The sequence below is a fragment of the Aquila chrysaetos genome, chromosome 11, assembly GCF_900496995.4.
Source record: "Aquila chrysaetos chrysaetos chromosome 11, bAquChr1.4, whole genome shotgun sequence".
Taxonomy (NCBI): Eukaryota; Metazoa; Chordata; class Aves; order Accipitriformes; family Accipitridae; genus Aquila; species Aquila chrysaetos.
Genome location: NC_044014.1, coordinates 20,638,740 through 20,743,968, shown reverse-complemented (window position 1 = coordinate 20,743,968; position 105,229 = coordinate 20,638,740). Strand labels below are relative to the sequence as shown.

The following is a 105,229-nucleotide window of genomic DNA, read 5'->3' as shown; positions in this document are numbered from 1 at the left end:
AAAAAGCAAGTATAATGGCGCATAATTGGTTCTGTAATAGCATTACACAAGGATAATAGCCTGTTATGGCCCCCTGCACATTAAGTGCTTCCCTGGCGTAAAGCCTTTATGATATTAAAGGGGGAATATAATGATATTTTGGTTATTAAATGCGTGTAATTAATTTATGCACCACTGAAAATAAAGTTGGTATTATGACCCACTCAAGATGCATCAGAAGATGTAAGTCAGACAACTGTTGATAAGTTCTGGTGTCTATGTTTCGTCTAGACTGCTGATTTTATTTTGGAACAATTGCTTCTCCGGCAGACTACACAAATTTAATATTTTATAAACATTGTAATGTTCTGTGCAGGAAGGGTGAGCAAATCTACACAGGCTCTCTCAGATCTGATGGGAGTTTGAGGACATAGCACGTTCATACCAGAGCAAAGGAGATGGATACAGACAATACAGGTGCACAAATAGATAAGAGAATTTGAAGAGATAATGTCTTTGGAAAGTTATTCTGCATGTACGATCTCATTAAATAAACACTAATAAGCCTTAGAAATATCACCTGCTCTATCTGCCTTTCACACGAGGCATAGACGTGGAAATTCCCCTAATGTATATTCAAGCTGAAGTTATGTTTAGGTCCCGTAAAGCATTATTTTAGCAAAGCGAGGCAAAAAATAATTGTAGGCGAGATCCAAATTGATTTGATCTGATCTTACCTTATCCATTCACCTGTAATTTTAGCATACTAGTGAGAGATTTAGAAAGCTGCATTCAAACATGGTTTTTTATATATATATATGCATATATATATTTACATGTATACACATACACAAACGCTGTTAGGGATATCGCTGTTTGACAACAGAGATTGACTTACCATCCAGGCAAGCCTCTGAACAGCAAAGTATACTATGAATTGAGACGGCTTTTACAGCACGGTGCAAGACGCAAGACCAACGTTCTGAATCCGACTGCGCTCCTTAAAATAGCAGCACAAGCTTTAGGTCAATTAACCTTAAAAAGAAGAACATAACCCAGAGGTACTGTCTGGATCTCCCCTGCCAGCCTTTCCATCCCGAGCTTTAAAATCCACGCAGGGCCAGTACTGCAGGATCCTTTTGCACATAGGCAGATGTGCCTTTTCCTTTTCCTCTGACGTCGGGAAGGGATTGAGAGTGAGAGAGAGTGTTTTATCATAAGAACCCCTAATAAAATAATAATAACTTCATTATGGCGCTCTCAGGCCTTGCTCTAGTCAGGGGGCTGCATTGCCGTTTTGGCTCCAAGACTCACTTTCCCCAGCAGTTTGAAGCCTGCAAGTTCAGCGTATTGCAGGAGGCAGAGAGGGTGAAATGGAGCGCGGGGAAGAGCTCCAAGTCGCTGCTTTTTAAATAGAAGCAGAAGGACCCCGAGCCGGGTGAGGCTCAACTTTCTCCCAAGGAGCAGCAGCTGCAAAAACAAGGAGATAACTAAGCAATATATAATCCCCCACCCCTCGCCACTTCGGTGCCTGTTTAATTTTAATGCACGAAACGTGGGGCTGACATAATTAAAAGTTAGCGCTTCGGAGTCTTGGGTGCCGTTCTCGGGCGGCCGGAGCCCAGGGGCGGCGGCAGCGGCGCCGCGCGATTCAGCACCACGGACAGCGCCGGCCGCTCCGCGCCCCGCCGGCACCACACGGCACCGCACCGCACCGCCCGCCACCGCCCGGCCCCGCACGGCCCGGCCCGGCCCGCTGCGGGGTAGCGCGGGGTTAGTCCCTTCTCCAGGGGAAAGCTGTTGTCAGGGCTGTTTCTGGGTCTCTCCGTGTCAACATTCTGTAGGAGCTTTTCTGCGAAGCTGGGACCACAGGAAAAAAAAAAAAAAAACCAACAAACCCCAGTAAACTGCTTTGGATCATGGCTAGTATTTCTCGGGTAGTTCCTCTCATCTAGCTACCGAAGGCAAGCACTAAAAACAAGCTGTAGCATGAAATAACATACAGAGGTGAGCTACAATATTTCAGAAAAAAAATCCCTTTTTATGCAAAGTCCTTGAAGTCTCTATTACATACATTATTATTATTGTTATTATTATTATTATTACTGTCATTAATACTGTTATGATTATTACATCAATATTAGTTACTAGGTCTGCAAGGAAAAGTCCAAGTAAATACAGTTCTGGGTAGACGTTTTGCTGATTGTGTCTGTCTTAAAGCAGAACTGTTCCTGTGCTGCGCACACAAACATACCTCTTCTCATTTTATTCCCATGATAATAAAACCTAGGACTGAACTGATGAGCAAAATCACTGAATGGACGTTTTCCTTGAGAGCATTCAGCTTTGAGGGGATCATCTGTAAAACTCAAGAAAGTCTGAATGGCTCAGGCTTGATGAAATAGCTCTCTTGCCTTTCCATGTCCAAACACTTCCTTTCCCATGATTCTCAATACCTGACCACAAAAAAAGGCTAGCAGCTAAAAGGTTATTTTACCCTAATTCATGTGCAGTAAAATGTATTTTCCAATTAACCAAATTTGCCGATTTGTCCCGCTTGGACACTCTTATAATTTATAATGTAAAAGTGTTCTTTCTTTATCTAAAGACCAAGGTGACTGCTTTTAATTTTCTGTAACCTCTTTACACTTGATGTTCACCAGACTCATAATGTTAATTGGCTTCATATACGGATCATCAGTTTAATGAAGGAATAAATCCTATGTTGCTTTATGTCCCTCTGTTTTAACAATGATTGCTTTAATGAAGAATGTGACGTGTTTGAAATCAAAGCTGCAGGAGACATTAGAGGGGTTTTTTTATGATGACTGAAATGCTTATTTGAAGCTAAAACCATGAGGTTTCCATATTTCAAAAGCTTTTCTTTAAATCATTTTCCACAGAAAATACTGACACATTCTTCAGCAAAGAACTTTTTCTTTGTAATCCCAAGCAGAGACTAACACAGTTTTGTAATACAAACATCCCAATTAGGTTATGAAAATACCTCTGAGCTGATTTTATACCACTGCAGTTTTCATTCAGAGTTTAAGTAAAACTCCTAGTGAGTTAAAAGGAGTTATGCCTGCCTAAATAAGGAGTATTTTGGGGTAACTAATACATCTCCTTGTCAACCTACTGCACTTTCATTGTTCACATGTAGATGGAGAAAATTATAGGGGAGAAAGAATTGTCAGTTCACACACAAAAGCTCTGGATTGCTGTAATCTATTTCTCCCCATGGGGATTTTAGGATTTCGGGAGCAAGGGTAAAATGTAATGAAACATGGGCTCATAGAGGTAGGTGACTGCAAATCAGAGCATCAATTAGGTCAAGCTGGAAAGCAGCAATTAGACCCAACTGCATGTGCCGGTTATACTAGCTACAGCAGGTTTAAAGTGTACAAAGCAAATGCATTCTGGTAATTGAACTTTTACATTCCTGGTCCCACTTATAATGAAAGTAAGCTTTCTTTTTTTTTCTTCTTCTTTTTTTTCTCTAATGGGGACTGCATATACTGGATATATTTATTTCTCAGTAGAGAGCTGCTGTCTGGACTGAAATTACATGATCCTTAGATAAGGGATCATGCAACATAGAAGAGGAAAGTCTCTAATAAAAGCCTGGGCCAGGGCTGAGCAACCAATGGATTTGGAGAGAAATTTCATGACATGGCAGAGGAAGCACATGAGAAGAGAAGGATATTAGCTTAAATTACATACCACTGAGAAGTCATTCAGTGTGCCAGGCCTGATCCCATGACCTCTTGGGTCCCCACAAGGATTATGCTCATTCAACCCAGGTCACACCAAGCTTCAAGTAGATACACACACATCTTCTTCACTGTCCACCACACAGTGTCTAAAAGAATTATGTGTTTCCTTTCAGAGCTGGCCAGGACTACAGTCCTATGGTCAGAACTGTACAAGCATGCAGAATGCAGCCCATAAACCATACTTTGTCTTCCCTCTCCAAGAAGAACAAGAAGGTACCTTGTGGCATCTCTAGTGTCACAGAGGATTAGTCTGCCAGGAGCCTTATTCAATAGCAACAGTTCTCTACCTGGAGCTATGCCTTTACCAGACCTATGCCTGGTCCCCATACTGCTTACCATCTGAAGTGACTGGGAGTGCAGGCTGGGACTATGCCAGGATTTGCTGAGGAAAAACAACACTAGTTTTCTGGGGGATTTTCTGGGGTTTTTAGTGAATATGTCATATAAAGGTGTTTTTTCCCAGATGTGCTCTTTCCCACTAAAATGAGTCTTCTGACCAAGATTTGTGAGAAAAGACTTCCAAGGGAGCAGCTGTAAGAGTGAGAAAAAGTAGTAGCATTACTTGAAGGTAGGAAAATGAGATACAGAAAGACTAATCGATTTACTCAAGTTGTCCGTAATGGACAACTACTGCAGAAGAGAGCAGTAAACTCAGACTATGTGTCCTGGTTTTGGCTGGGATAGAGTTAATTGTCTTCCTAGTAACTGGTATAGTGCTATCTTTTGGGTTCGGTATGAGAAGAATATTGATAACACACTGATGTTTTCAGTTGTTGCTAAGTAGTGTTTAGACTAAGTCAAGGATTTTTCAGTTTCTGATGCCCAGCTAACAAGAAGGCTGGAGGGGCACAAGAAGTTGGGAGGGGACACAGCCAGGGCACCTGACCCAAAGTGGCCAACAAGGCTGTGTCCCCTCCCAACTTCTTGTGCCCCTCCAGCCTTCTTGCTAGCTGGGCATCAGAAACTGAAAAATCCTTGACTTTAGACTAAACATTACTTAGCAACAACTGAAAACATCAGTGTTATCAACATTGTTCTCATACCAAACTCAAAAACATAGCACTATACCAGCTACTAGGAAGACAATTCTCTACCCCAGCTGAAACCAGGACACTAGGACTAGGCCTTTCTCCATCCAAATCCCTCTGGAGTTATTTCCAAGGACCTGGATGCTCTGTGCTAATGAAAGGCATTGCTGAAATACTGATAATGGTGTTCACTGACATTCAGAAATTTGTTGATTCAGAAAGTGAGATGGAACCATTTAAACAAACTGAATATTACATGAATGAAGGAAAGGAGGCAATAGCAATTCATTCTTTGGGCTTAAGAACAAGGCAGTGCAAGGTCACACAAAATTTAGAGGCAAGGTCCTAAAGCATTCTTAAAAAATTTCAACTTGAGAGAACATCCATATAGCCTTTCAACTCTGGCTTCATGAACATTATCTTTCCCAACATATTTTCTTAAACCAGGACCACAAAGCCCTTCCTCCATGCTTTCCTATGTCGTCTGTCCCATTTTCTTACCTTAAAATACAGGTCCTATCACTGTCTCAGGCACCTTGGAGCATTTGGTGAAATAAGTCTGGAAGGCTTGAGACAAGACTTGGAACAGGAACAGTTTATCACACATTGTGGTACTTGCAAGGTCACTTACCTATCGAGTAAGAGCATAATCTACCTTGTGGGCTTCTGTGTGGAGAAGTAGTCAGCACACAGGGGTTACCACAAAGTGCTGATCTCATGACACTGTGTGGTGGTCTTGAGGAGCACAGAGCTCTGAACAGCTGATGGACTTCTTATACCTAAGATTGGCCTTGCTTGAGAAGCAAGTGATACATTCATGAGCCGTCATCCAAGAAACAACAGGAGAATGGCTATGGTCATGCTGTTAATCAGTTTGTTTATGCTGCTTGGCTGGATGGGAGCAGAGAACCCTGCTGGCATTTTCTGGAGTTCATTTAGGGCTTGCAATATTCAAAGCTTCAATTTAATGCTTTTTTTTTTTTTTAATAGGTTTATTTTCTTAGCCTGTTCTTGGGCAAATTATACTTACACTTTCAAAGTTTACATTCACATTTTATATGTGCATTTGAGTTTTAGTCACAAGTCTCAGAACACATATCTCTTGCTGCCTAGAATGTGAATGAACCTGTTCAGAAAATATTAATTATTTTCTTTTTAAAGATTAAATGTTGAGCTTTGAACACTGAAGCTGTTCACAGAAAAAAAAAATGCCCTTTTGACATTTTGTTTGAAAAATAATAAAAGTTTGCAAAATGTCCAAAAGGTACTTGTAATGAAGAAAACCCTAAAATCATTTCAAATTACGAATGTAAAATTATGTTGTTGAAATTAGAATAAAGGATTATGGAGCCCTGAACAAAATTTTTAGTAAAATCTTTCTTTTAGCTTTTTGGCATGCAAAAATTTGAAAGCTGATTTGACTGCTTGACCTTGAAAATTCTCATGCAACAGGGAAAAATACTTCTGCCCATTCCTGCACAGTACCTGCTGCAGGAAAGCAGTGAGGCTGAAAGGTGTTGAGCTGCAGAGGCAGTTGGTGTCCTGGTGTGTGACCATGGTCTATCCTGTCCATTTACCAAAGACTGCTGCCTTTGAAACAGCTTCTGAGCTGTCGCACTTATAAACCAGAATGAGGAGCCAGATGGTGACTTTAGCGGCCGTGGACCCACCTCAAGCGCAGCACATCAGCAGTGGCAGCAGTGTCCAGTGGAGGGAGGTGATGGGCAGCTGGAAATGGCAAGTGTGCTGTAGCCTCTGACTCTCATCCACCTGTACAGCAATTTTTGGCTCCCGAAGCTCTCAGGCCAGTTTGAAAATGTCACTTGGTGGCTGCCTACCATCACTGTTCTGCCAGCGGGAAGTTAGTCTTGTGGTCCAGCTCTAAGACTACCAGGCTTTTGTGGGACTCCAGGAAAGCCACTCAGGGTGGGATTAATTTGATCACATGTTGGTGTCCATGTTGTCAGTATCTGAAGTTGGGCAAAGTGAATCCCAGCCCCATTTTCTCTAAGTCTCAGCCACCAGCCAGCCCAAGCACATGAGAAACAGTCCAATGTCCAGGTCAAAACCTCATCTTGGTAGAAGTCACTAGCTACAGTTAGGAATAGGACTTGAGCCTGTAAAACAAGGGCTGAAAATGCAGCACCTGTGACAATGTACCCTTGTGAATCAGAAAGACTGTTACTGCAATAATAATTATAAATCATATTTGGAAACAGGAGCTTATTACAATCTAGGAGAAATAATCATAGGAAGTCTCAAGACATCTCAGAAATTATATGTTAGCTACCTGCTGACCAATTTTTCCACCAGAAAACTAGAAAGCAAGGTTTTGCATAGTTTTACAATACCATATGAAAACAAATTAACTACTTTCATTTTGTAATCTATGCTATTATTGAGCCAACCTGTGTAAACTTTCCAGGGTAATACACAAATGTAAAGAGGATTGCTCAGGAACTATGAATTTCCAGAGAAACATTGGAGAATTTAGAAGTGCTTTTGCATTGTCATAATCTTAAAATAAATGTGAGGTTTTGAATATTTTTTTTTATCAAGACAAAATCTTCATGACAAAAGAAGCAGAAAAAACTACGTCAAAACCCAGTGCTAAAACTAAATACCACATTTAGGAAAGTTATTCGGGATGGGAAACAGCAAGAACCACATGGAGTTCACCAAATGCAAAGTCTTGCTCCTGGGAGGGAACAACCCCATATATTGGCACAGGCCAGGGGCTGACTCCTTAGTTTATCTGGGGATCCTTGTGGATAAGGACTTGATCATATGCCCTTGGTACATCTATGCAGTGCTGAAGGCTAGCCCCTAACCCCCTTCTGGGTTGCACTAGCAAGAGCATAGTCATGAGGTCAAGGGAAATACTCAAGCTGAGAGTGGGTGTGCACTGGGACAGGGGCCAAGAGATGTTGTCAGATCTCCATCTTTTGAGATACACATAATTCACCTGGACAGGGTCCTGAGCACCCTGCTTTGACCAGAAAGTTGGGCAAAGATGATATCCAGAGGCCCTTTCCAGACTAATTTTTTCTGTGATTCTATTCTTTGATAAGTCAAGCATGGGAGTGTTTCGAGAATGGCAAACTAAATCACATCTTCCATTCCCCCAACATGGTGCACATTCCTCTTCTTCTTGTGGTACAGAAAGCATAAATCTTACTAAATAAACTGAAACAATTCTCAGAAGGTATTTGTTGATCTAGTTAAGTTAGATATCGAGTGGATTATCTAATATGCGTACGTTTGGTTGGGTTTTTTTAAAGATTTGATGTCTTAGCTCTAACAGCAAACGTCAAGAAATCAGAGTTTTAACTCCTATTGCCTAAGCCTTTTTCTTGCAACATCATCTGTTCTAATTCTGATTTTGAATCACTAAAACCTTGACACCTTCCACTTACAGCCTGGACTCCAGCAGTAAAATAGGAATCCCGGGAGTAGCAGTGGAAATCCAGAAGTCACTGCTTATTCTGAAAATTGTGATCATTTATTCCCAGCAGCACTTTGCCCCGTAGGGCTTTCACTGTCAGGAAAGCTGGCCCAATTCTTAGCTTGATTTAACCCTAGGGAATTTTAGACATGTTTTGGGGAAATTATACTTGATGTTTTTGTCTATGCCTTTTGAGGACAGAGTTCCCTGGCTACCAACACTGGCTCAGCATATTCAGCAGAAAATTTGACATGGACAAAAAGTTGATTCCTACATGGATCACAGTACAGAGTCTACACTGATTTTTAAGTACGTGTACCGCCTTTAGGCTGCCTGACAACTCCCTTTAACTTGATAGTTAACCAAGCAAGATTTTTGTGAGCAGATCCGATCCAGTATACTGGGATTTATGCCATAAAGCCACTTCGTGTCATGAGGCCTGGATTTACAGCATCACCAAATCGTGGTTCCAGTTAAAAGCCAATCGCTTCCCAGTAACAGGTCATTTTCCCACTTGCAGGCAAAACTTACACCTTTTGTTCTCCAGACCTGGAGAGGCTGTGATCTTGCTCTGAATTAGGGCAGTTAGTATCTGCATGAATCTGTAGCTGCACACATCCTTGTGACAACAGAAAGTTAGCAGTCCCTCTTATTCTGTGAATGGCTTCTAAGCAATAAACCCAGTAGGAAGAAAGAAAACATTTAATTAGCTGCTTTAAGGCACGATTGTCTCATTCACCAAAGGTCAATTCACACCTGCTAACTACTCTCCTTGGAGGTGAGCTGAGCTACACTCCACGCCAGAAAGGGAGAACCAGCCTAGGTGTGACATACTTTTGCACAAAGCCATTGAAGCTCACCCTCTGGACGTGGCAATGTTCTCCAGCTAGCCCCGAGCGCTCCACCTCGGTTCGGTATAAGTAGCGCCATCCTTCGGGAAGCAGTTTGGGATGAACCAGGAGGGAGGCTGCCTCTGAACAGGAATGCACGGGCCCACGGGTGTACATAAGAAAAAACCCGCACGTATACAACGCATTTGCATGTATATATTTGCATGTGTGATCTTAAAGGGACTGGAGACAATCTGGAGGGTTCGGTATCCGTGGGAAAGCCCTGGAACCTACGATAGGCACCCAGCTTCTCTCCTCTCTTCAGGAGACAAGCTCCACGGGCTATGAATCAAATACTATCCTCCATGGGTCTTTCAAGTAAAGCATCTAAGCGCCCCATTTCCTACACAGAGAACAGGAACCGTAGTAACTAGCCCAGGCAGTCTGGAAACAACTCAGAGCATTCCTAACTGGATGCCTCATACTGAACATGATTTTCAAGCCTGCAGAGTGGACAGAGCAGAGGCTTTTCAGCTGCTTACAGCACTGCTGTGTTCCAGCTTCCTCAGGGCAGGCACGTTTAAGTTATCTCCACCCTCACAAAGGAAACCATCCCAGAGCAATTTCCCCAAGCCCATCCCTTCTCCCTTACCCGCCCCAGGACATCCCCAGCGTACCCCTCCCCCTGCTTCAGTGCCAAGAAGCACCTTCTCGTCATCTATACCTCGTGACAGGGGCACCACAGAAATCCCTTAAAACAAACATTTCAACAAACAGGAGACCATGGAAGTCTCATCTCTTGTGGATTTGTGCTCTTTACCATTAGCTCTCCTCCACAACATACTCAAATCTCACTTCCATCCCACTGCAGTGTTGTCGGCGCCAGGTTTAGTGCTCTCCCTACCTTACACGATAATGCATGTGACTGCACATACCTCACGTACCTGGACCTCTTTAGTTCCAAACCCGGGCCAAACTCTTTATCATGGGGTTGAGCGTAACCCTACAGCTTTACCATGGGGTTGGATTCTCTTTCTAGGCATTACCTGAGTCTTTCTGCCCCTGAAATCCTGCTTGCCTCGTGCCCGTGGGTATAAAAGGCAAGGTGTGTTATTTACCAGAGGAGAATCACACTGATCCCATGCTATGGAGAGGATCCATAGACCCATTAGCTGTCAGAGATCCAAGCCAGCAGACCTTGAGCTGCAGAGCTGAGCGCTGTGAATGGCTAATGGGGCACTCTGCTGCTTCCAGCCACCAGCTGAGCCTGCTCAGGCAGCCAGCCCCACGCCAGCTGTAGCCATGCCCTCAGTGAGGCTTGGAGGCAGAGGCAGGGGAGAGATGCTGCAAGGCTCTCAGTCCTTTAACATGGGGCTCTTCCTCTGTACACCTCCGAATTTCAGTCTCTGGGGTGTCGATGCTCTTGGTGGCATCCTGCGTGTGAAATCTGAAGTCGTTCCTTTTTGTTTCTGCTCTTTACAAGAAGAGCTCTTCAGGGCCAGGTGTGCTCCTCGTTGGTCTTGGTAGAGTGTTTATCACAACGGGGTTTGCTGCTGGCCTTGCTTCCTCTTGCTGCAGTTGTGATGCAACATGGTATTAACAACACACAACCTGAGTCACCAATCCTTTTCCAGACTGTCCATGCTGAAGACTACCCCTATTCCCTCCAAAATCCTAGCTGTTGCTTTTTGGTATGCCACCTAAACATATGATGTTCTGATTAAACCAAGACTCCGAAGTGTAGCATTTCTTATTTTGGAATTCTTACTTATTTCTGTTAATGAATAACAAGAAAATGTACCTTTATTCTAAAAAAAAAAAAAAAAAGAAAAAAAGAAAAAAACAGCATACTTGTGCTTAATCGTTATTCTAATTACAAGTTCTGGTGTAGTGTAAATTTTTTCCCTTGGCATTATTATGAACCTCATTTCCTTACAAAGTCCAGGATAAACAATTCCAATATATTTTGTTTTAATTATCAGGGTTTAATGGGGCATAATGAGACTATGTTGAGTGGTGCAGAAAAAAAATAATTTAATGTGTGCAAAACTACTGAGTGCTCCTAGCTTGACTGTGCATATTTCACCTATTGTAGGGCAGCACTATGTTAGCTAGTATTCAGTGTGCCCATCATTTATTTATTAATCATACTTGCTTTTCAATAGAAAATTTTCCTTTTTTTTCCCTGGCATCTGAAACAAGAAGAAACCCATTAAGATATCCTGGAAAAATGGACAATTCTCTGAGTTGAGCAGTGAAGGATGCAGCTGATACACAGCTGATGGTGCTAGAAGCATTTGTCATGTCACAGACAGAAGACTAGAGTGTGTTAGACACAGAACCTGCCTCAGCCAGCCCGTTCCAAATGCAGTCCTTCTCCCAGCATTATTTGGCAGTGAAAACTCCTGGCTTCAGTTCTCACAGCTCCTACCAAAAGAAGCATAGACAACATCAGCTGAAGTCACCATTCAGAAATCACCTTCTCTGGACTCTCATTGTAGATACATTTTCCCACTCCCAAGGTGTGGTTCCTACAGACTTAAAATGCCACAGATAACTTCTGCAGTGAAAAGGGAAAAGTGCAAAACAGCAGCCTGGGAAATAAACCAGTAAAGTGAGATTGCGACTCTTTAGGCTTTCCAAGGTCCCTTTCCCAATGGCACTGAATCCAATGGCTGGGCGTGGCTGATACAGCAGTTTGCACCACCCTGCTACCAAATCTATATTCTACTTTACCAGGGTGACCAAATACCAAGATTAAAACACCCCTTTTTTTCCCCTCCCCCCTACACAGAAGTTTTACATAGGCAGAGGAAGATTTTGGGCATTTGTCTGGGAATTCTGAACATGAGGCAGTGTGGTCAGCATGGCAATGATGGGCTGTTCTGCTGAAAGGATGAACGCTTTTGTTCTGCCATGCTGGGCACATACAGCAGGTTTGAAACGCTGTGGTACTGGAGTCCCTGTGCCTGCACCGCATAGCTCACACACCACCAGTTCAAGACGTGGTCTGCCAGATGGAAATACAGCAGCCCTATTACAGCCTGTTTCCGTGGCATGGGGGAATCAAGCCTTTTGTCCCTAACAGAAATGAGCTTCTGAATTCTCCACCACCTGTTCCAGCCTGGACCGAGCACCAAGTCCTTTGCCTTAACTGCTGCTCCCAGCAGCAAGACCTGCTCTTGTGACACAGCTCTGCTGATACTTACAACAGTCTCTGCAGCCTTCGAGAGAAACAACTAGGCGGAAGAAAACCCATCTCTCCACACTGACCCATGCATGCCATCCTTTCTTTTTGAATCCTTGTCTTGCTCAGGCTCCTCTGTTCCACCCATTCCAGGCTGTAGTTCCCATAAGCACATGCCTGGCCTACACATATGGGGCAGTCTTCTCACCCATATATTTTATCTGTGAATAACAGTATTTCTTCTGTCCTGGCTTTCTAACTTACTGAAATTTTAATGAAGGCATCCCAAGATATTACAACATACATGAAAATAAGGCCTTGGACATACCAAGAAAATTGAAACCATCTCAGGTATGTTAAGTTCAGGACCTCCACAAGGTAGGCTTTGTTACAAGCACCACATGTGACTAACCTGAAGGGTTTTTATCTCTACACCTAACTCAAGTAAGAGTTATAAGAAGCTTCAATGCAAGTTCCACTTCAGGAAAAATTACTGGATCCTCCCTGAAGGGAAACACATCTGTTCTGCTTACCTTATTATACACCTTGACATGGAGTCAGAGGACTTGATACAGTGCCCACTGAAGCCATTGGGAATGTCTTCTCTTCTAGAAAAGTATTTGATTCATGACTCTAGGAAGGAGGTTCAAATACAACACAAATAACCAGACCAATGTTACATTACATTTATTTGAAAATTAACATTTTATATTACAGATTAAGTTAATAAGTGTTTGGGATTTAAATAAAATAAATCTATTACAGACATCAGTATGTACAGAAAGAAAAACATTTACATAAATAATTTGGGTTTTTTTAAAATCTCATTGGAATAAAAAAATTCTCCATGAAGCTTCTACCCATGGGAGATGTCACATTCTGTGAGAAGTCAGCCTCCTTCAAGGATTAATGGAGACAAGAAACTTAACCAGGCTTAAGTTACAACTCAATGAGTTGACTGAGAAACTGCAATGGGCTGGTTACCTGCATTAAATTGTAGCAAGCCTGAAAGACCTCAGGGGGCCCCTTCCAAGTCTACGTCCTATTCTTCAAGAAGAATGGAATGGAATCAGTGAGTACCTTCCATCAACCTTGCCTCAGATACAGGACTAGGCCAGCATCCAGCATATTCTCATGGACCTCCAAAGCTTAGTGGTCATCTTTCTTCCTGCTAAACTATGGGGATTCTGACCCAAGCTTAGGATCCCATTGTACAGCCACTGTATAAATACACAAAGGCGATCTCTGCTGCCACACAGCCTAACAGCCACAGCAGATCATGGTGGAAGAGAATGATTTCACAAAGAGGGGGATTGGCTGACCCTTCATCGTACAGAGGTGCCCCGAGTTGAAAGCTATGTTTGCCGATTCACAGACAAACACTGACCTATGTGTTCCCTCAGATTGGCTAGCGAGTCCCAAGGGGACTTACAAGGTCTCCGCATTTGGTAGAGTTGCATAAAGAACTGGGGGAAGAAGGGCATTTCCGGGTAATGCACGAGCTGCAGATGGTAGAGGCCTCTGACATTAGCTCTGGGCAAACAACTATCCTGAAAGCTCTATGTGGAAATGTACATCCCCACCAGATCATGCAGTCAAAACTGGATAAGTCTGTGTTACTAAGAGACCTGCACCCCATCCTGGATTGAGGCAGGATACCGTGCCTGTTAAAGCATCAGAGATTGTGAGCCTCAATGTACAGAACAAGACCTTAACCTGAATGCTCAACTTAATGCGTTTCAACTCCATCACACAGCAAGTTCCCATTTTAATGGTTTCCTCTGGTGTACAGGCACTCAAAGACCTCTCCATGCAGGTCAGCATACCTTCCAGAATCCCACAGCTCTTCAAAAGCCAGCCTTAAACACCTCTCCACACAGCCATGGTGAGGGGAGAAGGATTTGAAGCATAGCTGAGTTTCTGGCTCTCCTGCCCTGTAAACCAAAATGCCATCTGCCTTGGTATCTTCAGTGGCAAATGGGGAACTGAATCCAGGCACACACCAAATACAGACAAAAAAAGGTCCTGTTAATGACAACCACACCTGGTTGCCACCATGTCTTTGTAATTTTTAAGGACCACATTCTCTTTGTCATCAAAGTAGAGAAGATTGAGGGACTTCAATTCATCTGGCACACAGCAGGGCGTGCTGACATCTTGAGACAGTTTAAGTGTATGGACTATGGACTGAACTGTAGCATGGTTTGTTGCATTTAAACTTTCCCCCAAGGGGAAAAGACAGGATCCTCTGCAATAAAATGCATTGTATCCAGTTGGGTAGATAATCCACCCTGACCAGCCAATAGCTCGGAAGTCAACGTAGAGTTCCCTTCGATGACATGCTGCTACCTGGCTTTTGGCAGAAGGGATTGCAGCAGCTCGAGGTCTCCTGCTGATGCTTCCACTGCTGCTTTTGATGATCTGAGTTTCATGAGGCATGCGTGAAGCATCGTTTTTGGCAGGGTTCATATCTGGTTGGGAAAGGAAGTTGCGTGTTAATCTTTCTCAAAAGAAATTAATTTCCTAAGTACAGTATTCTGCATGAAAGTCTATTCCATAAATCTACCTCAAAGTCTTCAGAGTAGATTTTAAAATGACACTTAAAACTGTGAAAGTACCAGAAAGGATGTGTGAAATTGCCATTTCAGCCATATTTCAAAGCCTGACAAATCCTGTGTTTCATTTTGTGGCCTGAAAGGCCCCAACTCAGCAGAAATACAAAGGAAAAGAGCTCAATGATATACTAAAGACATTCAGTGAACTCCACAGGCCCTTTTCAGGGCTGAATCTGGTCAGAATGGTATTAAAGGTCTTTGTATGGCCACTCCTGCAACACACATCATACTGAACAGTGCTAACGGAGGGTGGGGATCACAGTCTTTTTCTCTCTCTAGTATTCTCTTTCCAGGAACTCTACCCATACACTTGCAAAACAGTGTGTGCTCCTGTAAAGCAGTATTTTAAAAAATATTTTTCAGTTTTTGGATCTAAAAAAAATTGCCACCAGGTTTACGGAACTCTGCTAGAGAATGAAGCTTACTGACAATAGGTTTGCTTTCTTAAAGTATCTTCTGAGAAGCCTTTATAAATGTCCATGGAGACCTCAAGATCCACGTACAGAGGCTAAAAACCACTGATACACAGGCTGGTAGAAGAACAATCTGCACAGATTCACTGATCACAAACAACAGGCAGGTCTAGGGAGTATCTTCATTGAGAAATGGGTATCAATTTCTCAATCCTGGCACAGTATCCCATACAGAGCTTGATGCTCATTAAATTTGGATCTAAGACTTCACTATACAAATTTTCTTTGGAAAACAAAAATAAACAGGCCAGCCTCATTTTTGTTTTTAATCAATTTCACCACCTACTTCTTAATATTGATGCAATTCCTACACAGTTTCTTTCCAATATGCAAATTCAATCGTCTACAGAAAACCCTGCAAACCAAGATGCTGGGTGACCTACTAGCAAGAACTATCAAATCAAACTCTGATCAGTGACAAAGCTGAACTTCAAACCTGTTCAGCACTGCAAATAAATACTGAGATTAGGTATACATGAGGCAGCAGAAGGTAAAAGAAAATGAACAGGGAGTTCATATTCTAAAACAGAGCTGCTGCTTTCGTGTGAACTTACTTGTGGAAGAGGGTACAAAGCTGGAAGACCTCCGTTTGTTACTGTTGGTGAAGAGGACAAGGAGAGCATTTCTACTCTCCTGCAAAGTGCCCTGGCTCTTGGCAAACTTAACCAGGTTGTGCTCAATTCTATTGTTGAATACATGTTTTGTAGTTATCAAAAAGCCATGGTTGGACCTGCTGTTTCCAACCCACTTGGAAACCTGTTAATGACAGGGAAATGAAAAATACTGTTTCAATATTTTTATTACAGCATTACGATTGAGCAATGTTTATATTAGGAAAAGGGAACAGGCAACAAGCCATCAGAGCATAAGAACATATATTATGAAAGAAGTGAGGTAACTGTATAGCTGAGACTCCATTGAGTTTAATATTTAAACCAGTAATTCAACATTTAAAAATACAAAATACCATATGCATTCCCCAAAGCTACATTTAGAGGAAGATAATTAATTTCAGAGAATTTACTAGTGAATAGATGAGTCTAGGAGTTAAAATTAACATTAAAATAAATCCTCTCTGACTTCAGCCAGGAATTTATTTTTCATAGCAATCTTAATAACAGAGTAATATGAACTCTCCAGACTTTCCATACCATTAAAACTCATTTAAATCTAACAAACATGGCATTTGAAGAGATTAACTTGCAATCAAGCAAATTTACTTTATCTAATTGTTATAATTACAAACTAATAGATAAGGCCAGGCCATTCTCAAGCAGGGCTATCATGGCTTAAGATGCAACTCCACCAATCATCCAAGTACACTGTTCAGTCTGATCATAAAGCTTAGGCAACAGAAAACACTGTCCGAGAGTACAGATTTAAACCCAAGAAACTGTATGTTTTAAACCACATCTGTTTTTTTGCTATGCAAAGGCATTCACATACTGTTACAGTTTAAGGATATCAACAAAACACATCTTGAAACTAACAAATAAAGAAGTCTACAGAGGAAGTTAAATGAAAAACAATCCAACCCTGATCAATTCCAGAAACACAACGTTAAAGCACACCGCACATCTGCTCTGTAGTAATGTCACCAGAACAAAAAGGAGAAATGAAAACCTGCTCTTAGCACACGATCAATGCCATCTCCTTTGGCAGCCTAAAGACTAACGTGTTAATCACAATGACATACTTGGCCTGACGTCCCTCCTATCGACTAGGTTTGGGTTACTCAATTCTCATCATGCCTGTGCTGCTAGCAGCATATAAACACTTCTTTAATTCAGGTAGCACCAGGTGTACTTGTAAGTGTAGAAAGCAAGCTTCTCTTGCTACTGCTGTCCTTCAGTTTGAACTGACCACAAAACCCAGCATAAGGGCAATGCTGGAGTTACAAGCTGACTATCATCTTAAGAGATTCAGAATTAAGTCAGAATTCTCTGCTTACTGTCTGTGTGACGTTGAATACTTCCCAGCCTTCTGTGTACAGGGACAATAATCTTGATGCAATGAGATTTTTTTTTTGTGGCTTACTTCCACTCTCCAAGAGCTCATGCACTTCCACCTTGATGAGAAAAATATAACAAAACAGCAAGAAATGAAACCAATTGTTCTTCCAGCAAAACAAGGAAGATGAAGATTATGCATATTTCTGCCACATCATAGCTGTAAAACTGTACTGTCATTCTAAACTAGGCAAAAAGTAGTTTTTGGACAGTTTAACAGAAAAACAAGTATTACTACATACATCTACTTCTAGATGTGTGCAGAGGCACGATACTGGACTGTTTGATACTATAGAAAAATATCCTGACCATCCCTTTTCTTTCTGTTTTGAACATCTGATACCATGAAAGTCTTCTGTTCCTCCACATCTTTGTCTTCAGGTTTGCAAAAAGTCCAATCCTGCCTTTTGCCAAGGGGACAGATACACTCAACGTCAGAGTCCCCACCTGCCCCATCTTCCTATGAATCCCTGATTGCTATTATTATTTTTTTAGAGCAGCTCAAGCAGCTTAATTTCGATTCAGATTTCAAAACATCTCAAACCCCAGAAAAGTACAGTATGGTTCGAGACAGGCCTGACACGGGTATCTTTAGGGAGAGCTCACTGCCATAGCGCGCAAAGTACAGCATACTGCCAAAGCCAAAACCTCACGTCTACTTTTTTGCACGCTGGAGGCAAAGAAAAAGAGTGGACGACAATCAAATAAAAATAAAGCAGGTTTATGCGGTCAGTGGTCGCACTCCTCATTTTCAGTATTACTAACAATGAAAGCACAAGTTAAGCGTTCAACTGACACATTATTTCCCCACTTACTTTGCAAAAGTGTTTCACGTCAGACCTTCCAGACACATGGGTCCTCTTCAGCTTGAAGACCCTGAACTCAGCTTTCAGCATCTGCTCGCCCTTCTCCATGGCGCTGACGTCAAAGTAGAAGTGGTACTGGTCCACGTGAACTGGAAGAGAGCCTTCTTTAGCAACAACCCAAGACCCCGCAAAATAAGCTGTAGCCCCGCGTCTTCCATAGCAGCTGGCAGGTCTGCTCAAATCTGCGGGACACGCACACGACGCGACGCAGGAGGTGGAGGAAGGGGCTCCGCAGCAGGTGGAGGAAGGGGCTCCGGCGCGGGCACGGAGGCCGCTCCCCCGCTCGGGAAACGCCGGCGCTGCTCTGCTGCGGGGAATTCACCTCTCGGCTCGGCCCCCGCCGCCGCCCCCCGGCCCCGGCAGGGCCCCCGGCCCACCTCGGTCCTCGAAGCTGCGCACCACGTCGCCCTCCAGCAGCCCCGGGGCGCGGGTGATGCCGTTGGCGTCGGCCACCTTGTTGAAGAGATCCACCATGAACTGGGGCGGCTTCCTGCGGGGCAGGACGTCGGGCGGCAGCTCCTCGATGTCGAAGACCTCCCGCAGCCGCTGCAAGGCCGCCGCCAGGACCTCGTCCCGCGGGCCGGGGGCCAGGGGCGGGCCGGGGGCCAGCGGCAGGCCGCTCGCCGCCGGCAGGCTCAGCAGCCAGGCCAGCCCCAGCCGCAGCCCCAGCCCCAGCCGGCGGGCCGCCATGGCCGGCGGCGCTGGCTCGGGAAGGCCGCCTCGGCTGCCCCGCGCCGCTTCGCGGCTGTGACCGCGCTGGGCTGAGGCGGCAGCGGCCCTTCGCGGGCCCCGGCCCGCCACAGCTGAGGGCGGCGAGGCGAGTGCGCGGGGCGAGCGCGCTCAGCCCCGACGGCCGCTTCCCCCGGGGGTGGGCGGCCGCGCCTCGCCCGGGCCATTAAGGCCCCTTTAAAGGCTCAATGGGGCATCGCTCTGGCTCGTTAACATCAGAGGGCCGCCGGCCGGGGCTCGGGGGAACGGCTGCTGGTGTCGGGGGAAGCCGAGTAGCTGCAAAGAAAACCGCACTTGTGAAAGTCTTATCCTTTAAACTTACCTTCTTAAAAAAGGCTTTGATTTGGGCATTGCTGATCCCGGGTGCCGTTTCCCGTCATTGCCACTGCAATAAAAAGTACACTTGAAAATGAGCGTGAGCCTCTGCATCTTCCAGCTTCGGAGCCTACAGGATTCCCCCTGGTGTGGGCCCAGGCCGCAGGGTGGGCTCGGCCGTGCTGCAGGACAGAGCCTGCGGTGACACAAGTCTCTAACTCCGGCCCTACAGCTGCCCAGGGCGAGCCTTTAGGGACAGAGTCCGGCCGTCTGCGATTGCCGTGCAGCAAGAGCAGCCAGGCTTCCAAGTAATTAGCGATGGAGGGAGGCATGCGTATTCTGAGAAGCTATTTTAAGGCTTAAATCATTCCCAGACTGAACCAGCTTTCAATTAATTTGCCTTTTTTCCCCCGCTTTCGTTGATGAAGGGAGTTCCACTCCCCCCCAAACCAACCAACCAACAAAACCCAACCCAAACCCTAAACGTCCTGCATACTGGTCCTTTTTAAGGCAGTCTGGCAACTTACTGAGGAGCAGTTACGCATTCCCGATGGTTCACGCAGCAGTGCCTGTTCTGCTTGTGCCGCACGGCCCCTTGTTCCCTCTCCAGGCAGGAAAGCAAAGGGAGGTAGGTTATGGGGCAAGGGCAGGGGCAGGTAGAAACGTCCTCTGGCTCCTTTGCTTAGGTATGTGGGCCCATAGGTGCATGAGGTGGTGACAAAGAGGCTACAGCTCCGCACGCTCCCAAATTAGCCATTTGAAGGAAAAAAACGGTTTAATCTGGATTGTTCAAACAGCTTTGATACAGAAAGCACTCACGTTTTGCTGCTGTAAAGCTGAAGTTCCTAGGGCACTTGGCCATGTGGTCTTGAGCTCCAGACTCTCTCCTACTGTCACTTGTTCCAGCCTTCAGCTATTGTAGCCACATACTTGAAAAAGAAATTGGATAGTTATTATTGCTATGTTTTTTTCACCAGGAGACAAGCTTGCTGATCAGTTTGCCACATGAGGTGCAGAGGACTGATGGAGGAAAATGAGAAGCAGTGATGAGTTAATCAGACCAGTGTAAAGAGCACTGTTGCTGCACATAAAGCTACAGCCAACTTCGATCCTCAGAACTCTCCAGCTGTCTTCCAAGGGCTGTAGGTATCTCAGCTCATGGCTAACAGCAGTGCTGGATAAAGTAATATCTGTTCAACTATCTGCCTGACAGCATGGAAAGAGACTAGTAAGATATGAGAAATCATCACTAGACTGTTTTTCAGTCATCCTAAAAGCTTTGCTTCCACTCCACTGCTTCTTCACATGCTTATCCTCACAAACCCTACCCCGCCCTTGGGCCTCTTCATTTACTCCTAGTATCCTCCCTAGGCACATACCTCCATTTTTACTCTCATGGTGCTGCTTCCAGACATTAATGTCTGGAAACACATAGCTAGGGTTCCCAAACAACCTTAACTCTGCCCTAGAGGCAAAGATTTATGAAAAAATCCTCTCTGTTTAATATAAGCTGGGACCACAAACAACGAAATGCCTCAATCATAGTAGTGCAACTGCAGAAATTCCAGCCTACAGTTAGCCAAACGTAACCCACTGAGTGCTGTGTTCTTTTATTTTCATATTTCTGATTAGGCAAACAACATAATGAAAGCCTCGCTCCCTATTCTTTTCTAAGACTGTATGACTCACCACTTATGTAAGCCTTATGCAGGAGTTGGTCATAGCTCCACTGATGATACTACGTACTGGTTTGCAATTAGTGCAAGGCTTCAACCTCCCTTTTCTGTACAATAAAAATAGGTTCTCTCAACTTACATGTTGTGAGCAGTGTGGCTTTGGGAGCCCAGGAAAAGCAAGGAATCTGTAGGGAACTATGACAGACAGTTAACAACTTAAAATTTTAGGTGGATTCTCTAAAGAGTTCAGCATTGGCATTGCTTTTTCTTCTCCCTCTTTCAAATGACTGGATAAACAGCTTGGAGGGTCTGAAGAGTTCAAAATCATCTGGCTTTCAGATGGGTAAGAACAGGGGGATTTTCTTTATGGCTAAGAATGGGGAGATTTATTATGTGGCCTGCCACATCATCTTTGATGCCCTTATAATTAATATGGACAGCAGTACTGAAAAAGTATCGTTAGTGGGCAAAGCAAAATTTAGTTGGGAGCCTTCATTGTGCATTTCAGAACCTTAGCAAGTTTGGACTTAAATGCAAGTCCAACCCTGCCATTCAGAAATGAAGAGTTCAGCTCAAAATATACTCTCCCATCTCCCATTAATTTCAGGTTAGCACAAACAATGAGAAACTACTGGATAGAGCAGGGTGAAAGTTGCTTCCTTCTCAACACAGATGCCTGACGCTTCTCTGTACCTGGTCAGGTTTTGTAGTTCCTAGTTTAGTGACTCACGCAGATCTTTTCTTTCTGGAAAAAGGAGAGTAGTTTTCTGCTCCCTGAACACAGCAATGATGCACTGCAGTCTTCACTGTGGCTTTTGCAGGCAGGGAGCAAGAACACAAGGTATTTCACTCACTTCATAGCAGCTGTCTTAGACCCATTTAAAGAAGAAAAGAGGAATGACTCTTGCATGAAAGATGTCAGACTTCTCTTTACTTTTAACAATAATAGAGGCAGCAAAACCAGGGTCACCAGCAAAAGTTAAGAATTACTAAGGAAAGCTTCATCTTCTAAGTCTCAGCTGAAGGAACAGGACTATACCACATCAGCGATATCATGTGAAGTAGGACTGTTGACGTCACCCCAGAGCCTAGAATAGTAATCCCTTGAGGGCTGGGTAGATGGAGAGAGCCACTGAGTTAGTAAGCATATATTCAGCATTTAGCTTGAATGTTGGAACAGGGAAATTATAAATGGCCCTAAGTAGCAGAAAGTGGTTTTACCATGTATCCAATATATAAATACCTCTCCCAGAGGAGATAAACTCCCAAGTGCAGACTTGCCAGCACATCCTGACTCCAAGACATGTGCCCTACTCAAGACCTTCAAAAACTGGACCCTCAGCAATTTTGTATGATAGTTTTGTGTAAACTACAGTTGCTGAATTAATAATCTAGACAGAAAGATGCTGTATTACCTCTGTTTTTCCAACCAGGAATTCTTTGTACTGTGCTACCATTTCCTGAAGCATTTCCAAAGGATTTGAAAGATTTCTTGCCATCCCCGAAAGACTGCATCCATCAGATGGGGAAACCAATGCAGCAGGCAGTATAGTACGGCATCCAAAGTCACCCAGAGGTTTATCGCAAGAGAATCCAGATCTCCCTGCTCCTAAAAGACCAAACAGGTAGATTACTCCACATTTTAAACCATCTCAGTGACTATGCTACCCAGCTTAATTCCTTCTTAATTTTTTCTCATGGTTTAAGTAACTTTTTGGCCCCATACATTGGGAGTAGACCAAGTTTAAAGCTGCTACAGGGTCTCTTCTCATCTAATCTTTTCATCATCTTCACATATCATTTGAGAAAGCATAGTCTCCACCAGCACAAAAGACTTTGCATCGTCCTTCCTTGCTGAACCACTGAGATATGGCTGTTCCTCAACACCTTCCTGCCTCCGAAAGAGAAAACTGCTTAAACTTATTACTAGATTTGACACAGGAATCACAGCCGTATGCAAAAAGAATGCAAGTCACGTATTATCTCACCAATTTTATTATTCACCTACCCAGTTCCTTCTATTAAAAATAAAATTATTTTATGTTGAAGAAAAGTGTTACCCTCTTGAAAGAACATTAGTCAAGTTACTGTTTTCTCTAAGACTGTTTTGTCAAATTAATTGCTTAAATTACTGCTTCCTGTGACAGCTTTCCCTGAAGAATACATCCTGTAACAATAATTTTCACACTGCTTTTTCTAGTTATGTGATGCCTGCCTGGATATCTTTGTCACTGAGAAAGTATTGTATATCATTATATGTGGTGGGTTTTTTTTTTGGGGGGGGGGTAGATCTCAATGTGTAACAATTTAAAATCTATTGGAAAATTCCCTCCCTCCCCACCAATATTGTTATGAGGATTCCCCTCTCATTTTTACACTGTTACACAGTAGCATCATTGTTTACTGAACAGATTTTGTGTATTTTCTCAGTCTTAGCAAATGCAAAGCATTCTCCCTCTGAAGAGCTTTTTCGTTACATACTAGTGATGGGGCATTACGGGTCCTGGCAGTATTCATTCACTACCAAACTCAAGTTAATTGGTAGATGAGGAAAAAAAGCCCCGATTCAATTGCAGACTAACATCAGTATAACAAAGTGCGCTTCATACATAACTGGGGAATCAAGACTCAAAGGTCTCTTCAGACGGCTACTAAAGTCATTGCCATCACCTATCTCCATGATTTTTGAAAAGCACATCTCAAACCGTACCTGGAGGTCAGCCAAAAACGAGGCCCACAAGATCATTCTTTGTGAAAAATCAACCAAAAACCTGTGCGACAGGCTATCCCTTTTCAGGAATGCAACTCGCCTTTAATTGTCCTTTCCATACAGCACTTCAGTAAGCACACAGAAACTGGAGAAAGGCTGATGTTCTGTGGCCGTTTTAATCACGTATGTGCAGCATCCCAGGTAACACACTTGCTAGGTCCTCGAGGAACAGCATCAGCCCATCCATGTCAGTGGAGCTGCATTCACAACAGCTGAAGAACTGGCAACTTCTTAGTCCTAATGAGTCAGTAGCTCAAAGAAGGGGAGTGCTGCAGGATTTTATGAACAACAACAAAAATCCCATCAAGTCCTTTTGAAAGTCTTATCCCGTCTGCCGTAGCTTCTTGAAAGGCAGAGAATTGCACCACTAGAAAACAGTAAAAATCAGCCAAGTTTAGCAATTTTGGAATCGAAAGCAAAGTTGACCTTGTGACTTGAGTACAACTGTCTGGAGGTGATATCATCTGAAGCCAAAACTTGCAGATAAAAAGCCCAATTCCCTACAGCTTTACTTGGGAGGGTAACATTTATTAGCTGTAGTAGACTCAATTCTCCACATGGTGTAGCCCTTTGAGAAGAGGCCAAGCCACAGTATGAAATTATGGATTTAAAAATACTCCTCTCCATTTTTAATCACCATTTCTATCAATCTATCTATTCAGCATCTTGCTAACGTTCCTTTTGTGGCAGGTCATTATTTTTCAGAAGAGTCAAACGCCTACAACCTTTAGCAGAATCTCTTTTCTCTAGGTCAGAATTTAGTTCTTACACCAGAGATGACTAGGTTGGCTATACAAGACTGAAGTCTCCAGCAAAAGGATGAACACGGGAGAATAAACACCTGGAAAAATGTAAAAGGAGGATGAGATGGGGGGAGGGGAGAAAACACCTTAATAAACAAAGAAAGAGGTTTTTTTACCTCCCCTTTACAAATACGGTTTGGAACCAGAAGAAACAATTAATGTAAGTTTTAACTTCTGCTGTTAAAATACCAGCGCAGCACATTTTACCCAAACAGTGTACACAGCCCCTATAATTGCTTACAGAACAATCCAAGTTTTTGCTACTTAGCTTTCTAGATTTTTGTTCAACTGCATTTGTCTGCTGAGCTGTGTGGGTAGTAGGTCACATCATCTACAGTGGCATGACTTTTTTGAGTAGCATGGTGCTCAGCTTTTAGCATCTTTACAGGAAACAAGTTTTCAGTAGTTTATTGTGGCATACTTTTTTTTTTTAATTTAAAGATTATACTCACTACTCCATGCTGAAATGTCTTTCCTTAATAAGATTTAATGATTTTTTCCAACTTGATTCCTAAATTAACATCTATATTTTAATCGTTCTTTATCCCCTTTTTACTGAGGTAAGAAAACAAATTATAAAAACACAAGCATTCCACATGAGTGATTTTTGGAATCATGCACAAATAAAGTAGCAACTACCAACTGCAGCACTGAATACTAGGAAACTGAGAAGGCTAAAATACAAGCTTTAAAAAATATTATGTATCTGTAAAGCTATTTAATGGTAAACATGTTTGACTATGCAATATCATTAGTCAGGAATTGTTTCAGATTATTCTTTGAAGATGTGAAAGGAATTCATTTTACAGAGGGAAAGCTAAACAAACAAAAAAATCAGGTAATACTTTATGGAATAAAAGTAGGATTATTCTGAAATAACTCTTCTACTATAGAATGTATAGCAGCTATATTATATTCCAGAACAACTTTTACCTATAAATCAGCCTGTAGACCTTTAATGACATACACTTTTGAGATGAAATACTTAAAAATATTTTTTTGAGTATTATACTAATATTCATTCAGTCTTTTAAACATTTTAAAAGCTAGTACTGGAAAAAACATCTAGTTGCTAGGCTGCATAATTTGAAGTTGTATGAAAAATGGAAATGCACTTAAAGATAATATGAATCATTTAGTCAGAGCCACACTATACAGGAAGAGATGCCTCCCTGCCATTCTTCCCCCTGCCCCCAAAGAAGACTTCTAGAACAGACTTTTGGTTTTGCTTTTTTATTAAGTCCATAAAAGCCTAGGATTTATAAAAAGCACATGCAAGTCCATTTACATTAACAGGTCAGCGAGAAGCTGCAAACTTTCCTTAATACAGGAACTATTTCTTTAAGATTGGAAGTAGTTAATAAAACAGGATACCAGAACTGACAGCTAAGGTGACAACAGCAGCTTTGCTAACAGCTGAATTCCTGGTTTGTTCCTGGGGCATAGGGATATGTGGGGGCATGACACCCAAAACCAATTAAAATTCCCTACAGCTTTTGAGAAAACAGCAAAGTTGGTTTGTTTTTACTCTTTTCCTGATCCATTTTAAGTCAGATCAACAGATCTACAATTTTTGAAGTGTTTTGTAATTGCAGCCTAGATTCTTAGTTTTACCTTTCTCCTGAAAGAGGGAATGTAAGTGAATATAAATGGGATCAGGAAAAGAGATGTCAGGAAAAGGTGCCAGAGTCCCACCTTGAAATGCCATGAGGAAAAGAAACAGATTCTTGGACTGTCTGCCCTCTCCAGCTCCAGTCTGTGAAAAGCCAACTGACCAGTTATTGAAACAGTGAGTCACCACTTTTTGCAAATCTCTACAGAACCTTTAGCACTGAGCAAAACCAAGAAGAAGAGCCATTGGGGTATCTTAAAGACTTTCTTTATGAGAAAAAAGTAACAGTTTGTATCGTTGCTTCACCATTCATCTTTCAGTATTTGTATTTTCACTTGAAGTAAACAAGATACTTTCACACTGAACAAAAAAATTAAAAGTAGCTCAGCTTTCCCTTTTCTCAGTAGCTTAGGGATAGGAAGGACATTACGCATATTTAACTCTTCCTAGTTTAAGCCATACAGTAATTTAATATTGCTGCAAGAATGTAGTTTTCTTCTCAAAAATCTATCCATTCTTTCCCCCTTAAGATTTCCTTACATAGCACACTAGTACCTTGAAGACAGACCCAAAGTAGTACTCAGGTTTGCTACAAATAATCCAATCCTTCCTTCCTTGGAAGAAAATGGGTATTAGAACTTGTCTGACTGTCAGGAAGACTGAGATTTTCCCTATCTACAGAATAGGTATGACCTGTAACTTCTGTATATGCTCTAATTATGTCTCTGGCCAAAAGTGATTATGTTTAGTAAAATACAGTGAAACCATTCCCCCTCTGGCCAACTAACACCTCAAAATTTTACACCTTGACAAAGACTAAGTGCTAACAGGGAACTGGAAAGTTTTTGACATAAATTACAGTGAGACCCATGATAATTTCATGGGATTTCAACTATCAGTCCACAACCTGTGACAAACATCACAGTTACTGTCACCTCAGTGGTAAGAAATACTGTACCAAGCAATTGCCAGTGGCGTACAGGACTGTAACTGAATTGATGATTATAGTGTAAATGGGTTTTCCGTAATATCCTAAGTTTTCCCTAATTATCAACTGTCAGTCATCTCAATAGCCTGCCAGGCTTTCAATTTTTGTGATTAAACCTCTGTGGCAGTAGAATTATTTCCCAAAATATTTAGTGATCTAAGTTACACTGCATATGCTAGATGCTGGCAACAATGAAAGCACCTACATTAAAACAAAATTCTCACTACTGATGATGTACAATGACTGTGACGCACTTGTTGGTCCAAGTGAATCTCTCGTGCTGACCACTATCATCTCCTCCTTTTTTTTTTTTTTTTTTTTTTTTGATGGTACACTGTGTGCCCCATGACCATTCAAGTAACATACAGAAAATCGAGGAAGTTCTTGGAATTTCGCAGAAATCAAAGTCTTACAACCCATGGCAACATCCATGGTTCTTATTGCAATAAAAAGTCAGTATGTATTCTTCATCCCAGTTATATTAAGATTTCTTTTAAAGAAAAGGTGCTGATATTTTGTATTGTTTCATCTATGAGGTAGACGGCACTTTCATATAAATAGTGTAAATCAGAAATTAAGTTAGCTCTAAGCCTGCAACAAGCGCTGCACCACTGACTGCTCAAGTCAATTATTAAATCATGAATACGAAATAATTCCTCACTTTAAAAGACAAACAGTAAGTCTTTGAAAGGAGAGTAGTGGCCAAGCGTACAGACAGATGACTTCCCTTGACAAAGGTCATTGGAATTCTGGCTTTAGCCTCCAGACACCTTCACCGTTCGGGCTCCTATGGAAGGTGCAGAGATTGCGGAGAAGTTCTCTAAAGACGCAGGACTGCGCTGCAGGCAGTTTGGACTCAAATTCATGCAATATTTCCTGAGTGCTAGCCTCGCCGTCCACATGGGCCTGGAACGCTATGAAGTTACGCATATCCACGAGCAGTTCATCATATTCTGTTGAACCCAGGGCTGGGGCGGGTGCTTGCTGATGATTCTCATCTCCCTCATTCCCTGTCTGTTGTGGTAAAAGAAGGTGGTTTCTTGCCCTCATCTTAGCTAATAAAGATGAAGAGTCTAGTGCACTGGACGGTGATTCACCAGATCTTCCATCAAAGTGCCCATTGGAACTACACTTCTTTACATTTTCTTTCTTTATTGTATCTGCACCCTGCAAACAAACATAAAGACTATGGAGAAAGTTGGATTTTGAGATCCACAGAATCTGTTATACAAAATCTGCTTGCTGTTTAGACTTAAACAACAAACATGAACACTCAGAAGCTAGTAATCTGAAATACACAATAAAGAGGTAATATGTTCTGGTCTCAACTTCAGAACTTAGGAAGTGAAAGAAAAGCATTGCTGGTCTTGAGACAGATAACCAGACCATGTTGCAATTTGTGACTGCTGTATCTAATTAGACTTCATCAAGATGCTATATCAAAACATGAAAAATCAAATTCATGGGTGACTAAAAATTCTAGAATTCTACATAATCATACGACAAACGGGTATGAGACACATCTACAGTATAAATCAGATTTGTTGCATAAATCAGAACATTTCACATATATCAGCTATTAAAAGAGAAATGTTAGCTTGTGTCTCTTACCTTGCACTTCTTCGCAGGTGACGCACAAGTGGAATGTGAAGAAAGCAGCATGGGGTTTCGTTTTTGACCAAACCGACTCCTGAAAACCCACAAAAGAATTAGCTCCATAAAACATCCTCCTCAAAATGATTAGGATAGTCTTGCCAAAGACATTAACTGGGTTTGCGTTTTAGGGTTCTCAGGAGCCCTCTGCCAAACTCTCCCTCCTCTACCATGCAACAATAATGCTTTCTTTGTACTTCAGAATGGACTTCCTAGGCTTGTAATATGCCTTCATGTCTTTATTAAATATAAAACACGAACTCCACATTGATACATGTTACTGCAAATACCAAGTGCAAAAAAAATGATAAATCCGTAGCATTCTAAGGAACTTTTCTGTTTTTGGAAAAGCAGTGTGAGAACTGAACTTACTTTATTCCTGATGGTGCACCTGAAAGACCACTCATGCCTGTCCAGGTTGGCACACCAGAAGCAGCTCCTAAACATTGCTGTCGAGAGACTTTTAAGGCTCTTAAGGCATCCTGGGCCACTCTGTTTGCTTCTGCTTCCACCAGCACATGATCTGCACTGGAAGCTTCCATAATGGCATCATGCTTCATAACACTGTGCACCCCTAGAAACCACAAGAAACAAGAAAAGGTGAAGGAGGACATCTGTTAATTTACATGGTAAAATGTAAAATTTTACATCTGTAAAATTAAATATTCACCATTTAAGTGAACGCCACAATCACATTTTTCCTTTTGCAGGTTGATTATATTCAGCACTTCAGTATAGTAATTTCTAATAAGAGAACCCCCTTCTATCAGTTAAGCAATCAATTTGACAGCAAACCACTTCTGGTGTGCTGATGAGGTCATTATTCACAACACACTTGGCAATTATGTGGGTAAATTGATCATTTCTATTGTTATGGACAGGGCAGACAGAAGTGAAACCCCTGTGTAAATGAAGGTTGGTTATATCCTTATTTCCAGAAGAAACACTGCATTACTTCTACATCCAGAAGTGTTTCTGGAAGGCTGCAGATCTCTGAACTGTTTGTGCCGAGGTAATGAGCACATTCATAACCGAAGCATTTCAGTGATGAACATTTTAATGTTTCACTACAGTAACAGAATAGATAAAACACGTTTTGTATTGTAGCTCTGACCATCAGAGTAACAGAACTGCTCCTTCCCTCACTTGCATAAGTTTTATATACCTCTGTTTAAATAGTCTGACACTGTTGAGCAGCAAAATAACAACTGTTACCTGATTTTTTGAAAAGTTTCTCCAAGACATAATCATCATTTTTCTTTGAGTCTTCCTCCTTCTCTTCACTGTTCTCCCTTCTGTATCGCTTTTGTTTCACTAGATGAGGAACGCGCTCTCCTTCAAATTTGGCATCTTTGTGATGCTTCTTCTTAGACTTATCTTTGTGGCTCTCGTGTGACAGCATATCCACCCTGTGCTTTGTTTTTGAGGTACATTTATAATGATTATTATCTAATTGCCCATCTTCAGTTTTAGCAACCTGCTTTTCCCAAGAGCCAGCTGCACCACATGTAACGCTAAAATCTCCCTTCACATTTGCATTAGCTGCTCCACGTACTTCATCAGCCACCATGGCGTTCAGACATTTGGCATTCTCTGAAGACCCTGCATCATCTGGCAATGACTGGAATATAGATTTGTCAGCTCTTTCCAAGCTTTCCTCCTTGCTTTTATTCAATGAATTTATATTAGTAGCAGCTTGTACATTATCTTTTGCATAGCTATTTTGGTCAAAGGCTTCCAAATTCCCTTTGGTTTCCTCACTTGTGTCTATTGCTTTAGAAGAAGAATTTGTCATGCGGGTGGTCGAGTAGGAATTGGATGACTTGCTGTACTTTGGTGAGCTGCTTTCTGTAAGATGGAGATCACCTTTAGAAGTGTCATTATCAGGTGGCTTTTCAAGTTTCTGTTTCAGTTGGTGTTTTGGGACTTGAACATCTGAACCAGTACCTGAGGGATGAATGAAATTAGTATCCATTTATCAAACACTTCAAACATTTTTTCTTTTAAACAAAGAGAAAAATGTGTACCTGCAAAAATTGCACTTGTTTCTGTCCCCTGAGACACATCTGGGCTGCTCAGAGTAAAAAGTTCATAAAGGTCATTGGATTTGAAAAAGCGCCTCTGCTTAGGGTCTTTCAGCACTCTGTTCGTTAAAAACTGTTTGAAGATTTGTCTAAAAATGAAAAAAAAGTACTTTGTGCATGAAACAATGTCTAGCTATGTTTAAGTACTGAATACAGTACTTAAACAGAAAACTGTATAAGCACAAATGTTACCCTGCAGAACAACTAAGCAGTGGGAAGATGATGTTAGTTTCCAAAAGACAATCTTGAGTTAGTAACTTTCAAACAACCAAATTGTTAAACACAGGGTTTTATTGTTTTGCAACAACCCCATAACACAACAGGTAACCACCATCCTGAAATGTCCTATGGGGCATCCCTTAACTAAGCAATAAATAACTTCACAGCTAGAATTTTTTTTGTCCATTAAAATTGAAAAGCTTGCATATGTTACAATAAAACTATCAGAAAGCTCCTGAAAGAAAAACAAGAGCTTGTTAAAATTACAACATTTTAATGGTCAATTGGTAGGAGGAATCAAAAGCAGCAGAGCAGCTCAGTCCGATGGTGATGACTGGATGACAATCACTGAAAAGGGAAATCAGATTTGTGGTTGAGAGGAAGGGAATAAAAGCCCATCTGCAGAAGACTGAAAGGAACAAATCTGGAGGAGAACTAAGCTGCAAAAAGTCTTCTAGCATTGGTAAATCTACTTCTATGCCATGTTTGTACTACATAGCTTTTGATTTCAAGTTCTACGCACTATTTTCACGTACAAAAAATACATCCCTAAATAAAGCTGGAAATCAGTTCTCAAGAAGTGTTTTTATCATGGTTTTGGCTCTGCTGGCATTAAGCAGGGAAAGTATTTTTAAATCCAGTTGACAAAAACTAAGTTTAAACTTAGGTGCCAGCTACTGTAGTGCACCCATCAGATGACTTTAAAGTTTTTAAGAATTAACTGAGCTTCATAGCTTCTTGCAAGGATGATCACATACTTGCAGGAAAGAAAACACAGGCAAAGAGAAAAGGCAACTTGCTCAAAGATCAAAGCCCATTGCACTGTTCAGGAAATAAATGAATTTCTGATGGCTGCCCTGACCCTCAGAGCCCACTTCCTTGATGTGGTCAGTGTTGTTCAAACAGAAGTATGCCAGAGGGATGCAAGCCAACCAACAGCGGATGCTTTGTGTCCATGTGGTAAAATAGATTTAAAAAGGCACTCAATAAGTGCGGGTATTTCATTATTTAGAGCTTTTCATTCATCTGCATTTTCAAAGGGGATATTCCAGTTCTGAAGAGTAATGCCTGGACAGAGGATTCCCATGTACGTTCACTTGGAATTCATGTCAGTGAACCTAACTACTGAGAAAGCTGAATGGGAAAGTAAAACAAAAAGATTTCACTGATTTCAAAATACAAGCACTTCAAGGCTTTAGCTACATTTTGGAATAAATAACGTGAATATGACTGGTGGTTCTTGGGTTTTAATTCTCTCACTTTGGAAAGATTTGGGAATAAAATCAAATTGGGTTTGCAGAGTAGTAAATGGATGTATGTACCACATACATCTTTATATATCCTAAGGACAATATAAAGAACTTGTTGATTTCAATTTGCATTTCAGACTTGTTGAGTCTCATGTTCTGAGTAAGGGGCTCATTTTTTCCTGTCTATGCCTCATACTCTCTCATTTACAGTGAATTCTGGATGTACTGGACACAGCTGCTGGAACAGACTGATGAGGTATGTTTAGCACGTGGGTCTTGGAGCTAGAGAGGCAGCAGCACAGCCCTGCAGCTGGGAGCCTACTATTAGATGAAGGTCCATTTCTCAGCAGAAATTTTTAAAAGTTTTCAGTGACTCGCCCATCATGACCAAGATGGGGATTACAAGCCATATGTGCACATGCACAGGTATGTCGCTGCTACATACACCTCAGATTCGCTACAAATATTTTCTTGTGCATACTGCTTTATCCAACTGACCTGTGGTATATCTTCTCTTCAATAGTACCTGCAGTGAGAAGCCTATACACAGTCACCTGTTTCTTTTGGCCTATTCTCCAAGCACGTTCCCGAGCCTGGAACACAAAAGGTTTGGTTACCAGACATTAGCCTCTTAGACATGTGTTTGACAGAGAGCTATCGATACCACTGCTTCAAACCTAGTTTGGATATTTAACAAATAGTTCAAGAAGTTGCATAGCTGTGGTATTTCTACAGCATTAGGATAACTAACTCAGCAGGAGAGGAAAACAATTTATAAAGTTTACCTATGTAAAAAGAAAAGTTTCCAGTTGTACCAAGAAATCTATGCAATAAATCTCAAAAAATAAATTACATTAAAATTAAAACTCTTATCTAGGATATGTACTTTATATAGACTTATTCCAAAAGGGAACTATTTTACAATAGATCTTTAATATACGCATTTCCTTTGAACTTTTCTTCTTTTTCTTAACTGAAAGCTTTCCTATAAACATCTTGAACCAACAAGTAAAACATACCACTTGCAGATCTCAGAGCTATGTAGGATTTTCATCAAAAATAGTTTTTTCCTCTCAAACATATAAGCTGCATATACTGTTGAGGGATCTAATAAACCAGAGTCTCATCACACCATCAGATAAAGAACAACTTCTTCAAGGTATTGGCTTAACAGCAGCTTCTAAGGGTATAGCTACATATAATTATTTAGTGACAAAGCCAATTTAAGCAACACTTGCTCTCCTTTTCTTACCCTGCATTGCCACCATAAAGAGTCATGTGTGTTCAAGAGCTTGTACAGCTGTACTCTCCCTTCAGAAACATCTGGTTTGTTTGTTTATTTTTAAAAATCAGGCCATTTCAACTGTTTGTTTGGCTACACTCTAAACAGACTATATGAATTGACGATATTGAAGAGTGGTAAGGTATAACAGCATAAAGGGGATGTGGTGGGAACCACTTAAATTGGCTTTGCCACAAGAGTAATAATATGGAACTGCACCCTAAGTGACCATTGCTGGGAACAGCAACTTAGGGAAGAGCAACATAGTGCTTTAACACTATTTGAGGAGATAAATGTCATTCTGTCTTCAGTTTTATTTAAACTTAGCTGGTAAATGGAATGTAATGAACCAAACTCACCTGTGTGTCTGTACTAGGATTCCAATCAGGATCATAAATAATAACCCGGTCAGCACCAGTCAAGTTAACTCCAATGCCACCAACACGAGTTGTTAGAAGAAAAATAAATATGGACTTGTCCTATAACACAAAAAAGAATTTACTAAAGCAAGAATTACCAAAGTAGAATTATTGTTTTTTTTTTTTATTTCCTGGATTGTTTTATTATCAGCATTATTTGCAAAGATGCAAAGGGAGCCAAGAGAAGGAATGCATTTCCTTGTTTGCCTAATATCTCTTGACAAATAAGAGTAGTTTGATCTAAATTTCATTTACTGTTGTCCAATAAAATTTCTTTTTCCCCTTTTCAACTGCAGTTTTTTTCTTAGCAGAAAACCCAACTTAAGTGTGAAAAAAGTGATCACTTTTTTTCCCCTCTCACAAAGAAAGTGGTTTCATTTGATTGAAGTCCCCAGTTTTGTGTCTCAAACCTGTAGTATATTTAAAAACAGACCAAAAAGGAATGCAAGAACTCAACCATACTCACTAACAGGCATTCGTGTGTGGGATGCAACATCTCACCTCATTGTATCTTGCTATAAGGGGCTGTCTGGAAGCTATTGTTGTGGTGCCATCCATCCTGAGGTAGGAATAGTTTCTTTCGCTCACAAAGACTTCAAGTATCTGCAGCATCTGTTGTGATGGAAAAAATTTAATGAAATCCAGACATGAAGACTGAGCAACTGTCTGATCAAGTCATAAGAATTTCTGGTACTAACTGCAGTGCCAATCAAACAAACAAGATGATGACCAAAAACTTGTGAAACTTAAATAAGCAGAAAATTCATTAACTTATGTAATTGGGGGGAAAAAAAAAAATAGTAGTAGTTATTTCACTGCTGAATGCATGAGTGGAATGTTTGTGCTTGGTTTGGGAAGTCCAGAGCCACAGTCTCAAGACAATTAACCAGGTAAATGGTGCAGCATTCCAAGGGAATCCATGGAAGCAAGACAAAATCATGAATACATAGGGAAAACAAATGAAGGTCACTGTCTGTGCTACTGGCCCAAAGCACACAATTCTGAGAATTAGATATGCAGCACATGCACTAAACACAGCAAGCAAACTGACTACCGATTCTATCCTGAAACTACACAGTAGGGAGAATAAATACGTCACCACTGCTTCAGCCTGGTATTATATGGGTAGAACTGATACAAGGTTTGACCCAGTATAATGAATTTGGGCAAGACTGCCACAACACTGTGTCATTCCAGTAAAGCTTACTGAGCTTGGGAACTGGTCTCCAATTATTCCAAAGACATTAGTCATTTTTGGTATTTTTTTCAATAAGATGTTAATTTTCTGAGAAGGACACTACAAAAGGTGGTTCTAAATACAAGTCTTGTTGGGATACATACACACACATTTTTAGTTTTAGTAATAACTAAAACTAAAAACAATTAGCTCATCTTACCTGTCTTGACTGAGTAAAAAACAACACTCTGTGACCTTGCTTGTGCCATATTTTCAGCAAGGATTCTACCACTATCATTTTTCCAGAACGTTTCCAATATCCAAACTGATCTGCTTCCGCCACTTCAGCATCTGGCACACCCTTCAAAATCCTGGGGCCACCAGAGAAGAGGTCAGGGTGGTTGCAAATCTTTCTCAAAGCTACTAGTCCTGAGAAAATCTAAAGAACACAGGAGAAAAATACTTTTATTTTCATTTTCTTGACAAATACATTTGTCTGTATGGGTTGTGGTTAGAAAAATAATGGATTAATCCAGTAATCATCAAGAAGTTTGTTTTTAGTAGTGGTTTGCTCTTTAGAAAAGCCAATGGATGATAATACTCATTTCATGGAAAGTTTTAGGAAAAATCAGTACAAGAGAAGGTCAATGAAATTTTACATTCTTTTGAGCCTATTCTGGTGACAATGTTAAGAGCAATTTCCATTGCTGTTTCTGCAGCAATTTCCACATTAGCAAAAGTAGTCTTTAGCTGTAACTCACAGTCAAATTTTTCCTACTCAAAAGGAAAGATTCCACCAAGTTTGTTACTTGAAATTATTGTGTCCTTCCTTCCAACCCCCGCCATGTTAGCAGGTAACTTAAGACAGACCTTGAGGATAGCAAGTATACCCACCAGCATGCATGGTAACAAAGAACAGATGAGTAAACATATTTGAACAAACATATGAAGCTGAAAATTACCACTTTTGATGCCATGTTAGAAGGTTCTGTTCAGTTATTCATTCAACAAGATTACAAGTGTTACTTATTCTTCTGATATAATGGGCACTCATAAAAATGAACTAGCTTGAAACAGCAAATCCCTCAATCTTCTATCACTACAAGCTAGATGAGCCTGCTCATAATTTATGGTTTGTTTGTACGATGGGGTTTTTGTTTTTCAGCTGGGATTCACTGCTGTCATCACAAAACATCTAATAAAAGCATTGATGTTTACCGTTCAAAATTTTCAGAACTCTAGCAAATATGATAGCCCATTCTGTACATCTTAAGAGAAATTTCTGCAGATAGTCTTGTACAAGCCATCTCTTGAAGATCAAGCTCCTTAAAATAATTTTCACTGGGATAACTAAAATGGCTAGGCATTTGAAAAAACTTGGCCACTATACCTTTGCGAGATCTGGAAAAAATAAAAAAGTCAAAACAGTGATAAGGTCAACATCTGCTTCGTATGGCACTGCAATATACATGGCTGTACTGACCATACAACTAACTGGAGTCACTGGTGGTGGGGGCAGAAGGGATTTCACAGCTCACAAGACAAGGAAACATGGTAAATTACACATCATAACCAAGACATATTACATCTCCTCTTACAAACAATAGATCTGTATCCTGCAGGTAAAACGGGAGTGAAAAACATCCACTGCATGCATACAAAAGTCAAATGGACCAAATGTGTGCAATGTAGGAGTCACGGGAAATAGCAGACTTTTTACACAGGCAACAGCAGGCATTTGAAACTGTATTTCCATTACTGCTGTCAACCTGGTCACAGCAATTTCAACACTTATGTTGTAAGGATGGTGGCAAAAGGTGTTGAAGTGACTAGTATGACAGTAACAAGGATGCTTGCTATTTGCTCTGCTATACGTTAAGACTCTGTGAAATAATCAACTGTTGCATCACAAAGTTATCATACCTGAACTGTACTCTGAGGACAAATTACTCTTTTCCTTTGCTTCACTTTTGCAATTGTATAAAAGCATGCATATGGTAACCTGCAGCAGGTCATCCAACAAGCCATAATTTGTTCCCAAGATCACAAACATATTGCAAAGCTCATTCCATTACTATTTTTATCTGCTCATGCCGCTACATATGGATCACTAACTCTACATATTCCCTGGAATATTTCGGAGAAAAAAAAGCATACATCCACAAAAGTAGAACTGAGATCAGTGAGTTTGCTTCCCTTTCTGCTCAGAATCCAGACAGAAGAATGCAAAGGTCAGTCCATGACTTTATCCATCAAACTCTACCTGTCATTAACATTAAATAATGCCAACCTGCATGTCTCCATTGAGAATCTGGTAAACTTCTTTAGAGCTGATGAAATTTTGATAGACTTGACGCTGCTCATCTGTCAAACGGCAGAAGAGGACCTACCAAAGCAAGCAAATGAACAAATGAAACAAATTAACAGGTCAGGCTCAAGCCCAACCTGTAAACTCCAAATAGAGTGAATTTTTAAAGTTTTGCAATGTGCTACAATGAAGCTTCACAGATTTCTGACATACTGAAATACTAAGTTAAAAGATACTGCATAGAAAGAATTAAAAAACCTTAGAATTTTTAGAGAATGAACATAATCATTAAGATGTGTTTCATGAGTTTTTCTGTGCCCTTTCCCAGTTGTTATTTTTTCCCCTCAAATTGCTTTAGTTTTGGAAGTGCTGCCATTTTCCAGTTTTAATGAGGTAACTGTGCAATGTTAGCATTCTCTCAAAGCTATGTTTATAGGAAACACTCTCCATTGTGTGTCTGCTATGTCCCTTACAACTTGCAAATTCTTAGTACCTCATGGGAAGGTTAGCCTACGTAATCTGTTCTGTCATTAGCCTTTGAGTGTGAGCATATAATGCTTTTTCAGATGGTCTAATAGGCTAAAATGGAGCAAAATCACTTCCTTGCATCCTGCAAGGCACCCAACATTATGCCATAAGTCAAACTTATGTAATGCCCTGTGATCAATAAGAACAAAAATCAAATTTGTTTAATCTGTTTATGATTGCATTCTTTAGAGTAAGTAGCCCAGACTCTTTAAAGTATATAGAAATTCAAAATTTGTTTAAAAAAGATCATTAGACTGCACAGCAGAAACTGAGCATTGCCTACTCATTTATTATGTGCCTTTCAGCGCTATCTTACAAAGAAAGCATGTCTACTTCTTTTTTTAGGAAGAACAGGAAGAAAGATGGAAGAGAGGAAGAAAGACAGGAAGAAAGACTGAAGAGAGGACAGGAAAGCCTGAAGCACTGAAACCTGAGTGGCAGAAGAATCTAATAATGACTACTAGTGAGTATTTGTAGGAATTTCAGTGGTTTAAACAATCCTTTCAACCTCTACTTTGAATCAGAATGTTTCCTAAAAAGATATCTCACCTCTTTGTAGAGCAAACAAGTTTTTGATCAAAAGGCTAACATTTTGGAAATTTATTAGAATGTACAGGCCCAGCTAGCTTGCCATATGAACAACTGCCATCAAGTATTTCTCTACTATTTGCTGCCCAAATGAACCTTTTTAAAGGAGAAAACAATGTTAAAGTGTCCAAGAGATGCATCATAGGAAACACCGCACGGACAACTCATTTGTATGCACCTGTGACCTAGGAGGACAGTATTAAGCAGACCTGACTACACTTCATATATCCTTTGTTTTTTAGATGAGAGTGTACTTGTACAGACCCTGCAAGACTGTGACGATTTAATACTCAGAATGTAGGTGAAAGGAATATGCAGCTTGAACGCTCTACACCTTATCTTTAGTTAAAACAGCATTTCATCTACTATTAGCACAAATTATTTCCAAATGTCCATGAAAGATTGGATTTTGGGGAACGAGAGGGCTCAGATCTAATAGTAAAGATAAGCAAACCTGTTCATTTTTATCTGGAAGTGAAAGGCTCATTTTTACATCAGCCTTCATTCTTCGCAGCAAGTAGGGGTTTATGGTGTCCCGTAACACACAGGCACATTTGTATGCAGTTTTTACCTGAAAAAGGAAGAAAAAGCAAAAGTTGTATTTTGGTTCTTGATATTAATTTTAGTAACAAGCAAAATTCCATATCTAGTAATAGGAAAATTCTAATAAAATTAGATTATTTATGAATCACAATCATCTACAGTTACATATTCAACACAACATGAATTGCAATAAAATTCATGTTAGACTTACTTTTTCAATGTTATTGTTGCTTTCTCAGACACCACTAACTTATCTTTCCTAATTTAGTGGACTTTACAAGAGATCAGAAATGAGGTATTTCTTTTAGAAACCAATCCAAGAAGTGAGTATAAACTTGCACAGAACCAAAATCCTCATGAAAAACTGCTAATACATATACTGAAGATCAAAAAACAAGCCTGCAGCAATGGTGGTTACTAGACAATAAGTGAAGATTAGTGCCCGCTTGAGACTATTAAAAAAATCGGTACAAGAAAATCCTCACGATCACAGAAACTAAAGGTCACTCTGGCCTTAAATGGAGCATATGGTTCTATAATGGGTAATGGATGTGTGAGATGGGTATTAACTGTACATAATGGCTAAAAATACCTTCATTTCTCTTAAAGCAAAACAAAGAATATAATAAATTATTGATGTGTAAAAAACAAATCGGCTGTCCAATTTACTAAAATTACTAAGCTTTAGACAGGGGAAGTACTTAAACTGAAGAAGAAAATAAAACTTTAGAAATGTATGTGTGCAAAACATTACAAGAATATTTAAAAGGATACAAGTTTATTAGCATTTATATGAAACTTAGTCTGCAGATTATTATGCAGACAATTTATCTATCAGCTAATTTGAAAAATGTTTAAGAACTCATAAATACTGAGAACCACAACTACAAAGATTAATAGACATACTTATTCAAAATAATATTCCCAATAATTTTTGCTTTCAAAATTAAATAGTTTATCTACTTTCAGACTTCCAATACGTACTCTAGCTTTTTAAAATGAAAACGGTTTTCAGTTCGGATTTAAGGATTCCTCTATTGCATAATTTGCCAAAGCTTGATATCAAACAGGAAAGTTTTATTTAAATACATCAAAACACAAGATGTATTTTATATACACTTCCCACTGTAATTTGCTTATCTTTACATCAAAGAATAATTCTAATGATTTAAACTTTTGACAAGAAAGCCTTGTGTATAAGCTATACCCCTGTATAAACAAAATGGTCTCATTTAGTTGAACAGTTCTTTCCACAAACGCAGCAGTAAAACACACATGCACCTCTCTTTTGAGTTAAGTGTCTAGAACATACAGCATGAAGTACATTTAAAAGTCAGTTTAGAAACAACGTAACAGTTTCCTTCAAGGAAAGTGATATTTTTGAGGCATTTACCTGGACAGGAGAGGCATTAGAATATCCTCCCATGGTTATTGGAACAGAAAATTGCTCCATGAACACAGGCAGTGTTCCCAATTTCCCTGGGAATACAAAGTCAAAGAGGGACCAGAGCTCCTTTAGGTTATTTTGCATAGGTGAGCCAGACAAGATGATTCGATGGGGTGTGCGGAACTATTAATAAAAACCACAAAACCAAAAGAAAGTTATTTTCACAGTTCATGGTGTAACCTGCCTCCTGCCTCAGAGTATATTCAATTTCACCATCAATGAATTCTCATTTTAAAATATGTGGCCTCATATTCCTGAAATAAACAGCTTTCTGCAATATATTGTCCATAAACTGTTAGCAGAAGATGAACACCAGCAATCTGACATTCATCCCAAATGGTAAATTACTACACAATTTAAAACTTCTGATTTTTTTCTCTACCATACTTCTGTAAATTTACTAAAGTAAGCTCATTAAAAATGTTAAGTAAATTAAATAGTCAAATACAGACCATTTTGATTTATGCTTCTGTTCTTTATTAATGGTCAAATGTGCATTTTTATGATAAAGTAATACAGGCTATTAGATTTTGGAACCTCCCCCCAGAGCGCTTAAAATATTTAATTTATTTTTTATAAAGTACCTGCTTGCATGCAAGTGTGACCGCGGCATTTGGATTTCGGATTTTGTGACCCTCATCCAGAATCACATAATGCCAGTCATAGCTGTGGATGTTATCCTGCATCAGTCGAATGTATGAATAAGATGTAATTAAAATTCCATGGCATGAAGCAATTTCATGAATTAGTTTCACCTAAAAGCAAAAGGTGCATGTTGTCAGTAACAGTGAGACAGAAAACTCAGACCTACTGAACTACAGGTTTGCTGTCCAAGGTACATACAAAAAGTTTTGAAAAAGCAGATATATAATTTAGTTTGCAAAGAAAATAAATATAGGCAAGATTTTGATTACATGATTCTTAGCTCATCTGTAAAAGAATGAAACACTTGAATACTGTGTTATAACAGATCAGAATTTGACCTGAAGACTGGTCAGAAGGAAACAGTGGGTTTTATTTATTTATTTATTTTTTTAAAGGCAATGTCTGAAAAAACAAACATTACATTTGATTAAAGTTCTCCTATATTCACTTCACAAACCTAGCTTTGTGTACTGCATGCAAGATCTAGAACGTCAGAGAAAATTAAACAAGTGAAAAACTGAAAAACAATCACAAAATCTGTTTGGTTAATCCTAAATTCTGTCCAACCTCTCTCATTAATAGGATTAATATATTTGTGAGTAATCTTCAAATTTTGTGCTTCTCTTGTAAGCTACATCCTTTCCCCAAGTTTTTACTAGCCTTTATAGCTGTAGATTATGTAGGGCAGGGACCATCTATGTCACCTTCCAAGCATTCATAGTATTCAAGACTCATCTTTCTTGCATTTATCCTCCACATATGAATCTAGAAGACTTAAACAGAAGATGATGGGCTGGGAGGCAATTCTGGATGAAACAAAAATACCCAATGTAAAAGAAAAAAAAGTAGAACCACCACAGAATTTGCTAAAGGAAAGACAAAACTCTTATTACTAGAAGTACCTTAAAAAAACCACACCAAACAACCCAACAAAAACAAAAGGGAAAAATCCATCTCAAAGACTCGGATGGTGTTAAAAGTCCATGATCTCTTATTATAAAATTTCTTGCTCAGACATACCCAAGATTCAAAAAGCTCTTCTGTGTTTAACTGTCCAAGAACTTCTACTTTCTGATTATCACCTCCTGATAAAACCATGACACATTATTTAATGTTGACATCATGATTCTCAAGAGAATATGTAATCTTTAGAACAATTTGTATTACAGACAGAGTAGGATTTCTAGGCAGATGTGGACATCCAAAGCTTAATTCTACCTGGCACACTGCCCACAGTCTGCAACCGTGTCCTAGAATCTCAGCAATGGCCTATCATAGAATATTGTAGACATCTCTACCCAAACACTTAAGACAAATCATCTCGGGCGATTTCAAATTAAAAGCTTGTAAAATATGTAACCTCTCCTAGTTTTTGCAATTAATAGGGTATGTCTGCAATTAGCCTGACTTACAGAATGTTACACTGTTGTCATTAAAAGATGTTTTGTGAAAGTGCTGCTGTTATTATGGAGGCTCAAGAGACCAATCCCTCCTAGAGGGCAAACAGTGGACTAGTAGAAAACAACAGCCATAAATCACATTGTCAGGTAGCAGAGAGAACAGAAGTGAAACACAGGCACATGAAGGCCATTCACTGTAAACACACCACAGCAGAATCCTAGTCAGGATTTACTGAACCTGTAATTAATTAAAGTTTCCTTCAAGCTAAATTTTTAATAAACAAGGATTTGTGCTGACAATGAAGAAATACAACAGCACAATTTTATCAACTCACACTACAACACTTATTAACTCTCATTTTACTGCATTGGGTACTTTCTCAGAGGTTGCCTTTGCTTTAGTTGCAGCTCTTGGAATGATTTTAAATATTTAAAAATACGATAACAGATTTAATATCGGATACATACTGTTTTGAGGCTGTGGCATTTCAAAATTTATGCTATTTTATCATGTATTCTTTAATTCACAATTCCTGTTTGGTTAGATTCAGGCATGTTTAATTTAATTTTTTTTTCCCCTCAGGAAATACACTTCAATGAAATATTTCAGGGCATATGCTGTTAAACTAAAAAAAACAAACACCCCCGCCCCCCCCCAAAACAGCTTAAGAGAGACAAATCCTACCAATGCCAAAAGATTACACAGCAGTTACCCAGCTTTGAAATTTTGAACTCTGGCCTTTAAATGATGCTAATGAATAGAGGAACATGTGAGTAGATCGAGTAATTCTGATCTTGTAGTTCTGTTCAGCACAGTATTTCAGGGTTTTACAATTCAAAGACAGTATTTTCTCCTAACTTAGGGTGATAAGTTGATTGCATTGCATTGTCTTCACTGGGACACATGCAATGTATGAAGACTGGAAGATTTTTGGCAAGCACCATTTCTTAAGGCTAAAACATTTATGATTTATTCTAAGGACACACCTCTAAGCAAGTGTTTTTTTCCTGTTGGTACCTCGCTGTAGCTACAAGTTTGTTTCTGAAGCTACAAAAACAGGAAAATTTTTTTTGACTGATGCTTACAGAAATAAGATTTATCTTTTTTAGTACAAAGTAGTGTTTTAAAAAATATTTAAGAGTAAGACCTGAACTCTTCTATAATATTATGTATTAAAAATGGTAATTTTCTTAAACAGAAATGTGTATGTTAAGACTGAACTTAAAGAACTAGATGAGTGATAAACCTTTAAGGCAAGTGTGAACTTAGAGATAGTATCTAGTCACTTACTCAACCATACATCACTTGTGAATCAAAAATGCATTCTTCAGCAGGCTTATCACTATCTCATAACCAACCATTAAGCCCAGAGATCCATAAATTCAACCTGCAAAACCTCTTTATTATTTCCCTGCCCCCAACAAAACAATCTAAATGGCACCATGAAGAGGCTTCAAAAGAACACATTACAATGTTTAATAATGTAAAAGTTGCAATAAAAAGAGCTAAAGCACTTACTACATATTTAACAAGAATGCTACTTCTTGTGGCATGATACTGAGTTTATCTGAGTTTGGTCCTTAACTCAGAAATAGAGCCTTTGGCTAAAATAGAGGTTCCATATGCAGTCATGCCAGTAACTGCAACCTCTGCAGCTTATTTTCTTTACATGTAGATTGCGTACTCTACTGTAGTGTGAGGGCAGAATGTCTAAAATCTCCGAAGTGCAAAGTCATCTTCAAATAGATGATTCTACAGGCGCAAGCATCATGAACTGACAATTAGTTTTGAGGGCTGCATTGTGTGTCCAGCATTTGACTGGAATAAGGGAATGTAACGTTACGGCTTTACAAATGGTATGTGATTAACCACCAGAAAGAATGGTTAAACTCAGTGATACTTGTTCTAAAGATCAAGAAATTGAAAGTTCAGCCTTGATCTTAAAAAATACAGCCTCCTTCCATATACGATATGCTAAACCAAGATAACCAAAGTTCACGTTGCCTCTTACATTCTGTGATATACGAGTGCTCATGTGCCATGAGAAGTTTTGAAACAACAGGACAAGCTCTTTGTACAAAAGGCTTTTTTTTCCCTACACTTACAGAGCTTTCTTCCCCTTATCTTCTGTTCTATACCACAAATAAAACAGTGTTTATGATACACTACATTAGATTTACTACTTTATTTTCTCTCATCCTTAGAAGTCTCAGATCACTTGATATTTACAAGTCACTTTAAGCTACATCAGAATTGAGTATAAACCATAGTAGGAGGTTAATAGCATAAGACAGCACCACTGGACATATTTAGTCACAAATGCTGTGCCTTATTCAAACTGAAAGCTGACTTCAAGGGGAAGACTACTACTTAAATCTGGTTCTTCCTACTGCTTCCAACTTAAGCATGTTTATCATCATAGAAGAACCACATGATCTTCTGTGAGCACAATTAATAATAAAAAAGAAAGTTTTACATTTCACCCAAATGCCTTAAACTAGCTCTAAATTCTTGGAAACCTATCCAACTTGCTATTGTGTCTTCCTTCCATCATCTAAAATATCACTCTGCTTTCCCTTGTGGATAGCTGAAGGCCTTTAAACTGTTATTCATATTTCAAGGGGTGAAACTGGAACTTTTCATTTCTCCCCCTTACTGCCAAAATTGTCTACCATTGTCATTTTAGCAAAGGAACGAAGTAGTCTCTCTTTTGAAGCTTCACATGCTAAAAAAACCCTACACAAATACTATAGCAGCAAAGATATCTTAGATAGGATATCTCAGGATGTCTCAATGACTCATCTGAAACAGGCTGACCAGATTTGCAGCCAATCTGGTGCTCACAATTCAGGCTGTTATTTCATAATATTGTGGAAAACCCTAAAGTTGCTGGCAAAGAAAACCAAAATGGACTGGGAAGAGAGGATATGCCAAGGTAATGATCGGTGAGCCTTTTACTTACCACAGTGCTCAGAAGTCCTTTTGTAATACTAAAAAAGTGTCACTAACCGAAACTATGTGCAAGGTATTGCCTAGTATCAATTTATGATAAAACAATTGGAACAGATGTCTTCCCCACTCTTCACTGTCAAGCAAATAGTTCTGTGGGCAAGTCTAAAGAACTGGGAGACAGGATCTTGCACTGATGCTTGGGTACCTTAGAAGGTGCAACAGAAAATACCTATTCATAAAAGCAAATAATTTCACCAGTGCTGAAAGATTTAGTATTTGCTAATATTTCAGGATTCCTGACAATGTTATGGCAATAATTACGTAGATCCATCTTACCTAAAAGAGCAACTTAAGTTTTATCAAATGAAACTTCAGCTGTTGTCTTTCTGCTATGAAATACCATCTTGCCTTATAGGACACCTGTCATTGCTTAACTCTTTTCCTCCAAAATTCTCCTTCATCAGTTTTAAGATTAATCTTTCTTTGTTCCTCAGAAATCCTTTGTCCCTCTTTCACAGGCCTGTATAGAGCAAGCTGCAATACTGTGTTTTACCATGAACAACCTGCTGGCCAACTACTGTGGGATAATGCATTCCTCAAAATCCATTAAGATCTTCACTGTCTGATGTCCAGTTAATTTCAGGGACAATTATGTTCTTCCACCAGTCCAGACCATTCTAACCTCTGTTAGCCCAGAGGCTGAAGTGACCTTTCTCACTCCAAAGCAGGTAACAACATTTAGTTCCCCAATCCTGTCTCCTGGCAAGTTAGCTGTCCAGCACAAAACTCTCATTTACTTCCTGATAAACCATGATACACTAACAGAACAACAGGTGAATCCTGGAATTGCCAGTTTAATTCCAAACAGGTCTGTGCAACATTGAGACCACAGGTGCCCAGAGACTTGGCTTTTGGCCATGTAAAATTAATCTCAATCACGGAACAAACATATGTTCTTATGCAGTCTAACGACAATTTTCTTATTTACTTCTTAAACTTATTTAAGTTTATGCCTTGTGCCAGAGCATAAGGGCAGAATGGTCCCTGGATGAGTATTATTAAGGTTAACATGTGCAAAAGCAGTCTCCTGTAATGCCATAGGTTATCAGAAGATGGAATTGTCACAAGATCAGATCAGCACTCATGTACTCATAGCAAGAATGTATATTGAAAACAAATTCTAGGCAGGAGAAAATCACCTGGCCTGTATTTTATGTGATATATTTTCAGTGCACAAGTGTTATTTATGCTAATAAATTAGTAGTAAACTTTTCTTGCAGGTATAAGGACAATTAGAATGTGAAAGTTTTGTTGGGGTTTTTTTGTGTTTGTTTTTTTTTTTTTTTTTTTTAACTTTAGTTTAGTCATGAGCTTGCTCTTCTCTGATTAAGAGGCATCTAGGAAAAAAAATGTGCAGAAGGTAAAGACCACATCAGCAGTGACACTTGTTTAAAGCATACTGTTGCAGCTCTCAGAAGATGAGGCATTAGAGCAGAATTAGAGAACTGAACCTATCTAAAGTGATCACATGGTATCCAAATTCTTTAAGTTGTTGAGTAGGCATTTGTGGGAGGACAACAGGAAGGTGAAGTCCTGAAAATCTGACTATTCCTGCAGATGGAAAAATTTGAGCCAGTCTGTCAAGTGCATTAATTAACAAATACCCCAAAATAAGCACACACAATTTAATTTAGGAAGACATGTGAGCATGTTATTGAGGTCAACAGACTTTTAGGGCTTGAAAACACACCAAGTTAATTGAACAACAGGAAGCTATTAGCACATTAGAGCATGCTATTCTTTTTTTGCCATGTACTGTAACTGCATCAATTACCTCAGAATACGTTTAATCAAGTGCAATTAAGCACCATATCATTTTAAAGTTATTACAAGAAATTCAATAAATATTTAAAGAGAAATTTAAAAATGCTTGGCCGAATCCTGAAAATCCATTTAAGCATCTGAAATATGAGGCCAAGGGAAAAGAAAAAACTAAGTTTTTCTTGTTTTGTTCCTGCAAGGTACCAAGGATTGAAACTTCAGACAAGTCAGGTTTGTCAACTTAAGAAATGGAGTAAGAACACACATATTAAGAGACTGGCCAAGAAAATTAAAAGACAGAAAAGGCAGTGCTTGAAAAAAAGAAAACCAACAAAGTAACACTGTCATTAAAGAAAATGAGACTAGGTGATATCAATTGACATACTGACCAACTGAAAAGAAATTGCCTGTGCAAGCAAGATGTATTAAATATTAGATCAATGACATACTGATGCACGGAAGTGCGAAGAAAGAATTCACCAGTACTGGAAGCATATATCTGGTGTACAAGCAGTCTAGTCACGAACTTCTAGCATGGACTACACTACAAGCAAAGCTCAAGCAAGAAACCTGTTACTAAGTTTTGTTCAGGCAACGCTAGTCTGTATCATAATATAAATGTACTCTGTGTCATCCCCTTTTTGTCCAGTTTCCTAACAAATCTATACAAGACAGTGAACTTTTTGTTCTTTTAAAACAATCAGAGAAAAAGCACAAGCCTGCACAGAAACATTCAGGAACAGGGGATTTTTTTGGTTTTTGACTAGCAGAAAAGAAAAAAAGAGAAGCTTCTGGAATTACAAAATGGATGTCAACCATTACCTTTTTGTTGGTATAAGAACCAGTTTCATGAAGAATGGCAACTCTAAATGGCGGCCACCAAGTGTGGAATTCTTTTACCCACTGATGCATCACAGTAGCTGGACAAACAATCACTGTTGGACCCAATCCCTGGTACCTAAAATAAAGTATTCAAGAAAAAAAAAAACATTTAACATGAAATAAATACTCCATATTAAGTGGCTTATTAAAATACACACATATTAAAATGATACACTTTATAGTTCAAGTGGAATATGAGCACTATGGAAATTAATTGGCACTGTTTTTCTGGAAGTCTGCTTTTTAAAGGAAGATGAAAGGTGTACTGCTGTAAGAACCCATCTACTGAACAGTTAATGGATGCATCTATCAAGATAAACACAGAAATAGAAAAGCTCCAAACAATAAGGCATAAGGGAACTTCCTCCTGTGGTAATACAAATCAGGTTTGGGTGACTGCTGTTTCTGTAAGAGAAAAGAAATCATTAACAAACAACTATTTTATTACTTCTATTAAAAAGAATGTGTAGCTGGAGTCTCACAAATGGACTTACACACAGGTGTTCTGCTTCATGTTGGTAATATACTGTACAATTATCAACATAATTTACGGATAAGACAAGGACTCTAAAGCAGCAGAATGTATCATCCATGGAGGCTGAGGTCTGAGCTGGGCTTAAACTGTCTCATAAGTTTCTTATTCATAATCATATGATTGTTTCTGAGAATTACTGAGGACATTTGAAACAAAGTCTTTCTGTATTAAGTTCAGAGCTACTCATAAGGTTAAGAAGAGAAAAATCTCTTGCACAGCAGCCGAACAAGAAACACTACCATCACAAACAGATACCAACAATCATACAGTAAATACACTAAGTAGTGGTTACTAGTAGCTATTTTTCAAATATATTTGCTCTTTAAAAAACAGAACAAAATGACTTTGCAAACAAAGGCAATAGCTACAGTTACCACAGTGATCTGTGTCTGGATGACTACGTACTATTCAAGTGGTAATAAATACACAATTGAAAAGATCACAGTATACATTCAAGATCATACACATATAGCAATAAATAAGGATTTCCCAGACACCAGCAATACCCTGCTTTAAAAAAACCTGTTAAAGCCTTCAGAAACTGCTGACATTAAGAAATAATATTCTTTATTAAAAGCTTATACATATGCAGAATAACAACCTGGATGTTACTAATCTCTTTCATTATGAAAAAATTCTATAAAACAACCTTACATAGACTAATTAAAAAAATCCCAGCAATCCAAGGGGAAGTTAGAAGTTGGAGATGCAAAAAATAGCTTAAAACTATGCTACAAATCCAAATAACCACTGCCACTGCTCTTAAAAATATCTATAGCAAAAAAGCCAACTTTCCCAGAACAGGTTAGTTTCTCATTCTTCATGGGCAGTAACAAGTTACCTCTATTTATTCCCCCGGTCTGTATCAAACAAGCTCACATGCTGGGTTTATCCATTCCCCCCACCCTCCCACCTCAGCTTACACAAAGAGTTCACACTTCCTTTGATCAATTTTCAGAAAATCTACTCCCTCTCCACTTGGTTGTGTGAAACCTCTTCTGTCTAGTCTGGCTCTAACCACTTTCCACGAGCCAACATTTTATTCTTCTCTTGAGAGCTTTTATTTATTTATATAAAAGAGCCATCTAACTTCTTCCAGTCTGCGCTGTTTCACAAAACTAAACAAAGCACTCACTCCTGCTTGCTACACTTAGGAGGCATCCTTCATTCTCCTGATCACTGCAACAGATTTGCTCTGCTGCCCATCCAATTTATATTTGTTTTCCTTGAACAAAGGTGACACTAATAACATTCCAAACCAAAGCCTTACTGGTGCCTTGCACCAAGATACTAATACTGCCCTGTTCCTACCCCAAATATATTGTCATAATGTATTCTGTCCCTTTTTCACAGTTGCATTGTACTAATAGCTTATGGTCAATATCATATATGATCAATATATCCAAATCTCTTTCTTCTTCTGTTGCTTCTGGTTTATAAAACCCAAATTCACAGCAAGTATCCTTTATTAGTTCTTATTTAATCGGATGCGATTAGAATTGCAAATAAGATCTATTCCTGCAACTTACTACCAAGAAAAAGGAAGCTGTAGTTATATTACATTTATAATCTTTAAGTACTCAGAAAATCAGCACAGGAAAACAATGTTGCATTATAACCAACTCTATTGCCAAGCACTGGCAAATCATGCCTTCAAAATTAAACTGAAATGACAACTAAATCCTAGTGAAAATAAAAGGACAGGGCAGCAAGAGCAATACAAATTTTCTGGGGTAATGGATTTTTATTTATGTAAGCGCCATGGAAATTAATCTCTCTGCCCCTCATAGCAGAGATTGAGCCTTAATGTTTAATGTGTATGATTATATCTCAGTATCTTGAAGTGCACAAATGAGTAAATAATCAGTGTATAAACTTTACGGCAGCGTTTCTCATCTGATCTTTCAAATAAATGAAGCAAGTGAACCTGTAGTGAAAGGTAACATCTTTGTTAAAAAAAATAATGTATTTGGAAAGAAGCAAACTTGTGGACCCCCAAGCTCTTCAACAGGTTTCAACAACAGATTTCAACCTAGATACAGGCTAGAGATGGGTTACTTGAAGTTTGCTGCTGCTTTTTTTTTTTTTTTCTTCTGAAGGGACCACTGGTCTGAAAGCTTATTCGCTTATTCCAACTATCTCAGCTTGTCTAATGAAAGACCTTTCCCTCTCTATAGATCTTGCTTCCCGTATATCCTTACACCACCATAGCTGCAACACTTCTACTGATACCTCACATGACATTTGGCTTTCTGCAGCTGTATGGCTCAGGAACTGTTAAAAGCGAGACAACATTTTAATTTTTGTAAACATTATACTCCATGTAACAAGTAGTTCCTTGCTTCAGCTAGTCTTCAGGCTCCTTCAAAATCAGAAAAACATTGGAATCAGAAGTGGTTTACAAAAGGAAATTTCTACTCCCTTTATTTTAAAGAACACTTTTCCAGAAAATTTCACTGATAGAAAATAAAGCTGAGTATTTTGAATATCAACAAAAGTGACCCTTTTGTGTTAATACTCAAGTGCCTCCAAATACAACAATCTTTGCAACTCTGCACAGGAACGACAGTATTATCTCCATTTTACAGAATGCCAGTTGAGGCTGGGAAGGCCCGCAGTGCCAGATTCATACAGTAGTACGCTAGCTCCATCTACACATCAAGGTAATTACATACGAGCTAGGCTGGAAGACATTTAAACATGCTGACAACACAACTATGTCCACTCTTAATGCCTGCTTCTCAGCTGGACTGACCAGAAGGTCTTCTGCTTACTAGACTATGTGGCTTTCAGATAGAAGCTAGTTAGATGGTGTTACTGCCTTCCTAGTTCAGACTGCGGATGGGCAAAATACTTGACTATGCGAACATCAAGTTGTTTAGACCCTCTGTCTTACAGCACACAAGCAAAATCAGAGTAAGTTTCACCAAAAAATTAAAACTTGTTTCCTCCCATGGAATTACTATCCTAGACTCAGTGACATGCACCAGCCACAAAATGAAACTGAACACATTATCTTACATGCAGAAAGAACATTGCTACTTAGGTGTGAAATTATATTTTGGCCTTTTCAAAGTTTTATTGTAGTTTCACTGCAGTATCTTAGGCTGTAACCGTGTAACAATGTCAAGAGATGTTCCTGAAGGATTTCCATCAACTCAGTGGTCCTCCAGCTGGGGCAGGGAACATACCTACACAAAATAATCTGTACAGTAGTATCCTTAAATCAGGCAGCGATAAAGTAAATCAACTGGCCTGATTGAGGGAGGACCTGGAGCTTTTCTATACAAAGGCTACAGCAGGAAGCAACTGAAGAAAAGACAGTAATATTTTCTCTTTAAAGCATTATTTTACAATTCATGTACATGCTGAACATAATTTAAATATACCTCTATATAAAGTTAATTATTTTTGTTTAGTATAGTACTATGGTATTTGCTTAATTGCATGTAGTAATTTACATCAGGTAAACAGGCCAACAGAACTAGAAAAATCAAGTATTATTCACGTGTGCATTTGTAAATCCAAGAACACTAAGAAGTATCTTTTCTGGTAATTTCACCTATGAAGAAGGAATTTTAAAGCATTGTTCAGTAACAATAAACCATAAAGGTCTTGTAATAAAGGCCAGTCACTCTAACATAGTTTTGAAAAGCAACAACAACAAAAAAAAAGCAGATGGAAATTCCTCAGTGTAAGTTATTGGTTTTACTATTACTACTCTTTCTTTGGCATGGATAATTCCCTGCCGATCAGAAACTCTAATTTTCATTGCAAATCAGCTTGCTACTTCCTGTAAAGCATTTACCTGGTGGCTTGCCAGAACAAATATTTTAATGTAAAATTTAATAAATGGAACTAAAGGTATTACATCTAATTTAAAATTCCATATTGTGTAAACTATTGATATTAATGTAATTGAGTTTGTAAACAATCCATTTGTGGAAGCTAACCTTAGACACCGTATTGACCCAAAATATCTAGTGCGGCTCATCTGCAAAATGAAGCATCAATGCCTGGAATTCATTAAAAGTGTTACATGTTTAATTTTTCCTGCCCTACAGCTCCATTGTCTCGTAAAATTTTTCCTTTGATGTCCCCCACTAAAAGAATTAAAGGAATATTGTAATTGAAATGTCATTAATAATTCACAGGACCCTCCTCCACCAGCAATACATCTGATGAAATATTAATTGAGCTCCACAGACTGACAGTCTGCAGAGGAGCACTTGCCTGTAATTTGAACCACGAGTCCTGATCTTGCTGTAGCTCAGACCTGCCAAGAAGGCAATTATCTGGATAGTCTTGCCCAATCCCATCTCATCTCCCAGAATTCCTCCAGCCTGCTGGCAGTGCAATTCCCAGAGCCACCTAACACCTGTTTGCTGGTACCTAAAACAAGGAAAAAGAAAATGGCAAATGTTTGATAATACAGATCATAACAGAAAGTACTCATGAATTAATCATTTGGCAAGGTTCTTACACTAGTTACAGTAACATGCTGGATTTGTGTTTTACATGAGTGCTGTATTTACTAAGTCATACATTTTTGATGGACTCAGACATTACATGTGACTTTCATTCTTTATGCAACACTAAACCATTTCTAATTAAACTGATAGTCATGGTAATTAGAGGGTATTTTATTTCATGTATATTTTAAGTGTTAAAAGCAACTTGGAAAGCTACTCTAACAAAGCATTATCTTTTCAGAAGAGACGACATGTAAGGGTCTAGTAAATTATATTATTTGGAACATATGCCTTGAACTGAAGGAAAAGTTTGACTTGTAAGAGGTACACACTTTATACTCCACTGTGAAAACTGATCACATCTGCCAAAGCATGCTTTCTTTTTACATAAATCCATTTAATAACATTTAGTCTCTTTCAATGAAGAAAAAAGTCAACAAGGCAAAATGTTTTGGAAGGCAAAACAACAGAAACTATTCCAGTGAATGGGATGCAGCGGAGCATTATTACATGAGAGTATCAGGGCAGTTTCTACTCCCAGTCATTCACCGGAAATTGTATAAGCAACAATATAAAATACATTCTAATTAGAAGAAGTAGACTAGAAAGCAAGGCTTACGATGGCAAGCTAAAAAGGTGGAGGTAAGATGCTGGACTGAGAATCACTTTAGGACATGCTTTTTTATAATGATATAAAATAGTGAGACCAGTAGGAATAACACACCACATGTGTGGGTTAAATTGAAAACAGAACAAAGAAATGAAGAAACAGTATATTTAAATTGCATTTTAATCAAAATAAAATACATGTTTCAGCACTTCTGTGTCTTGTAACTTGGAGGAAGAACAAGGTTACTGATATCATTTTCCTGATGGCATGCATTCCTGGAGTGCAGAGCACAGCAAAGAGCAAAACATTTTTTTTTTTTTGTGAAGTATGGATTGTTCATTTCAGGGCACTGTCTTGTGTGCATTTCAAAATCCTGTTTCATTCTTTGAACAAATAATATTTAGGACTACTGACAGCTAATGACACTAGTGTCTACAAAGTACTATTAAAAATCAACTTATGATGAGTTCTGTATGGATTTAGAGACTGCTAAACAGAGACAAACAAACGGCTTGAGTAGTTAGATGATCAAAGAACACATCTAATGGTTCAGACATCATACTATCTGCTGGTGTCTCAAATGCATTATACCAAGAAGCCCTTAGAAAATCCCCTTTTATTAGAAATTAATTCACCTTAAAAATGCAGCAATCTAAAAACAACTATGAAACAGCTTGCAGGATTAGCTATAATTGAGTTAAGATGCTACCATTACTACATTTTATGAAGACAAAACATTTTCTAACAGAAATATTAAAGAATTGGAGAACCTTAATTCCAGTCAGAAGCTGCTCCCCCAGACTAAGGTTGAGTATGTCTCTTCAGAAGACAATCACTCAAGAACTTCCTGACATTATTTTGTATTATTTCTTAGGATTACATCCGGTGCTTAAAAGCTAGCTGCATTTGTAAGCATCTTTCTCACTCCCTTCTCCTGAGAAAGTTTCACGGTAGAGAATTAAGTTTGTGAAAAATTCTGCTCCAAGGTTATCTAAAAATGGAAAAGATGCAGGTGCTTTCTTTGTATAATCATATAAACATGCAATAATTGCAACTATGCAAAAGTTAAAGTAACACCGCCCCCCCCCCCTAATTTTTTTATGGTTATATGGAGAGATAATCAATTCTCTTTAATCTTATGCTTTCATCGCAGCAATTTTTATGGTTTGTTTTTTACTCCAAAAATACTGTAGAAGCAAAATAAAAGTGTTGCCTGGTCTTCCAAAATAGTTATGTTTGGACTGTATTTCACATGAGCAATCATGCTGTGATGCATGCCTCAAAATTCACCACAGTAGCTAGCAGAGTTTAGCTGCATTGTTGCCGAGACAAAATTGCATTTCAGACATATCAGGGAAATCACACACTGAAAGCAATAATGAAGAAATCTGGTTCCTTGTTTATGCAGACAGCATTCTCTCACACTAAGTGCAGACTGTGTAAGGCAATGTTTGTAAGTCAGTCTTGCTCACTATATTTGGTTTTGTTCCACAGCAGCACCAATGGTATTCTTGCTGAATGTTCCTTAAAGCAGACAAGTATATAGAAAAGAAACAGACTGTCCACTTTAACAGGCTTACCAAAGAACGAACTTACGGGTCTACTATTTCTCGCGTGAGCTAACTTCCTCGGAATTCAACTCAACTATGCAGGAAGATCACTTACAGTACACTGCTCTACACCTCCTTAGGTCAATATACTTCCATGTTTTGTACTAAACTTGCTCAGAACTCGAAGTTTAATGCCTATTGACTATAGGCCTTCCTACATTGGAGATTTCAGCATTTAAGTTACAAGTCAGACGAATCATTCAATTGATCTTTCTAACCACTTAAAAAGTTTTGCCAGCTGACTCATGCTTGCAGGGATACCCTTCATTAGTGAGGCTGGTATCTCTAAGATTAATTTTTAGCAGTCTGCTTTATTTCAATTCCCTTCGGGTTGCTCAGACAACACATCGTTCCCAGGATGATCACTTCTGTAGTACCTTTGGATAAACAACTAGAGACCACATATTGGCTGTATATGGTTCTGGTAACCAAGTCATTAATTCAATTCCATTTCAGAGCTAGTGCTTTCCTTCTGAGGAACTGCAGGACAACAGTAATAATTTCTTTGAGGTTAAGACTAAGGGGTCCTGTTGGAAGGGATACCATGCACACCCGTTATAAAGCAGGGCTTTCTACTACACTAATTACAAGATTTGAGAGAGTTAACTTTTGAAAGAGATGATGTTTTTCCTGCTGTGCCAAATGTTGCCAACAAAAATGAATTCAAGCCTGTTATGCAAGGGAGAGGTTATGGATGAAGTTAACTTGTCAGCTGCTAGCTTGTTTGGGCTGCCTTTTGTAAACAGTTTTTTTGAGAAGAACTTGAAAGTGCCACTGGGCACCATGGTCTCAAAAAACTGAAAAAGAAAGCAGTCATGTCCAAATCTGTAATCCAGCATTAAATAACTAAAGAATGAGTTGTAGAGTGTTTTCCATCTACTAAAGGAACTAAGAATGTACTTTCCACATTTTAAAATTTTACTGGGCAAAATAATTCATATTATAAAAGTCTTGAACATAAGTAGTTACTTTGAGTAGACTTTGAGTAGCTATTTAAAGAAAAAGTTGTCTATATTTTTTACTGGCAGAAAATTTCACTCACTCCACCCAATCACAGAAACACCTAAATTTCTTGTTTTCATTTATCACAACTTGCCAACACCTTATTCTTGAAAGTAAAGTCATTCTACCACTCCACACCTGAATTAAAAGCAAGCACTTATCAATAAAAGAAAGCATTTATAAAAATAGACAAGGAGAGCTTCTCAATTAGTCATTTAGCTAACAGGCATTCACAATATTCACATCAGGCAGTTATCATCTGTATTTTCATGTAACTACATTTTGCGCTTGTAATAAATTAGTTTCTTTGAGGTTTGATCCTGGAGCCTTCTTTAAAGAAATAATCCTACAGAAACAACTGAAGTAAAAGTTGAGGCATTATTCACTGAAGTTACAGCAAAGGGCATCCAGAAATCACCATGACTATCACTACTAATATTATTAACAGCACACAGCACATAATATTAAAATAAAATACACTATACGTACTTAAAAAGCTTTTTGAAGAGAAATCCTGGTATTTTGAAACCCTCTTCAAATTCAGCGTCACTTTCTTCAGACAGTTCCTCAGCTGTGTGACATTCTTTGTCCTTCAAACGTTCTTTTTGCCACCTCCTAGAGTGACACAAGGAGTCAACGTTCAATTATTGCACAGAAAAGATACTACATGAGAACTACACTGAATTTTCAATCAGGTAAAAACCCAACAAAAATGCATTCTCTGATGTCATGATTTAAATAATAATCCTTTGGAGGAGAGAATTATGCAAGTAAATGCTCAAAATACCTGACAAATTAAAAGGTGCATGCACTCCTGACTATTTAGTTATAGGCCTTCAGAGTTTTATACCTAGTTACAATTTTCTATAGACAGAAATACTAATACAATGGAATCAACAGTTAACACCATAAAAAAATCTGGCTATCTTAAATTCCTAAACCTCCATAAACTGCCCCCCCCCCCCCCCCCAAATATCAATAAAGGTTAGGTATGCCAAAGGTATTTTATTAATTTAACCAAATACTTAAATAACTTCCTTCACCTACAGAAATGTGCAGCAGTGTATAATCTTATAGAGAAGACTCAGTTGGAAACACCACCATCTTTGGGGTGACATGCTCTAAATCTGTTGAGCTGTCATTACTAAGAGAATGAGTTTTTTGAGGTTTTGAAATTATGGAGTGATTTGTGGTCTGCAGCCTAATCTTATTTGGACACTAGGCAGGTTAGAGAATTACCTTCCTCTTCCATTATTTCCCCCCTCTTTTGAAAAAGTCCCAAAGGATCTTCAACATCCAAGGAAATTATGGACTGGTGTTTTAGTGACCCCAAACCATCTACCTGTTATAGTAAAGTGTATGCTACTGCTAGCTGGGTATGTACTAACCAATCAACAGCACTTCACTGACAACTTGGGTTTTGCTGGAATCCTCCCATGAAAGTGCCATTCACTGCAGGCACACTGAATATGGTGTATAAATTGACTCCCTACAGAAATTGGCAAACTATAAAACAGATGAAAAACATCCTTATGTTCCTGTTCTGGATGCAGCACAAAAGCAGCCGTATTTCATCTCATAAAAAGGCTGAAGGAAGAGACCTGATAGTCTAGAAGTATCTGAAATTTAAGACACAAACACTAAAATTGTTCAGGTCCCAAAGAACTATAAATAGTAGCGATAGGATGAAAAGAAGCAAATGGAAAATTCAAGCCAAAAAAAGTAAGTTAAGCTGCCTAGTACTGAAATCTACTGCATTAAGCGACAAACGGCCTCCTGAGTGAGATGCTGTCCAGTCTTTTAACTCTACATTGAAGAAACCCCGGAGAATGCACTCTAGAATAGTCCTGCAGTAACTGGATGGAGGAGGACTTAACAGGATGCAACAGTTTTCCAGTAAACCTCCAGTTTCTGAATGACAAACGTTACAGGCGAGTGAATAGTCCATTTGCCTCCTGATAACATTTTACCATTTACCCATTACACAAATGACTTCTTGTTAGCTTAGGTTGCCTCTGGAGCAGCAAAAAAAATGGCAGGATAATGGATAAACAGAGTTCTAAAAAAATCCAAAATAAAACCCCCAACCCCATTCTCCAAAACACACTCCATATTCTCGGAAAAAGGATTTCTGAACTATTTAAAAATGGGAGGAAATTCACATTTTCCTCTCTTTTTTTTTTAAAAATTTTTTTTAAAGTTATTTATCCTGATTTTTCTGTAAAGCTCTGCATTGCTTTCAAGCATTCAAGATAAACTGCATCTAGAGGTTGACATGCAAACTGTATGTTATTTCCAGCCTTGCTACGCAAAGTCCACTGTGTTTTAAGCTTATGGGCCGAGTGCCTTCTGTTTTCAAAGCTACTAGCCCAATTCTATCCATGTCAGGAAAAAGATGCATAATCATAAAATTTTGAGTTAATTTCTGGCCCAAAGTTGACAATAGCATCAGTTATGGAAACATAACTTAAACAGTTTCATTATCTTGATTTATATCCTGACCTAACTAGCCAAAAGGAGGGAGATAGATAGAAGTCACTGTTAAAATTTTTCCTCAAACAACTGCCCGTAAGACAGCTACCATCCCTGACATTCTGCACTTCCAAGCTGGCAAACAAACCAGAAGACACTATAAAACATCTCAAGCGTTGCTCCAAGTCTTTAAGACTTCAGCCATGCTGCTATCTAGCTCAGTCATGTTAAGAGCAGACATGACTGGCACAATGTCATGTACAGTACCGTAACTTCCTCCAGCCTGATACAAGAAGTGTCTTCTCCACCAGAGAAAAATCCTGTCAGCTAAAACTGTTGAAAATAAAATTTGATTCAGGTTTTCTATCTTGAACACTTTAGTGAATGAAAAACCAACCAACCAACCAGGCAATGAAGGTCTAGTGTTCCCCTTGTATTTTTTGACTACATAAGCAATTCTGGGGGCAATTAAACCAATGATGCCTGTCTTCCTAAGGACACTACTCTGCATTCTGTGGTATGAAATAAGGTCAAAATACTAGCAGAGACTCTTCTTGCTGTTAGGTCATTCAAAATCATCTTCCACAGGATCTGCAAACTCATAACAAGACTTAAACTCAATCTGTGTTTTCTTCAGTAGGCAGCATTAATGAAGTTTCTCTTGTCTTCCTGACCACTTACTTCAGTGAAACTTGTTGAAACTTCCTCTTAAAGGCTTCTGCATCTCTGGCAAATTTGTTTAAAACAAACTTGGGTTAGGAACAAGAGAACAGGGAAGAAGTTCAACACTTCATGTACAACCAACACAACCATACACCCTTTCTCATGAAAGCAAGCTAATTAAGACAGGTTTCTAGATCAGATTTTCACCAGTACCTTTTGAGAAAATACTTACAGTCTGCCTTTCTGGAACCAGTCACAAACTTGGAACCGTGGTATTGTTTCATTAAGTGAAAATAAACACCACCATCTCCAAATATACATCTTGCAATAACTGCCAAAACCGACTGCACTGAAAAACTGACTACGACAATACAATGCTGGACAGGTTTAGAAAGCCAGCTTCACTGGAATATACTTTGAACTCAAGTCAGGAAGTCTTCAGAAGCAAAAATTGTGATGGAGAGAAAAAGCAGCATATGCAGGGGAAAACTCCAAGATGGACAAAAATAGTCTTCAGTTTTCTGATTAAAAACTGATGAGCTGCTAATGTTATTATTGGATTGTTCTTATTTCATTATATGAAATCATGTATCCAGTTAAGTAGTAAAAAAAGAACTTACCAAAAATATATATGAAATGTCAAAGTCTCCCCCACAGATACTTTTTATATATCTATCCTAACACAGGAATGGAAATCTCTATCCTCGACTAGCAGCGTGTTAAATGTTTGATTTAAGACAATAACATTCATGCTCTGGAGTCTAGCAGACAGATATGATACATTCTAGAGGCACAGCATAAAAATGCATTTATTTTTGTTCAGTACTACAATGTTGGGCTACGAGGCACAGATGGTCAATTATTCTTCTGAGTTCCAGAAAGATCAATGATTCAAACTGACAAATGCTGACAGTCATTGCTTCAGACTGTGTCATTACTGGAACTGAGACATGTCAGAACTTGATTATTTTACCTGACTGGGTTATGACAAGACTCAAACCAAGAAAGAAAACTCCTACTTACCACAGTAAAAATCAAAACAATTGTAGATTACAAAGCTTCCAAAGTGACAGCTAGGTAAAGAGTCCATATTATACTCAAGCAGGGAAATAATTTGTACAAGAGTTTGCTTCTAATTCTATATACCAATAGGAATCGCCACTAGCCAACACTGGAGTGTCAGTCTCCCCTGGGAAGAAACAGATTGCCCTCTAGTGTACATTAGAAAAAGTGATTCAGAAACAATCAAGAATAAACATTTTTGAGATTAGCTCGTAGCTGTCCAGGAATTTAGGCACTTTACCTTAATATAACTACTATATTTTCTGCAAGAAGTGTGACCAATGTTGGGATTTCTCTTAAAATTATTCGATATCTATAAAACACGTATGTCTCGAATTCGAGCTAATAAATCCCATACTTAATTTTCCTAAAGAAAAGTGTATTTTATATACACTGTATACACTTTACTGAAGTGTGTAATTAGAAAAGCTGTACTATTGAAGGCTCTGGTACTACATCTCTTCCAAAGGTCTGGAGTTTTTTTTTGCCCTCAATTACCAGTTTAAAGAAGAAGCAGCAATTTGTTGTTACCACTAACAACTTTCAAAGTTTGAAGAAGCTATTCAGTTTTTGAAAGCCTGTGAACTTACTGGAAGACATTGTATTAAGATATTCTACACTAAAACATCATCATTTTCTTTAAAAAAGTGTAAATATCTAAATGGCTGAAGCAATGGGAGGACAAACGCTATTTGTTAGACCAGATCAGTCACTTGGTCAGTCTGGTCTTGTACCTTTCCCCAGAAGTCAAACTGTAGAATGAGAAACAGCGGTAGCTCAAAGTTGACTTAACTACATGGTAACATACTGACCATTTGGTCAATATATTCCTTATGCACCTCAGTTAGACATCATTAGTATGCCTAAACAATCAGAAAATACAGGTTTCACCAAGGTCTCTTGAAAATAAAAGCATGACCTTTGAGAAATCTATTTTATGTTGTCCACGCTTACTGACATAAATACAGTATTATCCTGAAAGTGCAGTATAAAAGCTATATATCACACAATTAAATCTTTCATCTAAATAATGTATTCAGATACTAAGCCCATTTCCCATTTATTGCAATACCCTAGAAAGAAATTCTGCAGCCAAAACAGTAATGAGCACAATTTGATTTTTCAAAAAAATACAGTCAGGAACCAAACTGAGTGTTTAATATAGTTTGCATTTGTGAAGCACAATATGTTTTCTGTTTTATACAGCTAAGAATCCCTTACAGATTATTCTAATTTGCTGAATTGAAGCATTCAGCATTACTTTTCTGATCTAACTTTTTATGGTCTTGGGTGGATTTAATTGGTACGTCCTAACAGATGAAATACATGCAGTTAGTACCGCAAGTCTCCACAAGTAAATTAAGACTGATGTAGACAATTACACACTTGAGCTTAGAATGAAAGGTGTACTTGGCGAGTGAGCCAAAATATATCTTCATTTGTGTCTTGGCTTTGTCATTTTAAAGAGCAGTTAGGATGCTCTAAGAAAGTATCTTTCAGGAAAGGTAATATTTAATCCTTTTTTAATTTATAAATCTGAAACATCAAGATATTCAGTGACTCAGATATTTCAAAGAGAGCTAGCACATGAAAACTGACCTGATTTGAGAAAAACAACTTATTTTTAAGCAAATTTTACTTTTTTGGTTTGGTTCTTTGTATCAACTGCTTTGTTGCACTGATAGCCACAACTTCCAGGTACTCAGCTGCTTGGATTTCACTTGGGAGGCATGGAAAGAAGTAGCTTTCCTAGCCTTGCCTTTGAGCACTTGACAGCAATTAAAGAATTCAAACAACTGTACTCCACAAACTATACAGAGTACACAAGATAACACAGATATAGCACTTATCTCCCATAACATGACATGCAATTCCTTCCTTGAAGCAGCACGCAGATACATACCAACAAATGTTATGGGAGTAGTGACCATAAGACTGCTAATTTATTGTTTTGACTCCAAGCTATTACCTTATGCAGATACTGTATTAGTTATGTCAATAGTGTAACACATTAACTACATATATTATAAGCAGCAAAAATTCCTTGGTTATGCTCAAAAGATCAAGATTTTTTTGCACATTAATAAACTACAGTTTCCAAATCTGCAAAGTCTTGAGAATAATACAAGAAAACCATGCAGCACTTTTCTTGTTGAGAACAAAGAAAAGGTTTATTTCCTATGCATTTAATCTGCATACAAGGTTACTTTTATTTTGTGATCCTAAGTAAAAGAAGCCAAAACTAGGTGCACTTTCACTCATTCAATAGTCTTCAAAGAAACTGGCTCTGCCATGACCTGACCATTCCACAGGGCAGGAGGCAACAGGTTAAGATTCCACCAGCACCAATTTTGAACACTTCTAGACCAAGATGGTCACTGCTGAGTACGACAAAATATACATTGATAACATACCTGTTGATGGGGATCAAGTCTCTGAGACATTCAGCACCATCCTAGAGACTGATTGCCTAATCCTCTGGGTTCAGCTGGTAGTAGGAGGTATGAAGGACAGTTTGGAATGATACACTACTTTTCACTGAATCTTAAACTTACATTTCAGCTGCTTGACAGTATCCTACTTACTTACCTTACTCTCCATAACCCTGATGTTCCTTGCTACTGTTCATTATTCTTGCAAGTTATGATTCACTTTAGATGTTAACCTTTTCAGAACAGAACAATTTTCCCCTGCGTGTCTGCACAGCAACATGGCACCAGTAACAGTAATTAGAGAAAGGCAAGACCCACGCAAGGGAAAAGAACTGAAATTACTGAGAGCATGAGCTGAATTCTCTATAGCTAACTTTTACTTTTCCACATTCCACTGATCACATCTTGCTTTGAGTGACTAGGCCGACCACTGCAAGTAGCCTTTAGCAGGAAAGAGCCGGGTCCTCTCCTGCCTGCCCTGTTTACTGCAGATAACACCAGCTCCTGTTCTGAAAACAGCCTCTTCTTCTAGAGATGCTTTGCAGTCCTGCAGTTAGCTAATTATCATGCTTTAACAACATCATTGTAGTTTCCCCTTGACACAGACCAATCTCTTCAAGTCCCATCTCTAAAGTTTTAATGTTAAGGAAACTCATTTTCAATCTTTAAGAGTGTAGGACTGTATTCAGCGCCAAGCATAAGACTAGATGTTCAGAAGACTAAAGGAATCCTAAAGGATTTTCCCCTGCCTCTCTCAGGGGTAAAATATACCATAATCTCACCCATTCGTTTGCATTCAAAAGTAAAACTGACATGAAACAAGACATAAATGTAAGCAAATGACAGCATTTCTATAGCATTCTTAATATGTTTCTTAATTCACTACATTTTATTTTCTCATGGCATTTCCCGTAATGAAGATTACCTGGGGGTGTCAGCATAAAAACGTCAATGTGGACAGCTGCAGCTTAACAGCCACAATAACTGTAGCTATGAAATTTTTAAGAGATGTAGTGTTTTGGTAGCAATTACAGTTATTGATATTTCTAAAATTCATTTAGGCTTTTATTGTAACTTTAGTAACCAAAAGAAATGTAGTCTATGATATGACTTTGCTAAGGATAAATTGTCACAATCTTAACGTTATTAAAAAACGTGTTTGAATGAATTTAAACTGTGAGTCATATTAAAACTTTCAATCAAAATAAATTAGTCTTGATGAAAACACTGAATTAAAAATGATTTAATATTGGTCTAATTTAAATGTGAAGAGTAGTTTTATTCAATAAAATAGTAAATATTTTAGCAATTAAGTACAATTAATTTTTGTTAATGCATCCAATAAAAAACATATTTCTTTTTGACCCTTTGGACATTGTTCAGATTAGCCTCTTGCTGAAATCTTCTATTCAAGAGCAATAAACTATGCTCTAACTTTGAAAAGCAGCATCCTGGGATTGCAAACCTATTGCCTCATATCAGCTCCTGATCTGCCTTTGTAACGTGGGATGTGAAAGTGAAGTTGGGCTCCTCCTACCTGAGGTTTTCTTACCAGTAATTCTACAACTGTGAGTACCTCTGTCAGAAGATACCTCCTCCGCAGCAGCAGCAGCTCAGGCTCTCACGATAGAAAGAGATGGTGTTTTTACCTCTACTTCTTGACCCCTTCTCTGATACAAGTTCACTTAAATCTGTAAGATTTTATATTTCCATAGAAGTGTAAAATTCGAGTCTCCCAAGCATTAACCAAGTCCCTATGCTAGGCCTTACCACTACTACATCAACCACCCTTCGCTGATAGCCCTAATATATATCTTCCTTTCACTCTAGAGCAGCTGTTTTCAAGTTGGAATCCATCATTTTCTAGAGGACTATAAAACTAGTTGAAAGACATTCACTAAAGGTAATTAATTAAAAGTAAGCATGCTATCAACAAGCTGAAGTTCATTATATGAAGCTCAACCCTTATACTAGAAAAGAGACAACATGCCAGTGGTTAGAGAACAATTAAAACAAAACAACCATTTTAGTCATCTTGATCTTTTGACTCCCAATATGTGCAGAAATGTCTCTTGACTTCACTGGCATGTCTAGTTAGCATCAGTAAAGAAAACATCTTAAGAGGACACTGTAGTTACAGAGAGATCATCAACACACAGGTTATACAAATTTCATAAATCACAGATTAGCACAAGGTGTTTCAGCTGCCATTTTGAAAAATAACTTGTGGTCTTAGCTGTATTTCCCCACCTAACATACTAGACTCTCCTTAGAAACCTTACTCAGTTTACAGCCTTAGGTCATCATACCAACATAAAACACCACTACTACCACCATTATCACTATCTCTTTAGATAGGGATGTTTTCACCCTCACTCACATCAAGAACAAAGAGAGGAAAATCACTGTCAAACTGAGCAGCTCTTTTTAGACTTGACTAACAGCAGTATAAACGTCCAGTGTTCATTACTTATGTCTTCTAATATAAGCTATGCAAGAGACCATGTGCTAATAATCAAATAATATAGATATAGTCCTTTCCAGTATACATTTTTTTACAAATTTAAATTCAAAAGATCCTTTTAATATTGGTTTTAAAATAAACCCGTTAGCCATATAAACTGTATGTAATTGCCTCGGATTTCAATAAACAGATTCTACAAAAATAGTATGTAACTATAATTTATTCAAATGATTTCTTCTTGACTAGCAGTTAATTATTTCAAGCCAAAAACTAAGCATCTCACCCCATTCCAAACCAAAGATTTCTCTCTCAGTGGAGAAGTGCCATCCCTCTGAAGAGGGAGGGCACTGTCTGTCTGCATTGTAATTTTGCCTATCAAACAAAAGACTTTTTTGTTTGTTGTTTTTTTTTTTTTGAAAGGTAGGTATTATGATCTACAGACAAAGGCAGTACTTGGGTGTAAAGCTGCCAAGTAATACGCTGTTTTATATCTACTTGATTTTGGGCACATTCACAGTTCTGCAAACAACAAAGACTGATACACAAATAGCTTATTACTGAAGGACCTATAACAATCAGAAAAATCAAACAGCAACGTCCTAGTAATTAAGAGGTATGTCTGATTCCTTTTGGAAGGCTATGATCATTTTGACTGTCTTGTTTTCCTTACTTCAATTCCTAACAGTGTATTACAGACATTGCCATTTGCATGTTCAACATCATTTGTTAATGTTACTAATAAAAATGTCTAGGACTAACCTTAGTCTCTGTTTATAATAGTCTTCAGCTCCATCATCTCTCCATCTCTTTACTTTGCGCTTCCCTGGTGTATGCTCTTCTTCCTCAGAGCTTGGAAAGAAGTCAGCATCATCTTCAGCTTCTTTAAAATCTCTCTTCACCAAATATTTTCTTTTTCTTGACAAATTCCTGAGTTCATAATCAGAATCATTCTCAAGATGAGAAGATGCCTGCTCTTCCTCCTCTTCTGCTGCTTCTGGATCAAAGAGCTCCTCATCAGGTACATACTCAGACTCTCCACTATCATCCTCCTGTTTACGTCTGAACTTCTTGGCCTCGAGATATTTCTTTTCTTTTGGAATCTCTGCCTTTGACTGAATCTGAAGGGCATGCTTCTGAAGTTTTCTCATGTGTTCTTTTAAGCGCTTCTCTGTTTTTGACATGGCTTTACCCCTTTTTTCCTTTGTAGTAGATGCAGGAGCTACGCACTGAACATTTTTGGCTTGTGCTTTCTTCTTTGCTCCTTTGTGAAGGGATAACTTCTTTCTTTCAGATGACAGCTTAGCTTGGTCTGCTAAGTACTTTTCAAAATCAGATGCTTCGTTTAGCATTAATTGTCGGGTATTCCTCTCTGGCTTCTGAGGTATTTTAGTTCCAAATGGAGTCATCTGGCCAGTACGAATAAGCTCTTCCCACTCTGTTTCCTGAACAGGCATAAGCATACTGCCAAGACATGATGGACCAGGTTCTACAACAAAAATCAGAACATCCAGCATGCCTTTTACACCTTCTGAATAACTCAAATGCAGGAACAAGGGTGTTTTGTTTTGGCCCCCCCCCCCAAGCTTTATATACATTTAGTTCAGTTTTTATATACAACTTAAAAGTCCAAATTTTTGTCACACATAATACCTGAAGTTCAAAATAGGCAAAACCCAACAAAACAGAAGGCTGAAGAAGTCAGACTGTAACTTTTACTTCACACTACTTCTCAAACTTCATATAGGAAACATTACACATATTACACATACTATCAAAATACAAATACTTTTGAAACAACACACAGAGCAAGAATTACCATAAAATTACAGTCCCTCGTGGCACATGAACTCTGGTGTGTTCCCTATGCTGTCAATTCAACCCATGTCACCATGTTCAGTGCAAGAAACCACTGCGTTCCCATATGCAGCAACATCGTTCATTTCTATTTTATTATTGATTTTTCAGTCCTACTCATAAGCTTGAAATGTGACATTTACATTACCATACCAGGACAGATACAAATCTTACAAAACACATAAAAGACTGCCTTCCCACATGCTTCAAAAAAACAAAAACAAAACCAAAAAACCCCCCCAAACCCATCTTCCTACTCTACAATACTAATATTAGGATTATGACTTTAAAAGTTGGACTGGCTGCACAGCACATTGCCATAAAAGAGCTCTTCAGTTAAATTGCATTCAGTTACTATACATATTAACACAAACTAATTGATGTTTAAAACCAAAGAGGGGGAAAATCTCTTGAATTCAGGAAGCTGAAGGGGAATTCCAGCCTGAAATCTATTATTAGGGTCCAAAATTTCTAAATAGCTGTACCACAATTGCCAGCACTGCATGCTACTGTATATGGTCCCATTTGAAGCGCTGTATTTATCACCAAAACACGTTTAACAAGTAATGATGATGCATCAGGCATGAAACACCTCCCTCTCCACCACCTTAGTTTCTCAAACTATGGGAACTGCTCAACTCCATTTCTTCTGTCTTGTGGTCCATTCACTTCCTAGCTACATCGCATCACACCAGGTGCCTGAGTTTTACTGCATGAACCCATTGAAAGAAAGAGGATTAAAGATGCTTTTCTACCAAGAAAAGTTTACTGAGGTTTTGACTCCTCTAAGTTTTGTTGAATCAGGAGCAAAGCATGAGCTTTGCAAGATCTGGAATCCACTGCAGCCACATCTGCAATGGACAAATAGCACAAAGAGTTTACACCTTTGCACACAATAATATAACCCAAAGGTGATGCGCAAATGTCAATGGGGTCCAAACTTGCCCTGCAGAATACTGCAGATTAGTGATTGTGGCCAAGACACAGCCAAGCTGGAGTTACAAAATCCAAGCTCAGTTTGCAGACAGTAGTGATAAAGAACACCTAGTGAAACAGAGAGAATAAATATCCTGCTTCAGAAGAAGCCTTATTTTTTTTTTTTTTTAAATCACAGTGCAGCCTGAAAAAGAGAAGCACTTCCCCCTTCCATTTCTAGTGATACATCCCAACAGTAAGAAAAAACAATTTTGTTAATGCTGATTGATAGCATCCAGCATATAAAATGTAATTCAATCATGATGTTAGTCATCTTTATCAAATTAGCTGTGAAAAAAATGTTAGAATTTCCAATTTATTAAGCCCAATACTCTAATGTGCCTCAGCCATCCCTACTGAGCTGAACACGGATTAACATCCATTTTTTAAAACTTCCCACATGAATATGCCAAGATCTGCAATTTTGCAGGTGCAGAGAGTAAGTGTTCTTAACTCTCTCATTAAAAGCAAACCACTGAAATTTACTTCCTTATTGGCAAAGATCTTGCAAACTAGCTTCAGACAACAACAACAAAAAGCATTACATCAAAGTAGAACAGAACTTTCAGCCTTCTCTCATACCTTCATCTTCCTCTAATTCAATCTCATTTACTTTATCAAGAATCTCCGTTCCACCAAGAACTGCTTGGAGACGCTTTTGTTTTGCCTTGATCTTCTTCAGCTGTTGCTCCTTGAATGACAAGTAGATACATAATTTAATTTTTAATCTGGTTCATACACTTGCTATCCTTTTAAACAAGACTTAAATTAATACACTTGCAGTATTTTCCATCAGAATCTCATATTCAAATGTTCACAGTATTGCATTTGAAACAAAAAAAGTGCAAAAAAGCATCAGCACAATATCTGTAGGGCTCCAACCCACAGAACACACACAATTTTGTGTGTACAATCATCTTACAATATGCATACAGTAAGATCAGATTGTTTATACACAAATGTCACATGCACATTGCGCACTTTTATGTACATCTTTTGAGGTCATTTTATGAATGTGTTGATTCTAGTGAAGGAAGCCCATTAAGCAGATTATGAGATGCGCAGAGAACACCAAAAGATTTGTTCATGATTTGCAAGGCTGGGTTGATGGTTAACAAGCCACTAAAAACAGCTATAAGATTTATTTATCAACCCAGAAGTGTTGGAATGTTTTGTTAGAAAGAAACTGAAATTGTAAATCAGTCCATCATCCTAATATATGGTTGTACACGGTTAATTCAGGAGTGGTCACAGCTAATTTAACAGCAAAAACTATGAAAAGTGAAATTACTTTAAAAAAAAATAAGTGAAAAAATCAACATTACAGATGCTATAACAAGTATAGTTCATTCCTGCTATGAAAATAATTCATAGCTAGCTCTACTGTTACACCTTTTATCTGATTGTAATATCCTCAACTGTATTTACTGGTGACATTGTGATTCCTTGGTGGCGCTAACTTTCACTTATGAAACAAGAAATTCCGACCAGTAAAATAAAGACATAGGCAATGTAACTTTCCACATTTGTAACTCCATTCTTTGGAAATATTTCCTTACCTAGAGAGGCACGTATTTCAGTAAAAATCAAGTTCATGGCAAAATGAGCAATTTTTTTCTTTTTGGTGAGGAATGGTTCACTAGCCTGCCCATGTCTTCACGTAGCACTTATCAAACCACTAAGGGTAAGTATATTCATGTATGGTACAATATATTATCTCCTGTGTATGCGCTATAATCCTTGCTACCAGGATGTGTATATAACATAAAACACTCCCTGTATGACAGCTCTAAGGAAATAGCTGTCTTTTACCAGTCATTAATTTCCCATTTGTCTCAATAATGGAAGAATTCAGTTGTCTTTAACCACTTATTTTTTCTTAAATACTACAAAAGGAAGAGTACTAAAAAGCACTTCTCCGTGCATAAGGTAGCTCAAGACCAGGTTTAAATACACTGCCAGCCTCCAAACAGCCTCAAAAACACTCTTGAGGTTATTGGGACTACTTTTACAAATTATAGTTTTCATACAGATTTATTCTTACACTTCAAGGACTGTTAGAGATGGCTAACAATGAACATTCAATGAGGTTTGAACTTCCCCTGCAACTAACGCTTGCGTAAATTACTTCAATATGAAAACAAATAAAATAGTGTCCAATTACATGATCACTCTTTAGTGGTAAGTCTGATTTAATGCATTTCTTCCCACTACTTCCAGCTACTTGTTCCTAACCCCGTGCCACTGTTCAGTACTGTCCCCCTCACTCTCTTAATTGGCCAAACTGTGAGCACAGTGTTATCCAAGTTGCTGAAATGGTCAAGGTTAAAAAAAAAACAACTGAATGACTCCGTGGCAAATGGCCTGAGACTGGGAAGAAGTGTCTGAGGGCAAAGGACAATTAAGTTTCTCAGTCAGGTTTATCATTAGAAAAAATATTAAGGTGAATTTCCATCAGATGGTGAGCTGATCAAGTGTCCTGACCAGAAGCTTCCCTCTTCTCAGATCTCCTTCTTCCTGTTCACAGCTGTACAGGTCTATTGCTTACATTACCCTGATGCCTGATAGATTGCTCTACAAGCTCCTTCAACTTACTACTCTGGCAGAAAAAGGCTGGAGCAGTTTCTGCCAAATCACTGAGATAAAATGGCTCACAGGAAGGAATGATATGTACTGGTACAAGAAAGATAGAGACCATGAAAGAGGATTAAGAAAAGGAAGGTAGGGAATGAAGACAAGAGCCGAGATTTAGGTCAGCTATTGAATAGTGCCCTAACAAGGCTTTGCTAATTCTCCAAATACTACTGGGAGGGATTTAATTAAATTAATGCAAATCAGTTTTCTGAGCAGGTCCCAGAATTTCAGTTTTACAGCTTGTTCTGAAACTTAGAATAAAAAAAAAAAAATTCAGCTCTTACTTTCACTTCTTTAATTTAGTTATTTACATTTTTTGGTAGAAAATTAAACCATTTAAAAGGGAAGGAACAGCAATTGTAGACTGACTCTGAACTATATAATTAAGCAAGAATTGCATCACATAACCCAAACCTTAAGCCAAAGCACAAGCTAAGTATTGTCAGTAGGAAATTAATGTAATCCAATCACCTTGTTATATTTTTGCCGTTTTACAGAATCTAGTTTTCTGTTTATATCTTTGTTGTTGGCTGCTTGAGGTGAAAGTTGCTCAATAATTTTATTTATTTGTTTCAGAGATGTTGTACATGATCTGAAAAAAAAAGAAGATTGCAATGTACTAGTCAACTCCAGAAAGAAAAATATCACGTTCTTGATTCAGACAATTTAGAAATTCCAGGAAATTTAAGATAAGATTTAAAAAGGTCTAAAGGTAAGTTTCTAAATAAGCATCTTATATTTAAACAACACTGGAAATACTAAACACTTTAAAAAGTTGTACATCATAAAATATTTAAACAAAATTTTGCTAATACTAGAATTCCAAAGGCAAGGAAACTTAAACCACTGCAATATTTAGTACTCAAAAGTTACGAGTCTGATGATGATAATAAGCAAGTGATAGTGGTTGCTTTTATTATTCATGGTAAACAAAAGACAAAACAAAAATCTTAGTGGAAAATCCCATGTTTTCATTTTCTAAAACTGTTTTAATAGTTTGATGCCATTATATAAGGAAGGCTATTTCTTTTACCTTTACAACACCTCTTTTACACAAAGAATAGATTACAAGATACAAATACAGTTTCAGGAAGACAGACTAGCTCAAAGAATTAACAGCACATAACATTAAACTTTCCTTACTCACGCACTACCATTTTTTACGTTTCCATATAGAATATGAAATTAAGGTTGAACCACATATTATAACCTAGTATCATCTGTTTCTGCTGTTGAATTCGTTCGTAAGGAAGGAGATGCTGCCCCACCATCAGAAGCACCAAATCTAGGTTTGCTGATTCAAATAGCAGATTTCGTAAGGATACACAAATTAGCATCTCAAAGCATTATGAAAAATGTCAAAGAAAACTCTTTACAACACCTGCAAAGCAGCCATTATTCCCCTCATATGCAAAGAAAAGCACTACGTAAGTCTTCTCAATTGTCAGGGAGGAAATTGTTGGACCACATTTCTCTCCAGCTCTAATTTGGATTCTACCACTGTTCTCCTAGGAGACGTATTCTACCAGCTCCCCAGCTATCACTGCCATCTTCACTTCTCCATTCTTTCAACACTTCTGAACCATCCCATCCCCTTTGTTAGTCTTCTGTTTTGTTGCTTTAAGTATACCACCTTCTTGCACGTCTCCTACCTTTTGGCTCTTGCTTCCTTGGCCCTAGGGTCTCTTGACACATACCACTACTATCTTCTTCCACAAAGCTTTATTTAACAGGACTGCAGGATTTAAACAGGCAACCATTTTTTATTCTCCTCCTTCTGCTTAAATTTGTGTGTATATTATAGAATCATGCAGCTTCTACCATGAACTCCATGCCAACTGCTCAAAAACTATTTCTTGCCTGATTCTACCTCTAGTCATGCATTCACCGTGCTACAGGACTTTAACCAACTCTATCATGCTCTACTCGTACATCTTTACTTTTGTTAGTCCCTCTGCTCAACAAGACAGCTGTATCTCTGCTGATCTTCTCCAAAATCAACTTTGACTTGCACGTTACATCTTATACAGATGAGGTTCTACAGGTCTGCATAAACCATTTGCATCCCCTCATGTAAATGTCATTTTACGACTTTAAGCAGAAGGTGAAAATAGGGGCTAAGAAAAATCATAGGATGCTTCTTAAAGAAAACCAGGAAAATATCAACTCATTGATAATGCCCTGCACCATTTTTTCAATAACTGCATAATCTAATTGCAATGGTTACACTGCTCCATTTGTCCTCTCAATTACCATCTTACACATTATGTCCTTCTGCTACATAACATCTGAAATTAGGTTCCAGTCTCGGAAGCTTACTTAACTTCGCATCTCCACACCCAAACTGGAAAATTAATGAAGTGCATAAAATTAAGCATATGCATAATAAGAGAGCTATGCGAGGGTTCACATAGGTAATGGAGGCCTACAGCACTCTTGAGCACTAAAACCCAACATTAATGCAATACAGAGAAAGATGCACAGGTAGAATTATTTACCTGCAGTAGTTCACACAGTAACTCTACAATGAGACTAGAAACAGAAAGGGAGATCCAAGATCAAAACTCAGAAGAGGCTCCCATCCCTCAAAGTCTTCTGCTATCAATATACCATGTTAATTAAGCATTTGATTCTTTTAAGGTGTCCTTAAATACTTCATACAAGCACTTGTGATAAGGTTGTTTTGGTTGTAGCACACTCATGATATGAGTCATCAAAGTTACAGAACGCACATAACCAGAAGCAGATAACCCTATGAAGCATACAGAATTGAAGAAGTGGCACTTTTTCTGATTATTACTTTGAATAATAGAGTATAATGCAATTCTACACTGCCCAGAAAACAGACATGCACCTTGGTAAGGTAGGAGACAAAGAAGAATAAGGAGATGCACTGTCCTCTACTGCCTTGATGCATGACTGAATTAGTCAAATAAGAGCAATGAAGCATTGTTCTGATGTGAAAAATATTTTCTTTTTTAAAAGGCAGGAGACTCAGAAGAGTACATGTAATCTAGCGTTTTCAAAACAGCTTTTCATCTTCCAGCTTTTAAAAACATGAGACACCAAGCCTCATTAGATAGTCAGTAACAGAAAGGAACAGTAAGAAAGGACACAATTTACCTTAAGTCATCCAACACTGACTGATATTCTTTCTCCGCATCAGCTATTTTTGTTGCTTTATTAGCTTCATTAATTGCATTATCTACTTGCTGAAGAACTCCTTGCTCCAATACATCCTGGTCATAGACATCAACTCCTAAACCTTTGAGCTCAGCAGCCTGTGCACTATATGAGATGGACTGAATCTGCTGCCTGTTGATCTGTAAAAGGGGGTGTCCTCTTCTGGGCACCTCCAAAGGAACAGCCGTGGAAGTGGATGACTGGCTGGCAGAGTTGGGAACTCTAATACTATTACCCGGGTCACTGTTACAAATGCCATTTTCTTGTTCAATTCCCAATTCCTCAGCATTATGCAGGCAATTATTGCTTGAAGTAGTAACAGGGTCTTGTTCTTGGATACTGTCTGGCAGGTGGCTGTTGCCTGTTGGCATCCTCTGCTCAAAGGCAACAAAGAAGAACCACATCATTATAAGAACATTCACACACACAAAGTTCCTCATGAAGACTGTGCCCAAGTAAAAATAAGCAAAACAACAAACACGTTTCTTTAGGAGAAATTCTTGTTTCAAAACACCTAGTAGTCTACTCCTCCATGAGTCCTCCCCCCAAAGGCTTCTCCACGCTCATTTCCACAACCAAAAGGAAAAAAGTGGCCAAAACTTCTTAAAGACAACTATATGGAATACTCCTGGAAAACAATGATATCAAGACAAATAAAACAACCTGTAAAAATTACTCTCCTTGCCAGAGAGTGAACTCAATCTTGTGTGTAAATGGTCACGCTCTGAAGACTATGGCATAACAAAAACACAGGCAACTTAACATGTCCAAAACCAAAAAATACAAGTTTCTGAAACAGGGTAAGACTTGCCAGTGAAAACACTGATGAGAACAGTTAGCTGTACACTTTAGTGTCCCAATTCAGCTTTGAAGTAGAACATAAAGCATCTTAGCTGTTTGGAAATTAACACTGGACTGACTTACCAAGGCAAGCCTGGAGCTGATTACTGTTTGGAGCCTTCAGGGTGAGACTGTCTTTTGAAAGGATGTAATTTTTGTCACCTTCGGGGAGAAACAAGTGTTATTAACTTGCGGGAAGACATTAATAAGGCAGGCGGGCTTCATCAGCAACCTCTCCTAGCACAGCTGCCCGCGGATCTCGGTCCCAGCTCACGGTTTTCTTTCATCGCCTCCGCACACGCACGCGACGGGCTCGGCCCCGCGTTCGGGCAGCAAGTGCCGTGGCAACCCCGCGCACCGGCCAGCTCCCCTCGAGGGACCCCGGACCCCCCCCGCCCGCCCCCACACCGGTCCCCGAGCTCCCGTGCTTCACCACCTCTCTCTGCCAGCAAGCCCGGGGCCGGCCGAAGGCTCTCCCTCGCGGCTGCCGACGAGGCCCGGCCGGGATGGAAACGCGAGGGGCTCCGAGGGGCTCCGAGGGGCGCCGCCTCCCCCCCCGCCCGGCCTCTGCCCGAGCCGGGCAGGCCGCGGCCCCGCTGGCGGTCCCGGCGCGGTACTCGCCTCGCCGCCCGGCACCCGGGACGCCTCACCGCAGCGACCCGCGACCCGCCCACGCCGAACGCGCACGCGTCACTTCCTCAACGTCGGTGAGCGTCACTGTTGCGCGTGCGTCGCGCGGCGGGGTCGGGGGGAGTGGCGCGCCGCGGCAGCTTCCCGTGGCTGCCCGCTCGCCCGCCCGAGGCGAGGTGGGCCGCGGCGGAGCGGGCAGCCGCGCTCGGCCGTTCCCCGAGGCCGCCGACAGCCGCTGGCCTTTGCCGCGGGCCGCTGCCGCGGGTGCGCCAGGCTGCCTCGGTAGTGCGTTTTTAGCTGGCAGCGCACGGGCCCGGCGTGGGCTGCGGGCCGTGGCACACGGGTCACCTCGGGCCGGCCGCCCTGCAGGGGAGCGATGCCTGGGGCAGAAGGGCCGGCTGGCCGGAGCCACAGAGGAACTGCTTGCAGGGACCGCTTCAGAAGTTCGGTTTTCTCTCTTGACGTCTCTTAGGGTCAGGTGATTGTCCTTTGAAAGGCTCGGGGAAGGAAGCGTGCTCTAGTGGTTGCAAAATTAGCCCGGGACTCAAAAACCAAGTGTTGAGCAAGAAATTTGATTGCTTCAAGTCTCCTCCAAGGGAAGAAGAGAGAAGGGTGCATAATGTGCAGCTTGGGATTTAGCAGTAGGGTTGCTTAGAGGGTTAGTAATCAATTGGCGAGAGGAGCAGTCTTTTAAGGGCTACGTGTCATCTGCCTGCTGGGCTCTGTAACAGCAGTTCCTCATGTTTTATGCGTTCCATTCTATTTTCTTCATAATTCTCTGGTAGTGTCAAAAGCAGAAAACTAGATTATCTTCAGGGGTCTTTTTGCTGTCTCTACAATTTCTCCCCATCTTTCTATCTCCCCATTCCAGTGGTGTGAAAGTCCTGGACCCAGGTCCTCCCCCTTTGGGCAGCAGAACTGAATTTATTTGCCAACAGCCTTGGGCCAACTCTGAGAGGATAAATACGTAGCCGAATACATTTGGAAATGTATTGCTAATGAAATGCTGAGGCATTTCTATCGAGTTTAGCTCTTGGCTTCAGGGGACAATTTGCGATTGCGTTTGACCACAGAGTTGCTTTCTTCAATTGCCTTTCAGTTGTCCTGCTCCATGTATTCTTAATGCTATCTTTTTACAGTGAGTGTCTTGAAACAACGTGCATATTGTAAAAAATATATTACTATTTTGCAAATTATTCAGGGGTGGAGACAAGGCATATATAAGTAAGTGACAGAGGCATGATACCTTACGCTTCTCACTCTTATTTTCAACAAAATGCTTCAGACGAGAGAAAACAAGCTTGTCCAGTAATAATAATATATTTATAGTGCACCTTTGATCCAAAGAAATCCCAGATACTACTGGTTAGTCACCCTGCATGTAGAAGATTGTGATTGTAGCTATGCAGAAATGTCAGTTGTTTAACAGGAATAGCAGAGGTGGTGTTTGTGTATGACTAGATGTAATGTTTTAATCATGAAAATTTAAGGATGTAGGTTAGGGTGTATAGGGAGAGACGGTAACTTTTATTAGATTTTGGGCTTTGTGTTCTTTACACCCTGCCTTTCGATATTTGTACACATTGATGAGATCTTCCTTCTTTAGGCTATGCAGTCCCAGCTCTATTCAGCCTTTCCTTATAGGGGAGATGGTCCAGTCCCTACTCATCTTACTGGCCCTTTGCTGGACTCTGTCTACTAGCCCCATATGTCTCCTGTACCAGGAAAGTCCTAGTCTCTGTAGACATTGATTGTCTGACATTTTCTCAACTGTGTTCCTACAGTGAGTTGATGGAGCCCAGGCTGCTGTAGTAAAACACTGTTGATAAATGAAGTATCCAGCAATTCAAGCATTTCAAACATGGTTGAAACTTTTTTGCCAAATTTGTGGCATACCTAACACACCCACAGAGTCCCTACACACGAGTAGGGATTCTGTTACTTTTGGTCATAAATCACCACCACTGACAGTTGTTGTAAAATACTGTATCCTACCAAGTTCTCCATGTTGCTAGCTCTCTATGACACATTATACCATTTCCTTTAATACCCACTGGTGTGAGTATTAATGAATAACTCTCAAAATTGTTGGTGGTTTTACTCTGAACTACAATTTCAGGTCCTTGACTTAAGATGCTCCTTTCCTTCCATTCCCTTATTCCTTCCTTCCCCCAATGTCTGGAAGTCTCAAGAAACCACAGAACAGGTTCTCTAAGGTCTGTAAGACCAAGACCCAAAATGTCAGCAGGCAAATAAAGCAGTGCTTAGTTGATATACTCTTATTTGTTTCCTTTGCTCTGAAATATGCTATTACTGCAAATATCCTTTACTTTGTATTTAACGACTAGAATGAGGAGGCTTGTTTTTAACTTTTGTCGCTATCTTCTAAGTACAAGGAATGATGCTTTGTTGTTGTGGTGTAAGCCCAGCCAGCAACTAAGCACCATGCAGCTGCTCTATCACTCCCCCTCCTCAGCGGGACAGGGAAGAGAAAATATAACAGGCTCATGGGTTGAGATAAGGACAGGGAGAGATCACTCAACCAATTACCACCACGGGCAAAACAGACTCAACTTGGGGAAAATTAACTTAATTTATTGCCAATCAAACCAGTGTAGGGTAATAAGAAATAAAACCAAATCTTGAAACACCTTCCCTCCACCCCTCCCTTCTTCCCAGGCACAGCTTCACTCCCAAATTCTCTACCTACCCACACCCAGCAGCGTAGGGGGACGGGGAATGGGGGTCGCGGTCAGTCCATCACACATTGTCTCTGCCGCTCCTTCCTCCTCAGGGAGAGGACTCCTCGCACTCTTCCCCTGCTCCAGCGTGGTGTCCCTCCCATGGGAGACGGTCCTCCATGAACTTTTCCAGCGTGGGTCCTTCCCACGGGCTGCAGTTCTTCACAAACTGCTCCAGTGTGGGTCCCTTCCACAGGGTGCAGTCCTTCAGGAACACACTGCTCCAGCGTGGGTCCCCTGTGGGGTCACAAGTCCTGCCAGAAAACCTGCTCCAGCGTGGGCTCTTCTCTCCATGGATCCGCAGGTCCTGCCAGGAGCCTGCTCCAGCGTGGGCTTCCCATGGGGTCACAGCATCCACCTTGCTTGTCCTTTGGGTATCCACCTGCTCCGGCGTGGGTTCCTCCACGGGCTGCAGGTGGATATCTGCTCCACCGTGGGCCTCCCTGGGCTGCAGGGGGACAGCCTGCCTCACCATGGTCTTCACCACGGGCTGCAGGGGAATCTCTGCTCCGGCGCCTGGACCACCTCCTCCCCCTCCTTCTTCACTGTCCTGGGGGTCTGCAGGGTTGTTTCTCCTACATGTTCTCACTCCTCTCTCTGGCTGCGGTTTCTGTGTCCCAGCAACTTTTTTTTCCCTTCTTAAATATGTTATCACAGAGGTGCTCCCATTGTCACTGAGGGGGTTGGCCTTGGCCAGCGGTGGGTCCATCTTGGGGCCGGCTGGCATTGGCTCCATTGGACATAGGGGAAGTTTCTAGCAGCTTCTCACAGAAGCCACCCCTGTAATCCCCCCGCTACCAAAACCTTGCCACGCAAACCCAATACATTTGTAATTGCTGAAACAATTGAAAATGTGGAGTGCAAAGTCTTTCAGCAGAGTGAGAAAGGCAGCAACCAGGGGGCATTTAAGGACAGAGCAACATCAAGCTGTTGTCAAAACTAAACTGCTGTATGGAGGGGTAGGCTCAGTTTTCCAGAAACTGATTAATGAGGGGGGAAAGATAAGCTGTCCTGGAAGAAAGAAAACAGAGCTTTGTATTATTTGCTAGGAGAAGAGTTTTCAAATGAAAGGTTGCTTCTTTCCCAAGCTCAAGAGGAAAATGAGTGAAGATTTTCCTGTATGTTAACAGACTTATATAGGTTAAGAGATTACTGATGTGGGAGATGGTTAGTACTAAGTCCGAAAGAAGAGGCTGTAATCCAACATTAAATACTATTGCTTCAAGACAAGTACTCACAGAACAAAGCAGTTACACTGGTATCCTGACTGTGACTCCAAAGATCCCTGGTAGAGCTTGCTCATAAAGATCCCTGTTGTGCTCTGTATATGAGGGGTTATATGGGATATATGAGGGGTTATATGGGACTGAAGATGATCTTTGTGGGAGCGTTCTGAAAGCATGATATGAAAATGTGGGAGGCCCTTCAGGCAGAGACTGATCAATGTTATCTGTCCATGAAACACCATATACACTGGGAATGATGTATAAATAATAAGCATATTATACAACTAGTCTGTTACAAACTGGGTCATGCTCCCAGGTGGTGTGAATGAAGGCTGTTCAACTGAAGTCTGCTGAAGCCAGGTCTCCCAGCATTTGAAAATCTATATGGCTCCATTAAAGTCATAGCAAGGATAGATTCTATAGGCCTTTAAAGCTTATTTCATGGTGGTCCGTCCTTGATGCATTTGCAACACTATGCCTTTCTTTACCTCCTGAAATTCAGTCTCAAGGATTTACAAAGTTGTGTTTGAGGCTTCTTCCAAAATTCCACTGGAGTCTTTCCCTCCACTATGTTTAACAGGCCAGCCCCTTATTTAAGCACCTGGCTTTTTTTTTTTTAAAGCTATTGTGTTTCAGGCTACTTGAAACATGTTTTTTCATAGCAAGGGGAATTGCTACACATAGTTTTGCTTCAGCCCGTGAGATCTATGGTTTCATTCTGTTCTCAGCCTCAGCTATTGCCTGAAACTGTCCATTTCAAAGGCTGTAAAAGTACAAAATCTGTATTATAAACCAGAATGACTTTGAAGTTATATTTTCAGTGCAGTCATCTTCACACAGAAAATTAACCTCGGATGAACTGGAAGTTCAATTCTGCTCTCAGCTACATACACATATGGCTTCTGATCTTTTCATATGGAATGCATGCATACACACTTGTTTCTATATTTTACTGAAGTCTTTAACTGCATTTGCCTTCGTTTTGTTATATTTTTTTCTACACGGAGATGACTGCTAGCTGCAGTGCAGCTACTCTGCTAAACCGCTGGCAGTGTGGATTCCTAGGCAGGACAAGTTCTGCTTGTTTGGCTAGGTTTTTGTAATGTTGTTAATGTAGCCACAATCTTCACCCCCCTTGTATGCAAGCATTAGTGATGACACGTAATTCTTGATGGAGCTGGTTCTGGCAACTTTTGACATGCAGTAATTATGCTCTGTTACTTGAACTAGCAAGACTGGGAAATTAAACTGCGTGGATGTCTTCCCTTTCTATCAGCCTTGCGGGATTACTGGGAAGGATCCTGGCAGAGCGTGGAAAACAGCAGCTCAGAGCTCAGCTGTCAGTTCTGGAGGGCTTTGAGGAAAAGCAAACAGGCTTCCAAGGAAGCTCAAATAGAATAACAACTTGGAAAGGAAACAATTTTTTTCTGTGACTCTGAATTTGGTAATGAAAAATCAGGTTCTGTAAATTGTTGTCAGTGATGAGGGGGAAAGGGGCAGTGGTTTAATTTTTTAGTCCATCATTTTTATTCAGTTTCCTACTCTAAAAAGTTATCCTGAGAGTCATGGGAATTTTATGAGAAACACATCCCAGTGATGTACCCAGTGTACCCAGTAACAATCTGCCATGTCTCAGTCCCTGGTTCTTAGCAGGAGATGATCCTCTCAAGCCCTTTAGTGGCCTGGTTGTGCTGTTCAGGGTGTACCCTGCTGACAGTTAGCCAAATCTTCAGTCTTGCTTTTTCAATTAGGCCTTTCCTCCACAGATTCTAGTCTGTATTTTGCAAAACTGAAGGCTAAGGAAGGATGTTGTGACAGAACATTTTTATGGATTTTGTTCTGAGGAAATCCTGTGCATGAACTATGACTGAGTGCAACAGAACAACTGCACAGAAAGGCTTGGACTGGCTGGCTAAGAAAAAAGTAATCATCTGAACCACTACATTTTCAGAGTTAACTGACCCCAGGATTTGAACATCTTCGAGCTCTCATCACACAAGTGTTTACATGCATTAAGGTGATCTGAGATGGATGAGCCTCAGGCATGTGGCTGCTAACTCATTAACTCTAACTAATTTATGGAGCAGTCCCAGTGGATGCAGTGCTTTGCTAAATATTTAAAGACGCTCCTTGTCCGAAAGTGCTTAGGCCTAAGATTTTCATTTATTCATAGATTCATGGAGCTTAAGGCCAGACAGGACCATTAGATCATTTTTCTGACCTCCTGTGTGACACACAGCAAAAATTCTGACTCCTACATCAGGCCTGTGTCTTGGAACTGAGGTAGCACAGATGGCTTAGCAAGACATCACATTTTGATTTAAATACATTCAACAGTAGAAAATCCGCTACATGACTTGGTAGACTGTTCTAGGGGCCAATTCCCCTTGCTATGAAAAAACATGTTTCAAGTAGCCTGAAACACAATAGCTTTAAAAAAAAAAAAAGCCAGGTGCTTAAATAAGGGGCTGGCCTGTTAAACATAGTGGAGGGAAAGACTCCAGTGGAATTTTGGAAGAAGCCTCAAACACAACTTTGTAAAACCTTGAGACTGAATTTCAGGAGAACAAACATTCCCTTACCTGCTTAGACATCTGCAATGGGATGGACACCTCTGGTTCCACCTAACACTTCCCTAAGCAGTTATGTGCTTCCCAGTGCTATGGCTGTTCCTAGAAATGCTGCTTTTGTGGCTGAGCTGATCAGCTGGGTATACTTGTCCTGCCTGAGGCCAGCTTAGAAGCTGAAAATCCCAACGCCAGGCTAGAGGGGTCAGTTAGTCAGGTGTGGAGTGTCCTGGTACCCACAGGCAGCACTGTTCTGTTAAAAAACAGATGGCAATGGCAGATTTTAGTGCGTATCAGTTTAGTGTCTCTAGTTCTCAATCCTTTCCTGATGAAGTATCAGCTGTGGGTCTGAGCCAACACCCTAGGAGACTTCTGTGCTGGTGGTGAAAATGCTGTACACTGAGGCACACTGACACTTTTAAAACGAAATGCTAAAACTGTGAAGTTGTGATGAATATAGATAATAAATGATTTAGAGGCTACATTACTTCTCAGGAGGGCACAGAATTGCCGGCAGCATTGGCAGAAATGGGAATTCCATCCACGGTAATAAAGCATCTGTATCAATTTGTATGAGCGAGTTGAGTGGCAAGTACCTCTCAGAGCCATGCCAGTGTAATAAAGCTAATATATCAACTTAAGAGAGATGCTAAGCTCTTTGAAAATAATTGTGTAGTTGGCAAGCAATAGCTTTTACTCTTTATATTGCAGAGAAATAAAACTGTTTTTTTCTCCCTTTCTCTCCCTGCTGTGGTGTGTTTAAGAAATCAAATGCAGAAATCTACTCCTGATGCACTATTGGGTTGGAAAAGTCATGACTGCAAATGGGTACAAATTCCAGAAGTGAAGGTTTCTAATACTTTAGTGCGATTAGATTGCTCACCTTTTGTATTTCCAACAAATATTGCTGGACTAAGGCTCACATGTAAGGAAGTTCTTGACAATACCAAATTTTTAGGAAAACTCCACATTTGTGCTTATTTGGGCTGCCTGTTTCTCCAAAGGAAGAAAAAAGTGACTTTCTAGCCAAATCTGCTGCAGCTCATAGAGGACTGTTCCTGAGCCTGCAGCCAGATCATTGCTTCACATGTGTCTTTGCTATCTATCTTTTATAACTGTGTGGACACAGCACTTTTTAAGGCCCTGTATAAAAAGCAAACAAATATATATTAGTTTTAAGTACTGAGTAAGCATGTAATAGGATGTTTCCAGAGCAATTGCATCAATCTCCTGGAGACAAAGAGGGAAGTTGAACCTGGAAGTTTATTGAGTCTTTGCAAACCAGCCTTTCACATTTTGTGTACTTCATAGCTGTTCAGCAGGAAGCTTATGACCAGGCTCTGGCCCTTGTATCCCAGAACCAGGATCTTCTGCTGCCGACTTACCCAGGCAGCCGTAGGCTGCTGCTTTCTCACCTGCTGAAGACCTGTACTGGGTCTCCTTGCAGTGACTAGCATGTATGATGATTTCTAAAGCTTGCTGGCAGAGTCATGCTAAGACCGTGTTTGAACTGTCAGATGGTGCCAGGAAGAGAAGTATATAAATGTTGAAGTAAGTACTTGAAAATCTTTCACCTCCTCAAAAACTGGAACAGACCCGTTAGCAGCCACCTGCCTGCTTTAACACTAGAGGGAGGCATCGCCTAAAAGAAATCACAGAGGCTTCTAAAATAGTGCAATTTAAACCGATTTATGTGTCTTGGAAGGGAACAAAACACTTATTTCTTTTTAAAGCCTCTGTTTTTATTGGAATACATTATGGGAGGCCTCATCTGTTGCCCAGAATGCTCTTGGCCAGAGTGAAATTCAACCTTCCTGATGAGGCAGGCAGATTCAGCTTGTGCTGCTCTGCTTTGTCTTAGCTGGGCTCTCCTGGGACAACCTTGTGCACAAGGCCTGGAGGTAGTTCAGCCTCTATAAATAGCTCATTGCTGAATTCTTGTATGAGCAGATTTTGAAGGCTGTGCCAAAGGATAAAGAGTTGTGTTGTTTTAGTTCACTTCAGACTGACATACTCAAACAGATTTCCCTATCTGGCCTCAGTTTGTACTCAAAGCAGAGGCCAGGAAGACGAAATGTCAGTGCCTCACTCTGTATTTATTTCTCCCTAATTGCAAGCCTATAAGCAAAATAATAGGGACTGACTTAATGATGATGGCTATGTAGGGATGGCTGTGGTCTCTGAGGAGGCTTTGCCTCTCCTCCTTTACCCCATTAGCTCCTCCTGTTGCAGCGTGGATCCTGTACCATGTAAGGGGTAGATAATGCACAGCTCCCTCATTCATGGTAGGATTGCTTCCATGTCTGTAAACTGCATTTTGCTAGGTTGAATGAAAAGACTATAGAAAAATGTGAATAGTTATTTGAGGGCTCCACAGCAGTTGACTGTAACCTAGAGTTGTATAAAGCATATATTGGACTGAGCAGAGAGTTGAAAGTTACAATCCTAAAGTAGGGACCAGGTAGCTGAAAATCCTGCATGTTAATTCCAGGAAAGGGGGAGAGGGAGTATGATTACCTGTTCTTTCCTCCACTCCTTGTTGTCAGGAGTAAAGGTGGTTCATGGAGAAGGGAAGTGAGGGAGGATAAAGGGCCCAGGAGCTCTGGATATCCTGCTGAAATCTTTCAGTGAGCTTTGTTCAGTGGAGATGCTTATTTCTTCTTCTCCTAGACTTATATCTGCCTTGCCTCAGCTGGTGAGCACGGCTACATCTAGCAGGGAAAGGGGGAAAAAAGTGCTCTGAGACAGTCTTTTCCAGTCAGGTAGGAGGCATGAAACACTGCTGAGGGAGCAAGAGAGGCAGAGCTGGGATGTGCAGATGGGTACAGAAACAGATGTTAGAAGGAAATGTGTAGCGGGGGATGGGAGAGGAAAGAATAGAGGTGAAGAGTGAGGGAAGGGCTGTTATGAAATCTGGGGACCAGAATTACTTGCTGAGCAGGGCAGTGCAGAGGTATATGGGTGGCTGGTTTGAGTGTATTTAAATCTTTGAATTTAAGTGAGGTATAGCATACATGCCAATGGGCCCAGGTGCTCCAAGATCACTGTGATGAAGGTCTTCAGAGACAGAAGGTCTGTTGTCAGAAGGTGCAAGTTACAGACACTTCAAATGGATTGCAGGGATTTAAAAGAATAATAAAATGTGTAAGTTACAGCTATCAAAACCCTGTTTAGAGTCACTTAAGCTGTTCCATGAATTTATCCTTTAACAAGTTCCAGGCAGTGCCTTTCATCCTTTTGGCAACACTTAAAATGTCCTGTGTCTCTGCTGAAGTGTGACTTGGTCCACTGTTCCTATTGCCACTTGGTCCACTGCTCCAGCTCAGCCATATACTGCTTCTAATAAAGGCACTTTCACAGTGTCTGTTGCAGTTTCATTCTGTTGAATCCCTTGGACACCTCATCATCTGTGATTCTCACCAAAGGCCTTGAGATACGTTTTGTTAAACAGCTAAAAGAAAATTGTGTCAGGAAAGCTGCTGATGTGGTTCCTTTCTGCCTTTCAGAACATAATCCTGCAAATCTGTAGTTACTGTAGCAGATCTTTGTTTAGAGCAAGGAAGATTTCTCAAGGTGCTGTTTAAGACTTCCTGGTTTGTGCTGCAAATTGTTAATCAGTCCATGACAGCATAAATAAAATTAAAGGGTTTAATTAAAACTAATGAATGAGTGAGTGGAGAATACACAGCATGTTCTACTTGCAGAGCGCTGGTGCTGTGAATAATTAAAATGTCACAAAGTAGGAGATGTCTTAGTAAAAATGTTGGAGCTGCAAAAATAGAGGCCCCTGAACTTTGGTAGTTTGGGAAGGTTTTGCTCTTTAAATTGGTTGAAATCAGTTTATGTAAGTTAGGGGAAAGATACAAAAATATATACAACTCTGTTTTTTATTAGAATGGAGTCAAAGTTGGAAACTTGGTGCCAAACAAACCCTACGGCATTTTGGATCGGTTTGCATGTCTCTGAAGATCTAAATGTTTTCATACTGTATTAATCCTAAAACCATATCACCCAGTGGATTAGTTTCTTCTTTTGACTCATCTGTGACTGTATTCTTGCAAAGTAAACTTGTTATTACAGGCTATTACATTGTTGTTACTTGTTAATGTTCTATCTACTCAAAGCACAAGCATTCTTTTCATTTAAACCCAAACCTGAACCTCAGCCTGAACTGGATCTGCCTTTGGCTCAGGTTTGGTGTATGTGACATGGTCAAATAACAGGCCAAGAAAATAATTTTAGCTGGGCTGTTTGAAATAGATCCAGGGGGCATGAGGTGGGAGTTAGAAAGATGAGGCCAAGAGGCTGATCAGACTGTTGTAAAGCTTGGGACTACAGATTAGACCCAGAATATCAGTTCTAGGAATAATAGGAAAACATCTTCCATCTTGCTGCTTTACAGTGGCTTGCTATTGTCTGTGGTATGACATGTTTGATACTACCCCTCTGTGACCTATTCTGAGGTTGACGTTCTCCTTCTCCTCAGCTCTGGACTTTACCCCAGGTCTCCTGACCCTATGACATCTTCTGAGGCAAGGAGCCTGTTGGAGGATGAAATAGGATCTGGATAAATGTCCTGGCTACTGACATCACTGATGAAATAGTAAGGCTCCCGCAGCCTGCTTTCTGTGTCATAATGACCCAAGGTGAGCATCAGTGAGGGACCTTACTCAGTGTAAGGGCTTAACTACATGTGTTGGGAGGTTTAAAAGGTACCATACCTCCATCAAGTGCCTCTAGAGGCCATGATCTAATAGTAGGCAGTATTGGATGCAAGTTAGAGTGGGGTGAAAAGGTGAAGATCATCTATGAGGTAAGTGGCTATGCTGTTGTAAAATCCTAGCTCTGTATCATGTAATTTCTTAAGATAGCTGAGTAAATTTTACCTTGAGAATTTCCACCAATTTAGCCTGGTAGGTTAAGACTAGAAGAACAGTGCAACTTCCAAGTGGCACCATGGAGTCTTCCATGTCCAGACTGGGTATACAAAGCCTCACTACTAATGATATCAACAATATATTCCCTTTCAGTGCTTGGCTGTCTGTTTAGCAGAAGATCAGACTAGATTATGATAATGGTCCCATTGAGCCTTAAACGTTTCTAAAGGAATGAGTAGACTTTGCCAGGAACTCAAATGATTTCTTAATGTTACATTTAATAACATTTAAAAGTATGGCATAACCCTAACGTATTTGCTGTTGGCTTAATTCTTTGGTATTATGAGTAGTGTGGAAAAAAGGTACCTCAAAAATGCATTTCTCTCAGGAGAAAGGAGTTTTGAAGAATATGTAGTTTCTATGCCTAAAGTTTTCTCTTTCCATATATGTTTTTGGCATATTTTGGTCCAAAATTCAAATATTTTGGAAGAAAAACATTGAGAGTTTGCCTATCTAAAAACGTAATTCTCCCTGCACCTCACTTTGGATGTGTTTGTGTTGGGCCAAGTTATACTGAAGAGAATGTGGGCCTCTCAATATGCTAGAAATCCCAAATATCTATACATTATCTCTATACATTATCAAAGCAGACTAGACTTTCTGGCTCACCCTATAGCATTAGGGGCCTTGGTTACCCAGAAAAAATAATAATTAATAATCAACAATTGGAGTTAATTAGGTATGGTCAATTTCTCACATAAATTATGCTGATTTATGTGAATTCTTAGACTTTAATGGCTACATTAATAATTAACTACAAATTAAAAATAATCACAAGTGCAATTGAGAAAATATCTTCCCACTGGTTAATTTATGATTCAGTTTCAGTTAAAGGGTTCGGTACTCATTTCCAATCAACAAGGGCTTGTATGCTGCTCCTGGTGACATCACTGTAATTCTGGGGTGAGGTTCTTATGAAGTCAGTGGCATTACTCCAGATTTACATAGATCTAGCCAGAAGCAAAATAGAGTCCATCGACTAAAGCATTCCCTTATCTTCAAAGGGAATTGGTTTCATCTATAATAAAATATCTCAGGGCAGCCTAGGCTAAGCCTAGTTATTTGGCTTCACTGAGGCTTTTTGTGTGAATGAATCTTTTTAGTTTTGAGCCTAAAAGGTTGAAATCCATAAGCAACCTTCCATAGGCTTCACTGGAGCAGATCCAGCCTCTGCTAAGAGGCTTTTCATTACGGCAAGATGCAGTTAAGGTTGCAAAAATTTGTTGGGCTTTTCATAAGCACGCATATAAAAACTTTCCTAAATTCCAGAAGCTGCCAAATATGATTGCAATGTAGCTAGAAAGAGGAGGGGATGAGATGTTTGGGACTCTGTCCATGCTGGTCTGTTTTTGTAAGGGATAGCTCTGGTTAGCTGTATATTGTCTTGCTGTATATATCAGCACAGTATTTTTTTCCAAACATGGATCAATCAGTTACCTCATTAGTTTATTTTCTTAGTTACTTGTGAAGTGATCAAAAGCCAAAACTTCAGATCAAGATTCCTCAGTGAATAGTCCCATGCTTTTAACTTTAGACTTAATTGAGTAGGGTATACAGTGTATACTTCTAGGATGTAGCATGTAGCTCTGGTTTGTATTTTGCCATGTGGTTAGGTATGGCAAAGCAGAGCAATACCTTTATTTAGGTATACACAAAAGGTATTCTATGCTTTCCTTCAGGGCACATAGTAGGAACTATGAGCCAGTAAGTTCTGCATTAAAATATATGTCTTTGCTCAGTCCATTCAGGATGTTGGCACACCTCTTCCCCATTCCTATATCTTGCTGCAAGAATAATATAAAGTAGATCTAGGATTGGTTTACAACAAGCCCAAGATTTTTATCTGATGGGTTATTTTCATCCTTTCTGTGTAAGGGAAGGGTGACATGGTGCACCTTTTCCCCTACCGTCAGGTAGGCTGGTTGATACTCCTGGAAGCATCTGTCTTACTGTGTATCAATATCACTGCTGTTCAGCACATGTAGGGAACACAGTGCTCCCAGAACTGCTGGATGAAAGTAGATGGCAGCACCATACATGCACTGTAAGGTGCCAGCATTCAGTATGCTTTCAAGTTGCTCCCAGGAGTGGTCCTAGTGAATTGTCCTGGAAGAGTCCACAAGATGAGCAGGCTGATCTAGCAGATCTAGGAGCTCATAGCTACTGCATCAAAAGGAAGCTTGCAAGAATTTTTTCAACATATCCATGAACAACCATGTAGGGAAGAGGCAATTTTTCCTTTGAGTGGGATCCACCCTAGACGTCTCACTGTTAGGGAAACCTTTGTGTTCTCTGAATGTTTTGGATGAAGATACACATTCACTTTTTACCGTCCTTCTCCCTGTAGAGTAGCTGGGGACAGCATTCATTTATAACGGGAAGCATTATGACAACATTAAAAAAAAATTAGACTAAATATCAAAGAAATTCATGACAGCTAAATTTATTACAGTTAAGTCAGCCTGAATAAACATCAGAAGCCCTGTAGCATGGGTCACATACAACTATAATATACACAAACCTGGGAGAATACTGTGTAAGGAATAATCTTAGATCCTTGTAGCTGAATGATGAAGAAAAAGAACAGTAAGGAAAGTAAAACACAGGGGCAGGGGTCCAGAGGGTCTCAGAAATCACCATCCCTAGTATGTAATTGGAATTGCCCTTGTTGCATCTTGTGTATTGCTGCTTGTAGTATTCATCTAATTTTAGACTGTTTATGCCAGCAGGCCATGGAGTCATGCAGCTGTGAATCAACTCCAATAACTAGGGTAGGATCAATACCTAATTCTATAAAGGAATCCGCTTAAAAAGGACAGGAGACCAAAGATAGGATTAATAGAGCCTTCCAGTGTACACCTCCAATTGCACGTCAGAGAGTTGTCAGTATCCCAGATACAATTTACACTGCATCAAAACCACAGACCTCAGCAAGTACAGAAAGTGAAAGCAATTTTGGAATGATCTGTGCTAGAGCAATTCCCTCCACAATAGGTCTAAGCTAACCCAAACTGATGCTTTTTACACAAATGATTACAAATAGAAGCCAAAATTTTGTCAGACCAATAGTGCAAACTTAACATATTGGCCCCTTGGTGTCATTTGAAGAAAATTAATGCAGAGGGCCAAAGAGACAGAGTCTGCAGTATGTAATGCTCCGGAGACATAGCTGAGATTTTGTTCCTAGTGTAGCAGAAATAAATGCTCTTGGCAAGTCATAGGGGAGGAATAAGACATGTGCATAAGTAAGATTAATCAGTAAAGCCAGTGTCTATCTCATGAGTCATATCTGACATCAAAAAAGCCAAGGTAGTTGCATGTTAAATTTGTGCTACTACAGGAAAGGAAAAATAAAAAAGAATCTCCTGTGCAAATTGTGCTGTAGATTTGGAGAATGTGCAAGCACTAGTGAGAATGGGGTCAGGGGAAGAAGGAGGAGGGGGCACCTCTGTCCTCTCTCAGTAGAAAAGTAAGTGTGGAATCATGGCCCAAGCAAAATTGGTGACAATGTTCCTGTGGCTCTTTCTGGGGCCAGGTCCTGCCATGGTTTGTACATACTGGGTTACAGTGGAAGGGCTGAATTTCTCAGCCTTTTCTCAGGTAAACTCTCAGAGAACTAAGTGGGAGTGACAACTAGCCAGAGAGCCTGCTTCTCTCTGCTGAAAATGCTAGATCAGAGGCAAGGGAATTTTTCCTCAGTGAGGGTCGGATAGATTTTCCTGTACTTTCGTGAGCCAGGACAGTGCGATTGAATAATGAGGGGACTGGGGGAAAGAAGTGGCCGCCAGGGTGTACAGTGGTGGCCCCCAGGCTGCAGGTCCCCTGTTCACCTCCCCTCCCACGCAGTGTGTGCAGGAGTGACCTGACGCAGAAGTGCCTCTTCTCTTGTGCCCTGAACAGCGAGGGCTTGGTGCATGCTGCTTTGTCTCCCTTTGCAGCAAACCACTATGCTAGCTGTCTGCCCTTTCTGCAAGGACAGGGAGGTGTGGAAGGAGAGATACCAAGTTTCTGCAGGATCTTTCTCTATTTCACTCCTAGATTTCCTGGTACAGTCGAATTTTGTAATGCACTGGACATGTTTTTACTCTGCATCAAAGATAGCTCTTGGCAGGGTCCAGAAGAAAGCACATCAGCAGAACCAAAAGGTGTTTTTTCAGGACGTGGGGCAGAGATACCTAGTCATGCTTTTTTAAAGAAAAGTATATTGAAGGGGGCAGATACAAGGACTCTTTATCCATTTACTGCTCTTTTCCTGCTGGCCCCTTCCCCAGCAGTTCTCTGGGTCTTACTTTCAGAGCTCAGTGGACCTGTCAGGCACAAGCCACCCTCACTGTTAGCAAGGGAAGCGGACAGTGCTTTCAGTATAGCAGAGATGACTCCGTCAATAGAAGGACTGCACCTCCTCTTGGAGAATCACATTTCGAGCTTCTGCCCAGGTCATGCAGCTGAGTGATGCTCCCACATGGGCTCAAGCCTTCAAGGCACAATCTGACTCTACTCATTTTGTGGCAATGGTCGTCTAGGCAGGTTCCCCCAGGATTGAAATGAGAGACCTCCTGTGCTGAAAACACTTGGGTCTGTCCAGACAGAGCCAATGTGGACTGTGTAATTAAGGTTTTTAATGGGCTTATATTCTTGGGGAAATGACCACGGGGCTTGGGAAGGGAGGGTGAACAAAGACTGGCCAAACAGTAGTCTGTAGGAGACAGCCACACAGGTGTCAAGTGTTGGGAATCCTGGGCACCAGGGTAGGAAGGTGGGGTGGGTAGGGGTCCCCATTTCATTTCCGTGGGGGGACTTGATATGGAAAGCACTGTGGAAGAAAATTTGTTGCTGCAGTATCAAAACCAAGCTGTTAAGCTGGAGTTTCATCTCGCTCTCTGTGTTAAAAATGCTGTCCTGCTCCCCTCTGGCAGAGGGAAAGTTAACAGCTGTCCTGCTCTTCAGGACAGCTTTTTCTTTTTTTGTTCAAGTCCATTTTTCACTTGCCAGTTTCCCCAGAACAGGAAAATCAAGTGGTACCCTAACACAGTTTAGGAGATCAACCACTGCACAGGCAAAATAGGACTCAGTGGAATAAAATCATAAGGGGGAAATGTGCCCTGCTTGCCCCACAAACTCATCCATTGTGAAGCATTTCCGAAGGGGTTTGGATGCTGATGCCAATAGGGAAGAAACCAGCACCCACGGGGTCCTGCTGGACAGGGAATAGAGGGAAGGCGCGGCAGGGCTGGCTGATGAGCCAGTGGCGGTGGCAGTGCCAGGCTGAGCAGCCCTGGTCAGCTGGCCTGCCAGAGCCCCGGGGCATGCTCAGGTTTTGGCTGCGGGCAAAGTGCCGGGCTCCTCGAATATGCATTTACAAGACACCAGTGCCCAGTTTATTGGGATGTGATGGGATGCTTTGAGAGCACAGTGCCCAAACCGGCATGCAGATATAGAGCGTTTTAAAAGGAGCAGGACTTAACGGCTAGCTCTTGGTGTGCATGGGAGCTGTTAGTGTAAGAATGTCCTAGCTGTCCTGCTGCTGGCTCATTCATATTAAGTATCTTAAATAGAAAGTGCAGACAATTGTCAAATGCACTGCTAGATAAAAGATGTAAAGATGGAGTTAAAGGTGAGGTGGTGTGTCAGTCATTTAGAGGTTAAAATCACATTGTAATGAGCTTTGCAGTTCCAGGAACTTCTGAATACAGATTATATTGGGAAGACAACCTGTCATGTTAAGAACATGCAATTAAAGCTTTTTTGCCTTCAGGTGAGGAAGATGAAAACCTGATAAAGATGATAGAACTAGATTGAAAAATCACTGTCCCCCAGCCCTGCCCTGCAAGTTGTGAGAAGAAAGTCCCACTTATATGGTTAATGCATGGGTTTGTGCAGTGAATGAACCTGTTAGCTACCCTGCAGTTTATTTCTTTGTCTGTGTGGAGCCACTCTGCGCTCCTTGGATGCAGGGAGGGAATGAATGGATGAGTGTAAGTCCTGATAAACTTACCTGCTTCTGGAGTCCCTGCATAGTGCAAGTGCCTTGGGACAAAGTACTTGCCCTGCATTAGAGAGTTTGGTGACTTGGGCCTCCCTGTTTTCTGGTCCAGCTTTGTATTGTCTCATAGCAGAGACATCCTCTGCTCTGCAGCTGTCATAACACTTGCAAACCACCCACTCTTCACAGGAGCAATTACATGTAACCCAACCCCTTGCCGTATGTGTAAGCTGATCTCTCCCACTGCCCTAATTCAGGCTCCAGAATCCCTTTGTTTTGCAGCGCTGTCACCTCTATAGCAATCGCAGCAGACCAGCTTCATTATTTTCTAATTTGTGCTCTGGTCTCTGAGACCTCAGACCTGCCGGCCTTCTCCCAGGAGAATTCCACTTAAGCAGCTCAGACAGGGTGCTGTCTGCTGGAGATTCCCTTGCCTGCCTCTTTTGGAGTAACTAACAGGCTGATTTATCTTTCTCCTAATTGTATCAAGCTATTTGTCAGCCATAATTTTTGCTTCCGATTTAATTGTCTCCTCTCTACTCTGCAGCAGAAATTTGCCTTAGAGCTTAGCTTATTGGCGCTGATTTATTTGAGCACTTGTTGCAGTTTACCACGGCCCACCTTTCCATTTCTGCACTGCCGCATCCCTTACTGTATCCTGGGCCAGTTTGAATGGAGATCATGGGGAAGAGCTCTGACAAAAGAGGACCCCCCTCCCTCTCATGGAATCCAGTTAGTTTTGTATTGTTTCATCCTGCATTTTTAGATCAGGAAATTTGCTACGGTGGGCAGACCTTTCTAGAGACATTGGGGGTGCAGTTGTTGCCACTGTTAAGTTTACTTTCTCAGCCAGCATTTGATTTGAGCTGAGATGTTCTGATTGGGATCCGGATTTTGGTTGCTCTGAAGTTTGATGTTTGTATCCACTCAGAATTTAGCTATGAACTGCCCCGCTTCCCCTCCGCCCCCAAAACCCCCACTAACAGTTTTCTTTCTAGAAAAAATATGTATTAAATACTCAGGTTTGAGCAGAACAGCTTTTCTGTTTCTCAGGAAACTTCCATTTTAATTCGAACCAAAACACAGCCTGTACTGGCTATTTAATTCACTGATATCACTGACAGTTTAGTTCACAGTTATCGCTGATAACTTTTATTTATCCAACTTTACTCTGTACAGCTTCCGCAAAAAGTCTCTGGAAAACTACTGGAGTTGCATATGCTCCAGAGACCTGCATGTGATGGAGATAGTCCCTCTGTGACTCACTGCTCGGGCAGTTCAGAGCCTTCCTCATGGCCAGTCAGGATCTGAACCACTGGTGTCACTTTGGGAAACCCAATTCGGGTTACCTGCAGCCGTGCCTTTGCTGTGGGGCTTTGCTCCTCTCTTACGTTTGTACCACAGCCACGTCCCTCTGACCTTGCTGGAGGTGGACACTGAGCGAGACCTTTCAACCTATTTGACCTCTGAGGAGCTCTTCCAGGAGAGCACCAGTGCCACAGAGTATGGTGGTCACCTGTGTTGTTGGACCTGGCCTGGGCCAGTCTCCCTGGGTGCAGGGACAGCATTAACTTCGTTTTTATGCCTTCATGGTGTTTCTAATAAATTCAAATGGCAATTAGACAAAAAGTAGTGGAAAGCTACTTAAGATTTCTTTCCTGCTTCTCTAACCAAAAGTGTTAACCAGCTCTAATAGAAGTGTTCCCCAGGGAGCTGTGTTTCGGAGTTAAAAGTAGGATTCATAGGCCAACCCTTGAAATTTAAACTTAGGCATCCAAATGGAGATAGTCTAAAGATCAGCTTGGAGTAGGAATCCTCAGAAACAGAATTCTGAGGTCAAAAATACTGTTTCTGGACAAGCCAGCCACCTATGAGGCTGTTGACAGAGTGTCACAAAAATACAGGTGCTGATGTAGGCTAGCCCTCTCCTGCCCCTTCTGCATCGAGATGCACAGGAAAATGCTGTTGTGTGCATGGGGAGAAAGAGGCCGAGGGGCTGATGAATTTATTCAGAGCCATGCAGAGACAGTGGCCAGGTGCCAGTTTGACATTGGTTTCATGGGTCTGGGATGCTGCTGTTCTGTGGGATGGACCTTCGGGACCTTTGGGTGAGGGGTCAGTAGTTGTCTAAAGCCAGAATGAGAAAACACCAGTAGCTTGGTTGTGCCATGAAGTCATCAAACCTAGAGGTCATCGGCAGGGAGGAAAATGACATTGAAATAAAGCAGTGGGACTGCCTGGACTGTCCTCCCGTCAGCAGCTGGCCCTTGGGTCCCATACGTTCAAGCCAAAATTTCTGCCCTGAGCGTAAAAGGGCTGCCCCTGCACGGGGTATATAGGTGTGCAATGGGTTCGAGTGCCTTCCCGCTGCCCGCAGGGCTGTATGGCAGCTGGGCATACCCTCCGGCCCATGGCTAGGGGAGCTGCCGGCGGGGGGGGGGGGGGTCCGGCCTTAGCCGTGCTGGAGGTGCCTTTGGCTCTCAGTTACAGAAAGCGGGAAGATAGCGATACAGCGATTTTTTTCTGGCCAATAGGTGGTGCTCTCCAGCTGGTTTTCTGTCTTTAGCGGGCGTTTGTTAACAGTTTGAAGCAAGCTCTTTCGTATTGTTAATTCCAGCAAGTTTTTTCTGGACTGGGTTGAACTAGCCAATTATGAAACTCAGAACAGGCTTTGGAAACGCTCTTCGGAGCAGACCTGGCCTGATCGAGTAGGCAGATTTTTTTCCATTTGCAATTAAGTTTTTATTTAAACTTAAACAATGGTTAAACAACAAAAACCATCGCTCCCCATGTACAGTGCGCTGCTGGCAGCCTGACAGCTTATGACTCTTAAATTACACAATGATGACCTAGTACCAAACAGGAACAGAGCATGTTCTTAAACATACTATCAACTAGGAACACAGCATGCTCTTAAACTCCCTGAAGCCTTGAATAATCAGATTGTGGCAAAGTAATACAACCAGGTGGTAGGAAAATCAGAGCAGAATAGTTCCTTCCTGGCACTTGGGACCCTAGTACTGGAGATCGATGTTCACAGCTGATTTAAGCTAATTGACAGCTGTGCTGTGGGTGAACAGGGTGCTGTTGTGCACCCCTCTGCTGCCAACTGGGCGTTTGCACCCTCCCTGTGTGAGCAGTGCTGGTGCTGTGGCCATTGGATGAGGAAGGTCAGCTAAATGCAGACTTGGTAGATCAGCAAGCTGGTCCAGACTGTCCCACAGCCACTCAGCTCTCTGGCCTAAGGAATACAGGAGTATTTTGCTACGGTACTTTCCTGTTTTTCCATCAGCAGCCTAGGCTTACACTGCTGTTATGCAACTGCTCCTCAGTTTTACCTCATTTTATGAAGTCTTCTCTGACAGTATTTTGGTTAACACACTTCTGTTGAGATGTAGTGTGCGTGTCTCCTGCTCTTGCTCCCAGCTGTGTCATCCCATCCCCTTTCTTCTGCCAACTCTGCTGTTTGTTGGGTCCATCTGTGACCTGATTCAGTTCATTAATGTAGGTGAAAATTGTCAGTGGAGAGGGTCAGCAAGACCCTTGCACACTTTCAGCAACAGTGAGCCTGGAGATCAGTTTAGTTTGCTGAAGGAATTGCAGCCGGAGCCTTCAGGAACCTGATCTTGCTCGCACTGAGGTTGACAGCAAAGTTCCACCTGAAGTGGATGCCGCAGGAGCAGTTTCTGGGCTCCAGTCTTGCACGTGGTTATATGGAACAGCCCAGGCATAGGTTTTGTGCCTCCTTGGAGTTAAGCATACCAGTATGTTCTTCAAATAGCTACCTGTTTGTCTGCATACGTCACCCCTAGGAAAGCAATATTTTAAAGGGCTCACAGCTGCTTACAGGAAGGCAGTATATCACAAGGGAGAGATGTGTTGCATCAAAGACAATGTTTTGCAAATGCTACATCTGAGATTAACTTCCCAGCTGTCTCTTGATTTACTTATAATGAAGGGCATGTGAGTTGCAACTTCCTTTGCTCTTCCTTGTCAAAAGGACCTGTTTAATGCAAAGCTAGGAAGTATGACAAGATGTTTCTTTATGCTTTGTTGGTGGTTTATGTGGACAGCACTAGCCTGAGTCACTCTGTCAGAGGTGTGGAGCACATCCTCCCACGTTAGCTCCAGAGAAAGTATCCAATGTGTTCAAGCTGGCAGGAGTTTCTTATTAACTCCCCTTCCCCCAAAAGCGTTATCACAACCATCTAATGTGTTTTTATGGGTATGAAATCTTCCCCTGATTACCGAGCTGAAGGGAACATGAGAACAATTTGTTCTGGTTAATAACCAGGAGGCTTAACTTGAAATAAGTTGGAATGAAAGCAAGTGTAAACCAGATGCAGAGAGAACAGAGTTGCAATCTATTGAGGAAGTGCTTGAAGTTTCTTTTGCACATTTTTCTTCTTCAAAACAAATGAGAACATGTTGAGAGTGCACATCAAATCCATGGTGCTTTGTCCTTCCACTATGAAAGCACAGTTATGTGCTGCTGAGAGCAGGGAAAAGCCTTGCTTTGAACAGCGTGTGTGGGAGCAAATGAAGATGGTTGGATTGCACCACTGTAACTCTGGAATGGGCTTCTCTAGTGGCAGTTTTGAGGTTGCCAGATGAGCACAGACTGTTGCTTTTTTTTTTTTTTTTAAACTCAATGGACAATAATGAAAGTTCTTATCAAGACTGTCTTGCGTTTTGCAAGACTTTGTTTCTGGTTCTTATAGCCTATGTCAACTGATAAACTCAGAGGAGGCAAGTAGATTTATACCTTAGTTTCCATCTGTCTGCAAAAGTAATAGATCACAATGAAATCAAATTGTTTCTTTTGGTTTTTTTTTTTCTTCAAGATGTTGTCTACTTGTTTTCATGCCCAGAAGGTTCACATCCACCATCCCTGGTGATGTCCTAGAAGTAATTGGAATGATTCAAGGACCAAGAATACAAGGTTATTGAGGTGAAGAGGGGAAATTCTCTACACTGTAGAGTCTTGCTTGCATTATGATTTCCGTGTTAGAGAGCATCAGTCACATATCCTGAAAGAATCTAAAGCATGGAGCCTTGCTAATGGCAAACCCTACTCTCAGCACAATCGGCACGTTAGTGGTTCTGTTAACTGTAACTGTGGATTGGTCTGAGACACAAGGTTGGTCACTATCTAGATGCGACAGAGTTTATGGAGGCTCAGATCATCTGTTCAGATGCACATGTTAGCAACAGTGTGTAGGCCCAGAAGCTAGATGGTGATGACAGCTGACTTGGAGTTGCATCTAACAAACAGCAGCATTTTTCTAAGTATTGGATTGGAGCCAGAAAGGGAACCCCAGCTCTGGTTGTCTTCGCAGCACATACGACCAGTGCTTAGCTCTGTGTATTTTTTCTGTTACCTTATAAGTTCACTGGTGCTGCTGTTCTTTGTCAGAAAGTTTAATACATCCCAGAGCACCCCATCAGTATCTGGGTACTGGAGGCTGTGTGTCCACTTTGCAGTGTTTATTCCTCTCTAAAGCTGAGTGGGTGGTAGCCATAAGAAAGAGGCTTTACTAAAATCAGGGTGGGTTTATTTTTCTCTGACATACTTCCTTTTCATGTCTTATTCAACAGTGTCTAAAAGCTCCTCTCACTGGAAGATAGTTGTGAGGCATGGGAGCACATCCGTCTTTCCATAAACCTCAGTCTTGACAGAACTTCACATGATGGCTGACACAGTCAGGCCAAGGAGACTACACAACTCTACCTTCCAGAAAACTGTATATAAGCAATAGCAGCAGATGCTTTAAGACCAGCATTTTATTTTCTGCCACCTCCTCGTCATTGATGGTAATGTTGTAGCTACTTGTCTCACCAGCCCAACCACAGTTTGCCCTGGTGGGATCTAGCCAGCATAGAGCGTCCCTGATCTCCATGGACTCTGCTAGCTCAGATCCTGTGTCAACACACAAAGATTTATTCCCACCAACAGATTCAGGCATTTTGTTTAATCATCAAGATTTTTTACTATCCAGGTGGGAATGGCCAGAATTACTTGGCTGCTATAGATCATCTATCTGCCAATTATTTGGATGAATTACAGATATTTGCAGGCCTGCAAAAACAGTGGTTAAGCAGAGCTTGCTTTCTTCCAGCTCATTAAGCCATTTAGCATTGCATTACTCTCCAGTTCACATCAGGTATATAATAATCTGACCATCTCTGTTTGTCAGGAGCTAAACCTTTGCTGAAACACAAAACAACCATGGCTTAGTCACCATTAGAGGTGCAGGCTATTACATTTATTTAACAGGAGGAACATAAATCTAGGCAGAGGAGCTTTAGGAGTGCTGTGGGAAAGCAACTTTTAACAGTAAGGCCACCTTCTACTGTACACTTGGGTAAAGCAGTGGCTCAAGAAATGGGTATCAAGCAGAAGGAATTGACTGTTCCTCAGATCCTGAGAAGTCCCAGCTGCTCCAGGTGAGGCCATGAGTAGAAGTGTGACACTTTCACTCACGTAGTGGCCCTTTCCCCTGCTCCCTGTGCAGCACAGTGCAGACACATAGACAGGGAGGGTGGTAAGTGAAGGAGGCATGGCTTTTATCTATGGGCATTCTGAATGGTGGGGGGACTTTTTCTGCAGAGTGTGTGTAATGGCTAGTGAATGACACGTACTGTGGAAGTGGTTCATTTCTGAAAGCTTAATGGATCACAGATTCTGCGGTGGTCCTGAAGATTTGTTTCCTGAAATTATATTTTCCCCACTCCGTCCACCCACTCTTTGGGAAGAAAACCAAAAAATTTCTAATATTGTTGAGAAGCTGCCCACGGACATAGGAAATTAAATCTGTTAGTGGGACTTGCCTATTCTGAAGGATGGCCTTGCTCGAAGAGGTGTGGTAATTCTGTGTGACTCATTTGATGAAATTGTTATTCTCTTTTCCTTTGATCTGGCCTGGCTGGGGCATTCTGAGCAGCTCAACAACCAAGCTCATTCACTCGGTAGCCTAAGCTGCAGTTGCGCTTCACAGTTGTTTGGAAATCATTTTATGTGTGAGTTCACTAGTGAAGAGGGCTTTATATTAAAGTTGCTGGGGAAGGGGAACCTCAATCCATCTCACTCCTACCAGTTTGATGCCAGTGCTGCCAATAGACGCCCAGAGCCTGGAGAGGGATCACAGGTCAGCAGGAGAGCACCTGAAGAGCAGCACAAAGGAATTCCAGCCAGTAAGTCAGCTTCATCAGGGGCCCAACTTAAATGCCTCTATGGAAATGCATGTAGCATGGGCAATAAACAAGAGGAGTTAGACGTGTGCACGTGCTTGCAGGGCTATGATCTTATTGGCATCACGGAGACATTGTGGGATGGCTCCTATGACTGGAGTGTTGGAACAGAATGATACAGGCTCTTTAGGAAGGACAGGCAGGGGAGAGGAGGAGGGAGTGTTGGCCTCTATGTCATTGACCAGCTGGAGTGCATGGGCCTCTGCCTGGGGATGGATGAGGAGCTGACTGAGAGCCTATGGGTCAGGATTAAAGGGAGGGCAGGGACAGGTGACATTATAGTGGGGGTCTGCTACAGGCCACCAGACCAGGAAGACCGAGCAGATGAGGCCCTCTATAGACAAGGTAGGAGCAACCTCATGTTCACAAGCCCTGGTCCTCATGGTGGACTTCAACTACCCTGATATCTACTGGAGGAAAACACAGCAGGGCATAAGCAGTCCAGGAGGTTCATAGAATGCATTGATGACAACTTCCTTCTCCAAGTGATAGAGGAACCAACAAGGAGAGATGCTATGCTGGACCTTGTTCTCACCAACGAGGAGGGGCTGGTGGGAAATGTGAAGCTCAAGGGCAGCCTTGGCTGCAGTGACCATGGAATGGTGGAGTTCAAGATCCTTCGGGCAGCAAGGAGGGCGCACAGCAAGCTCACTACGCTGGATTTCTAGGAGAGCAGACTTTGGCCTCTTCAGGGATCTGCTTCATAGACTACCATGGCATACAGCCCTGGAGGGAAGAGGGGCCCAAGAAAGCTGGTTAATATTCAAGGATCACCTCCTCCAAGCTCGGGAGTGATGCATTGCAACAAAGAGGAAGTCAGGCAGAAATGCCAGGAGGCCTGCATGGATGAACAAGGAGCTCCTGGACAAACTCAAACACAAAAAGGAAGCCTACAGAGAGTGGAAGCAAGGACAGGTAGCCTGGGAGGAATACAGAGAAATTGTCCGAGCAGCCAGGGATCAGGTTAGAAAAGCCAAAGCCCTGACAGAATTAAATCTGGCCAGGGATGTCAAGGGCAACAAGAAAAGCTTCTATAGGTATGTCAGTGATAAAAGGAAGACTAGGGAAAATGTGGGCCTTCTCTGGAAGGAAACGGGGGACCAGGTTACCTGGGATATGGAGAAGGCTGAGGTACTTATTGACTTTTTTGCCTTAGTCTTCACTGGCAAGTTCTCCAGCCACACTGCCCAAGTTGCAGAAGGCAAAGGCAGGGACTGGGAGAATGAAGAACTGCCTGCTGTAGAAGATCAGGTTAGACACCATTTGAGGAACCTGAAGGTGCACAAGTCCATGGGACCTGATGAGATGCATCCGTGGGTCCTGAGGGAACTGGCAGATGAAGTAGCTAAGCTACTGTCCATCATATTTGAGAAGTTGTGGCAGTCTGGTGAAATTCCCACTGACTGGAAAAGGGGAAACATAACCTCCATTTTTAAAAAGGGAAAAAAGGAAGACCTGAGGAACTACAGGCCAGTCAGTCTCACCTCTGTGCCTGGCAAGATCATGGAGCAGATCCTCCTGGAAACTGTGCTAAGGCATATGGAAAATAAGGAGGTGATTGGTGACAGCCAACATGGCTTCACTAAGGGCAAATTGTGCCCAACAAATTTGGCAGCCTTTTATGACAGGGTTACCGTGTTGGTGGATAAGGGAAGAGCAATGGACGTCATCTACCTGGAATTGTGCAAAGTGTTTGACACTGTCCCACAGAACATCCTTGTCTCTAAATTGAAGAGACATGGATCTGATGGATGAACCACTTGGTGGATAAGTAATTGGGTGGATGGTCACACTCAAAGAGTTGTGGTCAACAGCTTGATGTCTGAGTGGAGACCAGTGACGAGTGGTGTTCCTCAGGGGTTGATATTGGAACCAGCGCTGTTTAACATCTTTGTTGGCGACATGGATAGTGGAATTGAGTGCACCCTCAGCAAGTCTGCTGACAACACCAAGCTGTGTGGTGCTGTTGACATGCTGGAGGGAAGGGATACCATCCAGAAGGACCTTGACAGGCTTGAGAGGTGGGCCTGTGAGAACCTCATGAAGTTCAACAAGGCCAAGTGCAAGGTCCTGCACATGGGTCAGGGCAATCCCAAGCACAAATACAGGCTGGGTGATGAGTGGATTGAGAGTATCCCTGTGGAGAAGGACTTGGGGGTATTAGTGGATGAAAAACTGAGTATGAGCCAGCAATGTGCACTCATGGCCCAGAAAGCCAGTTGTATGCTGGGCTGTATCAAAAGAAGTGTGACCAGCAGGTTGAGGGATGTGATTCTCCCCCTCTGCTCTCGTGAGACCCCACCTGGAGTACTATGTTCAGCTCTGGGGCCCCCAGCATAAGAAAGACATGGACCTGCTCAAGTGAGTCCAGAGGAGGGCCACAAAGATGATCAAGGGGCTGGAGCACCTCCCCTATCCGGATAGGCAGAGAGAGTTGAGGTTGTTTAGCCTAGAGAAGAGAAGGCTCCGGGTAGACCTTATAGTGGCCTTCCAGTACTTAAAGGGGGCCTAGAGGAAAGATGGGGAGGGACTTTTTATCAGGGAGTGTAGTGATAGGATGAGGGGTAACAGTTTTAAACTGAAAGAGGGTGGATTTATATTAGATGTAAGGAAGAAGTTCTTTACCGTGAGGGTGGTGAGGCACTGGAACAGGTTGCCGAGAGAAGTTGTGAATACCCCATCCCTGGAAGTGTTCAAAGCCAGGTTGGATGGGACTTTGAGCAACCTGGTCTAATGGAAGGTGTCCCTGCCCATGCCAAGGAGGTTAGAACTAGGTGATCTTTAAGGTCCCTTCCAACCCAAATCATTCTATGATTCTATGATTCTGTGATTCATGTTTAAGGTAGGGTTGAGAGCAGAAGAAAAACACCAGTGAGATGCAGTTGAGAGCAGACTGGGACAAGAGCTGTATCTACGGAAAGGTCTTCGATACTGACATCTGTGACACAGATGTAGAGACTATGCAGTGTCCTGAACTGATGGGGGAGGCTGTGCTCTCCTTCTTCAGTACAGTTACTCAGACTAGTACTATACACATAAACCACCAGGTAAGTATAAAGAAGTACTCAGTCATACTTCCTATCTTTGCATTAAAGAGGTCATTTCAATAGGGAAGAATAAGGGAAAGTGCAGCTCTCACTGCCTCTGATTACAAGTAAATTAAGAGACAGCTGGAAGGTTAGTGTGGTCCATTGGAGAAAATGGGGATATGAGGAACTGAGTGGATGCAGGGAATTTTGTGAAGTGAAATGTTTCTTCTTCACTCCCTCCATGCTTCCCTCCTCTCCCCAGGGTCAGTTCTACTGACATCTTTTTTGCAACAGAAAATCTAAAGTTCAAGAAAACAACATTTTCCAACACTAGAATACTGAATAGGTACCACAGTGGCCCTGCTTACTCTGCTACTTGACTCAAAAGCCAGAGTCAGAGTTGGATCGCTATGAAATTTTTGGCTCAAGCTCAGCTTTTCTCTTTCTTTTCGAAAAGGGAAACAGGTCTTTGTTCAGGAGGCAGTGGCTAAGTCACCAGCCCTGACTTTTTACATTCAGTCCAGCACGCATGGAAAGCATTGCCTGATCTAGCCCCATGGTGACTGAGAGAGAAATAATAGAGAGAGGCATTTTTACATACAGAATTTGATGTCTCATATGTTTCAAACTGCTATTTTTCTGGTACAGCAGAAATACTCTGTAGGGACAAATAAGCCATGTAATTTTTAAGTAAGATTAATCAATGCCCTTTGCTCCTACTCACTGAGCCATTATTCACTTTCAGAAACACCGTGCAGTTGCAATCTGCTCCTTGAGTTCATCCTATGGTTGGTTCACAACAAGTCCCCAGACCTGCAGTACATCATTAGCTCTGGCAGCGTGTGGGTAAACATTCTCTGAGAAACTAAAGCATGGGGCTGAAGGAAATGCCCTGTGTTTTTGTTGGTGGAGGAACCACAGTGCTGTTTAATCCTCCATTTCCTAAATGGAGAATTGGTCAGCTGTAACCCAATGTTATTGTCATCTGGAAGATTTGAGACTGTTTACTAAGTCTAGTGTCTGAACTGGAAGTGAAAGGGATGTGATGCAAACTGGATCTTCTTGGGCTTAAGCATGAGTGGAGTTATGACAACTGAACTGGAGATCCTAGACCAGAGGATGCCAGATGGGAATGTAGCCCTTTGCTGCAACTGCCTTCATGGCAGTTCTACAGTTTGGCCTCCAGGAGAGGACCTTGGCTAAGGTGTATGTGGTCCCTGGGAACATAGAACAATATCAGAAAGGCCAGGGATGCCTGGCCTAAATGGTGTTGGTAGTGTGGTTGCTTCTCTTTCAATCACTGGGACAGGTATCCTGCATGGTTTAACTTCACAATGTGATGTTGCCATGGCTAAGCTGTATATGATGCTTGAAAAAAAGATACGGTTTTGAGTGAGAGGGCAAGACACAATTTAGGCCTAGGTCTACTAAAACAGTAGTTCTTTCTGTTGCCACTAGTTATGTTTGCAGCTGCCTAGGCACTAAGCAACCACTCAAGACTTATTCGAGGTTGCAGAGGTCAGAAGTTGTTGTGAAAGCTCTGAGGCTGTCCTGGGCGGTGGTGTGAGACCTAGGCATGCACGCGCTCACGCACACATGCTGGCCAGCATGCTACAGTGTTTCCCAAAGGGCTGTGCAAAAAATAACTTGAAAAAGGAAATGATGTTGTTGAGAATATTTTCAGAATGCAAAATAAACTCTGGTCCAAGAAAAGGTGTTACTTTGGAAGGAAGCCAGAAAGCAAATACAGCCATGAC

General features: G+C 40.6%; 2 protein-coding genes and 1 long non-coding RNA gene across 8 annotated transcripts; all 3 read right to left on the bottom strand.

Moving 5' to 3' along the window:
- Window positions 1-13,037: 13,037 nt before the first annotated feature.
- On the bottom strand, window positions 13,038-18,898 carry LOC115348327 (bone morphogenetic protein 7-like). The gene is made up of 5 exons (XM_030030848.1): window positions 18,586-18,898; window positions 18,158-18,297; window positions 17,285-17,401; window positions 15,888-16,089; window positions 13,038-14,716 (listed from the first exon to the last, which is right to left on the bottom strand). Exons 1-5 carry the CDS (start codon window positions 18,896-18,898, stop codon window positions 14,274-14,276), a joined length of 1,215 nt encoding a protein of 404 aa, XP_029886708.1. The 3' UTR covers window positions 13,038-14,273.
- An 852-nt stretch (window positions 18,899-19,750) lies between these two features.
- Window positions 19,751-24,218, bottom strand: LOC115348632. The gene is made up of 3 exons (XR_003925882.2): window positions 23,639-24,218; window positions 22,344-22,537; window positions 19,751-20,181 (listed from the first exon to the last, which is right to left on the bottom strand). It is a non-coding gene; the product is annotated as an uncharacterized LOC115348632 (long non-coding RNA).
- Window positions 24,219-25,718: 1,500 nt separating this feature from the next.
- Window positions 25,719-75,778, bottom strand: ERCC6 (ERCC excision repair 6, chromatin remodeling factor). Of its 6 annotated transcripts, none has more exons than XM_030030318.2 (23): window positions 75,542-75,778; window positions 75,193-75,270; window positions 74,209-74,642; window positions 71,557-71,677; window positions 69,034-69,142; window positions 66,382-67,108; window positions 59,683-59,727; window positions 57,019-57,144; window positions 53,069-53,227; window positions 48,241-48,376; window positions 41,184-41,354; window positions 40,546-40,722; window positions 39,064-39,180; window positions 37,476-37,571; window positions 35,406-35,624; window positions 34,510-34,620; window positions 33,949-34,068; window positions 32,806-32,900; window positions 30,782-30,927; window positions 29,970-30,701; window positions 29,127-29,328; window positions 28,713-28,791; window positions 25,719-28,268 (listed from the first exon to the last, which is right to left on the bottom strand). In XM_030030318.2, exons 3-23 carry the CDS (start codon window positions 74,637-74,639, stop codon window positions 27,840-27,842), a joined length of 4,548 nt encoding a protein of 1,515 aa, XP_029886178.1. In that variant the 5' UTR covers window positions 74,640-74,642; window positions 75,193-75,270; window positions 75,542-75,778; the 3' UTR covers window positions 25,719-27,839. The 6 variants fall into 6 exon arrangements, with proteins under 6 accessions (XP_029886178.1, XP_029886177.1, XP_029886181.1 ...); XM_030030317.2 differs by having other exon boundaries at window positions 75,545-75,778; XM_030030321.2 differs by having other exon boundaries at window positions 74,209-74,643; window positions 75,199-75,270; window positions 75,730-75,765.
- Between the last annotated feature and the right edge of the window lie 29,451 nt (window positions 75,779-105,229).

Bases quoted from the DNA above. Each gene is read 5' to 3' on its own strand.
- LOC115348327 (XM_030030848.1), bottom strand. From the start codon at position 18,898: ATGGCGGCCCGCCGGCTGGGGCTGGGGCTGCGGCTGGGGCTGGCCTGG. The intron at 16,090-17,284 runs GTAAGCAGAGAA...TGTCATTAACAG, and splicing joins TATTCAACGTCACACAGACA to GTTTCCAAGTGGGTTGGAAA. The intron at 14,717-15,887 runs GTAAGTTCACAC...TTTCCCAACCAG, and splicing joins CTTTGTACCCTCTTCCACAA to ATATGAACCCTGCCAAAAAC.
- ERCC6 (XM_030030316.2), bottom strand. From the start codon at position 74,708: ATGAGGAACTTTGTGTGTGTGAATGTTCTTATAATGATGTGGTTCTTC. The intron at 69,143-71,556 runs GTGATTGGATTA...TTGTCATTCAAG, and splicing joins AACGGCAAAAATATAACAAG to GAGCAACAGCTGAAGAAGAT. The intron at 29,329-29,969 runs GTAACAGTTGTT...TGTGGTTTCTAG, and splicing joins GAAACTTTTCAAAAAATCAG to GGGTGCACAGTGTTATGAAG.